Source organism: Python bivittatus, unplaced genomic scaffold (genome assembly GCF_059951505.1).
Source record: "Python bivittatus isolate LINGU-HERP-01145 unplaced genomic scaffold, Pbiv_v1 ctg000350_np1212, whole genome shotgun sequence".
Lineage (NCBI taxonomy): Eukaryota > Metazoa > Chordata > Lepidosauria > Squamata > Pythonidae > Python > Python bivittatus.
This window is the reverse complement of record NW_028277074.1, coordinates 19,399,232-19,543,410: the sequence shown is the minus strand read 5'-3', so window position 1 is coordinate 19,543,410 and position 144,179 is coordinate 19,399,232. Positions and strand designations below refer to the sequence as shown.

The following is a 144,179-nucleotide window of genomic DNA, read 5'->3' as shown; positions in this document are numbered from 1 at the left end:
AAAAGGATTAGGGCTGGAATTACCAAAGGCCACTCCTTTATTGACTGTCCAATGCTAATTATCCACAGTATAATTTCCAGAGCCTTTTGATGTAGGCTTTGGAATCTCTTTTGATATAGATATATATAGATATACAGATATTGATTGTTGATATTAAATCCTTCGCCATTTTTATTTCTTGCCTGTTCATGTCTCTCTCTCCCTGCTTTTGCCTGTTTTTGCCTTGTTTTTGCCAGTTAACTGTTTTGATGCTTGTTGATGTTCAATAAAGAAACATCAAGCTTTTTTTTTTTTTTTTGCTAGCTGAACTGAGTGGGGTGTGTGCTTGCTTTAATCTGAATATAGGAATTGACTGAGAATGTGTGGGTGAAAATTGAACTGGAAATTACCCACAGTACTGAATGCTTACTTCCATGTAATAGAGTGGGCAGAAGCTCACTCTGGCACAAAACCATTTTTTGCTTTTTTTCAACAAACATTAATTCTTCACAAGACTCCACACAATATCCATTGCCTTTCTTTAAACATTTGCAAGTCTTAAAATTTCTCCACCCATTTTTTCACATTCAACCAAAGTACATAAATTCATATATTTGCTCTATATTTTTGTCATTTATGTCAATCATTCACTCCACTTTTCTTGTGAAACACAAGGAAACCTTGGTCTTTGATCCATTAATTTTCAGATCCATATTTCACATTCCTGTTGCATCATACAGTCTGGGTAACACATGCTGGAAATTATTTGGGTTCTCATTCAATAGTATAGCATCACCTACTATATATACAAAACATTACACCCCTTCACATTCCCAACCAACAGACTTCTAATGTCACCACAAATGTTCCTTAGGGATAATTGATTGATTATGTGCCTTCGAGTCATTTTTGACTCCTAGTGACCACATAGATAGATTTTCTCCATAATGATCTATCCCTAACCTGTTCTTTCAAATCTCCCAATGGTGCATTCATTGCCAGTGTAACTGAGTCTTATGGATAAATGTGTTCATAAAAACATTTATCCATAAATATCCTGAACAACCAAGGGCCATCACACATCTTTGTCTTGCTCCCTCCTTATTGCTGAACCATTTGTTAAGCATATCATTTATTTATATGCATGTTTTACTTCTGTCCACTCTTACTGCTTTCAGCAACCAGCCTTCAACTCTATAATATTGCATAATTGCATAATTCCATAACTCCATAACATTCCATAAATCAAGCCTATTCATTTTATCACATACCTTCTATAAATCAAGAAAAGGATGATAAATATTTTTTTCCCCACATGTATACATTTCTCAATGACCTTATGAAGAGAAAAATCTAGCCTGCATACGCCTGCCTGGGAAAACATCACATTGCTTTTCAGTCAGATAGAGAAGCAGCAGTAAGGAATGCAGCATTTCAAAGGATTCCCAAAATGTAATTTTGAGACTATCCACTAAAAAGTCAGCCATATCAGCAAAATAGGAAAATAATTTTTTTGTAGTGAATGGTTGAGGCAAGTCTGATTGATTTTCAAATGGTGTTGGGGCTATTGAAAGAATAATTTTAACTTCAAACTTCAGATTTGCCCCCTAGGACCTCAAACGCAATAATAAAATTATTGCCATGGGTCCAGATTTAGGAGATTTCAGTTCCCATTTTTATACAACCGCCCCGCCCCCCCATAGTTCCCAAACTTAGCAAGTTATAGTGTGATTGTGGGGAAACCATTTCCCAATCCCTCAGGGATAAATAATCCCAGGCCCTAAATGTTACTATGTATATTTAGGAGCAATATTCATGGCATCCATGATACATTTGCAAACATGTACAGCAAAATATCAGGCCTGAAGACTGCCCACAGAATGTTCTCAGAGTCTTCTTCAACATCCCTCCAGCTCAGGAAATGTTGGAAAGTGGAATGAAGTAAAACAGGATGAGTTCAAAGTGGAAGCTGATTTGCTGTGATGATTCCACACTTCATGGGTCCACAGCAAAATGGGTCTGCAGAAGACTTAAATATCTGGTGGCCAAGTTTGCCTCTGTTTATAAAGTTTGCCTCATCATTAATTGCTTCAACCCTCACATTGCATGGGATATAAGAGGTGAATTAGGTTGTGCAGCATACCAAACATTTAGTGAATCAACAAACTGCTTATAAAAAAAATAAAGAAGTTGAGTCAGGCCAGAGGGAAGCAAAACAGCCTTAAACAATTGGTGCAATTGTATTAAATGTAAGACTTGATTTGCACGTCAGTTTGACATTTTTCTAATGGCTGTACAGGCCATTGTATCAATATGCATCACTGATTTTTCAAAATATAATTCCCAGCAAACCAACTAAAAAAGGAAGGAACACTTTAAACCAGTGTTTCTCAAACCTGGCAACTTTAAAATGTGTGGACTTAATGTGTTTAAACAATTGCCATTTGCTATGATTACAACTAACTAGAAATGTACAACTTGGCTATTTTTTAATGAAAGGGTTCTTGCTAGTGTCACTGAAATGAACTTAATGGACGTGAGGAAAATCTGCCTGTACAGATTTTATAAAACCTTATAAGGTTTATAAAACCTTAACGTTTTATAAAATAATGGTCTTTCTTGTATTAACTAAGTCTAGTATACCTGAACAAACATTTAACTACCATTCTCTCCTTTGGAGTACTGGCATCTTTTCATGAGATGACTGCTTTATTCCAAAGGTTGTTGCTCTTATGCTGGGAGTTGCAACTGTGTGACCTTTGTTTTCTCCAAAGGGACAGAAAGGTAAATATGAGGCCACACAGGAGCACTACTTAGACTTGTCAGAGTGACAGAAAAGCTTAGATAAAAAATAAATGTCATGTAGCCTCTGTTTTGATTTGTTTTAATGAGAAAAATATCAGTGTGATTATCATTAATTAACACATTTGGTAGCAATAAGCACTCTGAACATTTGCAGCAGTGAGTTGTAACTTCCCTAATTCCTGGCCAAGGGCTATGCGGATTAAGGCCTGTGACACTTGTAGCCCCAGAGGGAGGGAGAGGTCTAGCGCTTAACCCTGGACATGAACTATTCTTCTATAGACAGATCACAGGCACAGCAGGATCCATTGGCAGTGGGAGGGAGCATCCCACAGTCAGTGATGGAAACAGCAAGAACTGCAGACACCCATGGGTGTACCCTATATGATTGTATCGTAGCCCTTTCAAGTAGATACCAATTGCCAAGTTATCCAAACAACAGAGTGTTAATAATCTTCAATTAATATGGTATAAATATCATTGCACCGAAGCAAAACAATGTATTAAGATTTACAACAACATCATAAAAAAGGAAGAAAAGAAAAAGTAGATACCAATTGTCAAAAGTCATGTCTTGTATGATTACTGCCCTGCTGAAAATCTAGCAGCAGCCCCACTACTGTGCATTTCCTAGAGGATCTCAACTGAAGGAAAGGATTTAGGGAACCAAACCCAAGACAAGTCTGTAGATTCACTCCATCCAATAGAGGAGGAAGATATTTCATTAACATCAGTGTATATTCCATAGCACTCTTTGAACCAGTTTCTTCTTTCACTGGACTTTAAGCACTTGTAAGCTCCTCTTAGCTTCAGTCCTTTGCCTTCTACTCCTATTCATTAAGGAGTCCTCTAGAAAATGAACAATACCAGCAAACTAAAGTAATTTGCACACCCACTGTCCCAAACGGATTTTCACTACAATATGTCCAATGCATCCTATAAAATTAGCAATTTTCTTTCAGTTCAAGCTTTATTCATGATCCTAACATGGCAATATAATAGAAGGGTGATTATAAGGGGGGGGGGGGAAACCCTCTTATCTAATTCATTTTTTCACTGTATCTCATCCTGTAATTAACCCAAATGTGTGTCAGGCATGGGGGTGGGGGATTTGATGCTATATTGCCGGTCTTTACAATTGTTCTTTTCTCATTCTGTTTTAGAATCTAAGTCAAAAATGGCCATATTTCCAGGCAGGGTTTGGCAATGGAATGAGGCAGCTGTTCAAAAACTTCCCAAAGCACAACAAATGGAACCGATGGAGTTAATGTGTTTGGCCTTATGGTGGTGAGTCATGCTGAGCCACAACAAGCTTAGGGGAAACTATCCACAAGTTTAATAGAATTTAGCTCACTGAGAAGGGCTTACTGTTAATCTGATAACAGTGTTGATTATATATTGTCCATAAATTCGATCTATCAGCTTTGTGAATCTCAATTTGCAGGAAAACTTTTGAGGATATCTTCTTCCTGTCTGTGTGAGTACTGCAATCAGAAATTCAAACAGAAGCAGCTGCAGAGTACTTGAAATAACAGTAGAGCCATTCATATCTTTCTTGAGATAGTCATGTCAACACAAGTTGAATGTTTTGAACATGAGACTGACTTTTGAACATGTGGCTTATGAATGGAAAGATGATTGCTTTTTCCAGTAAGTCAAGTTCAGCAAAGGTGAGCTTACTTAGTTTTAGATCCATGATGAATACAGACATTTAGCTGAAAATAAGGGGCTTTCAGGGTTGAGGCCAAGGCAACCCAAATTTAAAAGTCCTCCTTTCCCACAGACTCACCTAAATGCTGGTCCTTGTTGTTCTTTTGAGCAATTATGGTAGGGTTCAGCTGAATTTTTTTGTGTGACTTTGTGGATTTAGTTATTGGTACTCTTCTGCCTTAATAGTTTCCCAAAAAAACATCATTCACTATGTCTCAAGATTTAATAGTTTAAAGATTTGTGATAATTTCCAATGTATTTATTCTGATGCAAGGAGATACATTTTCTATTGAAGCTTGATTAGATTATTTTTCGTCTCTCCGTTAAAATCCAAGATATATAGTTTCTGGCTGCTATCTGCATACTTGTCAGATTATAAATCAATGTGGCTGGATCTCTCTGTCTCTAGCAACTAGCATTTGGAAAATAAGACATTTTGTTTTTTTATAAATAATAAATTTTAGCCTACAGAATGCTATGTGATTGATTTATTGACTGATTGATTTGTATCTTGCCACAATCAAGAAAATTCTAGATGGTTGAAATTTGTCTACTAGTTGTTTTGACTTCTTAGAAACTGACTGAAGATTCATTAAAGCAGCAGGATGATCCAGCTGTCTTTCCCTGTGTCTTTTTGTTCCTGGTGTTTAAGAACATTTTCTCCAGAAGAAGTGTCAGGACAAATGGAAGCTTATAAATGCAAAATCTGTGCTTTGCCCTTTACATTCAGACTGATGCCTGATTTCACAATAATTAACATGTGCATTTACTGGGAATAAATTCACTGGAAATTCTGTGAGACTTCATTCTGACAATATCTATTCATAAGATTGGATTAACTTTATATGGTAGTCCTTCGGGTTTGAAGAAGACATGCTGTTGTGAAGTTCATCTGTGGACATGGAGATGGCTCTTCCACAGTCTGGAAGCGCAGAGTCTAGCACAATAGGGGCACTGGAAGTCCATTATTGTAGTAACTGTGGTTGTCATTCTGTGACGCCACTCAAGTTTCTATCAGTTTTTGGTGGTGCCTGTCTTCAAAGCTGGTGGAGGCTTCATGGCACAGGGCTCACTAGCAGGTTCTGTCAACAGCCATGGCTTCTAGTTCCCTTGGCTGGATGTCACAGTGGCATAGGATTTCTTTTACAGCATCTTTGTAGCGCTTGTGTGATCGACCTTGAGGTCTCTCTCCAGACTCCAGTACGCTATAGAGCAACTGGCAAGGCATATGGTGGTCATCCATTTTGATGACATGTTCCACCCACTGCATCTGGGCTCTGATAATCAGGGACTCAATGCTGATGGAGTCTGCATGATTCCAGGAGCGCACGATCATCAGCAAAAAGGGTTTCTTGGATCACTGTGTGGAGGATTTTCGTTCATGCATTCAAGCAGCGAAGGTAAGATTGCTGTCCAATTGGTACCTGATGTACACTCCCTCCTTCAGACCCTGTCAGCATGTGACAACATGCAAGCAAAGAACAGATTGAACAGGACTGGGGCTAAATGCAGCTGATATATCACCATTGTAAAGAATCTGTCCTGTCATTCTGTCATGGAGTAGCTGTATCAACTTCACAAATTTCCTCGGGCATCCATAACATCTCAGGATGATCCAGAGGGCCTCCCTGTTTGCAGTGTCAAATGGCTTTATCAGGTCAATAAAGATAAAGAGGCTTGTTCTGCTCAATGCACTTCTGGACTTGCCTCACAGCAAATATGTCTCCTTTACTCCATTCTAGCCAAAAGCTACACTGTGCCTCTGGAAGCTTCCTTTCTGAGACAGTTGCAAGTCTTTTCAGAAGAATGTGGGCAAAGACCTTGCCTACAATGGACAGTAGTAAGATGCCTCTGTAGTTTCCACAGTCTGATTTGTTTCCCTTATTTTTGTAGAGAGCCACAATGAAGGCATCACGGAAGTTGTCAGGCATTTCCTCTATGGACCAAATATCTTCCAAGATGTCTTGGGATACCTGTAAGGCATTTGGGTCTAGTGCTTTGTAGATCTCAGCAGGAATGCCATCCTGTCCTGTTGCTTTATTTGAGTTCATCTATGAGATCTCTTTCTTGATCTCATCAATAGAGGGAGGCAGGTCTAAGGCATCCAAGACTGGCAGCTGAGGAATTTGCTGTAAGACATCATGATCAACTGTAGACAGCCTATTGAGTAGGTTAGAAAAGTGTTCAGCCCAGCGGTTTTTTTAGTCCTTCCTGATCTTTGATCAGGCTCAACCCATCAGATGACAGCAGGGGGGAGCATCCTGATTTAGAAGGACCGTAAACTGACTTTATGGTGCTGAAGAACTCTCTGGTGTCATGCATGTCTGCATAGCATTCCACCTGTCAGCCTTTCTCTGCCAGCACTCATCCTGCATTTCTCGCATTTCCATCTGTACTTTGGACTGCAGGTGCTTCAACCTGACTTTCTTTGAGACAGATGATGGATGATTCTGCCAGTCTGCATAGGCCTTGTTCTTGGTCTGGAGGGCTGCTAAAATGGTCTCATGTTTTTCATCAAACCAGTCTTGATGCACCCGGGTTTTCAGTCTGAGTACAGTTGTTGCAGTCTGCGTGATAACATCTTTAAACTGAGTCCACTTTTCAGAACAGGTTCCTACAAGCGGTAAATTGCTGGAGAGTTTTTCATTATGTACATCTTGGAAATGTTGGCCTTGGAAACATTGGACATGGCCTCTTGCAATCTGCCAATATTGAATGACTTTCTGACAGTCCTTGGTTGCTTACGATGCAAATGGGCTATGTGCAGGTTGAGGACTGACCAGACCAGCCTGTGATCTGTCCAGCACTCAGCACTTCACATGACTCGGGTGATGGTGATGTCTTTAAGGTCATGCGGACATACTATGACATAGCCAAGTAGGTGCCAGTGTTTGGACCTGGGAGGCATCCAGTAGTTTTGTACTTGTTTGCAAATCTGAACATCTGTTAGTGATGCACAGGCTGTGGTTGGCACACTTGCTTAGAAGCAGCAGGCCATTGCTGTTTAGCTTTGCTACCCCATGTCTCCCAAGGACTCCGCCCCAGTTGTCGCTGTCTGCCCCCACCCTAGCATTGAAGTTGCCAGAATGAAGAGTTTGTTGCTGGCAGGGGTTGTTTGAATAATCTGGTCCAGGTCCTCATAAAAAACTTCCTTGTCTTTGTCTGTACTCATGAGACTTGGTGCGTAGGCACTGACAATAGTGATATGCCAGGATTTGCTGAGAGAAAAGTAGAACTTCATAATGCATTCATTTATTCCAGTGGGTAGAATAGAGATGTTCTTCAGCAGAACAGTTTTATTGCAAAGCCTACTCTGTGAGTCCTGTTGTCAGTCTGTGGTTTCCCTTTGCAAAAGGATGTCTATCCAGTCGCTGCTTCCTGTACCCTTGCCTGCCAGCCTGATCTCACTGAGTGCAGCAATTTCAATGCTATAATGGCAAAGTTTGGCTGCTATGAGTATTATTTCTTTCAGGCCTTGACACCTTGTCTCTATCTAGCAACGTGCGGACGTTCCAGGCTCTGAAAATGAATTTCCTTTTATTTATTTTTCCTGATGCTCAACTGCTAAGGAGATGATTTGCCAGCTGTGGTTAACTAGCCAGATGTTGTGGGGCAGGCAGTGTTTAAACATATTGTTTAAATATTTAAAATTCTACTATATGCACGTTTAGCTAAATCCCACTTCAAATAATTTTTAAATTCACGACTATGATTTTTTTTAACAAAAATACGTTTCCATATCCAGGATGATTATACTCTGATTATGATAATAATTTAGACAATTCCAATAAAATCAAAGCACCTGTTTCCAAGCAGCATGATCAGAATGGATGTGCTGCTGAAATGGTTTTTGATGGTGGAAAAGAAATTTCAGTCGAAAAGAAATTCCACTGAAATGAAATGAAATATTTCTTCCAAGTAAACATATTTATGATTAAAGACAACTTCAGCCCCAAACAAATGATCAATTTAAGACCATAGATTGTTTAGCCTCATGATACAAACACGCATGACACTTATAAAGCAGGTTCTTTTATTTAGCAAATGAAGTATAAAATCAAGAAACACACACACACAAAAGTAACTTTTTTTTATCGTAGCAGAAAACAGGAGTGGTCAGGTGTTAATTTTCTGTGTATATATTTGGTCTTCTTTTTCTGGACGTACCATGGGACCAGTCATGATAAAAAAAAACACAACTGGCTGAAGGTGGAATTGCTTGTGCAGGGTTTATTCTTGGCCTCTATTATTGTTGCTTATTTACTTTCCCTAATCTTGCCTATATTTTTGTGGTTATAATATATTATTTAAGCACTTTACTGCCAAATACAGTTGCACTTTTGAAATTGGCTCCAGGGGCTGTATGACATCATTGGGAAGGCACCAGGCCCAAAATATTGCTCAATTCAGGCATAATGTTTCACAAGTAGAGCCCAGTTCCACAGATGCCTGAGTAGAATTTTCTTTTTCTTTTTAAATTCTGTCATTAGCTATCCTGTTAAGTGATAGCTACATTATTCAGTTTTATTACTGTGATGACTAATGTCTTGTTGTCTTCCAACAACCTTGGAAGGGGTGCAGATGAATGTAATCCATAAACTGACCCACGCTGACCTTCCCAGTTTAATATGCAGATTAGAATATGAGTATTTTTCATATACCATCCATCTCTAAAATTTGTAATAATTTCCTCAACCCAAAAATAGCTTACAAAGATCTGAATAGTAGGAATGGAGGATGAAAATCATGTGCAGATTGCAGATTTGGAGAAAATGTAGTCAAGATGTGCAAGTAAAAGAAAGTTGTTTATGAAAATGGGAATTGTAATGCAGTTGTTGTTGTTGTTGTTGTTGTTGTTGTTATTATTATTATTATTATTATTATTATTATTATTGCAAGAAGATATGGAAACAGATGTTTACCTGAGTACATATAAAACCAATATAGATTAGATATAGGCTAGTCCTTGCCCACAGGATAATACAAAGAATTTTGCACTCAACCTATGCAAGTTGGCTATGTTTTGTCTTGCCAAGGCCTTTTGCACCATGGCAGCAATGTAGTTCTTCTCAGTGAAGTGCTTCACCTCATTCTGAGCCTCTTCTCTGAAGCAAAACAGTGTATCAAATTCACTTTTCTTTTGAAAGTAAGGGGCCAAGTTGCTTCACAAAGCAGTTCCAAAAGTGTCTGCATCATAAGCAAGCATCCCTTCCAAATTTTACCTACTGGTTACTCCTCTGTGAATACCTAGTTAACAATATAAACATAAGAGCCACTAGATGTCAGTCTAGAGAGAAATGTTATTTGAGTATGGAAACTTATATACAATTTTTACAGCACTGAAGCCATGGGTAGATTTCTCATCCAGTGATAACACAAGAACTCTAGCGCTACTGTCCTGATCGCTGATCCTTTAAGTTGATCTGCCTTCTTATGGTTTGTTTACAGGCAATTAAGATAGGATTAAATGTTGTTCTGTGCCTATGGAATTTTATTGTGAATTCTATTTTGCAATTATTTGAGTATTGTGAAATGAAGTATAATAAATACAGTTACCAAAAAAACAAGACTGCACCTAACAAATAAAGATGTTTCTTGAATATAATCCTCAGTATATAATGTATATAATAAATTACTTCTGGGGCAACTAGAGTAAATCAGACTAAAGATGTAATTCGTTGATTTATACCTAAATCTTCTTGGCCAAGATTTTAGCATATTCAGTGCAGATTGGCATTGGTTGTTACTATCTCGCCTGTAACTGCAGAGAAGGGCAGAGGACACTGGCAGATAGCGTGTTACACAATGCATCATCAACATATGCCAGCTACAGTTACTGGTGCTGGGTTGGGTTGGGTTTCTGCTTACCCCCACCCTGCTTCTGCCAATACCTGGCAAGCAGGCAATAATGACTGCTGCCATCATTCCCATTTGTGGCATAGGTGAAAAGACTCCATCCTTGCTGTCTCTTCCACATCCTCTCAACTCTGGGCAGATACAGATATAATGTTATGATATAAAAGAAAGTTCATAATGCAGTTCAGGGTACAGGGATTAATCCCCATCAGCTGTTTTAAAATTTGAATGGAAACAATATGTGTAATGAATGCTTAACTTATTATCTTCTTAAATTGTTCTGTATTTCCTTATTATTTTTAGCTGCCAGACTATCTCTTCCACTGCTGTTACACCTGCTTGGTTTTTGTTGTATTTTTAGGCACATGTATTGCAAGCCTGGGAACTATGCAAAACTGAAGATATGGGTTTTCTGAAAAGACCTCTTTAAACTGGTAGGAATTGTGCTTTGTTCTCAGTACAAGCGTCTGATACAAATGCAAAGGAAAGTGGACACTTGTGTGGTAGAAAAATGCATGGCTGATCATGAAGGGCTTCCAAAAGGCAATATCTGGAAATGTCTTAAGCTTTCTTTTGTGTGATGGGGCAAGAAATGTTGTGAAAGCTAGTCAGCAAGAAAATGAACTGACAACAGCATGCCCATGGCTATGTATAATTATGAGATAAGAAAATAAGAACATGATAGCATCAGAGGTAGCCATCTAGAAGCCAAGCATATAATGATCTGCCAGATCAGCAGTATGAGCTCAGCCCTTATCTTATAAGAGAGGTGCTCAGACTGCCAAGCCAGCTGCTTTATATGTCTAAATACTCAAAATACTCTGAGGTTCCTATGCCATTTGACCTTCAGTGGACTGGTTGGTAATTGTAGCACTGAATCACAATAACCAGCATTCATTAGACATAAGAAAGAAATAATGGTGGGAAGGGCACTTTAAAGCAAAAATAAACCTATAATACATCAGTGTTGGGTCTGGCAAATCAGAGATAAAATCATCTGATAGAGCAAGAATGCCATGTCAGAGAAGGCATCTCTCCATAATATATCATGGGAACTAGAGACATTCTTAGATGGCTTCACTATGATCGATATTCTGCTCTCTCCGTGAGGTTTGTATATTTTAAAATTTACAATTTTTAAACTTTTTGGTAATGCTACATTTTAATAATCACTTTTTAATAATTATTGGTTTTATCTATTTATTTTATTCAATTGTTGTACGCCGCCCAGAGTCACTTTGTGTGAGATGGGTGGCTATATAAATGTGACAAACAAACAAACAAACAAATAAATAAATGCCATAACACAGAGACCAGGACCTGAAGAGTGTAGGTATCTGGCATGCTGATGTAGCTTGTTCTACATCAAGATGCTATTTTAGGTACTGTAAGTCAAACTATCGCACAACTGCACTCATTTCACATGCTAGCAGGGTTACACTCAAAATCCTACAAGCTAGGCTTCAGCAGTATGTGAACTGAGAACTACCGGATGTACAAGCTGGGTTTCAAAGAGGCAGAGGAACTAGAGATCAAATTGCCAACATTCGCTGGATCATGGAGAAAGCACGGGAGTTCCAGAAAAACATCTACTTCTGCTTCATTGACTATGCAAAAGCCTTTGATTGTGTGGATCACAACAAACTGTGGCAAATTCTTAAAGAGATGGGGGTACCAGACCATCTTACCTGTCTCCTGAGAAATCTGTATGCAGGCCAAGAAGCAACAGTTAGAACCGGTCACGGAACAACTGATTGGTTCAAAATAGGGAAAGGAGTACAAGAAGGCTGTATGCTGTCACCCTGCTTATTTAACCTATATGCAGAGTACATCATGAGAAATGCCAGGCTGAAAGAATCACAAGCCAGAATTAAGATTGCAGCGAGAAACATCAACAACCTCAGATATGCAGACGATACCACTCTAATGGCAGAAAGTGAAGAAGAACTAAAGAGCCTCTTGATGAGGGTGAAAGAAGAGAGTGCGAAAGCTGGCTTGAAACTCAACATTAAAAAAACTAAGATCATGGCATCTGAACCCATCAATTCCTGGCAAATAGAAGGGGTAGAAATGGAAGCAGTAACAGACTTCATTTATTTGGGCTCCAAGATCACTGCAGACGGAGACTGCAGCCATGAAATTAAAAGACGCTTGTTCCTTGGGAGGAAAGCTATGGCAAACTTAGATTGCATATTAAAAAGCAGAGACATCACCTTGCTGACAAAGATCCGCATAGTCAAAGCTATTGTTTTCCCAGTAGTATGGCTGTGAGAGGTGGACCATAAAGAAGGCTGAGCGCTGAAGAATTGATGCCTTTGAACTGTGGTGCTGGAGAAGACTCTTAAGAATCCCCTGGACTGATAGGAGGTCAAACCAGTCAGCCTTAAAGGAAATCAACCCTGATTGCTCATTGGAAGGATTGATAATGAAGCTCAAGCTCAGACACTTTGGTCACCTAATGCGAAGAGAGGACTCTTTGAAAAAGACCCTGATGCTGGGAAAGATTGAAGGCAAAAGGAGAAGAGGACGGCAGAGTGAGATGGTTAGATAGCATCACTGAAACAATGAGCATGAAACTGAGCAAACTCAGGGAGGCAGTGAAGGACAGGAAGGCCTGGCACGATATGGTTCATGGGATCATGAAGAGTCGGACATGACTTAACGACTGAACAACAACAACAACAAAGTGAATCTGAAGTAGATTCCTCTGAGTTCAGTGAAGCTTTTTATTGAGTATATGTGTAGAGTTACAGCATTGTTGCTTTATGCAAACCTCAACTAAACATACACACATGCAAAAGGGCAAGAGAGAAAAAGGGAAAAAGAAGTACTGTCAACATAATTAAAACATAATTTGAACTATGGACCATTGATATGTCGCTCTGGAATCTTTCTCCGATATTATAACTTAACACAGAGAGGGGCAACCATTGGATGGCTAAGGCCAGACTTAATTTTATTTTAGGGCTCAGGATCATAACATAGGTTGGGGCCATATCACAATTTGTATGTGGGGCTGAGTTCTTGGGAGGTGTTTGTGAAGTTCTCTGCTTTTTAACTTGCTATGTAACTTAAAAGCGTTATGGGCATACAAGACATGTGTGGCAGCAAGACTGTTTGCTAAATCTCATTGTCACAAGGCACATCTAAGGATTCAAAGGTAAGGCAGTGTTTTAAAAGTTCATGTGTATTTTTTTTTCCTCCAGTTTTCAGTCCCAGTCAATTCTAGGTATGTATATGTGTGCCAATTATTATACAAGCTTAACATACACGTGCACTATTCTAATTCTATCCCTATCTATTGCATAAGGAGAGCTGTGTTAGTCTAAGGCAGCAAAAAGGTTCCTTAATATGCCACCATCTTCATGGTTGACCTGGAACAACCCTTTCTCAACTCTTACCATCTAAAGCCCCTCTTATCCTTGAGGTTCATTGATGACAGTTTCATCTTCTGGATTGATGGGAATGAATCTCATCAAATTCCATCATAACTTCAACAATTTCCACCCCACCATCAACCTCATCCTTGATCTATCTACAGAACAAGTCCACACCCTTGATGTCACAGTAAAGCTACACAATGGACACAGAAAATACAGGAAATTTAGAGATTACCATGCATACCTACCTGCTTCCAACTTCCACCCAGAACAGGCCACCCAATCTATCAACTATCATAAGGCTCTACACTACAACTGCATGTGTTCTGATCCTTTTGGCAGAGGTGTTCATCTGATGTAATTAAACTCAGGGCATTCCCAATGCAGTACTCAGGCTTGAGTCTGGAATGCCCCAAACTGAAGACAGGGCATGAAGACTATTAGTGGCATACTGGTTAAAGATTCAGATTTTTTTCCTACAGGATTGCCAATATTAGTCTTAACTGTTATCACTCACTATGGTCAAAGGCAGTAGAGCAGAATTAAGAACATCTGGGTGCCTGTAGATTTCTTATTATCTTTGGACTATGTTCAGGCCAAAAAGCTGGTGTTACAAACATTGAATGACATCAAACACCAGTCCGAAGTCAGTTCACTTGGGTAGAGTGTCGGAAGTGTGCCAGATGCAAGACCCTGGAACCTGCAAGCTTTGTACACTCTTTCTTCCTCTTGACTGAGGAAAGGATTTTTCAGGGCCAGTTACAACATCCTCCATCTGCACTATGATTTGGCAAATATACCAGCATTCCTCCCTCTCAGTGCATTTGCCCTTGTGACTCTGGGGAAACTGAAGAAATCCAAAATGTTGGAAAAAACTTGTGGAACGTTGTTCTTATATATGACAGCAGCAGCAAGACTTTTATATGCACAGAAGTGGAAGGACAAGACAATACCTGCAGTGCAGGAGTGGATGGTGAAGTTAACAGAGTTATCTGAGATGGTGAAATTGATGGCTTTGATTTGAGATAAAACATTGTGTAATTTTAATATTACTTGAAAACCTTTTTTGGACTGTTTGCAAGATACAGGAAAAAAAATGAAATTTCATTGTATGTTTGATGATTAGAAGTAATACAAATTAATAGAAATAATGGAAGTTAGGTTTTAAACTTAGAGTTGGATGTTACTTATATCTTTTGTGAGGAGGGTCAGAAATCAATTATTTTTTTCTTTCTGATTGTTTTCTTCTTCTTTTCTTTCTCTTATACCTTCTAATCTTTTATATCTCTTATTTCTGAAATTTATTTTTCTTTCTTTAGTGTTCTCTTAATATTAGTTTTTGTTAGTTTTTTATTGTTCTTTTTAAACATTTTTAAATAAAGTTATTATTAAAAAGAAAGAAAAAATCCAAAATGTCCTTTTTTATTGTACCTTTTCTAAGGATCTTTGAAGGGGCATAAAGGACAAGCCCTGCTTTACTAAATGCACCTGGGAGAATGGAAGATTTTAGACCCATTTTTTATTTTCAGACCCAAATAGTGAAACTACCAATGTGATAGCCATATTTATTGCTACAGCAGTTAAAATAAGGCAAAAGCTGATGTCCAACACAAACTGACAGTCTTTTCTCCTTTCTTTTTTAATTATTTGATTTTATTTGGTTGTTTGTATAGCTGATCCCTGATCATAAATAAAAGAATTTGAGACTTAGAATTAAACCAGGCATTCATGAAACTGAACTACCCACCCAACATTTCAACTTGCCAGGACACTGTTGCAGACCTCTAACTGACCATTTTGGAAAAGAAGACTTTAATAGCACCATTGAGTGACATCTGAACTCACATATATCAAAAAGTTTCAGGTAATCTCAAAAAGTCTCAACCAGCACAATGGGTTTTTAATTTAATTGTTAAGTATAATTGGTCTCACATGTAACCTGCATCTGTATAATCAATGTCCCTTCTCCCTCCTGCCTCATCCCAGTTTAAACCCTACATCAGCCTAGCCTCTTTATGTATTTGATGAAATGAGCTGCATCTCACAAAAGCTTATGCCTTTTAGTACAATCCATTAGTTAGAAAAGGTGCAAACTGACTTCTTCTGATTTTATCACCACCTACTCTTCCTAATACTAGAGTTAAGAAATGGCTTACAGGTATTAGTGACAATTTTTCTCATTTATCACCCAGTCAGATTAACTGGCAGCTGATCTTGGTCTAGCTGGTGATTCTTTGACAAGCAAAACCTCTGATCTTTTTTTCCATCAACTTCGTCCTTTCCCAGGAGTCTTCTCTGGTGGTTCTTAAAACTTCATCTCCAATGCCAGTGTGACATCTGATACTGATAACAGCCTATGTACAGCCCTTCCTTTCTCCTATGAGAATCAAAACTAATATGCATCTTCAGCAGTTTATCAGCAAAACAAATACAAACTTTTTGGGTGGATGTCTGCATAGATATCTGAAGAGCTAGTAAGAAGTTATGATTGAAAGCAGGCTTCTCACACTCAGCCACAAAGTCCTAAATGAGTTTATCTACCTTTCTCTGCCATAGAATCAACTGCACTGTGAAATTACATATTGCCCAAATTTGCTATTAAAGATTTAAGACAATGTCTAAGGTCATTTTAACCATGTTTAGACTTAGGCAATGTGTAACTCCCAACTAATATGAAGATTTGTGAAATGTTTTAGACGTCTGAAACACGGTGTGCAACAGCCTTCTCCAACCTTGTACACTGTATTAACTAGGGATTGTGGGAGCTGAAGTTCCAATACCTCTGAAGGCATCAAATTCCTACATAAAAAAGCAAAATAACAAGAACTAAGAATTAGAAGAGCCACTCCTTTACAAGTAACTAGGAAATACATCTCAGGTTTATCAGATGAATGAGACATTAAAAACTTTTCAAAGGAAAACACAGGCTTTTTAAAAAGAGATTGTCACCAACAAGCATTATGCATCTTCGCCACAATTTTGTTTGTCTGGGTTGAAGATGATGTATATTGATATTAGAGAAGCTTAACTCTCATGTTCATGCCCCCATTGGCTACTGGCCAATACAATCTGTTGCATCTGAAAGCAGCTACATTCTTAGATGCTTAGCCACCCCACTTCTTTGATCAGGTTTGTCCGATAAGTGCTGCCATAGTTGCAGAGCTGCAAAGAGGACAGCTGTAATGTCTGTTCAGATATCTCATTCCATACACACACACACAGAGAGGAGCTCTCATCTGTATAAGCCACAAGTTAATATACAGCAAAGAAGTCATGGCAGCTTGGCTTTTTTATTCACTGGGAAAAACAAGCCCTATTGGCAGCTGAAAAGAAAGTTTCCCGAGGGACCAATTATTCTATTTTGCACTGAGCAAACTGCATCAGTTGGCTGCCAGCTCTCTTGGGAGCAACTCCATTGGGCTTCAGTAACAGGGGCCAGCCTAATACTCAAGACACAAGTTGTTCTTCATGTCAAAACTGCTGTTAATGACACAATTAACTAACTGGGGACTCACTGAGAAGCTCTTAATTAGGTAAACACTGCTCTGTGAGAAATGATCGCCTGCCTTTAAGCATCCTGGTACATGTCAGTTTGTTACAAGGCGACACCTTGGTGTGGAAATAAAGTCTGTTCTCTTTAAGGTCAGACCGAGGAGCTAAAGCTCCAACCCACTCTAGATATTTTTTTTAAGTGGAAACAAATGAAAGATCAGAGACAGTCTCTTTATCATGGATTGTGTGTGTGGGAGAGAGAGGGGTAGTGGTGGAGAGAGAATTGCTGAGGTAATTTCTAACTTTTGTTAAGCAACAGCCTGAGGAAAGAAGAATCTTAGTTTCATGGACAGGGCCAACCTAGAGGAAGACTATATACTGCATGTAAGGCATTTATTCATACCACATTACCTCACTTCCTTCTGGTGAACTTCTGATTCTCTCTGCTTACATTGCATTTATTTTATGTTGTCTGCAGCTCATTTCCTCCCACATCTGCCCACTATTATTTTTCATGCAGCCAAGTCCAACTAAGCACATATTTATACAGAAGCAGGATCCCCCATGCACCTTTCTAGGCTCTGAGGATCTATACCAAGAAACAGGCAAAGCTTCTAAGATTTTCACCTGATCCATCTTCAGAGACTGAACATGTATCTTATTGGACAGCTTCCAAAGAACCCATCAGTTGTTTTCTGAAGGGGTTTATGGGATTTATTCCTCTTCCTCAACATTCAATGTCTCACTACCAGAACAGTGACCCAATCCGGGCTACTCAGAGCAACTATACCTACATGTTTTAGGATTATAGCAGGGAAATGAGATCAGATTGCTTATTTATCATGTATTGTATTTACATAATTCTAGGATGCCATTTTTCCCTCATAACAACTGTGTGAAGTGATGAGAGAGACTGGGCCAAAGTTACCTATTGTTTCATGGCTAGATAGGGATTTCAATCTGCTCTTGCCATTTCTATTCCAACATTCATCTAATTAAATCAGCCTCACCAGTCTATCACTCAATTATCAATGAATCAGAGCTCCATGAGTGGATGGGCTACAATAAGCCATTATGTGGTTTGTTTGGTTTTGGTTTAGAATGTTGTATGAATCTAGTCACTGTGGTTGGGAACCATGATTTTGGCATAGCATGTTGCAGAACAATAGCTATGTTGAACTGCAACTGTAATTTATAGCTTAGTATGATGTGTGAACCCAGCCCACACAAACCTATTTAACAACATGGCTTAGCTGATATATGAACCCTTCTCCTGTAGGTTGGTGACAGGTAACTCAGACCTTACTTTGAAAATGACTCAGCAGTTACATTTGGTGCAAAATGCAGCAGCCCAGCTGTTAATGGGCAAGAACTGTTATAGCAGCATTTTCCCTCAAAGGGTCCTTGTCATGCTAAATGATGCACCTTCTTTTAGACTGAGGCAGGGATAAATTGCATAAATAATCAGTCAAAAATTGATACAAAATAGATAACTGGGATCTTTCATTGGACCATGTTCCTTTGAAGATGGAGCATGGAACTGCTAAAAGAAGAATTCTATATAACTCAAAAACCTGCCTGGTAATCTCCACTTATTGTCAAAATGTTTTAAATAATTTGTCTTAAAATATTTCCTTTAAGAAACCAGTTGCTTAAAGGAACAATAACAAACTTTTCCTTTACCAACCAATATTCAAAAGATGCTTTACAAAATGAGCCACTAATGCCTGTGTGTTAAAAGCAAGCAGTCACCTCAGGATCAGTTTAGTTATAACAGTTATATAAATGAGTGATCTCCTCAAAAATTACTTAGAAGGTATCTTTCAAAGCTGAAAACTATTTCAAAATCTGAAAGCAATGAACTCAGTTAAGGAAGGTAAGGAACTGGCCTTCAGATACATAATAGCTGTGAAAATATATCTTTTTCTAGGGATAGATTAAAAGGTATCTGATATAGGGAAAAGATTAAATTCCTCCCCCACACAATGATCTGATCTAAGTCTCTCTCACTACCAAGGCTAACTTCTCAAAGCAGAAAAGGCATCAGGAGTTCTAATCTCAGAATTCCTACATAATGTCTAGTATGGTGAAAATATGTTTGAATAAATCTGGCAATTTACCTTATTTATATTTTATTTATGATAAAAATAGAAAGGGGTCAAGCAACTATCCTCAGATACTTTCATGTTCAAAGCCATTCTCCTGAGAACAAGTTTCCTTTGGCTGTGTTAGCCTGCATTCCCTTCACTGAGCTACAGAAGCCATTCTGGATGTACAGGGTAGAAGTAATAGGACAACACATCTGGACAATGCCATGCTGGTGAAGCTGTAGTAAAGGGAGCTTCTCCCTGCACAAGTTTTTAAGCCTCTTCCTCTGAAAGCTTTATGGTTGTAAATGAAAATGCTGAGAAGAAATCCTGTATTATCCCAAATTTCCCCTCATGAGATGATTTCACCTTTCTACTTCCAGATAACAAGTCATATAAAGCAGATGAACAATAAAATTAGTGCAATATGATGCTCGGCCAAATAACTGTCTGCCCCTAATAACCAACCTCTAACACTTGCTTTATTACCTGAGGAAATTGGAATAGAAGTTATATTCTTCTTGATATCTCCTGCCCTTGTAAAGATCTCAGGGAGAATATCCCATTGCCTTCTCAGTTCAGGAAATGGGATTGTCTACAACAGGCTTCAGCAATAAAGAGGTAGAAAACGTGTGGCTGATAGTTCTGTTCTGAAGTCAATTTTCAGGGAATCACTTGGACATTATTTTCCTTTGAAACATACATATGTGTTGCACAATATAAAATAAACCTCCCTGTAAAATCCATTATGAAGGCCAGGCAAGGAGAATTGCACAGGGGCATCATAATGGAAAGTATTTTGTGTCTGATCTTTTTCTTTCTTTTTTCTTTCTTTCATTTTTTCCATTTCTTCCACTCTTCCTTGGGGTCCTGAATACAGTGGAAGATCAAAATGTGCTGAGCAAAGAGCTGCAGGAGACATGATTCAGCTACCCACTGCAAATCAAAACAACAAGCTTGGGCTGGTTCCAAAAGCATTGTCCTTTGCTTCAACATGTTCTTCTGCCTTTTTATGCTCCCTGCTTTGATCTGTATTTCCAGAAATGACTGTGTAAAAACTCCTCTGTCAAGGCATTCAGGAGCAATAAGATTGCTTTTCATCTTTATGGAGAGGCCATGGCTCAGGAACAGGGCACCCATTTTGTGTGCAGAAAGTCCCAGGTTCAATATCCAGCATCTCTGAGTAGAGCTAAAACAGACTTTGGAAATTCTGGAGAGGTAATTAATGTTGATAATACTGATCATCCCTCTTACTTCAATCCTCTGCCCCACAAATCTGTGAGCTATGGATATTTATTTATTTAGACACACTGGTTAAAAAAACCCACATCCAAAATATCAGTAGTGCTCAGAAAAACTCAAGTGACACCTCTCAACTTGTTACTCAGGCATGTTGAAAGGTAGCAAGAGCCTCCATTCCCGGCAACTCTCACACATTTTTGCCAAAGCCCATCCCACCACACTTCACTTAAGGAGAGTGATTGGTGGTAGTTTTTCCTGCTGGCTGTAAACTCTGGAAGGGAGGGGAAACGAAGCCAGAGAAATTCACTAACTGCTGCAATTAAACTGTCCCACAGGAACAGTCTCAAACCTTGTTACTGAAGCAAATTAGAGCCTGGCTGTCAGGGAGTATAAATTATGCTGGCATACTTTTCTGCCAATTTAAGGACTGGAGAAATGCACATTAATGTGGCCATGAATAAGGTCGCTTAGTGTGGCTTACTATATACAGGTGCACAACACAACAGAACAGCATGGAAACATATCCCTTAAAGATGCAGATTCCTTATTACTGTTTGCAGGGAGTGACATTAAAATCACTTCTACCCCATATTAATGTAACAGGAGGAAGGGCAAAATTAATTTTTTTTTCCTCCCAGCAACTCTTCTGAAGACCATTGGAGGAAAGGGGAAATGCACCCCAACAGGTCCCCCGGTCCCCAGATGCATTCCTTAATGCAAAAAAGGCTCACACCCCAGTTTTCCTGGTACATAATGACTCAGTATACACTGTCTGAAACTTTCATGGAATCTTAGACTGGTCATTCTGGGAAAATGCAGATTCCATTTACTGATAACATATTCATACTATCTGGCTAAGGAAAGCAGTTGAGAGAAAAATATATGACTGAAGACAGCCAGTTGAAGAAGACTGGGCTAGATCAATCTCAAGTATCTCACACTTGTTGGAGGTATGACTCCAGCAGCATCGATTCTTTAGCACCTCATGACTTACTGACCACAAGGGAGCAGTAGTGTGGTTAGAGAGTTAAGGATTTACTCTGGGTCCTCTCTTTGTCTATCACTGTGCTTGTGCTTTGTCTAAGATGTGGCTAATTTGAAATCACTTTCTTTCTGCCTTTTCTTCCTAGTCATGTTACACAGAACACATGCTCTTTGAATTGTTCCAGAGTTACCAGCCATAATGCCCTGATCAGATTCAGGAATGCTCTTACTTTCCCAGAGAGAGATAGAGCAAAAGCACACTTCATCCTCCAACACTGCTTTGGGCAGTCAACCTGCCTTTATAATATAACATTACTGGTAAAATAAGTAAGTAAGTAAATAAATAAATAAATAAGGATGACTTTATTTAAGAAGCTGGGGCAGAAATAATATGTCTATGTATGTGTGTGTTTGGTGTGAGAAAAAGAAAATTTTTTATCTAACAAGAGCTAGCCAGCAAGTACAACCAATGCTTTCCCAACAATTTTCCAGTTTTCCCAACTAGAAACTTACAGAGGTTTTTTTCCTTTTTCCCAGAGCTTAAATCAGTGTATCTCAAGCTTGACAACTTTAAGGTGTGTGGACTTCAGCTTCCAGAATTCCCCAGCCAGCTATGTATGAGAAACACTGGCTTAAAAGAGTCATTTTTATGTGAGATGGGTGGCTATATAAATACGATGAATGAATGAATAAACAAACAAACAAACAAATACATGTTTTCATGGAGGGAGAAATGGCATAATTTTCACCACATTAAAAAACCGATGTCCATTTTCTAATGGTTAAAAAAATAGTAAGAACAATATAGTCAGTACAAAATTAGGTAGTCAGTATGAATTAGGTAGTATAATTGGTTGTCACAATTAAGGATGGAGGAAGAATAGTTCAGTCTGAATTTTTATATGATTGAATACAATTAACACTTTCAAACTTAAATGAATTTTAGAAAGCATTTCTAAAAAACCTGGGCTTTTCAGTATTTTTGAGATGTGTTTCAGAACTCAAACAAACAAAAAAAATGACTCCAAAATATGTACAAAATGGGTGGTGGTGGTGGTGGAGGGAATCACATCTGAATTTGAAAAAAGGGGTGTACCAAAAGCATACTAAAGTTCATGCATTATTTTTCTGAATTCCCAAATAATGGGGAGATAAATCAAGAGATTGAGTGAAAATGAAATGTACAGATTCTCTCACCAGGTTTGCTAGATAATGCAAACTTCTCATTTGAAGAACCCAGCAGGAAATAACTGTGCTTGTTTGTTTTATTTAAAAGAAATAAAAGAAATCAAATTATGGAATTTGATCCATCCCAATTATGGGACTGTATGAGCTGAATTTCAAGCTTTCTGTGTTTCTGCTCTGCTTATCCCTGCTAAGTAATTTTTTTCCCCCCAGATTTGGCATATTGTGTTTTAAAAAAGGCCACTAGGTACTATTATAATTTCTGAAAATCAGGACTGGTTTTTAAAAATTGTGAATCTAACGCAACAGCAAGTTTGGAAAGCCCTTTACATATGTCCCTAGATTAACACTTGGAAGGATTCCTACAAAATTAGAGGAGAAACAGTTAGAGACAGTGTGCTTTGGCGGCAATAGCCCTTTGTACTGACAAACTGATCTACAAATAAAGCAGCACCACTCACCATGTAATAAAATCCTGCCAAGGACAATGACTCTGTCATCCTCATCTACCCATTAGCTAACACAGTGTTTCTCAACCTCAGCAACTTTAAGATGGCTGGGGAATTCTGGGAATTGAAATCCAGACATCTTAAAGTTGCTGAGGTTGAGCTAACACAAAGCCAGTGAGTGGACCTGCCTGCCCGAAAACCCCATTGGCCTGAGGTGAACATGAAATGCTTTCTTGGGGCAGAGTGACAGAGTCAGGCACCAATAGGTTCTCTGCTTTCACTCCATCCGTTCACTCACTCATGGCTAACTTTCACCTGCCACTCTGCTTAGGAAGTCCCCATTTTTTTCAGGCCCATTGCAGCTGCATACACAGGGTCCCCTTACAGTGGGACTGCTGAAAAAACTGTACAGGCGTGAACAGAAACTTTCTCCACATCAAAAAGAGAACTCCACATAGAATATTGTGTTGTTAATTCATTCTAATGGTATATTGCTTCAGCTTTGCAAAACCTTTGAAACAAGAGCTTTACAGCATTTATAAAGCGCCTGTTTTCAAATGGCTAAAGCAGCTACATCTTTTTCCAGGCTCATGCAAGTGTCTTACAAGCTCATTCTGGCTGACTCAGCATGTTTCTTTTTAAGCAGATGAGCAAGCTTGGGAAAAAAACGCAGTTCCTTTAATGATTCAGACTTTATATACACTTCCACATGATTCAACTCAGCTCTCTTGATGGGTTTGCACAGCTGTGCTTCATAATAAAAGTATGCCTTGGACATAATTTATGAAAGAAAGTATTTTAAAAATATTTTCAGATTTAACAAAGTTGGTTTAAGAAAATTAGTAGCCAACTTTTTTTCTTGATGCAGAATATATATACATATACATATATTCATACATACTTACATGCACACACCACATTCACATTAAGGAATGGGTTATCTCATTTTTGGTGTATATGTACTTTGCATGTGCTCATTTATAAATTAATTCTCTTCTGTTTTTACATTAATCTGGGATTTGTTCTAAATACCTATATAAACACTGATGTTTAAATATTTATTTAAATAGATTTTTGAACTTACTTCTTTACAAATGCTCTTCATCCTACAACATTCAGATGCATTCACCTATCTCTGAAACTCCCTGAGGATAAAGGTGGATAAAGATGATAAAGTTAACCAAAATTGTGGTTAACATATGTAGTGGATGCCCGTTTTCGTTCCATGTATTCAAATGTAGATAATCAAACATATCTGCATACAAGTTTAATTCCCAGATAGCATGGATAACAATTTCAGGAAGGTTGCCTTATTGTTTCTATTTTTAAAGCCCAAATTTAGTAATTGCATTGTCTTAATTATGAGGCTATGATCATTACTCTAAATTAAAATGATGTAAATGAACTTTCCCTCTCATTCAAGAAGTTCCCTAGTCTTTGTCAGAGCAAAAAAATGAGTCCCCAATATAGACTAAATGCCAACTGCAAGCTTTTATATATATTGGCTGAACATTTAAATAGCAAAATATGAAAGCATTTCCATGAAAAACTCCCTTGAGAAAGTCCACATCAACATGAATTTCCTTGTTTCACAGGGTTCCAGCTTCAAGCCTAATAATTTCTCACACCCACATGTCAGATTCATGGGAAATCACTACTCCTGATACGATTTTAGTGAAAATGATGGGAACCACATCTCCCTGGACTAGCCAGTGCTGGTGATTAATGCCCGACTCCTGTCTGGTCCATTGCTTTTTAGATATTAAGTTACACACATGTTCTAGAAAACAGTATCTGCAATAAATAGGAACCAGGAAGTTCTTTTACCAGGAACAGGGGTGGAAGACGTAATAAAGCTTGCCTGAAACACCCCCTCAGCCCAGCTGCAGCCTATCTAACCTAACATCACAACGGTGGCTATTTGCCCAGAAAGAGCATCAGCAGCTTCAGAGTGGAAGGAAGCTGGAAGACATCTACAGATATCTTGCCAAAGTGCCTAGGAGGCACTGTCATCATTATTCACTACTGCCTCTTAGAAATAGTACTAATAATATATATTAAAAAAAAACTGTTAAAGCCCTTATAGATGATGGACAGCTGCCAATCTGAAGGAAATGTCCTGAAGTATCTTATTTTGGAAAAAAAAACCCAGACTTTTGCCCTAGTCTCCTGTAGTCCAAATGGGTTGTTAACAGCTCTAATTAAAACCCAGCTCCCCCAGCACATGCGATGCAACACATGGATTAAATTAAATACAGGAAGAAGAATTCTTCCTTGCCATTAAGTCAATGCCAAAAACAGTACATTAAACTTGAATGGTTTCGATTTTGTTACTTTAAACTTGTTCCAGTAAGTTAAGCTCAGTATACGGATTTGGTACTGGAATGTAAAGGATAACTGAACCTTAAAAGAGAGAGAACTTCTGGCACTCAGCTGAATCAAAAGAAAGAATTTGCTGACCTCTCTCCACACTAAGATCTGCTGCATTTGGTTTCATATTATATTTTCTGCAAGCCATTCTAGAATTTTGAATATAATCACATTTATTTAAAACAAATACATTATGTGTGGCTTCATCTGTTCATTTGAAACTATATGAAATCTTCTGTAAGAAAAAAGCTCAAAATAACTTTACTAGGAAAAAATATGTTTGTATGTGGAAATAGATAGAAATCTTGAGATAAATAACATCTTTGAGAATTGTGGCATATTCCAAAAGGGCATTTAGATGCTAATCAGATTAGCTAGATAAAATATGCCTAGAATTGAAATCCCTCTCTCAAAAAAATCCCCTTGAACTCCTGTGTCTATGAATCAATTTCAGTTCAACCTAATTTGTTCATATTGAGAACTTCAAAGCAGCAGACAGTTAGCTGAAGACAATTGATTTGTCATGTTATCTTGAAATGATTAAAACAGTCTGAAGCACTGATATTTTTAAAACTTGATGTTTGCAGAACAAGATCAAAAGGGCCCAATGTGCATTAGGCCAAGAGTTCTGTCTTGGACAAAACAAATTTAAGAATCTCCTGTAATCTGTGACTTGCATCAACCTAAGGATGAAGTTAAAAAATGAAAGAAAACAAAATTCTTATCTTAAAGGGATTTCATACATAGACTAGTTAAACAAAAGTCAAGTAGACCTATAATACAGGCTTTTTCAGGACTTTCATGCCCTGCTGAAAGCCTGATCTTTTAAAACAGACTATCCAATGTTTGAGAAGGTGAAGGGCCACAGTTGGGCCATGCTTGTTGTGTGAGGGACCATACTAAAAAAGCAGGAATGGGCAGGACAAAGAAATGGATGGGGCAGGAAAAAATATAGATAATTTCATTTAATTTGGCCTTAGTCTGGCATTTTACTGGTATTCTAACCTTGGACCTTTTTTCCAATCCCATTACACATTAATTATGGAAAGAGACAAGAATGCCTGTAAGCAAAGTTGGAATATACAGCAGCCTGTTTAAATTATGCTAGATGTGGTGGTATTCCATGATTCATTTCGCCTTATCCCCTTATTTTTTTAGCCACTGATGTGTTACTTGAACACAGATGGGCACTAACAACAGGTAATTCTGCTCTAGTCCTTTATAAGCCTTAAGCATTTGTGTACATTATTTCATTTAAAACACTTATATTAAACATTTTCTTACATGGAATTGTCCAAGAAAGAGCTGAAATCTGAGTGTCCTTCAATGTTTACCAGATGCTGTCAATAAACCATGTTGTGGGAAAGTTTTGGAATATTAGGTGCTATTGGGACCCTCATAAGCAAAACTGCACAGAGTTTCCATGAAATCTTCAAAAATGCAGCCAAATCAGGACAAGTACCAACACTGAGTCATAATTGGTCTGAGCCAGAATAAATTTAGTCATAGCTGAATCCAGTCAAATTTGAACCAAAACACTGGCTGATTGATGATCCTGTATGCATAATTTAATAATTATTTCTTTGATATCTGGACATTTTATGGCCCACATAAGATCATAGGTTTATAGTTTCTGCAACAGATCATACTAAAGGGATATTAATTTCAATAGTTACAAAGGCAAAATATCAGTAAGACAGCTGAGCATGAACATCTTAAACTCAGCCATTACATTGGAAGGCCGATTTCAGTAAATAAGCATATGAAAGTAAAAATCCCTCTGAGTTCAGTAAAACCTGTTTCCTAATAAACATGCTTAGGATTATTTCCCAAATGTGAGTTTCTGGGTTTGATCAACTATTATGCATTGCTAACCAGGAAGATGATATAAGAAATGTAAAACAATGAGACCCAGCATGGTACGACGATTAAGGTGCTGGATTAGGACCAAAAGAAAGAGGTTCAGCTCTGACCACAAATGTGGAAGCTCATTAGATGGTTCGGGGTCTATAATTTTCTATTGATCCAACATCTATCGCAGTGTTGCTGTTATGAAGATCTATTTGGAAAAGGAAGTGCTACATATGCTATCTTGCTGATGGAGGAAATGCAGGACTTAAATATAATAAATAAATGAAGAATAAATGAAGGAAATCTGCCACAAATTCTCCTGGGAACAAGTCTGGCAGTTCTGCCCCAAAGGAATCCATGGAATGATAGATAAAGTCTAATACAATTATCTAATAGGAAACATCACCTGTTCACTGAGCATTCCCGGAGGCACCAGAGAAGGAAAGAAAAGCCTCTATGGAAAGTGTCAGAACTCCTGTGAGCACAAAGATTAACTGGAACAAATCCCCCAATAAATTCATACATTAAAAAAAAAAAAGCAACCTTCATCTACCCTATGTGATATGAAACATACAACTTCAGATTTGGGGCAAATGCCAAGCTCCAAATGGACCCTGTTTATTGGAGTTTCAAATTCTAAATATCAAATAAGATTTAGAATCTTTCTGAATAATGAGAAAATAATTTCTCCTGATCCTATGGTCGCTACCCCCACAAGACTATAGTTTTCTTGAAGTAAAGCACATTTCTCTATTGTTTTTGATCTCACTGATTGATGATATGTGGCATAAGTGTTATGTTGTTGATACTACTTTTTAAAACCATTTAAAACAAGGGTTTCTTTAAGGATCATGTGTAAAGAAGAAAATACCTCAATATTCCCACAGACATTTGCTGTTCCTTAGAGAAATACAGTATGTAGTTTGGGAAAAATCACCAATAGTCTGCTTCCTCTTGCTTGTAAGGACAGACAAATCAGTTTCTTTCCAGTGATGTCGCTGTCACATGTATTCAGTTATAAGGCAGTTTTATCCAATTTCAACATCCAAGGATTTTTCTAACCGAAAAGCCTGCAGAAGAACTGCATTAATTTTATATGCAATTTTCTCTATAAAATGCACATGTAGGCAGATTTTATATACAACAAACTCTAATTAAACCTTCCACAATATATACTTATTTGTACTCACAGTTACATAAGAAATTTGAGCTAAAATTGCATTGCAAATTTTGGGCAGTCCAAAATCCAAGAGACAGCTGTCTTTTGAGAATTGTAAACTGTAGCAGCCAAATTAAATTCTCTCCCATGATTAGTTGTTTGCATTGAAGGTGCTCCATTTTCAGCTGATTCTTACCATTGAACTTTATCTGATTTTTAAACAGGTAAATCAAACTATACCACAGCTAGAGTAATGGTGAAGGCAGTTGCAATCCTTACTGTATGTTAACAGGAATTCGTCAGGCATAAATATGAAAGATAGAGCATGAACTGAGATGAATATGAGCAGGCTGGAACTGATTAGCATAACTAAATACAGAGTGCAAGATGTGTTTTGCCAGTTGAAGTGAATATGAAAAGCACAGTATTCTACTGGCATGGGACAGTCTGTAGAAGAACATCAAACAAGAGTAACTGAATAGTGTGTCAGCCCCAAGCCTTAATAGACAAAGTGAGAGACCTCCAGTACCATAAGGTCTCAACTGGGCCCTCTCTCTCTGACTCTCTTCCTCCCTGTCTTTCATTCTGTTTCTTGAACTCAAAAAACAAACAAACAAAACCACATTATAAACTGCAACACAGGCTAATCTTAGTTTTACTAAAAAAGATAATTTCCAAATACTAGCTTTATATTTTTCTAGGCAATAGGTTCATCTGAGTTAAATATAGTCCTGTGCAGAGTTAACTTTGGCCTAAGTTCCATCAGACTCATCAATGAGGATTAAACACTACATCAAGTTATGTGTGGATTTATTAAACAAACATAGGCATCTGGGACAAACTTCAGTGATGTGAAAATGATAAAATGTGCCATAACATCACAATACAAACCTTGGCCTTTCGTATTTGCATCTCAATATCAGATACCTATGAGAAACAGTGTCAGAACCAAACCTACTATATTGCACAATAGGTGGATTCACTTGCTGGGACTTACTTCAAAGTATTAGACTTATTGGATCCAATTGCATGTTCCCAAACGAAGCTAAATCCCAAGGCTTTCAATTTAATTGTATTGGGCCAAAATACAAAATGTAAGCTAGTTTTCGGTTGTTCGTAGAAAATTACACTAAATATTCTTTTCAACATGTGTCAGGCCTTATTAGATTAAAATGCCTTCTGACATTCAGTAAATGTATAACTTATATTTAACTGATTGTTTAATAACTTTTAAATGTACTTATGTATCCACTGACTGTCATGGATTCATAGACCAGAACTATATGTCCCAGGTATCTATCCCCTTGTTCCACTGAATGTAGTGAATTAACTATTGAGGGCTAATAATAATTTTTAAAAAATTAGAGAATTGTGTTTTCAGAAGGAAGTAGCAATATTACAATAGCAGATCTTATTAGATCTAATAGCAGGGATAGACATTAATTGTCAGAGGTACCGAATATTGAATTATACTACACATATAAGAAGAAAAACAAAGAGTAATGACCACTCATGGTAACAGGCTTTTGGTTCACATATAGCAATATATAATACTAAGATAAATGGTTAGTATTCATAGTTATTCTCTTCCCATGTATATATTTCTCCATGTTCCCTTTTCCTTTTATCTTTCTCAGCTATACCTACATTAAGGACCTACTAATAAATCCTTCCTTCCAAGAAACCCTAAATTCATACCTGTAGAAGTTCTGTTGCATTGGGTTCTCTAACACAGGCTTCTTTGAGTAGCACAGTTAAGCTGGTATCTAGCCTATCCTACACCTTTTTCTCTAACCTTGTTTACAAAATGGTATGTAATTTCTAGTTCTACATTTCTTAGGTTTTCATCTAGAAGGTAACACATAAAGAAGCACCATAAAAGAAACCCATAAAAGAAAATGGAGGAATGATACAAATCTCAGCTGTATGTACATGCAATTAAATGAAAGCAAAAATCGCCATTGACCCCAAACAAACATTCAAAATCCATAGAGGCTATAGCTTTATTTGGCCTACTTGAGTTTTAGAAATAATTGCAAGCTTAGTGGACAGTCAGGATGGTACCTAAATAAATAATTCCCAGGATTATGGAAGCATGAGATTAATTAAGCAGACATATGGAAAACTTCACAGATTCTCATTTTACTTGAAATGTGTTTTAGATTTCTTCACACTTCCTGATGTGTGTCTTTCATGTGCCAAAAATACTTTTACTTGAAATTTTAACAAAATGTAGCTTTTGATTATTAAGTATTAATGTAGGATGAATCCTTTTACTTATTTTGGACATCTGTGTTGCTTCTCTACCATTAAACATTCAAAACAGGCTCCTAGATTATCTCAAACTCATTAGGAAATTACTGTGGCAAATATTTAACAGGCCAACAAAGATCTAGTAGAGAAGGCCCACTGGATGGATTGGAAGCAAAGCCTGAAAACATTCCCTACATTTTAAAGTATTTTCCATGCAGAAAATATAATTTCAAGGGAAGGTGTATATATAATATCACTACAGTGTCAGCTTGATAAGTAATTACTACACTTATATATACCTTACCGGTTCTTATCAGAGGTTAGTGACCATCAGTGCTATTTCAGCCATCTATTATTTTCCCAGAAGAAAAGACATGGTGGTTCTCTGTTGCCTTCCACGCTGGTATTACATTGCTGCACAAATATATTTTTGTATACAATATACAAATATTCATTTATCCCAACCACTGTACCTATATGTTACTACAGCTATCTCAGGCCACACATTTCCACTTGTAATTGCTACTGGTAGAACAGCTGTTGTCTACCTGGTATGTTTATTTACAGGCAGCATTACTTGTCAAGTCACAACATTATCCTTGGAGATATGCAAAATGTTTTGTAAAGTCAGTGACAGTTTTCACATGTTACTGTTACAATATTCTGCCAGTATTGCCACTAATTGTCCATGGCACTTATTGAACAAAGCTTGTATTTAATAGCCATTCCTTCCTCTGTCCACTACCCAGTGGATTTTCTGGTAGCCTAAAGCTTAGCCGCAGCACCTTCTTGATAGATTAACTAATCATAGGGTTGATTGAAAAGTAGTGCCTCCAAGATTATAAGCCACTAACAGATGGTGGTACTGACATGCTAGAAGCTCTGGTGTGTTTAGCATCTGTCCTTTCACTTCAGTTGGCTGAAAGTTGCTATGAGAAAAGGTTGCTATTATTGCTATTGTTTGTGAAATGGAAGCCTGCAGTGAATACTCTTCAGTGCACATTAAGCAATGTGCCATGCTTGAATTTTTTACTGCCGAAGGAGTCCCTTCAATTAAAATTCACCCTTCACCAATTAAGCAGACTTTTGAAGCACAAGAAGGAAAATGTGTTACAACATGACAACATTAAGTCTAACATGAGCCACCCAAGAGGCAATTGTGAAGTTGGATCTCACTATCTTATCCCATTGCCATATAGTCCAGACTTAGCATCATGAGATTTTCACCTTTTCCCCAAATTGAAGGAATATTTGTGTTTGACTCCAATGAACACAGTGTAAAGAACTGTCAGGACCTGGTTGAAAAGATAGAGTACTTTCATGATGGCTTTGAGAAGCTTGTACATCATTGACAGAACTTTAGCTAATAGTGGTGAATGTAGGGAAGTAAAAACAGGTGACAAAACAACTCATTTCAATAATACTATTCCTGTTTCTTTTATTAAAATATCTCTATTTAAACTAAAGTTAGGGAGATGGAGACATTACTTTTCATTCAAGCCTCATACATGTGGGGTAAGTGTGGATTTAGATTTGGAAAGCAGATAATGTTCTTTATCTTTCTGCATTAAAGTGATCCTTGCACTTGTCTGATGTATTTTTTCAAAGATCCTGAATAATAGGGCATTAAAAGTTAGCACAGTTCATCAGCAGTCTAAAACCTAAACATGTCCACTGTGTACAACTATCTTCAGATTGCAGAGGTAACCATTCAGAATAAAGAAGAGTGTCCATAAAGCCTTCCTGGGCTACGGGAGGAGTAAGGAGTACAAAATAACAATGCAAAGTTTGTGATGTCGTATTTGAGTATGACATCAGGGTACAAATACAAAGTGTGGAGTTTGCATTGTGACATTACTATATGAGCCAGCTGCAGATGTCTATGGACACAGTCTTTCTCAAAGTGATGTGAAAGACTCAGGATTATCGGAGCTAATGGCCAATGCAACTGGAAGGCACCGAGTTGAAAAGTCTAAGTGGAGGCTGCAGCCAAATTGTCATTTGTCATCTATCAGAAGTTTTAATAGCCCTCTGCAACCAACCATGAATGGGATTAATATGATTATTATGAATATGATTATTAATAACATATAATATGATTCAAATATCCAACGACAGCCTTTCTCATGATTGTAATTGCATTATCATAATTTTAAAGCAACCATATATTGGGCAGAGTGACAGAATGTTTTAAAAATCAAGGTTACAAATCTGAATAAACTACTGATGAAGATCCAATTTAAGGAGAGGTGTGATGGCATAGCAGTGAGATAGGAAGGTTCTTTGTTCATCTAAGAAACCAAATCTACAAACACCTGCAATCCATAGGAATGTATTCATGGGCTACTTGTGAGTTTCTGTAGCATTTGGTTGCTCATTGTGACAATAAAATGCTTTCCCACACACATACACATCCAAAAAAGCTTCTGATCAAATCGAATACAGTTTCTCTTATCAGAAGCCTGAAGAAAAAACCATGCCAAAGCAAGAGCATAGTTTTGATAAAGCTAGAGAGCTTTATCCTGGGAAATGTTGATTAGAGAACTGCTGAAAAACAAAGCAAAGAAAAAAAAATAGTGGCAAATTGGCGACAATTGCTTATGGTTCACAGTTTGGATTTAATGGCAACCAGTCAGCAGTGATAAAGGAGACTATTTAGAAATGTTTTTCCAAGCATTCCAGAGGAATTTTGTCTAATGTACTGTTTCCACAAAATTTAACAGACTCACAGAATATAAGGTTGAAAAACACCCTGGAGATCATCTAGCTCAAATCTCTGCCCAGGGCAATTCAGTACTACAGCACCTCTGAAATATGGCCATCCAGTCTCTGTTTAGAGACCTCCAGAGCAGAAAGTCCATCCCTTTCAGAGGCACCCTGCTCCAGCTCTTACGATTAGGAAATTGTTCATAATGTTCCACTATAATTTACTTCCTGGTAAGTTAAACCCATTGTTTCTTGTTTTGTCTTATGGAACAATACTGAACAATTCTGCTGTGTCTTTTCCATGACAAATTTAATAAGCTTGCACTCCTTGGAGTAATTTTTTTTTATATATATATGTTCCTGTGGTTCATTGTAATGATTTCATTCATGTTTTTAAGTATGATCCAATTCTAAGGCTTTTCTAACTAAGAAGCAAAATATTCATCTCTAATTAACATGATTTCAAGCATTATTTTCATACTTGTAAATTGTCAATTTAATTATCCCTAGCTTATTTTAATTTTTTTATTACCTTTCTATACCACTAGTCCTCTGGGAGTGCAAAATGACACATTTGGGAACATTTGTTCATTTTATCTTCAGAACAACTTTATGAGGTGTGTTGACTTGAAAGATAGTGACCAATCCAAAATCGTTTAATGAACCTGTTGGCACAACACACTTAAAAGGCTCATAGGTGTGATGGTTTAACATTTCACGTGAGCAGGCAAATTACATTAATTGATCATTCAATTAATCTTAACTTTGGTTGTGCCATCACTGATTTATATTTTGTGTTCTGGCAGAATAACATTGTTTAAAAAATGAAAAAAGAAAGGAGATACAAGACTACAGCTGGCTTAAATAATAAAAAAGATGGCTGAGGGACAGCTAACTTATCCTGGTTTGTGGAGGGAACTCTGGATCAGCTATATTTATTTATTTGATTTCTATAGCCACCCATCTCAGAAAGTGACTCTGGGTGGAGTACAATCATAAAAATGTTAAACAATCAAAACAATTAAAACAATACAAATAAATATATATGGTTGCCGAGTAAAACTAATGCCATAGATGTTAATATAGCCAAGAAATGGGGCCCTTAACACATTCGGGGGCCCAGGCCTGGGCACATAACCCAGTCTTCATGGCCTTATGAAAGGCCAACAGGGTCAGGGTCATCCTAATCTCTGAAGGGAGTGTTCCAGAGGGCAGGGACTATGGCAGAGAAGGCATGTCTCCTAGTCCCCACCAGCCAACATTGCTTGGCTGATGGGACCCGTAACTTGTCCAGCCTACCAGACCGAATTGGACAAATTGGATATATCATCTGTTTCCACACAAGAACAAAAGTTGGAATCAGTTTGGGGGGAACTTACTTGATTTTTAGAGATGAAAATTCAATTAGAAATCTGTTTTGATTGAATCATTCAAAACAAATTTGTAAATCAAATATTCACATAGTTACAATATGCACAATATTAAGTCATTCTTAATTAGAACTTCAAAGCCAGTACAAGAGCATCCCATATAATTCCTATATATGAATCATTCATACCAGCAAGTAATATACATAAAACAAATCCATAGTTTCTTTTTCTTGCCTATTACATCTCTCTCTCTCTTTCTCTTCTCCCTCACACACAAAACCCATTATCTCCTCACTGTCAAATGTTAGACTGTAAACTCCTTGTGGCAGGGCCCTGTCTTTTTCCGTATGCTTCAAAGTGTCATAGTCATCTCCGAACAATGAAAGGGTACCGCTTTCAAATCAAAGTTTAAAGTTCAGCTCATTAATTTGACTTGTTTCTTGTTTTCCATTATGAATTAATCAATTCCAGAAACACTAATAGTTAACTTAATGAAGTAGGTCTAGCACAAGGCTGCTGCCATTTTGATGCTGTTAAATGATCTGGCTATATATGAGATTAGTATTCTAGGATAGGTTAACATCCTTTTAAAGTAATCTTGTGTTCAATAAAGGAAGTTAGTGACAAGTAAGTATGGCTTAGATATTTGTGTACTGCAATATTAGTGCAGCTCTCTCATTTAATGTGTGTATTGTCCTTATGCATGCCACACTTGGGGTTTTCATAGGTTTAAACCAACTTCTATTGCTTGTATTATAAACTGTCAATTAAACATACATTTTATTGGATTTTACACCCTTTCTTAAAATCAATATTTAGTACAGTATACAGAAATCATGAAGTTTAAGTGCATTTGAATCTGAAGAATGGATAGCATTTAAAACTATAATTAAACTGTATTTTATTTAAAGCAATCCAAAGAGAGGCACAGAGAAGGGAGACATGGCAGGCCAAGGCACAGAACCACCCCTCCCAGCTTATCCTTGCAGACTACTCCTCGCCCCATGCCAAGCAAGGGACCCCAATTGATGTTGTAGCAGAAGATGGAACATGGAAGGAGGGAGGAAAGCACTTCCAGTGGCGCTTCCAAGTCAGCTGTTGCCTCAGCAGCAGGTGCAGTGTGTGCTGAAAATGGAACCCTAGGAGGCCCCTGACAAATCCAGATGACCAGTAGATGGCAGCAAGGAGACTGCCATCTATTGGTCATCCAGTTTTTTTTGCAGCCAGTAACTCTCAGGTATCTGGTCTGGGGGAGCCTTCTGAAGGAAGAGAGTGTCAAGTGCTCTGCATATGCATGACTATAATGTAAATGAGAAGGAGAGAGGAAGAGAGGAGATGAAGAATACCTGCTACTGCAGCAGGGAATAAGAATCTGTGTGATCCTCTTCCTTTTCTCCTGCCTGTCCTCAGTCGCTGCAGCCTGGGGGCATTATGGCACCTGAACTCAGGAGAAAAGTTATGGGAACTCCCATCTCATCCAGCATCTACTGCATGAGATGGCTGTCTTGCTTTGCCTAACAGTATGATAGTCTCTTCAAAGGGAATCCTTTAGATCTAACTCACTGGCTTTTTCACACAACATGCTTGCCATTTTCTGGGATCATATGGGGTCACTGAACCATAATCCCACTGAATGAGGTAGGTTCACACTGTAGTTGAAGACATGCATGCACACACACACACACACACACACACAGGGTGAACATTAATCAAGCTTAGTATGTTGAGCGCATACAGTTGCTAGGTTTTTAACTGACCTGATTAAGTATATCTCTGAACATTACCATGGAATCTGAAAAGCAATCTAATATTACCCTTGTCATAATAATGTAATTATACTCTGTCTGCAGGCTTCTTGTTGATAATGCTAAGAACACATTTCAGACTCTGAACACCATCAACCACATTTCATTCATTCATTCTTTCTTTGATTGATTGATATCTTGTCTTCCCTTCAGATCAGGGCAGCGTACATAGTATTCTATCCTCAAAATTTTCCCCATAACAGCGATCCCATAAGATAACTTGGGCTGAGAAAGAGTCACTTGCCTGGAGTCACCCAATGAACTTCTGTAGCCGAGAGTGGACTTGAACCTGGATCTCCCCAGGACCAGCCCACACATTATAACAGCCTTGTGAATTAAGCTGTATTATCATTATCTTATACTGTGGCTGTTGGGCTAAAACTAACAGAATAGTGCTTTGTCTTAAATGCCAACTTGAGTTTATGATGGAGGGAGGGAGATCTTAAATGCTCATTCTTAAGACATTTTTAGAGGCAGAAGTTTGAAAGGCACACTTACTTAAATCAGTTTGAAATGTAAATGTCTGGCTATGATCCACAGCATATTTATGGTAGGATAATGTTTTATAAATCAATTTCTATATTCTTTATCAAGTGGGTTGTGGCTTGTAGCCATAGATAATGAGCTAGAGTAATATAAATTATGTAATACAACTAAATACACAATTGTATAATTTTACATCATGATTTACTACCACAACACATCTCAGAGGATCAAATTAGGGACTATCAGTAGAGTATGTCATACTTCTGGAAATCTTACTTATACTACATCTCTTGACACAGCTTAATAGTGGATACATTACACACAGAAAAGCAGAAAAACATACCCTACAATGTTTTAAATCACTCTATTTACTACTTGGTTAACTGGAAATATATTAGAATAGTTTTACATTTTCTAATTTTCACTGTTTCTTAAAAAGGCAACTCTGTTCATATAAGTAATGTGAAAATATGACACTGCATTTCAGTTGATTATGTTTTCCTCAGGTATCATAAATTGTCACCAATGGGAGCCTACTTCTTAACAGCCTTCATAAGGAAAAAGAAAAGAAACACACCTATTCACTGAAGATGTGAGCAAACGGACTATAACTTCTAGTTTTCAACCACGTGCTAAGTGAGTGCTCATCTCAGCTGGGCTAACTGAGAAATTGGGATCAACCTGTGCTGGATGAGCTATGATGTCCATTGAATGCAGAATTGTATAGCTTTTTTGAATCCAGTCTTTAATCTTGCCTGATTATTTGTAGTGTTTTCTACACAGAGCTATCTTTGAAAAGCAGAACTGGTTTAACCCATATATTCAGAGCATAGAACTCCGTCCATTGGCTTCTGTCTACAAAATGTTGGTGATGATCTCTAAGGCTCTGAATATTTTAGGATCATTAAGGAGTCTCTTTTCTGTATCCTCCCTAGAGGCCCTCTTGCAGGTTTCAACAGCTGGTGCAATAAGGCAAATTTAGACTAAGGAGAGATCATTTTAGTAGCTTCATTGGGGTTTTGGAACTCCTCTGTAGGCAAGTACTTGGTGTGTAGTTTTAATTTGCAGTTTTAATCCAGACTGATTTTTAAACATTTCAAAAAATTGTATTACTGCCTCACTGTGCTTTTCCTGCTTATCTTTTGAAATGTTGTGTTTATAGTTTTGCAACTGTTTTTTAATTGTTAAATTGTTAACTTTATAAGCCACATTTTGTAACTGAACAAACAAAACATCAAGACAGAAATAATAAAGAGTTTAAAAAGCAACAAAAACAGAAACAATCTTTGACGTGTGTGTGTGTATAATCTTAAGAGAAAAAAATATTTTAAACATCCTGTAGCAACATGGCTGATCTCACAGGGTGTAAGGCTGGATATTTCAAAGTCCTCCCAGAAGTTCTCTGGATCTACACACTCTAGCTGTCTGTGTATACCCTTCTGCCTTGGTGTACACAGCTTCATAGTTATTGCTGCTACTAAGAGTCTTCCAGAAGATTGCTTCACCTAACTCCTGTGTATGAGAAAGATACAGCTTGTGCTGCTTTTAAGACAATTTAAATGGGAAAAAAGAGAAAAAATTGAAATATATTCTAGAATGCCACCTTCTGGCCACATCACTGAGGTAATATTACTAGCAGAATCAGTGCATCCTTCCTCCTTTCCTCATATTGTGACAGATAGACCAATCTCATGAGAGATAAATAAAATAAAATTTCATTTAAAAAATGAACCAATAAATGTAAAAAATCTTTTTTTAGTTTTAAATAGTTACCTGTAAAACATTTAATGGTAAAGGGGATAAGAATATATGATGTTGTTCAAAGCACAGATCATGATTTTAAAGGATTTCCCACATAAATATATAAAGGGAAATAAAAGGCTCTAGGCAGGCCACAAGATAAGGCAACTCTGCTGAAAAGAAGTTCCAAGTTGCATAAAAGACACGGTTATTGAGCTTGTACATAGAAAATACCAGAGACAATAAAGTTTAAATAGCCAGACATGGAGAAAAATAAAGAATACAATCATCACATAGTTTTATAGTTAGACTTGTTTACGTATTCCTTAGAAACAAAAGGATTCCTGAAAACAAAAGCATTGTGCTTACTTCCCTGGATTTTTTCCAACTTCTTATAATCAGGGATTCAAGAGTACAATGTTACTTTTCTCCTTTACCTAGTGCTTGTGCCCAGCTTCTGCCTTTGTTCTAAACGAATTAAAACTTTTCTATATCCGCAGAGGGAAGGGCTTAAAGAAATCTCATTGTATATGTGGCAGAAAAAGCACCTCTTCCTTGAAAGAGTGGATTCCAGATCAGATGCTGGTTGCTGGCTGGCTGTCAGTGAAGGTGAAGCGGGGGTTCTATAAATCCAAATTCAATATTTCTACCCAAAGCAGTATTTATCCAGATGATGTTCATTTACTAAGAAAAATGTTGTTCATATAGTTAAGAAATTGTGACTGGATTGAATTCTTTGGGAATAATTATATATGTATCTAAACAGGCAAACAAGTAAACTGTATATGAGCTAGCATAGCAGATGAAAACCTTTACATAGTCTCCAAAGGTTTGATGGGACAAAAAGATATTTAATATTACCTTAAAACTGCAGCAGTGCAGGCTACATACCTTCTCCAGTCATCATCAGAGTGCTGTTATTCAGAAGGCTGTACTCACCCATCAGAGACACATAGCCCTCTTTTAAGATTCAGAGCAAACTCTCTCCATTTTTGCTTAAGCTTCATAATTTGCTTTTTTCCCTTCTCAATTGATATAATAAATTATCAAATGTATTCTAAAATATTAAATAAAACAAACTGCCTTTTAACAACTATTTATAATAATCTACACATAAACTGTACGTTGGCAATTACTAAATCTGACATTCTCTGTAGGTCAGACATGGGGAAAGGAACAACACATAAGTAATTCAATTAGCTAGTTAAGGGAGTGAAACTCTCTATTAAATCTGAAAAAAATGAAACAGTGCAATTTGCCCAATTTGTGTCCCATTGGCATTCATAGTAAACTCATACTTAAATCTCTCCCACTCAAACCAGGGGAATTGTTCTTGATGGTTCCCAGTTAAACTGCTTCTTATGGAGGAAGAGAAGACAAAGAAAAGAAGATAATGCAGAAGTTTGCTTGATGCGCTGAAGCAGTGACCAAATGTTAATATGAACACCATGATTTTAAAAATCACTAAGGGTTTAGCCTGTTCTGTATTCTACTGGTAGAGTAGTTTGACAACAGAAGAAATTGTAATCCCACTATTACTTAAGATGACCACAGCTAATGTCATGTCTGAACTTGAAAGAAAATAGGATGTGTGCTGTGCTGAACAAGGTATCCATGCCTTTCATGGAGTGAACGATCCCCCTTGAGAAATATTTGGTTTTTTTGTGTGCTAAAAATACCTTACAATGCATTTACCTAAGGATAGGACTCCTGGAGTTAACATCCTTTTCCTCTGGCTTGTATTTTATATGGAGAAACTGGATATGAAATCCTATCTAAAGACATACTATTAGTTAGAATCAGTAGGGTGGAAAGTGCCATTTATTTATTTATTTGTTTATTTATTTACTTAAAGGACTTCTATGCCTTCTCATCTTATATACAATAACTCTGGGTGGCTCACAACTAGAGCAATAAAAGCACTCAAATAAAACAATAGTACATTTAGATCATCTAGTTCAACCCACTGCCCAGAACAGGAGGAGAAATTAAACAGCCCCAACAATAATTTGCACTGTACTATATTACACAATTATAAGCATAACATTCAGTTGAAAACAAACTCCATTACTTCAGATTCTAAGGGCTTGCTGCAGTTTCCTATGCGACATGAGGAATGAGGATAAAGGAGGAGGGGGAATGCTATTTGCCCTGCGTTCTAGAGCAAACTTAATTTAAATATTTTTGACTAATTATCAGATTTTCAGATGTTTCTACCTAGCTGTTTACAGTAAACTGGTGAAGCATTGGAAATACAAAGAAAGCTATCCCACCCGTGAAAACTCTTTCTGTAATACCCAAGCAAATAAAAAGTCTTTTTTAAAATTAATTTTTATTGAAGAAATTTTTGCATAATAAAAATATTTAAAGGAAAAAGAAAATAAAGCAAAGTAAAAGAAAAGTGGTGAAAAAAGAATAAAGAGATCAGGGAGAAAAAGAGAAAAAGAAAAGAAAGACAAAATATAAAGAAATGACTTCCGATCTTCTTTACAACAGTTATCAATGCATTCAAATTTTATCCTCTCTCTCTAAGGATACATCATAACTCCCTTCTTTCCATAATCTATCCTTTCTAACCCTCAAGCCCATAAATCACAAGTTCATTTTTTTTTTTCCATTTTCAGCAAAAAGTCCATTAAGGGTTTCCAGTCACTAACAAATGTAGTTAGTGTCTTTTTTCTAATTAAACAGATCAATTTTGCCATCTCTGCAATTTCTGTCATCTTCACCAACCATTCCTCCATTGTGGGTATTTCAGAGTCTTTCCATCTTTGTGCATATAATAATCTTGCTGAGGTTACCATGTACAAAAACAATTGTCCATAAGTCTTTTCTAGTTGTTTGTCCATTAGTCCCAGCAAGAAAAGCTCTGGTTTCAGTTGAATATTAGTCTTTAAAATTCTTTGTAATTATGTATTTGAATCCAAAAAATTTTACAAGTAGCCAATAAAAAGTCTTCATCTTGACAGAGGTACTAACAAACTGCTGGGCACAGGCGGCGTGGGGATTCCACAGATGAGATACTACCATAAAAAGGCATTTCTTTAACAGCCATCCATGCCTTATTGGGGTTATCCCTGTTTCCTGCTTTTTAAAGGAAATTTGGAAAGTTTAACATTTACACGTATATAAGCCTTAGCATATTTAGTGAGACTTACTTCAAAGCCAACATGGATAGGAGTGCCGTGTTAATTGTCATTCTATTTTTCATTACAGTTGAGACCCCTGCTTGCACTGCTGCTATTTAGAAATGTGATTTGGCTCAAACAAAAGGCACTGTTTTCCTAAGGTTTTCTGCTGTCATAACTGTCTGCAAAAAGAAAAATGATACTTTGAAATGCAGCAGATTGGCACTAACCTGCACTGCCAACATGAACAGAAAAATAATGGGTTGCAGAGCACTTTCTCTCACAAGCCACAGGCAGCAATGCAGAACTACTTGAAAACTTTCTCACCAAGGATACGTTTATTTAAGCTGAGATACTTCATACAGCCAATCCTAAAGCTTCAAAGACTCAGAGTTGATAAGAATATGCTAGAAATTATGTAAAAATGATTCAAAAGTGCCAAAACGTCCTGTGCTAAAACCAAACTAGCATGTTTGCAACCAGAAAAACTATTGTTGGTTAAAGCAGCTTTCCCCAATCTTGTGACTTCCAGACACACAGAACAAAGACCATGCAAAGGAAGGATTCTGATAGTTTCAGCATTTCTGGAAGATTGTGGAAGCCACAGGTAGGTAATGCCCCCCATTGCCCCGTTGCTTATCACTAAAACTAAAGCTCAGGAATTGGCAACTCTCAGCCCAAGACTTCAAGCATCCATGCAACCTGGTTTTTGCAGCCTTTGCAGCCCACTCTAACCAGAATTCAGCAGCATGATTTCCTGCCATAGTAATGCAGGAACTACATGAAAAGTATAAAGTAAAATAGCCTAAAATAGATTTTAAAAATATTTTTAAATGATCAAGAAAAACCCTTTGATTAAAAGATCCAGAAAATTACAGCTCCACCTATGTATACATTACAGCCCCATCCACTTTGCTCACTGCCCCAAAAGTTACTGTAAATATGTACTCTTCTCAAAGATTTTAATCCATACCTCCACCTGAAGGTCATGGTCCAAGGAAAAAAATCATTTGCTCAAGATATGGTGTCATCAACAAAACAATGGTTTTGTGGTCTACACTGTCTACAGGAATGGCTTCTGGTGACAGATAGGTTGCACTTAACAAAGACTGGAAAGAATGTGTTAAATGGCTATCCAGCCTCGGCTTGAAAACCTCCAGTGAAGGGGAATAAACCACTCCATGCAATAAGGGTTGCCTATTCCACTGATTGATAGCTCTTACTGTCAAGAAATTCTTCCTAATGTCTAATCTAATCTAATATCTACATCCTTGAAGTTTCATCTTATTAGCTCTAGTCTTACCCTCTGAAACAAGTGAGAATAATTCCGAACCCTCCACAATGTGACAGCCCTTCAGATATTTGAAGTCAGCTATCATGTCCCCTCTCAACCTAGGTCTTTTAACTGTTCCTCATAGCACTTGATTTCCAGTCCTTTCACCATCCTGATAGCTTCTCTCTGGACTGGCTCTATTTTATTGATGTCTTTTTTCAACTGGGATGTGCAGAACTTAACACAATATTCCAAGTGAGGCCTGACCAAGGCAGAGCAGAGCAGGATAAGTACTTCCCATGATCTGAACATCATTACCTTTTGAAATAGCTTTTTAACTTTCCAGTCTTTCCTACAGCCCTAGTATTTCCTGATTATCTTCCAACTAAGCACTAATCAAACCAAAAGTTAAACCTGCTTAACTTTTTTTGAAATCAGTGAAAGTTAATTAAGTGCTAACACCTGGACATTTCAGAGTACTTGTTATTTTAAAAAAATGGATTTATTAACATAGATCATGGAAAAGTTTGATTTCAGCACTTTACATCATGCCAGGAACAGGCCTACCATTTTTGGGCTCAGTTTATCAGTTCGTCCAGTTATGTGTGCTGTATGGTTAGCTTCACACAATATTCTTGTCTAGGTTAAAATGGGATGATGGTTCGTTTGACCAGTTGAGGGAATTCATTGTTTACACTGTCTGCTTCTCTTTTAATAGCTTGCTTTTCCTCGCCAGTTCCTAAAGTGTTCTTAAATTTGTCCTATTTTAAAAATGGTTATAGGGCCTCTAGTTTCTTCAGTCCAGATGAAAAAATATAAGCACACCTGCTTCTTTTCCACAGCTTCTGCAGCACAAAATGCTATCAGTTTATTTACCTGCACCAGCATCTTCCATAGCATCCAGAGTATCTTCTGTAGGAGGGGAGGTTTAATTCTTACTTTCCTTGCTGCTTCCATGGAAACAGATCCTGTCTCATGCCAATTTTAAAAGGGGTAATCTCCATTCTCCAACTGCTGCCTATAGGGAAGGGTAGCTTTGAAGATAGCAGAGGGGAGAAAGAATCCAAACAACCCATCCCAGTATGGAGGCAGCTGCACGATACTTAATTAACACAATAATTTGGCCTTTAAGTGGAATATGTTAAGGAAACTAAAGGGTTACGCCAAGTGCTTGAAGAGGCTTTTGAGTAAATATATGAAGGGGTAATGAACATGTATGAGGAATTAATACTTTCCAACTGCTAATCATCTACCCAATTATTCTACAATAAAATGCTGTCACAGTGATAGTTTCTAGGGGCCAAAAGGTAGTAGCCTCACATGGACAATACAGTCAAAATATATTGATAAAAACTATAGGAGCCTTCTCCTTCCCATCAACAATAGCCACAGTGGAAATTACAAATCCCCATCTTTAGCTGAGTACTGTAGGTAATCACCACGAACCTAGCGCTAATTAGACCTCCTCCAAATGTTTCTGTTTACATTTCCCAAGAGTATTTTCTTGAGTATCAGTAAAGAATGGCAAAAATATAGATAGAATGATTCAGCTATTTGCATTTTGTCATGACAATCCTTTCCCAAAATCTAATTTATTTCTCCAGAGAACAGTGTTGCACAGCACATTGTCTACCCCTTCAATTTTTAGCAAGACCTTGCTGCACATTTTCCAATAAAACAGATGTGGATGCATGCCTAGTGTTGAATGCCTGGATTTCTTTCAAAGTACTTGATAGTTCATTAATGTTAACTGATAAGAATCCCCCAAGACTTTCCTGCACCCACTCTGAACAGCTCAAGTTTCAAAATTACTTCAGCCCCTGAAGTGCAATACTGTAATTTCCCAAAGGCCTACTATGCTGAACTCTTTACTGTTTTCATCTTTGAATACAAAGATATGCAGTTAGTCAGGCTAGAATAGATCTAATACAAATGTACAAATTATACATACTGCCAATTGACTTTTTACACTGGTGTGATCTCAGTGGGATTAGTGGAAGTACATTTGTTGAAAACTGGGATAAGTGAATGATGATTAATCCCAACTCTACTATTGCTAAATTACACACATAGACAGATAAAGTGAATTATCTTGAACATATCTACAGTACTTCTTTAAAAAATGCTCAGTTGACACCTCTGAATTTTCAGAATGTTTTATCATCCAGCTTCCCGCAAGTTATCAGACCATTTGCTCTTGATTAAAGCTAATTAGCCTTCCTCTAAAATAAGTTTCATGCTAGACTCTTGATCTAAGTTCAGGAAAAGGAAGAATTGCCCCACTGTGGTGCAGTGGTTAAAATATCAGGTTGGAACTCAGAAAACCCAGGTTTGTGTTCTAATGCAACCATGGAACTCACTGAGTGATTTGGTCCAGTCAATGTCTCTCAGCCCACTCAACCTAATAAGGCTGTTGGTCGGAGGATAAAATAGAATAAAACACCCATGTGCCCCAGAAAGGTGGGAGCTAAATGTAGTAAGTAAATAACTAAGAACTGACTAATGAAACCCACTGGAAGATACTGTGATGTGCTTTGGACACTCATAACCCAAGACTGAGCCACTGACATGTGTACAATATGGCTTAGCCAAGGATTTTATTATTTTGTGTTGTTTATTGCTCTGGCAGTGATTTGGATTAGCAGAAATATGCACTGCGGAGAAATTCAATTTCCCCCAGTCCCCAAATTAGAATTGCAGGAAGAGATGGGCCTGTTGGCCTTTCTCCCTCTGCTGCACCTCTGTTTCCATTTCTTCCCCACACTGGATTGACTATCTGCAGTGCAGGCCAGGTCAACTAGTGTCAGTTCTTCAAAGAGTTTAGAACCCTGGAAAGCCACTGTAGAAGTTACCCCCTTCCACGGGGGTCCATGGGAGCTTTCTGCTTTCCCCAGAATGAAGCAAGCAGCATTGCAGCGCCATGTCACAAGTTTGGCCCTTTTCATATGTCTCTGTAACACAGGGTGGCACTAGTGTCACAGTGTTGCAGTGCTACTTCATTTTGCCCCCACTGACCCCTGCAAATGCCTCTGTGCCCTTTTAATTTGTGAAAATTGTGGAGATAGGGAAGGAATGAAGATGCGATGGACAGGGAAGGATGAAGCTGCTGATTGGTGTGATATGCACCTCTTGCATGGGTCTCTTCATCAGTAGATTGTGAGCAGGTTTCTATTGAGGCCTATTCTACTCTGGTTTGCATTTGGACATAGCCACCTACATGAAGAGTGGCAAAGTGTCTGTGCCTTTATTATCCATGCTATGGATGTGGTTGCAAAATCTAGAATGAATATTGGTAGACAGCCTGGGAATGAGAACAACAGGTGCAGCTAGTAATATGACTTTTACAAAAGTCATCCTTTAAGCAGTTGTGCAGAAGTAAGATAACAATCTGTGCCTGGAGTGTTTTTAAGGTGTAAAAAGCCAACCAGAGATCTGTGCCTGCTTATTTTCTTTTATTTTTTTTTATTTATCAAATTTATATGCCACCCCTCTCACTGTATAAGTAACTCTAGGTGGCTTACAAGAAAAAACGATAAAAGACTTTACAAAAATATACAGAATTAAAAGACAGAGAGAGCATCCTCAAGCCACCAGCCACCCCCAGTGCTGCGCGCTCCCATTGCTAGTTAGCAGAGCCAGGTCTTAACACTCTTCTGGAAGGCCAGAAGAGTGGGAGCCAATCTCACCTCAGGGGGCAAGATGTTCCACAGGTCAGGGGTGACAGTAGAAAAGGTTCTCCTCCTAGACCCTGCCAGTCGAAATTCTTTAGCTAATGGAGTCCGTAACATGCCCTTCCTGTCCAACCAGGAGGGACAGGCCTATGTAACTGGGATAAGATGGTTCTTCAGGTAACCTGGGCCCGTGCCATCTTATATATTTTCTTGACTATACTGTGCATTCTTTCAGTTCATTTGATTCTGGATGTATATGTGAGGGTAAAATCATGTGGACTAGAAAACCTCCATGTAATCTAGCTAGCAAATTGGATATGATCACAGCTTAATTCTTATGGAATGCTGCAATGAGCAAAAATAGCCTTCAACTTGGTTATAGTGGTGGCAGTTTTCAGGTCATAAAGTTGCAAAGCCTTTGGATACCATAGATTCCATAGAATTGGAATCTATGGCTATGAGGAAGGCACAAGTTTTGAGCTCAAGGGTGCCATGGCTGAAGGTTGGAACTGACAGGTCTGAAATCTCCTGAACCAACTTTGGCTCTCTTTGCCTATAGGGATGGAACATCTGGCATACTGTGCAGCTGGATACTCATTGCTTAATACATACTCATATTGAGCAAATGCATGAGTACCCTGGCTTAGATGGAATCTTAGATATGGCAAATGCATGAACTTTAGCATTTCATTTTTAGTTCCTTGAGGAATTACAAGTTTGGGGCCTATCATCAACATATTCTATCTGGAATCTGAGGCTATAACAATCAGTTTCTATGTGGATTTGTTCTGGCAAAGGCCAATATGCCTGCAGGTCAGCCTGAATATGTTTCCTTCTGAGTGGTCAGTCATATGTGACTGATAAAGCTTATAAAGTCTTGTAATCTCCAACACAGTTGAACATCCATTAGCTCATTTACTGACACTTATAAATTAGTTTCTCTTTCAGAAGAACTTCTGTGTCATCTCGTGGACTGCTCAGTGCAACCCTGGAAGGCATGTTACAATAAACATATCTTTGTGCTTAGTGTAAACAACGGAGATGTCATATTCTTGTAGCTGTAAGAACATACTAGATCCTTGGTCTTTGGCAATATTGAAGATTCACTATTCTTTATGGAAATATATTTCCTTAGCATTATGGAATAAATATGGAGTTGGTAGCTTGTGTAGATTCCATGTTTAACTTTTTAAAATCAAACAAACAATTTATCTAGCCAACATTGATTAGTTTCATTCCACAAATTCTTCTGAATAGCTATTGTTTAACAACCTATCCCTTTTCGTTGGAATCATAACATGATTAAATTAATTTAATAGTTACATTTCCATAAGGAGGAAGTAGGGATGTCAAATAGTACATGATTAAAAGCTTCCAGCATCTTCTCTAAACTATAATTTTCTGGATTCTTTGAGTAAGCCCTGAAATTGGCCCCAAAAGTGTCCCACAGCTAATTTGTTAAATCCTGATGTGGACAGAATAATCTTAACCATTTGCTCCTACCTGTTTGGCCCCAATCTTTTCTAAAAGCTTGGGCACCACCCTTATTAATTTTTCTCCAACCCAAGTCCATCTCTGTGTTGATTAAAACCACCCAAGTCTTTTTGCAGGTGAGGGGGTAGTAGCTGATGAAATTAGCAGGTTCAGTGAGAAAAAAAAGGTGTACTCTAGTTAAGCTATTTTAATGATGTACCATCTAAATCCTTTATTTGATAAGAAATATGTCTATCTCAGTAATAACCCTCAGAGGAATCCGTCTTTTAACAAAGGTTGCATATACTGGTCTGTGATTATAAAAAAATCCTATTTTCTCCACATTAATAACATGCTGCCTCTGACTACTTCATTTGTTCTGACAGATTAAACTCTTTGGCAGCAAGCTCACATTCTGGTTTAATGAGGGACTTCATTAATAAGATTCAGTCATGTAATTGAGAAGGATAGTGAAAAATTTTGAAAAATCTCCAAGCTGCCTTAATGTAGGCTTACTGTTCCTACTGTGTTATTAGAACTTGAGAACAACTAGATTCCAAAGCCTATAAATTATTTGCATCCTGAAGTGTGGTATCATTCTTCTATTCATCATGATTTGGTTCTTGGTGAATTTTTAGGAAAAAAAGTGAAAAGAGAAACATAGTATTTTAGTATAGTATTTTAATGAAACATTGAGGGAAGTATGAATGGTTTGTCTGCCTAATAAAAACATTGGGTTGGACTCAGACTTAATGGTGCTTAGACTAGATCCACTGATCAATTACCAATTTAAATCTCAATTATGTCAATGGATGACTAAGTCTAGATCCAACTCATAATGTAGAAACAAAACACCTTGAGACTGATGGAATTTAAACTTTTAAAATGTTTTGTTCCTGCTGATTCTGGAATGCTAAGAAGATGCTAAGCACAATGGGCAAATTGCGGTTCTCTCTCCAGGTGATCTTAAATATCTGCAAAAGATTCATCCAGTCAGGGTCCTGCTCAATCTCCTGCAATCTTGGATGAATATAATATTCCCTCACAGTGGCATCTGGAGGTGGGCTAGGTGGGTGGGTAAAAAAGTCATGATGGCAGTTGCAGCAGTAAAATCAAAGTCCCACCCCTTTTGTATGTATTTTGTAGAACATATTCTTGATTTACCACTTTATTATTTTTTTTCTTGTCCTTTATGTTGTCATGTTTACAGTGGATGTTGTAACTGCTATTGTATTGCATATCTTGGAAGCCACCAAGATTTGTTTGATTGATATAGGTTCAATAAATAAATAAAGAATTGGGTCTTTGCATTGCATTGCCATAACCACCATCTGGATGTTTTTGAACCTGTCTCCCTGAACATCACTGTACCTTTACCTCCACTCCCCGACAGAAAAGAAGTGAGTTTTTTCACACTCCATATAAACACCATGGCTGATTTTAAAATTCTTTAGTGTTTCCAAATAATACTATTTTCCAGACTGTTCATATGCTCTAATATATGAAACAGGGGAATATCCTACCTGTTCAGTTTTCTCATTTCAGTTCAGAAATCAACAATCACTTTTAAAGTACATAGTTATAGCCATTCTATTTAAAAGCCAAGAGCTCAAAGTAAGTAAAAGTTTGTTTTTATATTCCTTTTTGCTCAAGCCTCTAAAAAAAACTGTATATAAAAAAACTAGCTGTACTAGCAGAAAATAGACAGAAAAGTATGATTACATGGAAATGCACTTAATTATGACAATAGTAAATTTACAGCACTGTACTGATGTAAATAGAAAGAAAGAGAATGAATTTTGTATCTCAAAGTTTATTGTTTAAACAAGTTAAAATCTAATGAAGAAGAAAAGGAACCACACCATTGATGCCACAGGATGTAGAAGCACAGATTAAAGGGGCTGCTTGTTGTCTTTCACGGTAGACAGTTATGAAGTTTAATATATGTTATGGCTTTAAAAGAACTACAGAGTCCCTACCTCACTTGTTGCTAAGGTAATGGAGGAAGCCAAAGCATGAATCGCTTAACAGTCAAGAGCTCAAAGGAAAGGATACATTTTGCATTTCCAGCAGAGATTGTATCTACCTATAAAAAAAATGAATGGCTAGAAGATATTTCCCCCTCTAGCAACAGTGAGGAATGTGTATAAACTATATTACAGATCATATTAACAAATGGAGCAATTTAAGCCATGAGCCGTTGCTTTTAATAGATTATGTGCCATCAAATTGGTGTTGACACTTAGTGACCACATGGATAGGTTTTGTTCCAGGAGGATTTGTCCTCAACCAGATCCTTCAGGTCTTTCAATCAAGTATCCATTGCCGCTGTAATTGAGTCTATCTACCTTGCTGTTGCTCATCCTCCTTCTTTTCTTTCCTTTCACCTTTCCTAGCTTTATAGACTTCTGCAGAAGCTAGGTCTTCACACAATGTGTCCAAAGTATGATAATTTGATCTTGCTCATTTCTTCCTCAAGTAAGAACTCTGGGTTGATTTCTTCAATGATACATGTGTTTGTTTATTTGTTTGTTTTGGCTATACATGGTAATCTCAGGATTTTCTCTAACACCAAAGTGTCAATACTCTTCCTATCCTGCTTCTTCAAAATCCAACTTTTGCTTCAATAGAGCATCACAGGGAAAACCATTCTCTGTACGATTCTGATCTGTGTAGATATAGACATATCTTGGCATCTGAATATCTTTTCCAAGACCTTCATTGCTACTCAACCCAATGCTAGTTTGTGGTGTATTTCTTGCTTGCTAGTTCCTTTACTGTTGATGATTGATCTAAAAGACAGAATCTATCTACCACTTCAATATCTTCATTGTCAATTCTAAGGCTCGTTGCTGTACTTCTTGTCATTACATTGGTTTTCTTTAAATTTAATCCTAATTCCATTTTTTCACTGTGCTCCTTGACTTTCATTACTACAGCTTGTAGATCATTTGCATTTTTACCTTACAGAGCATAGCACAGGTTATTGATGTTTCTTCTTCCAATTTTAAAACCATGCTCATCTTCTTTCAATCCAGTGTCCCTTAACATATATTCAACATACAGGTTGAATAAATAAGGGGAGAGTATACAGCCGTGTCTCACTCTTTTGCCAACCTGAAGCCGGTCAGTGTCACCATGTTCTGTCCATACTATGACTTCCTAACCTGTGTATAGTTTTGCATTAGGACAATGGGATGTTCTAGGATTCCCATTTTCTAAAGGAGATTCCACAGCTTGACATGACTAACACAGTTGAAAGCTTTTTTTATAAATCAATGAAGCATATACTGCTTTTTGGTATTCTTTGGCTTTCTCAATTATCCAGTGTGCATTAGTAATTATGAATCATGTTCCTAGGCTTTTTCTAAAGCTAGCTTGAACATCTGGCCATGGCCACCCTTCCCATGTAGAGCTCTAATCTGTGTTGTATAATCCTAAGGATTACTTTGCTAGTATGTGAAATTAAGGATATTGTAAAATAGCTTGCACACTCTGTTAAGTCTTCTTTCTTTGATATGTATTGAACTCTTTCTTTGAAATGTATTGGTATATTGATATGTAGATTGACTTCTTCCAATCTGTTGGCCACTATGTCATTCTCCAGGTTTGCTAGCATAGCTTGGTTTGAACCTTTACTGATTCTTCTTCTGTTGCTTGTCATATTTCTGTAGATATCCCATCAATTCATACAGTCGTATGAGTTGGTAGTGACTGGAGTGTTGATCTAACTTCATCTTCTAATACTTGAGGTTCTCCTTAGGTATCTTGAATGTTGACACCTACTGTACAGAATTTCAGAATACTCCTTCCATCTTCATTTGATCTTCTTTGAAATAGGCCATTGGTGCATAACAATTCAAAGTTGAAACCTTCTGAATTCAGAGATCTTTTGGAAGACTTTTCCTATTTTTCTATGTCTGTTTCCATCTTCAATGTCTTTACAGATTTTGTTGTAATACTGCTTCTTGTATATTCTAACAACTGTCTGAAATTATTAAGTTCCTTCCTGAGACCATTTTCTTGGCCTTTGGCATCTCTTCTCTTTCTGGAAATTTCTACAGTTTGTTCTGACAGTCAGTTTTGCTTCTGTTTATTGATCTTTGACAGTCTCTTTTCACATTCATCCTTAATAAATTCTTAGAGTTCAGTCCACTAGTTCCCAAATAATGAGGTTTAGGACTTCAAAGTGATTTCTGATTTTATCCATTGAAATGGTGGGCATGTGCTCAAGATCCTATGGTAGAAACTGATTGGCTTTCTTCTTCTCCTTTAGCTTAACTTGGAACTTGCACATGAACAATTCATGATCTCTTCCACAATTGACCCCTGGCCATGCCTTTGTTGTTATAACTGAGTTCTTCCACTTCCATCTAACAATAACATAGTCAATTTGATTTCTGTGTACTCCATCTTGTGATGTCCACATACATAGGTGTCATTTTGACAGAGATGTTTGACCAGTGGAATTAAGCCAGACATTCAGGAAACTAAACTACACACCCAATAAGATGGCAAGCCCATACTTGCATACAGCCATCCAACCTGAAGCAGATTCTCACAAGGAACAAGAAACAATAGAACAATGATGCTAACATGGGAACCAGAACCTGCAATAAGCCCAGATATCTACTTTGCCTCACATTTACTGTATACCTACAGCAGACCCCAACAACTTCATACACAAGTTTAGAGGCACCTTCACATGCTTTTCCTCTAATGTAATAGATGCTATCACCTGCCAGCAATGTCCACTGGATCCTACCTAGGACAAACAGGCCAGATTTTATACAAAAGAATTAATGGACATCAGGACTCAAAAAAGGACAAAGTGACATCAGAGCATTTCAGCCTCCCAGGGCACTCCATTAGAAATTTAAAAGTAGCCATGATGGAAAAAAGAAATTTTGCCAGGACAGTTGAATGAGAACTTGCTGAACTCAAATACATCAATTGCCTTCAAGCTATCTACAAGTAGTCCTGGTTTAGTGACTGCCTCAGACAGTGGCCATTCACAGTTGCAACAGTGATGAAAAAGTAACTTTGTGACCAATGCCTTCATTTACTACTTTTGCAGTGTCTTTCTCTCAATCACAAGTTTGCCATTACAGTCAGCTAGTATTCATTGTCCTGTGTCTGACCCATCCCCCCCCCTTTATCTCTTCCTGAGCTGCTTTTCTCCACAGCACAGCTTGTCTCTGAAAAGTGCTAACCACAAGTTAACAAGCTCAGCTCTATGACCTTAATTAGTCGATTAGAATCCTCGGGCTGGCTCATGCTGCTGGCTGACACTGACAAGACCCTAATCAATTTGAATGATTTTGTTTGGCTTTTGTTTGCCTCCTAAGGGGCTCACAGCTTGCAGCCAGAAGTGCACTAGACAAACAGCCTGCACTAGCGCATTCCTTCTGATGTGTATTCTCCATTTTGTGCCTGCTTACTTCCTTGTAATCCCTTCCACTCCAATGAATGTAAATACAAACTTTAATTCTCTTCTTGCTAATTATCCCAGCACCAGGGTGAGCATTCCAAAGGGTTGGGGAGTGGGGAAAAAGGGCTACAAGATTTACCCTTTTACCCAGCTTTCTCATGAGTCAAGTTGGAAACCATTTGGGCTCACCTGGCTGTTGGGGTCATATCCTTCTGATACTGTAAAGCAAAGGAAAGCTGAAGTAAAATCATAAGCACAGGCGTGGTCATGTGATTTTTCACTTAGCAACTGCTTCTCTTAACGACTGAGTTACTGGTCCCAATTGCAGTTGCTAAACAAGGACTACCTGTATGAAATTCTGAACACAATAGATTTTAATACATTACAACTGCTATTTGATAAGGTATTTGTAATCAGTCTCGCTGTAGCTTGCATCTGCATAAATACTTTGTCCTTTCCTCTTTCCTCCCTAAGACCCCCCCCCATTCCTCATCCCAGTTTAAATCCTATATAAGCTTAGCCATTCTGTTTTATCTCATGATGTGAGTTGTAGCTCATGAAAGCTTATGCCTTTTAATAAAATTTATTAGTCTAGAAAGGTGCTCCCAAGCAGACTCCTTCTAATTTTTGGCAACTGTAGGCTAACACAGCTCTCCTCCTACAGTGTCTGCTGAAAGATGGGAAGCAACACTTAAAATAAGAGTTGTTAATATCAGAATCTTACAAATTAGTCTAGTGAAGAATTGAAGTGCTTCTCCAAGTTTTTCTGAACTACAATTCCATTCTCTCTCACCGTATGTCATACTGCCCTGGAATTATTTAGCAATATCTGAAGGTCCACAGAACTGTACTAGACAGAGATGATGCTGTTTCAGCTTTAGTTTTAGCTTTAGTCCAGTTACTTTCTGAATGGTAGAAGGGCACATTTTTTTCTTTTGTCCCTAGGCAGTAAACCATTGTAGGATGCCCTGCTACATTGTGAGAAAGAACTATTCAAATTATAATAAAATTACTTATTTTCATTCTTACAGAAAGCCTATCTTCCCTAGCATTCAAAGTTTGTTCTGTTTGTTTATACAAATCAATAATTTCTTGTAATGGAAATATTTGCATATAGATGTAGCAAAAAGAAAAAAGAAAAAAACCACCACCAACTATCCGCCTCTTTAGTTCTAAAACAAGCTGTCTATAATCAGAAAGGTTGACCCAGAATGCCCAGGCAAGACATAAAAGCATTATATTTTCATTGGCAAATGTCCTTTGTGGCTGAGTTCCCATTTAGTCTAAACAAAGTCATGCACAAGATGGTACAGAACTTTCAGACTAAAGACAATTTCTTTAAAAAATTATAGTGATCTTCATCCTCGATGGCAAGCAGCCATAAGCAAGACTGGGAATAATTACTAGCAGAGCCAGTCATTCATTTTCAAAGGGTGTCCTTCTGCCAACTACAGCTATTGGATAGTTCAGTGACAGAGATAGGGATAGAGAAACCAGGGTACATCTACCGCTAGTTGGTTGTTTGTATTCTTATTTCCACTGATTCAGACCCTGTTTATTTTTATTGCTGGCAGGCCAAATAGTTTTTTCAGTTCTCACTGTCCCAGTTCAGACACAACAATTGAGTTCCATCACATTTGGCTTTGTGGGTTGAATACAAACACTGTGCTGACACATTCTCCCCCTTCCTTTATCTTAATGCAGAAGTTCTCTTTTTAAAACCTGTAAACAGTCGTTTAAACCCTGACTACAATCCTGGCTTATACATCAAGATCAAATGGTAGTTTAGCAAAAACTCAACAACATTCCATTAAAGTATGAGAAGTAAGATGCAGAAGAAATTAATTTTAGTCCACCAAATCAGTCCTTATATTTCTGGGACTTCAGATATATTGGACATAAACTCTCACATTTTGGAGTTGCCCATAGCCATTTGCAAAGTAAGTAAATGGCTTTGATAATAAAGACTGTCCTTTGCTCCTTCTATGCTATCACCACTAGTTGCAGATAGGTAGAAAATAACCTCAGGCATTTCAGAGGTGAGACAGAGCATAATCTCCCAAAACCTAACTCCTAATAATCATCTTTTGTCAAGGGAAAATAAAGGGGGAGAGTGAGAAATGTTTATGATTATTTAATATTTAATACAGGAGAAGATGTCAAAACGTTGAGGTTTTTTTATAAAAAAGAAGAAGAAGAAGAGGTGAACCATATCCATGCACTGATACTGACAAAGTTCTAATACAAGATAAACTTATTTTATAAAACATTGTATGTGATGAGCATTTATTGAAAAGGGTTTTTCTGAGAAACTCAAGCACAGAATGGAAGTTCTAAATTATCCTACTGTTATTTAGTGAGTGCAATTATTATATTAAACAGTGTTACAAATTGTTTGGTGACATTAGAATATTTAAAACTTAAGTCACTTTTTCCTGGTAGAAGAGAAGATAGAGAGCAGGAAAATATGAATCGGCATGGAAATGGTTTATGATAGGTAAATAGTAGTTGTGGGACTCTCACTCTTTACCCATTAAATTCAAGACCTGCTGATGTGCTATTATTTGCATTAGAGTGTGATATACAAATATTAGAGAATTGAATACCCTTTATCTTCCATGCCTAGAAATAATTAACATTGAATTTATTTATTTAAATCTTTAAACCATCTTCCCCAAGCTGATGTTCTCAGAAAGTATTAGACTATGACTCCCATTCTATTCAGATGGAAATCACAGAACATGTAGTTCAACAGGTATGGTGGATACCTGGCTGGAAAAGAGTACCTTCAAGAAGATGGGTCTAAATCAATGAACCTTAATTGAAAGGAGAGACTATATCAATTTTGTATTCTGATTATTCAGAACCAGAGTACCTGACAAACTCCCAATTATCTGAATATACTGTAAAGAGATGTTGGCCTGTGGAGAACAGACACATGTTAGGAGAGAGCGTTATTGTATTCCAACCTACATGCGTTCACCCCTGATTATATAACAATGGGGGGGAGGAGGAATGAAAATAATAAAATAAGGTATAAAGAATCCATAAGTATCAGATTAAAATTAACATGTATAAAAGTACTCCCTTATTAGCTTAACTAACAATAGCTCTACCAGGATCCAGACCAACGTTTTCCTCCTGGTCTCTGGAAATTCTGGGAATTCAAGTTTGGAATCTTAAAACTGCAGATTCTTAATCTACCACTTGAGCAGTACAGTCTTTTACAGTACAGCAAATCATAACAGTTTTCATAGACTTCATATGACCCTTCCATTGGAGTTTATTTGGGACTGTCTATACATGCTGAGCAAAACTATAGCAAAATCTACAGCCATTCCTCATTTGGATCCTGTGTACCTGGTGTGCCCTCACACTTCCATATATCTGCAGTATATATGCATACTATAAGTCTAAGGCAGTCCTTCTCAACCTTAGCAACTTTAAGATGTGTGGACTTCAACTCCCAGAATTCCCCAGCCAGCAAGGCTGGCTGGGGAATTCTGGGAGTTGAAGTCCACACATCTTAAAGTTGCCAAGGTTGAGAAACACTGGTCTAAGGGCTTGAAGTTGTGGTTTCCAGCCTAGAGAGGACACTTATGAAAGCACATCCCTGCTGTCTCCCAAGAGATTCAGAAAGGTGTAAAGAAAGGCAAGAATTAACCCATTTTTTTATGGCTCTCAAAACCTTAATGTGCTATGGGCAATCACCCATTGTATTAGACACTGCATTCTTGTCTGTAATGAAGTTTATAATCTAGCCAAGTTTCGCCTGAGATTTCTCTGTCAAGATTAGACAAAACATGAATAAGCAGTTACTGCCAAGCCCTGGGTTAAACCTGGACCAAAAAAGTGTTGAAACTAAAAATTGAATTTCTTTTGAAATTCAGTGAGGAAGTGAGCAAAATCTCATCTGAGAATGTGTTCTAGAACAATAAAGTCACCACTGAGAAAATCATGTCTGTTCTGCTTTCCAAATTGGAATGAAAGTATAAGAAACTCCAAAGCAGGTTTCACAGCTTGAACAAAACTTTGTATTATAATGTACGTCGGATCTGCTTATAAATATGCAAATATGTAACACAAAGTTCTCCTTCATTTTATTTAATCAACAGCATGCACTCAATACAGTGACTCATGTAAGGAATCCTAATAATCTTCAGTCAGAATCTTGTGTATTCTGCAGAAACTGAAAATTGAGATTCTGAATATCAATGGGAAAAAACAACAACAATTTGTTTATAGATGGTAACATGTGGGAAGATTTAGGATAGGTGAGCCTCAATGGAATTGTGCCTCAAACCTCAAACTATACAGGTAGTCTTTGCTTAATGACTCTAACTGGGACCGGCAACTCCATTGCTAAGCAAAGTGGTAGTTAAGTGAAACATCACGTGACCTTCCCGCTTAACAACCACAGTTCCGGCAGCCCTGGTTGTGGTCGTAAAGTGAATTACCCATGGTCATTAAGCAAGACATCATGTGACTGCAACTTATGACCTCCTGCTGTTTCCCCATTGATCTTGCTTGTCAGAAGCTGGCTGGGAAGGTCGCCAATGGCGATCACATAACCATGGGACACTGTGACCATTATAAACGTGAGGACCAATTGTGAGTCACTTTTTTTAGTGCCATCATAACTTCAAACAGTCACTAAACAAATGGTCGTTAAGTGAGGACTACCTGTAATTCTTTTCCTTGGTATTAAATATACAACAGAAATGTATGCTGTTAGGACTTGGGTCTTTTGTAGTGGGTGTTGTTTTTGTTTTTTGGCACACGGAACACTGTTTTGATTATGAAGGAGGCTTGAAGTTTTCTGTGTGACAGTTGAGCATTGTGTGTGCATGTTTTAAGCCAATATTATTTGACATTATATATGTGTAGCTCTGGTACTTAGTCCTCACAGATTGCTTAAAAACAGAAGTAAAACAAATGGGTTGTGCTACTTCTGCAGTATAATATTTGAGGCACATGAAGGTATAATGACATCCTGCATAGAGAGGATAGGACAAAAGTTGAAGAGAAGTGGTTACATTGTCTGGGATAGTTGGGGGTCAACCCATCTGAAGGGTACTAGGCCAGAGAAATATGTTCTAAGTTATGTCTAGTTATGCTGATACTATTAAGAACTTTGTTGCCAAACTGATCACACAATTCTGTATACAACTGCACTGCAACAGAATAAGTGCCCTGGCAACAGAAACTCATCCAGTGACCTGATTAAAGAAAGAACAATAATTATACTTATTAGAGACTGGAAACCCATTATGGACTTTTTGCTTAAAAAATAAAAAAGCTGAACTTGTGATTAGAAAGGATAGACTATGGAAAGAAGGAAATTATGTTGTAACCTTAGAGAGAGAAGGTAAAATATAAGTGTACTTGTAACTGCTGTTAGGAAGACCAGAAGTTGTTTCTTTATAACTTTTCTCTCCTCTCCTCTCCTCTCCTCTCCTCTTTTCTTTCTCTTTTTTCTTTTTTCTTTTTTCTTTTTTCACTTATTACTTTTCTTTACTTTCCTTACTTTTCTCTTTCAAAATTTGTATTGTTTTTATTCTTTTAAAAATATTTTTAAATAAATATTTCATATATATTTTAAAGATAACAACCATAATTTTGAGTTGGGCATGGAAGGTGACTGGTAACCAATGCTAGGACTTTAAACTAGTGTTATTCTGGACCGGTGGGACTGTCCTCACAATAATCTGCATTTTGTATCAGCTGCAGCTTCTAGTCATCTTCAAAGGAAGTCCCACAAACAGTGTATTACAGTCCAATTATGTAATGATCACTGTATGAGTTTCATATATATATGATATATATATATATATATATATATATATATATATACACATACACACACACACACACATATACATATACATATACATATATATGTATATGTATATGTATATGTATGTGTGTGTGTGTGTGTGTGTGTGTGTATGTGTATATATATATATATATATCATATATATATGAAACTCATACAGTGATCATTACATAATTGGACTGTAATACACTGTTTGTGGGACTTCCTTTGAAGATGACTAGAAGCTGCAGCTGATACAAAATGCAGATTATTGTGAGGACAGTCCCACCGGTCCAGAATAACACTAGTTTAAAGTCCTAGCATTGGTTACCAGTCACCTTCCATGCCCAACTCAAAATTATGGTTGTTATCTTTACTTACTTACTTGCTATTCCTGAGCCACTAAGTGGCTTACAATATATAAAATATATAAAATTAAACTAAACTAAACCACCTATAACAAGAAGTATCTTTCTGCTCTGCCAGTTATATGGGATGTGCCTAAGATGGCAAGGCTTCTCAGTGGTAACCCCCACTTTATGGAATTCTCTTCCACTAGAAGTATATGAAGGATTGGAATGGGCTAGAAATGCAATCAAATAAGTGAGTAGAAATGAAATAAATGTCACATCTGTATTGATTATTTTCATATTAAAATAAAAAGTTCCATATAACTTATGTCCTTTTTGGCTCCTGATTGTTAAAAAGATCTTTTTTTACTTTTCCCTTGATTGATAATTTCTTGTCAGATCTGACATTTATCTGCAAATGAATACTACATAATTTACTGGCATTTAATCCTAGGAAAGTGTGGAAGGATAAAACCATCAAGTGTGAACCAGGCATGACTGCTTAGATGTGAGCCCATGGAATCTTACTTCCTGAATATGTATATTTATGATTCAAGACTTAGGCTGATATAATTATCCCTTTTAACTTAATATACTTCTTAGGATACAAAAGATTATTATATGAAAGTAAACTATTATATTTTAATCCAAGTTAACTTGCATGGTCATACACTTAGTGTCATTAAGACATAATTACTGAAATTCATTTCCAGGTAATGACTCCAGCTAAAAAAATGTCATTATTTCTAGAATAATACTGGGGAAGTGATTCTTCAACAACAGTAGATTTCTGAACAAATACCAGACGAAACCAGAAGAAAGAAAGAAAATAGCCAGAATTCATATTACAGTACTCAGTTGGTATTAGGTTTCAATCCTATATACACTTCTTTGGAATTAAGTCTACTTAAGTCAGCAGCATATTTCTGTAATTATTTATTTCTTTGTTTAAATTATTTATAGATTGCCCATTTCACAGCAGTGACTCTAGGAGGTATACAAAGTTAAAAACAACAATTTAAATAGGACTGCATTGCACTTTATCTTTTTTTAAAAACAGCTGTTACTAGACAACCCGTGACCTACTGGGTCATCATTTCAGAGATATTTCCTTACCTAAACAGAGAAACAGAATGACCAAAGGCAAAAAAGCAGTGGGAGTGGGAGCAACTTATGACTTGCTGCCAGCTTCCCTACTTGACTTTGGTAAATCTTCTTTCCTTCCTTCCTTCCTTCCTTCCTTCCTTCCTTCCTTCCTTCCTTCCTTCCTTCCTTCCTTCCTTCCTTCCTTCCTCCCTCCCTCCCTCCCTCCCTCCCTCCCTCCCTCCCCCACATTTAGTGTAGGCTTGCACCATTTGCCCTCCCTTCACTACCTTCAGGAGAGCCCCAGTGAAGCTGCCGCCGCCTTCTCCCCCTCCCTCTCCCTCTCCCCTCCCACTCCTTCTCCTCATCTGACCAGCAGAACGGCCTGCCACTTTGCTGGGGAGAGGTAGAACCAAGGGAGCCATGGACTGTGAGGAAAACTGCACACCCACTCCCCATTCCAGCATATCCCCAAGGGCCCCTCCCTCAAAGGAAAACCAGGGTTCACCCCTTGACCACCAGCACCTCCCAGTCAGCTCTACCTTGCCAGCAGGCATCCAGGTCACTCCCTCTCCTTCCCTCACCTCCAACTGCCCTTAAGAGATTTCAGATTTCTGCCTCGTTTCCAAAGCAGCCAATCGCCACTTGCCCATCAGGACTTGCTGCCAGCCAATTGGGTGCAGGGGACAGAGGGAGGTGGGAAAAAGGTCAGGAATATGCCCATGATGATCACATAAGCTGGGCTGATTGCTGCAGTACAGTGCTGAAGCAGCCACAAATTCCCCAAATTTCAATCCCACAGGAGTAATGGGTCCTGGAATTTGGATGCATTCTGTAAGTTAGCCCATTTGAGGTACCTTGGTTCAAAAATTGTTGCCCTATGACACATCGTTTCACCCAGTTGAAGGTTATAGAGACAAGAGTTTTAGTAGTATATAGATAATGTTGGTCCCTGAAGATTAACAAAGCTATAAGCGGTGCTTCTCTGATAACATTTTGAGTGAAGCACCCATAACAAGTTGCTTCATGACACCTTCTTTGGTTTGCCTGTTCAGATTGCCTTTTCCAGCAGCTCCAATAGTTGAGCCTCTGGGCCTGTGCTGCACATTTTTATATGTGTATGTGTATCTATTCTGAAGCTTCCAATAAATGATTAGACACTATCAAGCAATACTTCTGCACCTCTGTAACGCATACTCAAAAGCCCCTTCTAGTTCGATGTGTGGAAGAGTCTTTGAGGCAAGGCAAAGCACTTAAAATGAGGAAAACATGACTCACAGCATTGATTAAAGGCATCCCCATGCTACAAAACACCTTACTGAGGTGAAGTTCAGATGCCTTGAAGGCCTCTACTAAAGATAACAATATAGCAAGAAGGTTTTCTTTTTATTTTGGCACCTTTCATGTTGCTTTGGCAGTTATCTTAAAATTCTAAGCTATAGCCATGTTAATATGAAATGGAGGGCCAAAGACATTTGGAAACAAAGGAAAAGATTCAGTGCTGTGTGCAGAAGGTAAAACTTCAGCAGCACTATCAGGATAAAATCCTTTATCACATCTGAGGACAACAAGCTAGTTTGAAGGAAAGGGAGGTACGTAGCTGGATATATGACATGTATACAGGTCCCTCTCATCTGACGGAAAGGACCGGTAGATTGCCTCCTAAAGCAGTTGCCTCAATCGGCCTAATGGTAAGGTGGTCTGTATGACTGCATGTGCTGAAATGGTTAAACAACAATCAAACTGTAAGTTTTTAAACAGGATTAAATGAATTCATGTCAGATAAGACTATCGATAGCTACTCATTGTGATTACCTTTGATATTGGAGGTCATATTCTCCTGAAACCTGATTGCTCTGGAGCACGGGGGGGGGGGGGGTCACTGCTGTGACTGTGTCCTATCTGCGGTCTCCCTATGAGTGGGAATGTAAAGCTAGACTAGATGAGCCTGGGTCTTATCCAGCAAACTTTTTATACATATGTGAAAGTGCTATATTATAATCTTGAGACTTTGTTTTAAAAAGCTCTTTGCTAAGTTTTTCTTTCATTAGTTATGTACAAGAGCAGCCAAGGACTTGACAGATCATGGGAAAAACTGCATGAAGCATGTCAAAAGAATTCAAGAATGGCTTGCATCATCTGCAGGAGTATGGAAATGATAAAAGCAGCCCAACTGTTGCTTTGCACGTAGTAGAGTTATGCTTTGGCAAATGGCTAAGTTGAAAAGCATTACAAATGTCTTCCATTCAACATATATTCAGTTATTCTTATCTAGGTCCAGGGCTGGTAGGATTGGAAGGATTCCTGCTGCATGTTATTTCATTTATTCTTATCATTAGTTCCCCTTAGTCTTTTGCTAACCTTAAAGGTCATGTTACTAATTATATACAGTATTTCTTAATAAAGTTGGTGGGTTGTTTCTGCATTTTAAGGCAACCAAAATTATATAAAATTCAGCAAAGCTTTTTTTTTTTTTAAGTAATGTGTTAAAACTGGTCATAAAACAACATTAAAAATGCATTTTGGTGAAATTTATTTATTTTTATTTATTTATCATATTTATATAGCCGCCCATCTCACACAAAGTTACAAAATAATGCTTTTATGCACCACACAATCAGCAGTGGCAGTGAAAAGAAATAATTATTTAAAAAGGATGTTGGGGGGGGGGGTGAAGAGCTGCTATCACTGGTTTGAAATTACAGCGCTTAATTTCTGCTGTGACACTTACCATCACAGAATTCTGGTCATATGCTTCCTTCAGGACAGATAGTTTAAGGATGATCAGGGAAACACATTTAATTTGAAAGGCTAAAATAGTTCCAAGAACACAAAAAGAATGAAATGTTTGCAGAACAAGTACTAGAGAAAAAAATTGAACACAGTCAACCTTTCTGATTGCACAGGGCTGTTTCCATAGATCTCTACTCCCAAATTCTAAAACCACATTCAGAAAAGTCTTGGCCATCTGTACAGCTACTGTACGTAGTTTTCATTTGGGATTAACAACCATGGAGCCAGGAAAAGGCCATTTTTTTCAGCTTTGGGTCTAAAGGGCTACAGGATGTTTGTCCATTCTAACCTACAAGTGATATAATAGATAGAACCAAAAACTTTGGACCCTTTTGGAGGCTTGGGGGCCAGGGGCCAGAGTCAGCAGCAGCATGATATTTCATTAAAATAACAAAATGTAAGCTCTGCCCCTTATGGACTTGGATGTGATGACAGGGTGGACTTCACATCATGATGCTGCAATGCACATTTTATCATTTGCCCTCCTGAAGATGCTTTTATCTGGGGTGTTCTGGATGTCCCCAAATTGACAGATCCTGAACTATTTAAGGCTTTTGATTTAAAAAAAATATATACAGAGAGTCAATTACAATGACAAAGTACTGAAGATGTATGCTCTGCATTGCCACTTTCATTAATGTTTTGTCAGCATATATGGCATCAGTGTGAATTTCACATCTACACATACCTGTATACATTGCACCAAGCTAAAATGGGGCTTCTGTTGTTTTAGATTTAACATTTTAAGTAAATTCATCCAATTATGGTTTATCCAGTAGGTCATGATTCAACAACCATGCTACATGAGTTACATTGCCTCGCAGTAGACTTCTGGCTGCAATTCAAGGTGCTGATTGTCACTTTAAAGTCTTACATAGTGTGGGGTCAGGTTACTTGTGGGACTGTCTCTGCCCAATAGTTTCTGCCTGTCCCACCAGATCTGGAAAAGTGGGTATGGTCCATGTCCCTTCTGTGAGCCAATGTCACCTGATGTGGCCTAGTAAGCAGACCTTCTCTGTCATGGTGTCTGCCCTCCATAACAGCATTCCCCCAGAATTATGGACAACCCCAACCTTACTGGCCTTTCAGAAGGCCATAAAGACCTACCTCTTCCCCCAGATATTGAGGCCAGACTGTTAGTGTGGGGAATGTTGTAGATGTTTTATGTCTTAATGAGAGGGCTTCAACCTGGATTTTGTTGTTAATGTTTTATATTATATGTTCACTGCCCAGAGCCTCATTGGATAGATGGGCAGCCTTATAAATTTGAAGGATCATCATCATCATCATCATCATCATCATCATCATCATCATCATCATCATCATCATCTCCTCAACTGGATGTTTCCAAGCCATGAATGAGAATGGAGTGGGATTCTGCCATTCAATATTGTTTAAAAAAAAAAATCCATGGGGTGTGCCAAAGCTTTAGTATATATATAAAGCAGCTTTTGGAATTCTATCTAAAGTATGAGAAATGAAAGGAACTTTTGCAATGATGAATATTCAGAATTATAGTTTGGGGAGTGATAAATCAATCCTTCATTCCATTTGTTATGCTCACCAGGCTTCTGTAACAGTATACTCGTAGCAGCTGCTCCTCCTACCACTGTTGACTCATAATGGGAGAAACCAATGAACAAACCAAGGTTTCTTTAAAGCTGAAGTTGTCAAACTTACTAAGTGCAATAATCAGGTACTTTTGAATGGAAATAAAGTCTGTGGTGCCCAGTATAAACACCTTTTAAGATATATGAACACCTGCAAAATCTTGAAATTATGTGGTCTGGGATTTCAGTTATTTGTACAGCCTAAACATTAAATAATTGAAAACAGAGAAGGCTCCATCAGTTAGTGACACATGAAATATTGTCATATTAGCCACTTTTGAACTGTGTCTTGGTATTTCAATGAGGGAAAAAGAAACAAAATGGGATGTTGAACTGGAGATGTACATGTGTGACTGCCAAGTTGCTGGAAAAAGATACATTTGATAGCCTCAAACTAAAAATGTTTCCAATAATGTTCCCATTTAGACTTGCCCCTTCCAACAAAAACATGGTACAGAATTTGCATTAGAACATGGGCAGGCAACTTTGATTTTGTTAGGAGCTGTAACTCCTTCCTTCCTTCCCTCCCTGGGCTGTAGAATGTTATTGAGGAAATAGGGCTGGCATTTGCTTTGGGTAGGCAGTAAGGTTTACTAAAAATAACTCTGGAAAACTATTTTGAGTGTTCCTTTGTGAACAAGTCACAGCACCAAAAATCTATATGCTTCCATGGATTTTCAGTTTTAGCCCTAGGGATCACAAAGTGTGGGGGGTGGGTAACCATATGCAGAATATGGGCCAGGAGTTGACCTCTCCTGTCCCTGATACAAATAAGCAAAATTTCTCTGCCATTAACAGTGAAACAGACTTACAAATTAATTCTTCAAAGTTTTATATTCAAAGTCTGATACTGCTAAAATACTAGGTACAATCCCAAATAGTTATTTTTCTCAAAAGTTATGCTGAGCTTCCCCTATGGTTTCTGCTTCAGTACTACTTATTAGAGAACATGTCACCCAGGTCCGCCTCTTCATTAATGAGCATTCAGTGATTCTAGCATGATTGAGAGAGACATATAAAAATTTGTCACTAATATTCATTATCCATGAGCTGGACATGGCAGATTCAAATTCTTCTATATACATTGAGAGTTATTTTCTTATTTACAGTCAATAATTTTAGATTTTAGGGGAACAGAAAGTTTTTTTAAGGTATAAAATATACATTTTGGTAAGCTGATCAACCCATTTCTTCTGGACTTTAGGAAAGGAGAATAATTAAAAAAGAAGTGGTAATTTGAGGGGGGGAGATATTAAGAGTTCTTCCATTTGAATATAAGCCACCCTTTCTGGAAGTAGTATTTTCAGAGAAAAATATTGGGCCTCTATCACATGCCTCCACGTATAACATGTGCATGGCTGAGGAAATTGATCCTCCAATATCTGGAGTCTGTTGGCCCTTTAACAAACCTGACTGCCTTTTTACTACTACTGTGGTATTACATGGGCATATGCCATTGGTGTGTCCAAAACTGCCCATGCAATTGCATTCTGTACCAGTTAAGACTTCTAAATGCTCTTCAAGGGCAGCCCCATGTAAAGTCCATTTCAGTAGTCCAAACAGGAAGTGACTAAGGCATGAGTGGCCATGAGCAGAGCCTCCCTGTCTAGAAATGTGTCCAATTGGTCCACAAGACAGATTTATGCAAAGAACCTCTTGACCATAACCACCACCTGTTCTTTGAGCAAGAACTGTGAGTCCAATACAGTCCCCTAATTGTGCACCAACTCTATCTGGGGGATTTGGAAGTCTTCAAAATCCATAGCTGCTTCATTTTGCCAGGGTTGAGCCAAAGCCTGTTGTTCCCCATTCAGACCTCTATGGCCTCCAGACATTGGGAATGAATTTTGACAGCATCAGCTGATTGGCTTGGGGCAGAGATGATACTGATGATACCTTGCCCTGTGTCAACATATGACTTCACCCAGTAGTTTCATGTAGATGTTGAATAGGAATGGGAAATGGATAGAGCCCTGAGGCATTCTGGACAGTAGGGGCATAACGCTGGAATTCTCTCCCCTCTCTGCACTGATTGGAACTGCTCCTGGCGGAAGGAAGAGAATCACTTAATACTATGCTTATCCCTCCCAACCCCATGAACCAACCCATAAAGATACCGTGGAATGGTATCAAAAGCTGCTGAGAGTTCAAGGAAAGCAAAGATAAATCCATTACCCTTATCCTGGTCCTACCAAAGATCATCAGCAAGTGCGACCAATGCCATGTCAGTGCTATGAACAGGCCTGAAACCTTAACTGGAAAGGGTCCAGTTAATCCATTTCCTTCAGGGCCCTCTGGAGCTATATATCAGTCACCTTCTCAACACCCTCCTCCAAGGAGGGAATTCTGAAGACTGAACAAATATTATCCAGTAATGTTAGATCCAGTAATAGCTTCTTGAGAACAGAGTTCCTCCTCTCTCAAAGAAGCATTCACCTATTGCAGGGACCCAACTAGGAGGGTCCATGCCCTTAACCAGCTAGGAGGGACATGTGGCAAAACTCACAGCTCCACTTCATCAGGGCCAACAGACTCAAACTCTTCCCAGATGTCTGAGTAAGACTGTACCTCAGGCAATTCCATAGGACCATACAGCCAGAGTCCAACTCTGAGTGAATCTGAGAGCCTTGTCTGAAGATGCCCAGAACAGTCCTTACAGCAGCCCTGTAGATTACTCTTGATTTCTCCTTACCCAGAAGGAGGCAGGTCAATCTAAACAGGACTGCCAGCTGACTGTCCATGGATGTGAAGAGACGAGAACATAATTACATTTTGCTATCCTTATTGCCACAAGGTTGTCACCCATACTTGTTCTTTGTTTTTCTCCTTTGCTCTAGGCATATTATACACCACTATATTGCCTGGAGTTCCTCTAAAACTAGAGAACTTTGTGGGATCCAGACACATAGAGAATCCATACAGGAACAATTCAATCCAAGGCCCCATCACCCTCTTATTCCAAGTGGTGACTAAGGCCTCTGTTAAACCATGCACCATAGTCCAAGGTCCCTATGGGGTTTTGCACAGGGAGAAGCCTCTTCAGGGACTTCTAGTAGCTGACTGGAAATGTCAGAAGACACGTGCAGTGTATGTGCAGAAGCCTCTTTCATCTATTTAAAGCCTTGGAGTGACACAAAGTAAAGCAACATGACTGTCACTAAATTAATAGTAGCAGGAGAAGTGTGTTGCTTCACAAAGCTGCTTTTGTGGGTATCCTGATGAATTTTTAAGAACCAGCTCTGCTGACTCCATTGCACCACTAGCCATGGAACAGCTAATTGTCACACAAGGCAGGAAGGCTCATTTCTACTCTCAACTGGTTTGCAAAACTCCAGAAAATTGAATGATCAGCTCTTGTGAGCTGGTATGAAATGGCTCTAGCATACCATTGGATGGCATGCATTATTTCAAGAATTGTTCCTACAGGATCTAAACTAATCTGTCAGTTTCCACTTGAGATGATCATCTGAGTTAGAACTTTTAATTTCCAAATATAAGATTTCCACTGAAATCACACAAACAACAAAAATTCACTTCTAACAAAAGAACTGCAATTATATGAGGCAGAATGAATAGCATCCCTAACTGCAATACTATGTAATCATAGCACCAGAAAAATCTCCAAGAGATAGCAAGCAAATTTGTTGTTGTTCAGTCGTTAAGTCGTGTCTGACTCTTTGTGACCCCATGAACCATATCACGCCAGGCCTTCCTGTCCTTCACTGCCTCCCTGAGTTTGCTCAGTTTTATCCTCATTGCTTCAGTGATGCTATCTAACCATCTCATCCTCTGCCAATCAACCAAATAATGAGATCTATAGTTTATAGGGTCCATACCCTGAATTAGGTCCGAACCCCCCATAATTGTACTGATGTGGTCATGGAGAAATTATATTTGTTTTATATACATGCACACTCATATACACATACCACATGTCCATTTCTCTTTCCTTGTACAGAAAAGAAAAATAATAGTTATAGCCCACATCACATGCTGAGCCACCTAAAGTAATACAGATATATGATTGTCACGGAGGCTATGAAATCCTATGCCACACCAGATAAGGAACTTTCAAAACTGATATTGAAATTCCCTGAGACAACAGCTAGTCCATGGTTTTCAAGCATCAACAGCGGCGGCTCAAGCAAAGAGAATATTAGATGGTGGAATAAAATATGGTGTGGAAATATAATTATCTCTTGTAAGCCCAGCACTAGATAAAAGCATTCAGTGCTGGAAGACCAATACATGAAAGTGAAATAGCCTTGAGAAAAACTTCAATGGCTGCACCTCCTTGATCAGCTGATCTGTTTTGCAGACATAGTACCAGAAAGTCCCATAAGAAAAATTATAGGGCTACAATACCTGGGGTTGCAAAATAACTGGGTGACTGCTAGATGGCAGCAAAGAGAGGTGGATTTATTATAATTAATAAATAAAAATTATTTTATTTATTTATTTATTTATTTATTTAATCAATGTATATGGTTGCCCAACATGCAAATTGTAACTCCAGTGGATAACTGGATTTTTGCAGCCCAGATATGGTAGCCCTAGATTAACAATCCTCTTTCTTCAACCACGTGTAAAAAATATAAGCAAGGGCAGCACACTCTTCTGGAACTAAATCCTGAATGAGCAATATTTTGACATTCACAGATTGTGATTGAGAGTATTTGGCAAATGTTTAATGAGCTAAAATATTTCTATGTGTCAGATTCACAGGAGTAAGGAAAATCTTTTAGATTTCACGCTGAATTAGTGAAAGGATATATAGGACAATGACTAAGTAAGTTAAAAGATGGCGTAACAATCACTTCTTTGTTATTTAATGGTGACTTTCCTTCTTTACTGTTTATAGCTGGTGCTCAAACCACAGAGTGTAGCATAAACTACCACAAGAAAGATTCGTATTAGAAAACCAAATTCTTTGATCAGTATCTTCTACTGAATAAGATTAAAATAAATTCTGCCAGGTTATATAGGGTTCATTTCACATTTGATCTGGCCCAATAAAAAGCAGAGTGTAATGAGATTGATTATAATAAATAATGCATTTATTTGGCACAAGCGTCCGCAGATATGTGCCTATATGATTACAGTAATGCTTATAAATTACCATTTTAGGGCTATGCCAGTCTTTGATTTATCAAGATGCATTTGTTTTTAAACTCCTTTAGAAGGGTGCAGTTGAACCAGTCCACTTTATCCTCTTTTGATTTTGTACTGTGGAAAAAGAAACTGCTGCTCACCTGCTTAGCTTTTTCGAAAAGTGATCCTTAAGTTAGAGGATGTCATAAACATCCTCTTTCAGCAAAAGACTAATAGCAAGGCTTAAATTACTATTGAATAAGCAGCAATAAAATATCTATGAAAATAACTAGTACTTCCAGAAACCACAGGCAACAACAAGGCAGAGTTGTCCTTAATCAGCAAAGAACATTTGTGGACCTAGTGCTATGAGTCAGGCACAGTCTCTTTCTGTCTCCTCCGAATCTAAGGGAGGGCAGGTGGTGTGGGAAGTATATTGCTCAGAATATTGCATGTGTGTGTCTGTGTCTGCGTTTGTGTGTGTGTGTGTGTGTGTGTTAGCTTGACATCATTGAAATCACGTGATTTTCAAGGACCAATTGCAGCAGGCTCTGAAAAGGGGAACAGTTAAATTTGTAATATTGGTTGTGTGAAACACTTCTTTGGGCCTCATAAACAACCACAGAACCACAAGTTGGGTACAGAGGCAGTCACACAAGAGTGGGTCCGGGATATTGGTCAGCAGGCAGGGCGAATCATTTTGACTGCAAACCACAAGAGTTTCATAGAGTGGTAAGCATCATGAAACCACAAGTGATCTGCTATTTCTTTCTCCCTTTCTTTCTCTGACTCTTTTTTTTTCTTCTTACAAAACCGTTTCAGGGTTTGTGTGAGAGAAACTGAATTTATTTGCTTTGCAGACACAAAGATGCAAAGTGCACTGGTAGGCAAGAAGTTGATTATAATGGCCATTCTTGGTTTTTTATTTCCCAAGGTGAAGAAAACCATATACCAGTCTCTTATAAAAGAGAGAATAAGTTTTTAAAGAGGAAACCATGGCTTCAAACAGCATATTTGAGTCATTTCCTTCTTACCAGCAGTGCTTCGTACGAGGTAAGTGTCACTCAAACTTTTAAATATACTTTTGACTCCCACATCTTTAAGAAAATGCATGTTTGCACTTTTCAGAAGCTCTTAGTAGCACATTTTTCCATGATTATCTTTTTGGATTTTAATACAATCTGAAATATAAATGGCTTAACATCTTGCTGCTCTTATTGAGCAATTTTATTGGAGGATTTGTTTCAGTTGTTCAAGTTACCAGCATAATGTCATCACTGTCCTGCTTTGTAAATGTGGCTTTTGTAAATCATAGAAACTGCATGCAACAGCAGAAGCACAAAGCAACAGAGGAGTGTTTAGCAGTCCTGGCAGAGTCTGGGTTTGGAACAGCCGTCATTAAAATAGCCAAGCACACACTTTATGCATTGCTGATAAACACAAATACAACCCTGAGCAAAGAAGAAGCCTCAGTGTCAAGCTAGTTGTATATGCTGTTTTTCCACTTAATGCATTGGTCCAGACTAGAAGAAGCTTAGAGGTACTCATTACTCTATGGAGGTTACCTAGAATGAAGTTCCCAGACTTACTTTTGAATTAATGTAATATATCATCAGGCTAATAGGCTGTTCTCTTCTACAAAGAAGTTTCAAGGAATGTATAACCCAAGGAAGTACTTCAGAACCATAAAGTAGACAGGAGGTAGACTATAGACAAGAACAGAGGAACATGCAGGACTTTCTGAGATACTGATTAAAAAGATCTTCCCCAGATATGTTGGACTGCAATGCCCATCACTCTCAGACAACACTACTACCGCTGCCACAATAGGAGGAATTGTCCAGCACATCTGGATGATGATAGATTGGAGAAAGCTGGCTTAAACTCTGAATCAGATATGTTCTGGAAGTAAGCAGCATAAGAAATAGCTACTCTTTCAGGAAGCTTGGATCTTCTTCAGAAGTATATGATCAGGATCTAACTTGTTTTCAAAGCCCATGTAATGTATAAGAAATGCAAGAAGATAAAGTGGCTTTTATTAATACATGCTTGCTATGTTCATGAGGAGTTGGGATGAGGGGAAAAATTCTTTCCCACAGTCCTCTATTTGCAGCCTCAGGAGTATCTATATGAGTAACTCGTTATTTGTATTAATAAGTATTTTAAAGAAGGAGGAAAAATCACACTTCTCTCACAATAAGCCACCTTGCTTTTTCTTCAAGGATAGATTGAAAACCAGAGTGAACATGAGGGAAACATGCTATAAAATCTTTGCTTTGTGCTCAATTATAAAAGTTTCAAGCAATGTTTTACTGTCATTAGCAGATAGTTTTGTTGACTTGAATCACTATGAATTGTGTGAGTCACATATTTTGGGGGAGTAGGGAATGTCTCTTAGTAAGAACAAGACAAAAATGGAGTGAAAAATCCCTAAATCTTCCCCGACTCATTTCCACTGAATTGCTAATAAGGAAAGGAAGCAATATTAGTAGAATAACAAGCATCTTCCTGTATATAGTTGACTTTAGTTTTAGGGTTTTTTTTCTTTTCTTTTGCCCATCCAAATGTTTGTTTTTGCTTTTTATCTACAGAACAGGAAGGCCTTCTTGAGGAAATTGTATGTTTTTAGAATGTAATAAAGATGGAAACTGTGCTTCTTTAGTTGACATGATAATATAAAGTCTCCAGAACTCTAACACAGTGAGGGCCATAAAGAGGAAATACATGGAAAGGGATTTTGAAAGAATAAGGACTAGGACCGTAACTCTCTATTAGGATAAAGAGACATTTTTGTCGGCTAAAAATAAAGTGTGAGCCTTCCTCTGTATTTTTGTTATTATAAACCAAGTATATCTCTAGTTCCTTAGTCACAGCTTTACAAGTTGCAGTTTTCACTTTCCAAGCAATTTGGGAGGATAAATTGGGGACATATGCACAGTGTGAAACATGAGGAACATTAGATTTGTTTTTTTAAGAAAATTTAATTTTAATTAGAAGGATTAATTCATCCTGCCCCCTAAGTGATGAAGCCACTTCAATCAGCTGCATATGGTGATTGAGCAGACCTTAATTTCAGAACCACACCTATAAATCTTATTCTATTTAGCACCTGTATTTCAAGAGGGAAGTTTAATTAAAGTTTCAGTAGACAATATTTTGTAAATACTGTTTTTGCTGATTAATAAAGAATAATATAGATTATTCTTCATTAATTATGTGAGACCCGAAGACCTTTCAAAGGTTTCTCTTTCTGTGAGTCTGCTTCCTCCTTTCACTGAGCTTAGGACAATTTCAAAAGAGTTGACTTGACAAATACTTAGGTTACAACGCAAGAAAAATAATCATTCCCTTGGTCAAATTGTTCTCACCCCCATTTCTCAGTAGTGTTTATACAGACTGGTCATTAGAAATGTCCAAAATAGTTTGGTTATTTTTCCCGCCAAAATTTATTACACTTTCTTTCGTAACTGAAATTATGACCTAAAGGGTGGAAAAAAAACAAGTTGTTTTCTGTTGTAGATTTTACTTTATCAGACCATGCAGTCCTCTTGGACGGAAATCCATAATTCTTTTTCAGTGAGATACCCTCTGAAAATTTGGAAAAAAAAAAAGAGGAGTGGGAAAACAAACATTGGTTCCACCCTCCGTGAGAACTGACAGGATCACAAAGCTTGTCATATTAATTGAATGTGGTATACCACAAAGGATATGACCCGTTTTCTATCACACCACACCAGGTTCTCCCTTATACTACTAGGTAAAGAACAGATTCTAATGAACCTCCCCTCTTTTTTTGGAAGCCTGCACTACTCTGAATTGAAGAAATCAATTTACATATATATAAAATTCCAGATAATTCACCCCAAATCTATTTTTCATTAATAGGAATTTTGGAGTGGGGTAACCAAAGTAATTTAATGAAAGCATCCACCATTATGCATCTAGCAATTTTATGTCAGACACTAGTTTAAAGCTACAAACCTCTAGAAATCTAAGACATAACAACTAATTCATATTTAAAGTAAATTCCCACTGAGTCCAAAGAAGCTTACATACAGCCCATTCAGTACAGCATTGCAGTCTTAATGCTTGATTGCTTCTTCCTATTCTAATTAATGCTGCTATCTGGAACCTTTAGAAAAATACAGATCACAAACCAGGAAATCCCATTGCATAGTTCTTTCTCATTAATAGAATTTACAAGTGTTAAGGTTTGCTAAAATGTGATCAGGTTAATTATGGCCGGATGGGCCATAAATTGTGATTTTCTCTATGAATTATTCAGTATATGGCCTAGAAGTACATGATGTAGTAGTCGTTAAAGTCAAGAAAACATTTTATTTTCACAATGCAAAAATGCATTGGGAACTCCATATATGGAACCTTAGGTTCTATGGAAGAAAGATGAAATATTTGTCTTGTATCAATCAAATCTGATATGTACCAGAAATGTCAGGAATCAAGGAAGCACACAGCTTTTTACAGCTGGACTAATGACAGAGTTAGATGGAAAAGCAAAAAGAAAAAATAGAGAGAAGTTGACTGCTGTAATTTCCTGCCAAAAAAAGAGAAGCTTTTCTCCCCAGTAGAAAGAGTATTGAAATACTATTCACTACAAATACAAGTACTGAAACTAAAAGTAACAGAACTAAGACCTTAGCAACATACCACAGTAACTAGAGTTAATAAAACATAATCCTATCATTAAATCTTCACTGTGTCTTTGAACAGGCATATACCCAGGAATTAGTTAAAGCTGCAGTTTTAGACACACTTACCTGGAAACAGACTTCAGTAAACACTGCAGGGCTTCTAAGTAAACGTCCATAGATGGTGTATGAGTCTACTAGTTGTATGAGTCTACTAGTTGCTGTCCAACAATGATTTTTTAAAGTATCAGTAACATTTTGACTGTTACCTGTTATAAATGCAGGTTAAAGAGGCATTTGTGGACCAGAATACTACTTCCTCTAATGAAAACATTATACCTATATTAAACCCTTGTTAAGTTACAGGATTCCTGTAATAGTTGGAAATACAAGAATTTTGACAATTCTGATTAGATTTATGAAAAAAAAAAAACTTTCCTGAAATATATGGGGCGGGGGAGATGGAAAAGCAGCTTTGGCATTTGAAATAAAGAGCTTCAGCAAGAATTTTCACATACCCAATGACATTACACTTTTGTAGAAACATAGACACTATCACAACTTGCTTTGGATACCACTGTAAAAAATACTTCCAACTTATCCTTCCACATTTGTCAATGTCCCTCCAAAACTGTGGTTCCCAGGACTGGATGCAATATGCTAGGTGCAGTCTGACCAAAACTGAGCAGAGAGGAACAATAATTTGATCCTGACACTATACTTCCATTGAGGATTGCATTTATTTTTTGGTTTTGGCTTTGGTTTTTTTACAGCTACCTCACACTGTTGGTTTACGTCAACTTATGATCCATCAAGACACCCAGACCATTTTCACTTGTATTGCTGCAGTAGGGTCCCTCCTATTGATCCTATTCTCATGCCTTTGACTTCTCCTAACCAAATGCTGGACTCTGCATTTCCGTCTGTGGAAACTTACCTTGCTAATTTCTTCCCATTGTTCTAGCTTGACAAGGTCCTGAACACTGATACTGCCCCTAAAGTGTTTATTATCTCCCCTATCTTAGTGATGTCTGCTGATTTGAAAATAATATTTTAACCATTCATCCAATCATTTATAAATATGTTGAACCAGGGCCTAGAACGGAGTTCTGCAGTACACACTTAAACTTCCTTAGAGTTTGATGTGGAGTCTCTGATATACACTCATTGCATTCAACTGTTCAGCCTATTTTCTATCCATGTAATTGTACTGTACATAATCCAGCCTGCATTTTGCCATTTTCTCTGCTAAAATCTTATAAAATACTTTGTTGAATGCTTCTCTCAAGTCAAAGTGCACTATATCCACTATATTCCTATGGTCATCTAGACGGGTCACTCTATCAAAAAAAAAAAAAAGATGAGTTTTGATAAACTCATATGGGCTCCTGCCATGTAAGGCATACCTTCTAAATATTCACAAATGAGCTACTTAATAACCTGTTCCAGAATTTTGCCCAGTATCAATGTTAAGCTTGATTAGTCTAGTTACCATGGTCTTCCTTTTTCCACTTTTTGAAGATGGGAACAACTCTTGCCCTTTTGTGTGTTAGTGGGTGAGGGGAAAAGAATATAAAAAATAACTTTGGTGCATAAGGACAAATAATGCATCCCCTATTTTTTCTCAGCTGCCTTCTGTACCCCATTTTGCTTTCTCTTCCCCACTCCTTACATTTCTTGCAATCTTGTCTCTCCACCCACCTGACCTTCCTTCTCTTGCTATCATATATCTTCACATCTCTCCTTTACCACCATTCTTTCTAATCTTCAACTCTTTACTTTGTTCCTGCTGTCTTATCAACTGGCTTCATCTTTCCAAACTTTTAATCCCCTCCCCACCCCACCCCACCCCACTCCCAGGCCTGTCTGAATCCTTTTCTTTCCTTAATTAGTTTGTGAGAAATCTCACATGGCAGCCATGTCCTGAGAATTCAAAACACAGATTCTGCATTTTACATCTTCTTTGACCCCCCTCCATAATAGTATATAGTGGGAGAGGCCATGTAGTGTGCATGGATACCCATATAGCCACAGATACAAGCTCCTTGCTGATTTAAATTCCTTTAAAAAACTTATGTACAATAAAGCAAAGTGCCAATTTCTTATATCTTATTTACTTCCAAGAATATTTACAGGATCTATACAACCCACATGGGCATTCTTAGAAAATAAAAATAATGAGTGGTTGCAATCTAGTGCTTTATCTGAAAGACAAAAATAACACTGAACTGAGTGTTTGAGGACTTAAAAGAGATGGCAGGGAATCTCCTCACCTGTTCACTTTCTAGTACTTGGGTGTTCCACAGAACCCAGTTTATGAATAGATAAAATCCTCATGGTAGCCATTTTGTGAGAGCACCTACAACATGCTCTTAAAATTTCAGAGATGGCCACTGGACCTAGCTTAAAGGATTCTAGGAAGAACAAATTACATTATATGACTTTAAAGGTATTTATTTATTTATTTATTTGTTTGTTTATTTATTTATTTATTTAATCAATAATATTCCATCTTGAATGTCTGTTCAGTAGGGACAGGATTCACACAGTGCACCTAAAGGCAGCAATAGCATTATCATGTCCTAAAAGTTAAAATCATATAATGTGAAATATAGTGGTACTTTTTCTTGTTACACATACTGAAGTCTATCCTAGAAATTCATTCCCATAAATGTGAGTCACTCAGTAAGTTTTCTAAGTATGCACAGTCCAGCCCACTCATAGCAACATTTGTCTACAGAATATTTAGTCAGTGGTGGTGTTCAATGTCCTCCAAAATCCCCACAGGACACATTACAAAGATCTTCTCAATTCTGTTGTAGATACTAGGTGATTCATTTTGTAATTAACCACATAGAATTTCTCCTAAGTATCTTGATATAAACTTTTTCCAACTGTCTTGAAAATTCTAGAAATATAGAGCTGAAGATGTAGTCATGTCCTTTTTCTTTGAAAAGTTTGGTATTTGTATTTGGTATTTGGTATTCTATTTTTCCTATAATTAGAATATTTCTTCAGCCTAAAACCTTCCCTGAGTGCTGTGATAGAAATATAGGATTATAAACAAGAAAAATACTATATCTAATCTTCTGCTGAAAATTAGGATGCTTACAGATAGATGGCCTAGCGCTATCGAATGAAATATATTGTAGAACTATTCTGTTTTTCATCTTGACCATTTTGGTTTGGTTTGGTTTGGTTTGGTTTGGTTTGGTTTGGTTTGGTTTGGTTTGGTGGTAACAAAAAATATAGAGTAAATGAAGAGAAATTGCATATGGGAAGATAACTCCTCAAACCTGTATAAAATCCTATGAATGTAGGACAATAGCCTGGAAGCACCCTTTATTTTGATGAAAACTGATGCTCTCTTCTTCCCTTATGTATTCATAATTTATTCATTATCACACTTTTATTCTGTTTATATAGTTAAAGATCTTTAGTATAAACACAGAAGAGAACTATGAAAAATGAATTATGATATCTACCATAATATTTGCCATACTAACCCTCCCTGTGTACTCTCTTGTTTGTTTTTTAATGTTATTATTTGTGGGTATTTTGATATGCTATAATATGGTTTGTAAACATGGGGGCCTATATCACTCCTGGTGCTTTGATAATACGACCAATGCTCTATGATTACTCCTGAATATTGCTGAATTATTATTGACTTATTTTATAAAAGATACTTCTTCAAGGAGTGACCCTTTAGTGTTTAAGTTAATGTAATCAGCAATAGCAGGCATCAGTCAATGGAAGAGGCAGCTAATTTCTCCCAAAGCCTAGCTCTAAGGATCAAATCAAGGGCTGCCTTAGGCCAATAAAGGCTATGTAGGGGATCTTAGATGGGCAACTGATGTATTTTTCAACTAGATGGTGAAGGGTGAAACATTGATCAGAAGCCAAATGCCCTTCCCTAAATCCAGCTTGTTCTTCTGCCAAGATTATATCCTGCATTATAACCTGTGTGTTTCCCATAGAAGTGCCTAGCATACATTGCTAACTACGCTCAATAAGCTGATGGGGTGGAAGTTAGTTGGATCTTTCCTGCCTCCTCTTGATATATTGGATTAGTGGATCTATTCCAGTCTCAGAATCTGTAATGTGGGGTCTGTGTTTGTGAACAAGGATCCCCAGACTGGGACCCACAATTCCATGTTTGTCTTTAGTATTTCTGCTAAGGTCAAATTGCCTCCAACTACCTTGCTGTTCTTGAGATATGGAATAAGCTTTGACACCTGAAATATTAGTTGAAATTGGTAGTTTTGGTAACCCTTTAGCCTCCTGATCCTGCAAGACAATTTGGTGTCACATAGCTATCTGGCATCCACACAGATTTCCAATAATATTAGCAAACTACCAGACTACTGAGTCCCAAGAAAGCCTGGTCCAAATAGAACAAGGGCCCATGACACACTGTTACATCAAGTCAGGTAAAGCCCCACCAGTGTTCAAAGCAGGCCTGATTGGGAGGTCCTTCTCCCATGTGAAATGTTTGGCAGATATTCTCTGCCCATCTCACAGGTTTACTCTTGACTGTTACACATTTTGCCATTTTCACTGATGGAAGGTAGCTTTAACATTCCTGCTGGAACAAAAAATTGTCTCTTGTCTGCCTTTGTGCTACCCTTCTATACAGTGTGGTGAGTTGACTTAGTAACTCCTCTCCTGTTTTCATGCCAGCTGCAAGGAAGAGACTACTCTCCTATTCTTAGCTGTCAGACCTCCAGATATTTCTAGAAGAGTTACCAAATTTATTGCAATGACTAGCACTGTTAAACATTTTAATTGTACAGCAGGAGTTTTATGTATGCAGCTTTGCAAATGTCTTGGCATGTATAATTGGTTTTATTGTTTTCTGGAATGCTTGTTTGTTTTAGTCTTTGTAAATTTCTGTTCCTAATTGATATAAAATCTGAAAATTCAGAAATGATATTGGCTTCACTTTAGAAACACCAGAATGAATCATAGGAACTAAATGGCCCATCTCAGATCATTCTGGAAGCTTGTAAAAGAGTAAATGCTTAATCAAAGCTCTCAGACAAAGCAGCTATTGAGCTATTTCTTTCGGCCCTTGTTTCCTTTTGAAGTACTAGATTGTTGATGATTTAACAGAAAATTTGCTACAAGCCATATTATTCCTCTTTTATGATGTTAAATATCTGAAACTTAAACTTAAGAAATATCTTAAGTATCAGCTGGAGATTGATGCCCTCAGAGTCATTAAGAGTTAAGAAAGAAGAAGATTTTGTGCTTGAATGACCAAATGGTTTTCTTTCTGGTTTTTCACCCAGTTCCGGTAGTTCCTTTACTGGATTTGTCTGACTTAACTAGGCCTTTTGCATGAAAACTCATTTCTTTATTTCTCACTCTTTTTCAAATATACTAGGCCTTTCATGAGGTTGTCTTGCGGAATTTACTTTCTCTAATATTCAGTTACTGTTTTCCTGAGAAATCTGTCATTGCATTTCAGATATTTAACATTATAAAAGAGGAATAATATGGCTTGTAGCAAATTTTCTGTTAAATCATCAACAATCTAGTACTTCAAAAGGAAACAAGGGCCGAAAGAAGTAGCTCAATGGCTGCTTTGTCTGAGAGCTTTGATTAAGCATTTACTCTTTTACAAGCTTCCAGAATGTTCTAAGATGGGCCATTTAGTTCCTATGAGTCATTCTGGTGTCTAAACTGAAGCTAATATCATTTCTGAATTTTCAGATTTTATATCAATTAGGAACAGAAATTTATGAACACTAAAACAAACGAGCATTCCAGAAAACAATAAAACCAATTATACATGCCAAGACATTTGCAAAGCTGCATACATAAAACTCCTGCTATACAATTAAAATGTTTAATAGTGCTAGTCATTGCAATAAATTTGGTAACTCTCCAAATAAAATCACATAATTTTAATTGCTAAAAATCACATAACACTAAAATAAATTCTCCTGAGATTTTGCATAGAAAGTTTTATGAGTTTTTATGAAAATCTCAGAAGATGTTGACAGTCTTACATAAGTTTTAATAAGATTTTCAAAATATCTGCACGAGATTGGTTAGATCTGCTGAAATGCTGGTCTTCTTATATTTCAGGCAATGCAATACAGCCTTCACCTAAGTCCTGAGAGTCTAGAAAATGTTGCCAATCCCTTCTCCCCTACTATCAATATTCTAAAAAGTGAAGGAAGTAAGTCTTGTGAGATTTTTTTTTCCTTAAGAGATAAAACAACTTCCAGGAAAAGCCCTGCATTTGCTAAGATGATGTGTAGCTCAACTATCTTATTGCTTTCAAGTTGTGAAATATAGATTATTTGCTATTACTTAAGGCAGGGATAAGCAACCTGGTGTCCTCCAACTCTTTCGGATCTAAAACTGCACAATCCTTGACTATAACTGATGGTGCCAGTGGTTTGGGGAAGCTGTAGTCCAAAGGGGCATAATATTGCCTACTCCTGGCTTTAGACTTTCATATTAATACAATAATAGATCCATTATCAAACAAACTGCATTGCAAAATTGCTTTACATAAGAATTCACATACAGTAGACCACTTATGTAATTTCCAATCTCAGGTCTAAATCCAGGTACCTCGGCCACTCCGCTCCCTGCTGTTCTTTAATCTCATCTTGCTTTCCTCATACCTATGTTCTTCCAGAACCACTACTTCCAGTACTACCTGTCTGCATCTATCCTTCTCTAGCAGATATATACAAATTGAGTGTTGCATTAGATATTGAAGAGCATGTTGAAGCTGTACTCTAAAGCAGGCTGGACCACTTTTAATTGGGACTTTTTTTGTGTGTGGTAGTTTTGTTGTATTTCCTCCATTATAAAAACAATACAAATATTTCTCTTTTTGCCTGATACAGTATGTAGTTATATCTTCAAAAATATAGCTGGATAATTTGTCATCATCAGATAGCATCAATACATAGGCAGTAGGAGGCAGTGTTGTAGGCCATAGAAGACACCCAACTGGACCACATGAAGCCTCTAGGCTGCGTGTTTACACTCCTACACTGTGTTGTCATTAGATTGTCTTTGGATGACCATCTACTACAAATGTCTACCTTTTCTCATTGTGTATTGCTTGAAACCACTAGCAAGACATTTACAAGTATTTTTATCCTGCTCTGTTAAAGAATTTATAGCTGGAGTTGAAAATGACATTAAAATGTGATGTGTCAATACAAACTTGTCCAATTAAATTCTCCCCCTACCCCAGGTAGATTTTAGCAGAAGCAACTAGATCATTTTTAGTCCTAAACAGTGATGAATATTCCATAAAGACAATTGAGCTTAGAATAATATCTGCATAATATATAATATCTGCTAAGGCAGAAAAATACCTGCAAATACTGAATATACTGAGAGTTTATCTTTTGTTATGTGTATAGGGACTGTCACGTGTCATGAAAGGGAACTTATGCGAAACATGACTATTTGTTTCATAGAAACTGGAGAGAGAGGTTTTTTAAATCCCATTAGTCCCATACCAAAGAGTAATACTGATTTATTAACTTTAAATTTTCCTCTCAAGTACTGACCCTTTATTGATATCCTTAAGTACAGTATATTGGTCCTAAAATACCTATATGACAAAGATCAATACCCATAGCAAATAATTTCATCATTTTAGATTACTTTACTTGTAAAGAATAAGCAGCTTGTCCTTTTGGTCTTTTGATGGTAGCAGAAGGTAAAAGCACATAGCGACATGACCTTTTTAATATGTTTCTTTATATTCTTTAGAAGAAAGAATTGCCCATTTGCTACAGCATATTTAAAGCTGGAAGTACAATGCTATAATGTACAAAAGATGAAACTATTATTCAGAATGATGAATATATTGCATGTTCTAAAATATGATCACCATATTTACTGATCACATTTTAGATCAATTTATAGTTTACATCTGTTCATGCAAACAGTGCATGGCATTGTGACATGTTCCATTAACATACAATACTTTCTTTTCAACAAAATATGGTGATGAATGTAACTATAAAACTTTGTTACAACATCACTGTCTCCCCAGTTACAAACTTGAGTAGTGAGTGTTGCTAGGAGTGGATATTTGAGGAAAAAATGAAGGCATCAGCCTGTCTGAGAGAACCCTTAGCTTGTAATGATACACAATGCAGATTCACAAAAAAATTAAAAGCAATGCTGAAGGTGACTTCCTACCCTCAAAGAGACAAATGATGACCACTCACTGGCTACACAATGCTAAGTGTTGATTAGGAAAAGAAAATGGTGGTGAGTAAATGCTTTGCTTAAGTTCTTTAAAACAGGAGGAGACAGCCTGATGCAGTCCAGGTTTTTTTGTACTAAAGCTCCAACCACCCCTTAGCTGCAGCTGATAAAAGTTGATGTTTGGAGGAAGCTGGGTTGCCTCTTTCCCTGAGATATAGCATCCTAGAAGAGGACATAAATGACTATGATGATGGAACTCTACACAGAGACGCTTTTGTTTGTTTGTTTATTTAACAAATTTATAGAGCCACCCCTCTACCAAAGGGACTCTGGATGGGAAACTGAAATAAAACACAACCTAACTTTACTTTTTTTTTACTACCACATGCCATGACACATATTCTGTTTTAGGGTTACCTGTTCTGTGCTGCAAAAGTCTGGATGATTACTAGATGGCAATGAAGTAATACTGTAAACGCCAACATTGCATTTCTCCAGTGTTTCCTCCTCTGTAATTTGTTTGATTCCAAAGTTATCCAAGTAGTGTTGATAATCAACAAAGAATTATCTTGGCAAAACTCTGTTACTGTGCTTTATCAGGCCCAGGCCAATTTTTCTCTAATTTCAGGTTCCTCCATTTTCCCAATGATTCATTTAGTCCAATGATTCATTAGTAGTACTATATCCTTTCTAGATGTCACATTTAACACCTGTTACAATTTGCTATAGAATTTCTGAGTGTCTTATACCAATACATTTGTAGTTGGTACATTCACTTGTACAACACTGAAGTTCATTGAATGAATTAAGTTCATTAATTCTGATATGATCTTTCACATTTATTGAGTTATAGCCAACACTTATGTAGAAATACATGTTTTAGTATCATTACACTCCATTCCTTCATTTAGCCTGAATAGTTTATCATATCTGTACTGTAATAGCCCATTCTGATCCACCTTAAGTTCATTTGTTCCTAATATTACAGTACTTCATTTCTGCTTTCACAGTTTCAAGCTTTTTTTTTAATTTATTACTTCTCACACATCATATGCTAACTGTCCTTGTAAGACAGAAAACTCTTTCAACACAATACTGTCAGTGATCAGACTTTCTTATGCTTGAACATTCAGTGCTGTTTTCCAATAACTAGAAGAGTGTCTAATAACTTGGTAATCTCATCAACTAAAACACCTTTTTTTCTCATGGTGATAAGTCATAATGGCTAGGTTCAGGCAACACAGAAAATCAAACCAACATAAACCATAATATGGCTTGGCTTAATGGGTGAACACAGTGATTGAGAAGCCAGACAGATAGAATCTGGTATGGAGGCAAACCAGAGGAAAGGCTGGTTGGATAAAGTAAAGTATGCAGTGATCCACCCACTGCATGAAATAACATGCCTGTCCTAAGCATACATTCATACCTATATCTCCATTAATCTTGGGGACAATAATTCTAACAGAGTCAGGCACCACTCATTGTTTTGCAGTTCAAAGTATTGCAGACATCCAGTTGTTAAATGGTAGATCATATTTTCAGTCTCTTTCTTCAGTGAAGAAGTCATATGTATGTTAGAGCATATGCTTTGCATGCAAAGAATCTGGGTTTCAACCCTGGTTGGCTCAGATATGGAAATGACTTCTGAGATTCTGAACAGTTGCTACCAGACCCAGTTAATCAAGGCTGAACAATCTGGTGTTCTTTGTTTGGTTTACAATTTCCATCAGAGCCTGGTAGCAAGGCCAGTGACAAGGGACTGTGGAAGCTACAGTCCAAAAACCACCCACCAAGATGGCGGCCATACAAATTGTATAAATAAAATAAATGCATACATAAATACAAATATCTGAAAGGCAACAGATTCCCTACCTCTAGCACAGATAAATTTGAACTGGTAGTTTCCTATGTTCTGTGGCCACACCTCAGCTGCAATTAAAGGTCTGCTTTCTTATTTCTAAATCCGGAACCAGCTGGGAGAATTGTCCAACTGCTCTTGTTTTACTGGTTTATTTTAAAAAAGAGAAATCCACTTTAAATTGTATGTCTGTCCAATTTGGCTTTTGGCACTACTTGTGATCAAGCAACCACTTAACGGGCCACTTTAACCACTTTAACAGTGCCGTCTCATGGATATCTGTAATGCTGTACCTGTCTCTGTGGTCTCTGAATGGTCCCTCAGGGAGGACATGATACCGAGCAGGCTACAAAAAAGTAGATTTCATTGATTTCAAAGTGATTCCTAAGTGTTTATTCTCCAAAAGGCACAAATTAGTTTATGGGTGTTTCACTTCACACACCTGTATGAGGTTGAAAAGAGGAATATAAACACTACATTACCTAATTGCCTTTGTTAATAAATCTACCACCCTTTTCCCCTTAAGCTATGTGGGTTTTTTGTTTTGTTTTTTCCCCCTTTCTGGCACAAGCTATTAAATTCGAATTTCCTTGTATAAACTACTGATTGTGTTCCTGGCAGCCTGCTGACCTGAAGTCTCTTTTTAACACCCTTATCATATTTGTCTTCATTCTTTTTCTTACTGAGTTCCTCTGTTTCCTTCTCTTCCCAGCCAAAGCACCTTCTTTCATAGGGTCCTTATCATCTGTCTCCAGCAGTTTCTGAATCCATGTTTGCAGGGACTTTGGATATTGTGCTGTAGACAAAGCCATCCTAGTTTGAGATCAGCTTAAAGAGAAGCTACTCTGTGTTTTTCCTTGCCTTCAGACAGTTTCACCTTGCTCTTTCAGCTCTCAAAGAACAAACAAACAAAATCCATCAACCACTTATACTGATGGAATTAGAAAATGCAACAGATTCATGCTTCAAATGGCTTGTGTACATAGTATACAAATTTAACACCAGAGAACAGCTGATACTGGGGTTTTCCTCTTTCTGTTGTGCAAAAAAAGTATTAATCTCATCATCTGGTGCCTATTTTTATTTTTGGTGTGTGATGTGATGAGTACTGATCATTGATACCGTGTTGCTGGAGATTTACATGTGGTTTGGGAATGTTCAGTGTTGCTACAGATGTGGTTTGGGGCATATATATTTAAAGGATTGTTTGTTCATTTATTAGATTTCTTTCTCACTTTTCATTCAAGAGCTCAAGGTGGCACACATAGCACAGCCTTCTTGTCCTTTAGCTAGAATTAATATTATGCCTTTTATTGTGCCTTATGAGAGTACAACATGAATGGGACTTGGTATGATTTTTTTCCCCTCACTGCTTCTGCACATGGTTTCTCACTGATTTGACAGTGATCAGAATTCAAATCCTGCAGTATTCAAACATAGCTTTACTTTAGGGCTACATACTTTGTAAGTTTTTACATCTCTTAGTAGCATGTATCACATAACAGTAAGTCTCAAGATGCAATAATAACAAATCAGGCTGATCTGAAATTGACAAGATTCTTGGCCACTGGATAGAACTGGGTTCTTGGGGGATTTTGCCATATCCTCTGCCTGTCATGGTATTTTTCTGACTCGTCTCATATTTTTCTTATCAATACTGCACTGTACGTTTGATGATATATTAATCTAAAACCTTCGAATGAAAGACATCATCTGCTTCTGGAGAGATTCATCTGAAAATGTGTATGTTCATAAACATGCAGCAAATGCAGTTCTTCCTCCTAGTCCAGTCACAATCTCATAGATTGTTCACACACTTGTTTGCTTCTCTGACTTAAATTTTTGATTTAAAAAATGTGGCAGCTTCATATCTGGCAATCGTGTGCATGGAAAGAAATGTGTATTGTTTTATGCATACCAGCTATGGTCACTTTCTACATGTTGAGTTAAAACTGGATCATTCTGGCTTTCAGTCATGACTAGTTGAAAGATGTGGTGGTAGTTATCGTATAATGGATTTAGTTTAGGTAAGATTACCTAAACTATTACTGCAAAACTGCAGCTTCCATGGACTTCAGTTTGACTGGATCTTTAGCCTAGTCTGTACCTTTTAAAATTAGTAACTTACTTTGTAGTTTGTTGGACATGTAAAAGCCAGCCCCTGCTGTTTTGTCAAGAAAATTACTCAGAATCAGATTAATAATACCAAGAGACAGAATGATGTACTAGGAACAGGCTTGATTCTTGATGTCTGGGATCACATTTTGTTCTCAGTACTCAGATGTTTAAAGAAGAGCCCTTTTACTTTCTCCAGCGTACATAAATGGTTGCCCTCTATTTGCATATTGGAAAACAGAGCGCTGCACCTGAGAGTGTCATACTCCGAACATCTAAACCAGATCCCATTCTGACTGTGTAAACCCAGATTCTCCCTTATAAAATCTTGCATGGAGTCAGTTCAGGTTGGTTGGGTGATTGGGAATATCTGTTTCCATGCAGAAAACACAAGGGGACAAAATTATATTTCTCTAATTTGGGCCAATTGTATTCTTTTTGTCCATTCTTTATTAAAAGAGCACTGCAAACGTTCTTTTTCTCTTCCACGCTTAATAAATAAGTGAGTGGGCTATTTCATTGCGTTTCAGTTTTGTTTGCTGCTTAGTATCAAAAGACTTTTTGCAATGAAGAGTAAATAGAAAGTTGCGTGCGAGGTGGAGCTGCACTGCTTTTTTAATTTTGGGGGGGTGAAGTTTTAGGGAAGCAGACACCTTAGAGGCAAGCATCCTGTTCACTGAAAAACAAGTGTCAGTTAGAGCAAACTTGTAAGAGTGAGAAAACCGCAGCCTTCTGAGCTGAGCTGATAACAGGCCTCAGCAGCTTTTGCAGAAGTTCCGTCCCTACAAATACTGATGAAAATGTGCTTCATTGTCACTGGTTCTTTCCTGTTTCATGTTTTTTTAGCCCTGCTATTTCATGCTGCTATGTTCTGCAACACTTTTTTCAGTTATGCTTTCATCCGTCATGTTAGAAACCTGCATTTTGACTCATCTACCAGTTGCTCTTCACATGGCATTTCAAAAGGACCAGCATTTTGCAAATCCACTCCTTCAGACCTGTTCTTGCTTTCCATTCTTCTAATATAAGATACATATTGATCAATAATGCTATAATCTTTTAGATTCCCACCCTCTTGTTGCCTTCACCCTCATAAATCTGCCAGTCTTATTATTATGGGAACAGAGAATTGTTCTTTTTTGTTAGAGGCTCTGCTTTCCGTTGGGTTTGGGAGGGGATACCATAAAGAACTACAGCAGTTGATATGATTACATAAGGAAATTAATGTGTACTTTGAACGACTGTTCCGCAAAACATAGAAAAGTTTTGCATTAATTTGGTTTCTTCCATCTCTCAGTATGAAGAATAATTGGTAAACCCTAAAATTTAAAAAATAACTTATATTTATCCAGCTTTCTTTTCCCTGCACAACTTTTTATATGCACAAGTGTCTTTCCTTTAGTTTCACTGCATGGGAAATTCAAATCACATGGGCAGGAAGATCCCAATATTACCTACACCTCTTTAGCCAGGATCAAATCAGAAGGATCTATACAACTGACTCACCCATATGGTTTCAGCTTCCAAATGTGACTGCAGCACAACAGAGGAAAAATAGTGGGGTAGCTTCTTTCCAATTCTCAGCATTGTAACTCCTAAGGAGAGCTCTATGATGCCCAGAGAAGGAGCACTGCCATCGAAAAGATTCTGTCTTTGGGACACCTTTCCAGGTAGGTGTGATTGGGGCCAGCCATGTTATCCTTTCAGCAAAGCTCGTTTTTATTTGCTCAACGTTTTTAGTATTTTTTGCTGCTTTTTCAATAAATGACCTTAAACCTGACCTGACTCTGGTTTTAATATTTGGTTTTACTGTTCTCCTTTTATAATATATTTATAATATATTCAGATTCATGGTGATTTTTGTTTCATATGTTTTAACCTTCTGCTTAAAGAGAACTGGGTTTGAAAACTAGTATATAAATCAATGATAAAAAAGCAAAATAGAACTACTCTATGATTACAAGAAACTATGTATGTTTTAACCGTGGGTTATTGAATAAATTATAGTGGCTATTTCTGTACAATACAGGAAGCCAATAAACCATGGTTATAAATTCCAGTAGCCACAATCTGACACTATGCTAAACCAAAACCATACAAATAATATTATGGTTTTTCCTGCTATGTGCGAGTCTATCTGCATATATGAATTTACTCAGTATTATTAGAGAAGAATCAAATACTGAACATGTTTTTTTCTTCAACAAACATATGTATTTATAGTTAACTTTCTTTGTTTCCTAAAATCCTTGCTCTGTAACCTTTCATATAGTGGGATATTTTGGAATTATTCTGGTGATCCTTATTAAGCTCTTTACAGTTTTGTCTTGCAGTCGCAAAAGAAATGCCTGGAGTGGTTGCAGGCAAATGAATTACAAAGTGAAGGAGCACAAGACTTCTTTACTTCTTTCTTTATTTATTTATTTTGTGGGAAAGGAAAAGCCACGTGCACCACTCATGGCACCCTAATCATTCATCCTGTGCTGTTCATAGGCCTGGCTGAAGGTGAACAGGGTCCTGTGTGTTAGGCCACAGATATTACTAGCTGACCTCATTTCTCTTTTCCTGACAGTATTGCAAGTTTTGTATGTATCAGATTTAAAGCAGGCTGTCTCCCAGAATGCTTCTGTGCATCCATCAGAACACCAATGGAGCTGAGAGAATGAAAGGAAGGGCTAGTACTAAAACAAAAAAGGACTAAAATGTGGTTTGTAAAGAATATTTAGAGATGAGACATTGTTGTTTCTGGGATATGATATGTTAATGACAGTCAAACTGACCCTGCCAAAATGCATAATTGACTCTCTGAATTCTAAATCCAATGTTATAAACTCAGACAAAATCTGTTTATGAAATGTTGTAGTATCTTCTCATTTTTCTAAAGAACATTTTAGAAGATTTATAAGTGTAAAATCAAATCATTCTATGTGCATGTGCCTTGCAAATGGGAAATGTAATAGAAGGAGGTTTTCTGTCCCCTCTGTGGTAGGCCAGTAGACCCAAGATTTAAACAACACAATAGGTCACTACCATTCTCTTTCCTCTCATTTCGAAAAGGCAAGATTTGCAAGATACTGTTTCACTGTGGAGGACCCAATCTCTTAACGATGCAACACAATCTATATCAGCCCAAAAGTTCATTTATAAAGGGCATAGTGAGGAGGATAATGAAATATAGAATTATTTTTAAAAATCTATATCAGAAAGTTGTTCTAGTTAGTTTCTATGCTGGCAGACATAATCAGAGTTCCTTATTCAACAGATTGTATGTGTTGGTATTACATACAGGTAGTCGTAGGGTTATGATGGCAATTGGGAGTGGAATTTCCATCAATAAGCAATGCGATCATAAAGCATGACATCATGTGACTGTGTTGCTTAGCAACAGCAATCCTGGCAGTCCCGGTTGCCATTGTTAAGCAGGGACCTCACATAACTGTGACTTCTGACTTCCTGCCAGCTTTCTCATTGACTTTGCTTTTGGGAAGCTGGCAAGGAATGTTGGAAATCATGGTCACATGACTGCAGCTCACTGTGACATCATAATCACTAGTTGGGCACCAAGTACCCAGATAGCAATCAGGGGAATGCATGGATGCTGCAATGGCCAGAAATATGAGGAGCCATTGTAAGTACCATTCTTTCAGTGTTGTTGTAACTTTGAACGGTTGCTGAATGAATGGTTGTAACCCGAGGACTACCTGTAACTTAACCACGAACACCAGAAATGAAGGAATAAGGAAAAAAGCAATTTGTTTTATGGTCTTTTCTTGAACTGACTTTGACAATTGTCCTACTTAAGCCAATGAGCCACAATACAAGAAGGCAATAGAAGGGCTATTGGTATTATTAATTTATGTAACATTTTATATCCTTACCTCGCATCCCCTAATTTTGGCACAAATACATGCTAGTAATCATTTTTATGTCATATTCTCATGACTGTGCCGTTGCCTTATTCCCAGCCCACAGTTGAGTTGGCTTAAAAGCAACAGCTTTTTCCAGTTTTAAACATTTCGTTTTCCTTCTCCCAACACAACTGTTGCTTTCGATATAATCTGGAGTGCTTCATCAATCATGTGGTCAGGGATTGGAATATTCCCATCTCCCATTAGCTACTTTAGGCTACTAGAGGGATACCCCTCCTTCCAGTTAGTAGGCACTGCTGTCTAGCGCTATTTCTGGAGACTTGGCCTTTGCTGAGCCAGCTCTTCCAAACAGCTTGTCAGGTCTTCTACGGATTATTTATATATGAAGGTTTAGTGCTCTTTTGAAAGAGCCCAGACCTGTGCTTAAAAAACAGTATTAGCCAACTTGTGAGAGACTGCTACTCTTGTGCTGCAAAAAAGAGAGGTGCTCTCAGCAAACAGTTTGGAACTGGCTGAATTAAAATAAAACCCTCAACAAGATTTTAACTCTCTGAGATCTTGGTTTCTTCTAATTCTCCCCTCATCTGTGCTGAAAAGGGAGAAATCTTTTGGGGCAGAGAAAGGGAAATATGGTTGTGAAGAATCACATGTAGTTGCTTTGTAATTGCTCTGGCAGTGGCAGTTGCATGCATGGATTAATTCATTCATCACTTTACTTTTTGCTGTGTGATCCGGTGGCCGAGAGTTTCTTCCTGTTGGGCGTTTGATGAGCTGCAGAAAACAGAAAAATCCAAACTCCAGAGCAGGGAAATTATAGAGACTGAAGAATATTTTTGCCTTGAGTAAGGGAATGGCTGAGCATCTCCAACTTTCTATCCTCAGGAGAGCCTTTTGTCTCTGTTCTTATAGGTTGTCAACTTTGGAATGAAGGATTGCATCTTCTTTTGCTCTTTCTCCAAACTGAGGGAGAGGTTGCAGTGAGGGGAGGGGAAGTTGTGCCTAAGAATAAAGGAAAGAGCAATTGGCAAGAAGCCATGGAAAAGATGAAGTCCCACATTGATTTTTATCCAAGTTGCTCCTGTGGTGGCTAGAGAATTCATGCTGCGTGCCCCATGGCTGGAATTCCCTTTCAGGCCAAATATTAACCAAGCCTTGGGCACTTCTAACCAGTGTTTATTCTCCATAATCCTCTAGCCACCCCTTTTTTTTTTCTTACCTGCTTCATCATCTGAGCTATTCTGATGATCCCGGCTGTCTTCTCCCCAGCAAGGGAGAAAGCACCAGGGAAAAAACCAAGCTGACTCTGGGGAGACTCCTCTTGCAGAACTCTGCACCTCTCCTTCATCCCTGCGATTAGTAAGCTGGTTTGGTTTTGGGCACAGGTTTAACACTCTTTCAAAATAGAGTTAGATTTGTGTTCACAGATATCTGAACTAGGGCTAGGGGAGTGAGAATTCACCTGGATAATTGGTACAGATGACATCAGTGTTTAGAAATTTGTAGACTCTTTTCAGTTATGAAATAAAAATGCTGCTGATATATAAATAATATGGGTCATAGTTCTGTCAGACTGATCAAAATTATGTTATTTTTATCATCCAAAAGTACTTATTTCATGGCTCATTAGTTATTGGCTGCTATCAGATTTGTGACATTTTTATTTGATGAATGCTCTCCATCCAAGAACTCACATTTTTTTTCTTATTTTAAAAGAAGGGGAAAATTAGACTCTTTCCCCTGCACAGAAATTTACTTGAGCATTACTTAGATTATTAATTCGAGCACTATTCAAACATGGAATAAGTTACTGCCAGTTTTATAATGCTTTTCTGCAGGAAAAAAAGACACTGTGCGTGCCAGGCAACTTCTAAAAACAAGAGGGGATGTTTAACAAAAGTTTCCATCAGTTACTTTCAAACTGAATAAGTTCCTTGATGTCTGACATTGGTTAGTATCACAGTATTTTTTTTTTTTTTAGTCTGCTGGAAGTAATTTAGATAACACAGATTAAGTAATGTGTTTTTTGTGAGATGGCATGCTCTAGAACAGTTTTTCTTGAGTCCTCTGATTATTTTCAGATTGCAGATCCTATCATCCGTACTAGCATGACCAATTCCAAAATTTCTATCATTTTCACTAAGTTTTGCCCTTGAAGAGCAAATGAGGAAAATTCTCCAATAATTGAAGGAGACAAAAAAGAAAACATCATAAAATGTATATTCCGATAAACTTTGGCTATATGGATGCATAATGGGTTAATGAAAGAGAGCAGGACTAAAAGAAAAATATGGGCATAATATTTCTTTCTTCATGATAATATTAATAATATTAAATGGATACACAGTTGTGTCTAATACAATATATCCTTATCAACAACCAGGACATTAAATGAAGACATTTTTCAAATGTGTGTTACGGAGCGATTTTTTTTATCAGTTCAAAAAGAGTCTGAAAGTGAACATTCTCAGAAATTACCAGAATTTCATTGCTAGAAAATTGTTTCCTGAGCAGTCTCAGCCTAGATGTACTTATAGGTGAAGTAAAAGGTTTATTCTTCAACAGATAGGAAGTAAGAAGGAATACATGCACTGGTTTCTTTGAAGTATATCTTGAAAAAGAGATAAGCAGCAGCTACAAAACTAGACTAAAAATGTTTGCATGTCTCACAACTTGGTTAACTGAACTGCTAAATGTGTCAAGCTAATGCCATGACAACAGGTGTGTAGGGATCAGAACTTATATCACCATTATAGTTTTTGTACTGGCTCTCGATCACCTAACTTACCACAGCTTACTGGATGGGCTTCACATATTTGTTCTAAGCCATGGTGGGGTTTATTTGGTTTTGGCATAGCATGTAGTATTTTGTAAACCATTGTCTGAAATATTAGACTTGGCACTTTGGTTGTTTATATTGGAATTCATCAAAGGTTTCTGGCATGGACACTATCATTCCGTATTGTGCCGTGTCATGGGTATCCTTCAAAGGATAGCTGAAATCTCTCTTATTTCAGGAGTTTTGCAATCCTGTGAGATTTCTATTGGCAGTACAGTGGGTGCTGTGGTGCTGAGCCTCAGATGTATCTTCCATATCAGACAAAGACTCTTGCTTTATAGTAGAGGGAGAGCCTATATCATTGGTTCTGAACAGGGGCGGTACCGCCCCCCCGGGGGGCGGTGGGAGGATGCTGAGGGGCGGTGAACTTGTTTGGGGTGGTAGGGGGCTGTGGGCATGTTTTGGGCGGTAGAGGGGCGATGAGCATGTTTTGGCATTCGAACTTAATTTTAAAACTCCCCCAAAAAATTATTAAATTGATTATCCGGTTTACACCATTTGTACCAGCAATAAAACGAACTTATGCAACGGCTGCCCTCACGCACTTCTAAGAATGGTGAGACGAATTTGTATTCTAGGTAGGCTGACCTTGAAGAACTCGACACTACAATTCTTCTCCGATCCCAACCAGCACAGCACGTGCGTCAGCTGTTTTCCTGCATGATTAATCGCAGCACGTGCATCAGCTGTCTTCCCACGCGATTAATCGCAGTGCGTGCATTGAGCGTCCTTTCAATATGAATGTTTGATTTGACCCGTGTTTCTTGAGTTGCTTTTCGTTCGCTTCATTTCTGTTTTTTCCCCTCAGTTTCGATTTACTTTCATTGTTTATTTGGCCAGTCGGCTAGGTAAGTGCGCTTATTAGTTCTTTATCGTGGTCGTGAATTATTAATTTTGAGAAATACTTATCTTTCCCTCATCATATTTTGCAGCCGCCAACGATGTCGGTTAAAAAAACGAGCATCAAAAAAATAAATAAACGTATTTACAGCATTTTGAAATAAATGTATTTACGTAAAAGAGCATTTAAGCATTTTTTTTTTGCATTAGTCATTTTAATTTTAATAAAAGGAATGCAATTACCTTCCAGGGCAAAAGTATCAGGTTAAATTGAACAAATTTGGTGTCTAAGTCTACTGAAAAAAATTACTTAAAATTTTTGCCTTTTATAATTCAGTAACTACCCCCCCCCCCATACCCTAAATTACAGGATTTTCACAAAGGGTGGCGCTGAAAAATTTTCCGCTCCTTAGGGGGGCGGCAGCTTCAAAAAGGTTGAGAATCACTGGCCTAGATGATCTGAGGGGAATGTGGATCAAAGCTGACCCAATTAGAATTCTCAATTCAATTTGACTCTGACTTTCAAACTAATTTGGAAAATGAATCAAATCTGATTCAGACATTAGAACAGATTTGGGAGATGAATATATACACACACACCGACAAAATTTTCTGAAATCCCTATATTAGTTCAGAATTGTCCAGTTGGATTTGACAGTTCATACTGATTCAGATATTCAGTTTAGAAATTTGAATTGAATCAATACATCTGAATGTCCACATTTCTGAAGCTTAGTTATTTGGACTGTGAGAGCATTTAGGCTAAAATTCTATATCCACTTATCTGTAAGTGTTAGAGAATTTATTAGTAGTATTTACTTCTGAGTATGCATATATTTGTTTTTGGCACTTTTGCCTGATAATGACTTTTCTGTCTAAAAATTACTTTCTGCAAAACTAAAAAAAAAAAAAAAACTTCCATTCAAAGATAATTCTTTTAAAATGTTAAAACACTGGATATACTTTTAAATGGCAACATTTGGATCAGTTCCTGAAGTGTACTTAGTAGTATTTGTTGCAATGTGTACTAATCTATTTATTTATCAAATCTTGTATAACTGAGTGCTCAAGAAGCAAATAGATTTGAACTTCTATATACCGTATGCTGCTCATCTAAAATATTCCTAGGAGGCCACTGGCTTATAGCACAGTTTGCATATATGCATAAATGGGAAATAAACCATTACTTTTAAACCTCATGTTAAATCAGAGAAATTAAGCCTACAGATCATATTCATTCTGGCTGTACGCACAAAAACCTCTAATTCAAATTTTGGACTTTACCAGTGACCACCTTAATCCATCAGCACCTGCCAGAGGACATCCAATAACCTGCTCTTTAACTGGTAGAAAAACATACAAAAGCAAGGCTGTAATATTTCTCATATTACAAGCCAGCTGCTAGCAAACATCCATTCTGTTTCAGAAATAATTGGCCCTGATCTCTTTTGTGACGAGTTATATATACTTCAAGCTAATGTTACCTTTAAAGGACTTGCTAGTTTGTTAACATACTGAGAAGGAGCCTATGTTTTGGCTCCAAATATATATATTTTTATTTTAAAAAGTAAATAAAAAACTCAGTTAAATCGTGCATGGCATTTCATTTTTTCCTTTTTACATAATAATGACGATTATTATGTAAGATGGTATTTTACAGAAAGTAGCAAGCTTTCATTAGTTCTACTAGTGCAAACATTTCCCCCTTAATAATTTAAACCCTAGATTCTTCTGTGCAGGGAAGGCAAATATTCCAAGCTCAGTGGGATTGGAAATCTTGGGAAATCTCTTGTTCTCTGTGGGACTTTCACAGTCAAATCTCCTGTTAGAGCCAGAACGGTGAGAAGGAGGACCCCAGACTAAGTGCCACAAAGCTATTGTAGGGCATCCAAGCAAAGCCTGCCTACGGTCTTTTGCTTCAGGAGCAAGATGGCCTGGCTCCATTTTGAATACCAAAGTTGATTTTGCTGGCAGTCGAATCTTTCCTCCACAGTTGCAAGGGGATATCATCCTCCGCTAAATCTGAAGGCAGCAGTCTGGCTTAAATCATGCAGGAAAGGCCACGTGACACTTTTCTCACCTCCTATGCATATCTGCTGCATGAAGCAACTATCTTTTTCTCCCTAATTGTAGAGTTAGCTCTGGTACAGGAAACCCTCAAAATGAATTGAGATTCTTTTCTTTTTCCCATCTTCCACATGATAACAGCAGTGTTTGCAATTCTTTTAAACAGCCAGGGCCACAGAATATAAGGGTCTAAGTAAATTCTTTTGACCTGTTTAATTTTTGTTATTGTTGCTTGCATTAGCCCATAGAGCATTAGCCAATTTCCCCATGCAGGCTGGGGAATTCTGGGAGTTGAAGTCCACACAACTTAAAGTTGTCAAGGTTGAGAAACACTGCAGTAGAGAGTTGTTTCCCCTCTGGATTAGTGCAGAAAAAAGTTGTAAAAGAAACCTAGTTTGGATAGGATTTTAATTCAAGAGACAATGGGATTCTTTCAATTTAGTTTAATGAAGTCTGGATGAAACTTTTTCACAAAAGCTACAAGATGCACAAGAGAGTCATTCAAATGATTATTCTTGGCCTGGTAATCTTAAACACTTCTAACAGTTCTTTTGCCCTGAAATACTGATTGTTAAACATATGCTTGTTCTAGATAATTTCATATCTTCCTGAATGTTATTATTTTAATATATTTATCTTTCAAAGAAGAACCTTTATGAAAACAAATTAGATCTCATTCATACAATTTGGTATAATTTAAAAATATTCAGATCACATTTCCATTTGATGTTCTTTAAATTATTTAGGGCAAACATTAAAACCACTGATAATTGCCCGTTATCAAAATCCACATGGTTGCTTTCTTAGCAGAAGCTATGCATCTGCTTCTCAATTATAATCTCACTGACCAGTGGTCTTTTTTTTTATTATTCATGCTCATGTTTGATGTCCTTACATACTGAAATTTTATCTTGCTGTCCAAGCCTACTCTGGTCAACACCATCAATTATCAAGGAATAATCCCTGTGGTCAAGTCCACACAGCAGTAGGATTTAGCAGAATGTACTTCCTTGCCATATGTAGTGTGACTTAATTATATTATTATTATTATTGCTTGTTAGCCAAAGTAACCATGGTGCAGTATTTGTTGCTTTCCATTCTTGATGCAGTAACAAGCAGTACTTTATGTGCAAGTTCTGGAGCAAGTAACCAATTTCTTCTTGGAATTGGTAAACAAGTTCTCTGGTTCAGAATAAGCATGTAAAGACAGCAGTGGGCCTCCAGGCTTTAGGAAAGGGGAAATCATCCAATAAGTCCTGTGAACAAATGGGGGAGCTGGTTGATTTCCATTTCATGATGGAACCCTGGCTGCTCAGCTACAATTTGCTGCCTTTGGTTTAACCCTTGAGTGCGCAATAGCCTGCAGGCTGCATTCAGTTTCTCTACGTCTTCTGCTGAAACTCCCAAGACCCCTGAGAAGTGTTGCCAAAGTACTCAACACGCATTTAATATAGTATTATTACTATGTTAACGTATAAAGTAATATACTATTAATGGTATATTAAAGTAAATATCTTACTGATTATCTTTTTTAGAGCTAGTTCCATATATGCTGATATTATGCTCCACCCACCCATTTCAGTCATACCTTTGTCCAGTGCATCCCTTGGTTGCCAAAATCCTCTGAAGTACAGTTCCCAGGTACTTAAAGATTGTTAGCCCTGTTCTATACATCCATGCCCAGAGGGATTACTGGGGGAACTGGTCAGCCAAACTGCAGTAATTCATCACTGAAATGATAAATCACCTTTAAATAACCTCCAGTTATGTGACTAGAAATGTTAGAAATCTCCATTCTCTGAATAATGAGAGACTTGGAAGTTTCTCGTTTAGCCAAAGCAGATCTAAATACTGTATACATTATTTAATTGTTGGGTTGAATCCTGTGGGAAGATAAATTAGTTATTCTTGATACTCTCTCAAGCAGTCAGACAATCCCGAATCTGATTTGGATGTTATGGTCAGGTATCATTTGACCTCTATTAGAGTCTCTGGGTTTAAACACTCACTCTGTCTCATCCTGGAGTTCTGATTTATAATTACACTTGTTGGTTTTCAGAAAACATGAATTGCTATAATATTTAAATTGAGTATACTAGTGTTTGCATAAACCACAGTGTGCAGATTTTTATTTATTTAGGGTTCTCTATTATGATGATTTCCTAAGATTCATATCCTCCAGGATCTCAAGGAGTACCATTCCCTCTGCTATTTTTTCTCCATAATATCAACCTTGTGAGACAGGCTAGACTGAAAAAGACAGTGATTGTCTAAAGTTGCTTGATGACTTTCATGACTGAAGCTGGACTTCAACTTGGATTTCCCTTTGGTAATCAATCATCTGAGTCACTGCATCACACTGAAGGAGAGGTATTTGAAGACACAAGTGTTCCTATCTAGTTAGGGAGCCATACTAATCTGACATGGGCACAGTCTTTTGAATCTGACCTGCCTTGAATCAGAGCTTCAGTTTCAGTTGTGACTGGAGATTGTATGGTTTCCAAGTGGATATACTTTCTGGAGATCATGAGGCTGACACTCTCCCACAAATAGCTGGTAGCTCTGTGCTGTTGATGGGACTTCTTTCATTGAGATTCTCCCATATGGGAGAGAGTTTATGAGCAGTCTAACATGATGGGACCCTGCAGGCAATACAGATGGCAGCTTCATAATGACCAGGAGAATCTTTATGGGGATTCACTTAGATCTCAGGGAGCCTGATAGGAATAACTACTTCCACTTCCTTACCCTAAAAAAAATGGTAATAGAAATGGAAAATAAGAAGATAGACATTCCTGCAGGTCCCTTGAAAGTCCAGTCTGCATTTGCCAAGAGTCTCCAGCACATGTGGGCAGTCAGAATGCTGTTTATCCATCTAACAATTTCAGGCATTGTAACTGACTGGCTTTGAAATTGATAATGCTTTGCTGTGGCACACACACAACAAATATATTCTGAAGAACTCAGAGAAATACCAACAAAATGCAGATAAAATATGATCATTCCCACTTTACAAATGGGAAAGAAATACAGCTTGCTTGTGAATTTGAACAGCTTGCATAAATTAAGCTTGTATCAAAGTAGAGACTATAATTTGGAAAAGATTGATGTAACTGATTTGATGACAAAGCAGTCCCAAAATGTACTTTTTTCCTAGTTTGCACATAAAGCAAAGGAAGAAAGACCTGGATGTTTTATCTGGATGGCTTTCTGCCAGAATTCTCAGGGACTATTTCTTCTGCTTTATTTTCAAAAACCTGGAAGACTAGTGTTTTCATCTCCTCATATTTTCATAGTCTTGTGGAAATTCAGTACAAAAATTACATGTAGTCATCCAAGCTTTTTCTGCCAAGCAGGATAGTTTCCTACTGTGTGTTCTCAATTGTGTTATCCTGTCTAGTTTTAAATGAGTCAGGCTTTGGGGCTTCCCACCATCTCCCCATGGAGTTTGCTCTATAGCCTAAGTAGACTGCTGGGTTAGCAAATATTCCTAAAATTCAGCTAAATGTTCCTTTCCTTCTGTTTCATCCATATTTCCTGTTCCAAGCAGACAGCATTTGTATGCTGGGGGAGAGGCAGCTGGAAAAGCTGGTAAAAATCTTAGAAACAATGATGAAGAAGTACAGATAGCAAGAAGATGGTCTCCATACAGCTTTCTAATTGTGATATATCTGCCAGTTGGAGAAGTCACAGTGAGAACATTTCCATTTCCTTTTTCACTCAAAACTGTGCAGGCTTTCAGGGAAAGCATCAATTCTATTAGTAGCAGTAGCAGGAAATAGTGCTCACAGCCCGGATACTTTTATCAAACAATTTAACAGTTCTAACAGGTGAAGACATTGACTATTCCCTTCCAGCTGTCTGTACTTATGTGGAACGAGTGATGTTGCCCTAAATTACAATGAACTGTCTTGGATTCAAAGCACCACTTTGCAATCAAAACATGCAAGCCCCCCCCCCCCCCATCCATTTTGTGTCCAGGCCTGGGAACACTTCAACATTTACAATGCCCTGTCAGTGGTAGACTAGCAAGAAGGAAGTGAGAACAGGGAGGTATTTGTATCTTCTCCATCTCCTTTTTGGCGGGGTTGGCTTTTTTTTCCTACTGTTGGAAATGAGAAAGAATTTGTGTAAGTTTTCAACTTATTGGGTTGAAAATAAGAAGGGTGCATTTGGAGTAGTCAGACTCTCCTAATTCACCCCATGGTCACAATACATTTCCTTTTAAGACTTCCCAGTGTTCCTTGGCTATTCTAAGATTCAGCCCTAGATGTTGGCAGGGAATTTTTATTGTTGGTTTTCCCCCCTCTAGTCTGAATTCTTCCTTCACCTTCAAAGAGAGAAATCTAATGGGGTTGGGGGGGGGGCATGAGATTATATACTAAATGTTACAGTATTTTGACATACAACTTTTCTGCTGCTTTGGCCTGATTTTGGATGGGAAATGATGTCATGTGAACATCATATTTTCAAGTTATATAGGAGGATATGGGGAGAAGGGTTTTCTTTTTGAGTTAAAAAGCAGGATCAATTAATAAACAAACACCTATGCCTAATTCTATGGGTTGCTTCCTTTTGCACTTGATGAAGCATGTGGGCATCTATATATATAACCAAATACAGGATTAAATGAGGATTTATACATGATGAAATATTCCAGTAGCTCACATAATTTCTCAAAAGGTGATCTCAAGAAAACTTCAAATGAACTGTTTTATATTTCAGTATTGACGTGCTACTCAGTCCTTAAGAATTCAGACAAATATAAAGGGCACATTCAAGTTTCAGATACAGGGCAGATCTGCACTTCCTTCTTGGCCCATCACCAGTGAGGGCCACTTGCTATTTCATGAGTACAGGAATGAATGATGTTGCATGCATGGATACCTTCACCCCCCCTTCCCATATTATTTTTTTTTACTCTGATGGTACAATAACCAAATCAATAGAGAACACTCCAGGCCCATAGCAAATGCATCACATGCCCTTGTTTTACAACTTAAATTCAAAACTGCTATTTTCTGAGCTGAGCCTTCCTGTCTTACAATTGAGGCAAGGGCCCATGAAGTCCTGACATCTCCCAGGGGCACCCTTTCAGTTTCTGCCCAGACTGGGTGAAGTATGTTCCCTTTGATTTTCAACTCCCTGAAAAGCAACCTTCCTTCCCTTCCTTCCTTCCTTCCTTCCTTCCTTCCTTCCTTCCTTCCTTCCTTCCTTCCTTCCTTCCTTCCTTCCTTCCTTCCTTCCTTCCTTCTTCTTTAAGTTGCAATGTAGGAACTTTCTATGAAGCTGAACTATCAGTTCATGCTTGCTACAAAGTTTCCATTGTCCTAAAGAGGAACAAAAGAACAACCTGTCCTCTATCGATTTGGTTATTGTAGCATCAGAGTGGAAAAAAAAAAAAAGAGGACATAATATAGGAAGGAGGGGTGAAGGCATCCATGCATGCAAACATCCAGGAAAGCAAAGGAAAGGTTCAGAGACTAGTGAAAAGGGAACAACCCTTAAAAGCAAAAGGCAGGCATTGGTAGACCACACAGAAGCTAGCCAGCAAAGTTTTCCCTCCATGTTTGGACAGGAAGGCAAAAGCAGAGGAATGACCAATCAAGTCTTGCAGTGGCTGAAGTCCAGACTAAGCACCAGCCTAGCCCCATTGCCCACCCACTGCAGTCTGGACTGGAATTTCTGAAGTTGACTTAAGAAACAGAAGGGAAGAACATGGGAGACAAACAGCTTAGCCAAGCAATGCAGAATTGCCCACAATCTTCTCCAAGCCATCACAGGCATTTTATTCCAAAACCAAATGAAGAAAGAGTTGGAACTTGCTTCTTTGTTTTTAGTTGTTGTTTCTTAATAAGTAGCAGCACTTGGCTGATTATCTGAGTACAGAAACAGCAGCATCAGGCCTGGTTAGTACTTGGTTAGTACTGGTTAATACTTGGATAAGAGTTGGATGAGAGTTCACCAAGCTAGACTGAAGGTATATATCCCTGAAGCAGATCATGGCAAACCATTTCCTTACAGTGTATACTGTTGCCAGGAAAGTTGCCTGGACAAGGCTGCCAGAAACTGAGTTTGACTTTACTTTTTTGGCAGACTTGACTTTTTACTTCACAATTTCAGATTGGTTTTATTATTGTTCTAATGGACATAATGATGGAATATAAAGGTTTAAATCTGTTTGAGAAAACTTCAGGGGTGTTCACACTATGGGAAAGGAGTAGAGAAGGAACTTTACAATTCCTTCTTTTTCCTCCAATCCACTTATCCCTTCTGAAAAACAGTTCTGACGGATTCATTGAGCAACATGAAAGGTAATGTAGAAGGCAGCAAGGGAAGGAAATATGTTGGCCCTCCTTCTCCTCCTTCATTCAAAGGGAACCTCTCCTTGGTCCCAGGACCAACCATGAAAGCAAATCTGGTTCCAGCATTGGTATATTACTTAACTACCTGTAAATGCTTCTAAAACATGTCTTCCTACTCATCATCATCATCATCATCAACAACAACAACAACACAACCATCTATGTTTGGTAGGCTTGGTTTTCATTTCTAGTCTACGAGCAGGTAATTTAGAGAAAGTGTAAAAAGTATATATAAATGAAGTGTAGGTCCTGCACATGCAAACTCTATTTCATCTGGCTTTTAAACATTTAATTTCTAAACCCATTTTAGCATCAAATTTAACTTATGAGAGTTTTTTAAAAGTATTTTGTAATTTGTGACTTTACAAGTATTAGCTACCTTAGCATTTGGATAGAAAAGCAGGATATAAATTGAATAAATAAATCAGCAGATAAAGATTATCTATACAGGTCTTATGTATATAGATATGACATTCCTATATGTAAATATCCTAACTTTAAATTTTCCATGTGCACTAAGATCCAGATAATGCATGTGAGCACATTCAACACATTCAGTTTCCTCTCCTCTCCTCTCCTTTCTGTATTTATTTCTATTTTTGGAGTAAAATCCCATTAGCCATCTTTGCTGTTTGTGGGATGGTAGCGATTATGCACACACCCTCCCCCCAAATAAGCCCCCCTAGGAAGTTATAGTAACAAAAAAGCATGTTAGAGTATTCTGATGCAACATGCAATAGCAAATACATATTGGGTGTTTAAATGTAGCAGAGATGGCCTAATAATTGCTCTGAGGGGAGAATCTAGTTTGCTTGGATTTTCCTTTGACCAAGGTATAGAACTAAAAATGTGCTTTAAAGGATAGACTGGTCAGTTTCCTGAGTCATAAATTGAGTCACACAGACCCCTAATGGCGTTTCCAGGACTACAGACAAGCTGCTGCTTTTAAAAGACAAACCGTTAAAACCTTGACAAATAAATTAAATTTCTGAAAGATTTCCAAAGAGTTGAATAATGTTTGGAGCAAACTGCTGCCAAGGTATACACATCATCTCCTGTGGGAGGATTTTTGCAAGCCTTTGTGTTTATCTGCCACATGACAGCGGTAACAGTGAGCTGTCATCACATTGAGAATCCCAGGTTATCAAAGGCAAGAGGGAGAGGAAAGGTGTCAACAGCAAGAGTTCTTTAGAATACACCACGGAAAGTCTATGGACTACCAGGAGCAAAGTTCCTATGGCACTCATGTATGCACAGAAATGCAAGCAAGAAACACTTAAATCACTTAAAATACTCTGGGGGCTGCCTTTCCCACATTGCAGGGGGTTTTTTACAAGGACAACAAAGCTGAAGGGGAATGCACTTATAGTATTCTACATCTTCATGGTTAAAGGGTAGACATTTATACACTCTACATATATGCTTAATGGGAATTTGCTTCCAGTTATTGGTTTCCAATATATACAATAATAACAAAATAGATGTGTATGATCTATTTTTACATTGTGTATGCCAACATTCTCCCAATGTGGTACCCTCCAAATGTGCCAGACTTCAAATCCCATAATGAGGTGAGGGAAAGTTCACTGCTAAATTCTGTGTTGCCGTGTAATGGGAATGTCATGCCATTAATTATGGTTGGTTGCACAGTCAGCCAGAAGTTTAGACTGGATTTGGCATTTTTATCCACCTATCAAGTCCTTCCCAAGGACCTGGGGTAGGCAGATGTTGTTGTTTGATGGTGTTAAAGGTATTGTCAAAGAATGTAAGCTGTTCCAAGTGAAGCTGTCTTTTGCAATTGACTGATAGTTATTTTGTCAATGCTGATGGTTTTCAAGTTGGTGCTCCAGATGTTCTGGGATTGCACCTAAGGTGCCGATTACTATTGGTACTATCTTTGTTTTCTTTTGCCATAGTCATTCTGTTTCTATTTGCAGGTCTTTATATTTTGTGATTGTCTCCAGTTCTTTCTCTTCTATTCTGCTGTCTCCGGGTATTGCAATGTCCGCTATCCAGACTTTATTCTCTTTCTTATCAACAATTGTTAAATCTGGGGTGTTGTGTGGCAGGTGCTTTTCTGTTTGAATTCTAAAGTCCCAGAGCACTTTACCTTCTTCAGTTTCTACTACTTTGTCTGTTTTGTGATCCCACCAGTTCTTGCTTTCAGGCAAATGGTATTTCTTGCAGATATTCCAATGCACCATTGTTGCTACTTTGTCATGCTGTTGTTTGTAGTCAGTCTGTGCAATCTTCTTGCAGCAGCTAACTAGTTGGCCCACTGTTTCTTCAGCTTCTTTGCAAAGGTGGCATTTGTTGTCTGTTGCTGTCTTCTCAATTCTGGCTTCATATGCATTTGTTCTTACGGCTTGGTCTTATGTAGCCAGAATTAGTCCCTCTGTCTCTTTCTTCAACTTTCCTGCTCTTAGCCATTGCCAGGTCTTGTTATTATCTGCCTGCTAGTTTTTTGTGTACTGGCCATGTAATACTTTGCCTTGCCATGTCTCTTTTCTATTCTTTATTTGGTCTTTCTTGTAGGCCAGTCTGGTCTCTTTGCTATTCAGTAAGCCTTCATGGTGTACTAGCTTCAGTGCATCTTCTTCACTGTCCTTCAGATATTCTTCCAATGCCCTTTTTTCTTCTCAACTGTCTGGTGTATTTGCAACATTCCACACACACCTATGTTCCTTGGTAAGTAGAGTCTGTCAACACATTGTGTGGATGAAGGGAATGATTCACTGTCATTATTTTTCTTGTTTTCCTATCCAGGGCTTCTAGTTCAGTTTGAGTCCAGTCCATTATTCCAGCTATATATCAAATGACTGGAATCTCCCAGGTGTTAATCGCCTTGATGGTATTTTCACCACTGAGTTTGGACTTTAAGATTTTCTTCACTCTCATGATCTATTCACTACTAACCTTCTTCTTGACCTCAGTGTGCTTGATGTTGTCAGCCTGAAGGATGCCTCAGTATTTGTAGTGATCTTCTTCATCCAGACTCTTGATGTTATCTCCATAGGGCATCTTGATTCCTTCAGTTTTCACTATTTTTCCTCTGTTGATGGTAAGGGTGGCACATCTGTTCAGTCCAAACTCCATTGCAATATCTTGACTGTACATTCGGACAGTGTTGAGTAGCGATTCCATTTCAGATGGTGTTTTTCCATACAACTTTAAATAGTCCATGTAAAGGAGGTGGGATAACCTGGCAGATGTTTTTGATGTTTGATAGCTATGGCCTGACTTGTTCAGTACTGTTGACAGAGGAATCAATGCAATGACAAACAGTAGTGGTGATAGTGAGTCTCCTTGAAAGATTCCTCTCTTCATGTTAACCTCTCCCAGGCTATCCCCATTGACCAGCAACTCTGTCTTCCATTGTGCTATTGATTTTTGCACAATGCTTCTGGTGTTTCTACTGACTCCTGTTATTTCTAGGCATTTGATTATCTAATCATGTGGCAGGGAGTCAAATGCCTTCTTATAATCAATCCAAGCTACATTCAAGTTGGTCTTCCTTTTCTTACAATTTTCCAAAAATATCTTGTCAGTTAGAAGTTGATCTTTTGTCCCTCTGCTGTTTGGGTGGTTTCCTTTCTACTGAGGTGGAAAGAGCTTGTTTTCAACTAGATGCTGTTAGACTGCATCAGCTACCACACCAGTTAGCAATTTGAAAGTTATTGGCAAGCAGGTAATTGGCCTGTAGTTGCCTGGTGCTCCCCTTTTTCTGGATCTTTCATGTTCAGGTAAGTTTTGCCAGATGTTAACCAATCTTCAGTTTCACCTCCTTGTAGTATGTTGTTAAATTATTTGGCAATGAGTGGATACAGAGCAGTCAGATGTTTCAACCAAAAACCATGCAGTTCATCTTCACCTGGTGCTGACCATTTCTTGATCTTCCCTATCCTTTTCTCCACCATTTCTGCTTTTATTACAAGTTCTTTCATTTCAGCTTCTTTTTTATTCTTATCTACTCCTTTATCCAAGCTGCATTCTTCTTGTATTTTTGGGGGCTGTCCCATAGCTCCACCCAGAGCTGCACTGTTTCTTCTTTGTCAGGTGTTGACTGGTTAATTGCAGTCTCTCCACTCATGGATTATAGAAATGTTTCTGATTCGACTGAAATTGGAGATTCTGCCCATAGTGTACAATTGATCTTTGTATCTGCTGATCTTCTTGGCTATGGTTGTTATTTTCTGCTTTATTATTTCCAATGCTTCCTTGATCTTCTTTGTTTCTAGGTGTTATTTCTTGATCAGATATTCTTTGGTCGTCTTGTTCTCCAGCTTCTTTTCTTTCATCTGTTCTAGCTTGCTTGCATCTGATCTTAGCATGCTGATCTTATTTTCCAGTCTGATCTTCCATTTTGGTGGTGCGCTATTTGGCTTTTTTTTCTTTTTTGTTGATCTTGCATCCAAGGTATTCAGTTATAACTGCAGCCAGGCTGTACATCAGTTGGTTTGTATCTTGCAGTCAGCCAGTGTTTATATTTGGTATTACAGTATTGGCATCTTTTAATACTTGTGCTAGCTGTTTCTTTGTAACAAGTTTCAACCTTATTCTGTTGTTTTTGTGCCATTCTAGATGCTCAGTTATTCTTTGTTTCAATTCCTCTTGTTTTTTAGTTAGAGGGCTTTGATCTTTCTGAGGAGAAGGCAGAGGAGAGGGTGCCTGATTTGGGAATAAGCACGATTTAAAGCAATGCTGGCTTCCTCTACTACCAACTCCCCCTGGATTGTCTCTACTGTCTGAGCTACTTCTGGCAAGGCTTCATTTTTTTGCCCTGGGTAGACCTTTGCAGTTCTTCCAATTCTACTTCTGTGAATACTTTTTATGTATTATAAATTGACGTTGATCTGCCTTTGTTCTGTTATTTCTGATTCTGGATATTCTTTCCAGAACTGGTACATTCTTTTCAGATACCCTCTTCTCATTGGATTGGATTTGTGATTGCAGTTTTTAGTCTTTGTATATTTGTGACAGATACATTCCTGAGTCCTGTAGCCCTCTTGTCACCAGATATCCAGGAACTAGAATGCCTAGTTCGGTCCTTGTTGACCTGGGCAATGACTGATTTGGTATAGGTTTCTGTAAATTACACCTCACCATATTGTTTATGGGAGAGGCACTCTTTTCTGGCTCCTCTGATGAGACCTGTCCAGTATGGCTGAACCTCTGGCATCACTCTCATCGTCCTTGAAGCACGCAGGCCCCACAACCATGTCAAGGTAGTCCTCACTGGGGGCCTATTATTATTATTATTATTATTATTATTATTATTATTATTATTATTATTATTATTATTATTATATTATTTCCTAAGATAACACATTCCTTATTTAATTCCCATTTTACTATGTAGTCTCAAATAAAAATTGAGCAGAATCTTTACACATACATTTTTCAAAATATGTCAGTGGCATACAGTACGCTGTCTACTAGGCCTGTACAATACACCAAGCCTTCAAATTCAAGAGTCAAAGATGGCACAATTTAATTGGAATTTGAGATTCAAGAATCAAAGGCCATAAGATTTGATGCAAACTAATTCAAGATTCAGTTCAGTAAAAGATTCAGCCACAAGCATCAAGACACCTGCAGCTAGGTACTAGCTTTCTTTCCTTCCTTCTTTACAGAATGGAATGGAAATGCCATGTATCGTAGTCATGCAGCCCAATATTATTTTATACACATTGTCATGTGCTCTATAACAAGAAAATAGCCTATTTGCTATTCAATAGTCTAACAGCAAACTCACTAACTCAGTCCCACTCAGAGAATAAATCTGAATTTCTCTCTCTCATGTTCCGAGACAGCCTGCTTATCAAATTCTGATAGAAAAGTTAGAGACAAACTGTTCCCCAAGCCCTCTTATGGATAATCCTTGAACAGATGATAACATCCATTGCCCAGCTACTCAAGTCAGCATCAACGAGCCCGTCACTCCTTTCAAAGCACCTATATAGAGAAGGAAAACTCTAGCACTGCTCGAGACTCCACAAACCAAAAAGTCCATCAAATCATTCAACTGCCTTTGCAGCTCCCCAAAGCAATTTGAAGGTCTATAATGTGATACTTCAAATAAATTCGATGATACAGTTACAAGTTTTGATTTTAAAAGATGATTTGATCATCTTTAAAGTGAATCACTTATTGAAGCTTCACACAACTCCACACACATTTGTGATAAAACAGCATCCATGTTCCAAGTAATTCTTTTCCAGTTTCACATTGGGAAAAAATAATGGGAATTCCATTCAGTTTAAACAATAGTATAAACAATTTGTTTCCACCACACCTATTCCTTCTGCCTTCTCCCTGTCCAACCCCCTCCCCATGTTATTGCTTTTTCTAGTTTAGCATAAGGTATGTTCAAGTTGCAAATGTGAGAAACCATGAAAGCTGAGGTTTTCTCCCCACTTTACATATAAGTACATGCATATATACATACTGAACACATGATTACATCAGAAACTGTGCTGAAACTGAAAAATGATTTCTGGTTTTTATACCAAAGATCAAATTTTAAAATGTTTACTCATATCTACCATTTCCACATTAAATATTAACAATCACTTTTTTATTTTAAACATTTTAAATGATAAAAATAAAGTTGGCTTTTTCCTCTTTAATTAGAAATCATGTTTAGCACATATCTATGGATTGTCTTTTTCTGAATGAATATGACTTTTACCATAAATGGTTTCTCATGCTATTTAATTATGACTTTTGTCACAAATTGTTTATCTTGCTAGCTAATTGTTATCTTGATCGTGCTTCCTTTATGTAGACGTTTTAATAAATTATTCCCTTAACAATTTCCAGGCAGGGGTCCCATTGCTTACTTAGGTTTTCCCAATTGTAGATCTCAGATAATATGTAGATCATTTTCAGCCAGCATGGTGAATGGTCAGACATAATGGGAGTTTCACCCTACAAACTGCATGTACCTTCTCTCAGCATGATAATTTGGAACAGTAAAGCCCAAACATTCACAAATGAAAGGACATTGTATGAATCCCATCTTGAAGGAGCATAAAAGCATGGAATCTTTCAACATTCCTAGTCATATCAAAAGCAGAACCAGTTGTGCTAGTCATGAAAAAATAACATCCAAAATCCTTCTGAAGGCAATAACTTTATTTTGAATAAGTAAAGATGTTCAAAATAATATGCAATGCCTATATACCCTGCCTTGAGTTGTACAAAATAAAGGTGGGATATAAACCTAATATTAATAATAATAAAAATGTCCTTTGAGTTCAGCTTGGATGAATTGAGTGATATGTCCATGCTGTTTACTGTTTTGTTCTTCTGGGGTGTTTTTCAACTTCCTAATCTGATTTACAACCTTGGTGTTTCCCACTAGTAGAGATGTCGACGGGGGTGGGGTGGGGTGGGGTGGAGAGTGGAGAGTGGTCAAGGGGGAGGAAATTATGAAAGCAGTGTTGCACCACACATTTACAAAAAGGGGGGAGCTTATGGCAGGATGCTGGATTTATCATTTTAATGAAGGCATCAGATCATACAGTTGCCTCTGCCCAGTAGTTTCCTATCCAAATACTAAATGGGCCCAACCCTGATTAGCTTCCAATCAAACAAGGTCAGCCAAGTGCTGCCACTGCTGAGATGGTGTGTATGTGTATATGTGCATACACACACACACACACTCAAAAGTAAATCTTGTTTTCAGTGCACCTTCACAGTTTTAAGGACTTATGAATTCAAAAATAAGTCATGAATTGCTCATTTTTAACTGTAATAGTTTGAGTTTTTATTACCTAGTTTAAAAAAAACCTAAAGTAAATTCTGTTCCTGCATTTGGGATGAAAATGTGGCATATGAATCAATTTAGTGATATCACTAAAAGTAAGTATATACAGGTTTGCAGCCTAAATATATATTTTGAAGATTTTAAAAAATTCTATGGTTTAAGACATAAATAGAGTAAAATACTTATTTATGTCCCAAAAGACATGAACCAGAAATAAAAGTGTCCACCTCCACTTATTCCTTGCATCACTCTTGTTAAGGAGGGAGGGAGTTAGGGAACAGTTGTAAACTGTTGTAAACATACTGAAACAAGTATTAGATTTCTTCAGGACCCAACACAAGGGACATATGAGGAAGACAAGAATTTGCTGTATTATTCTTAGCAGTAGTTGTCTACTTATTTTGGCACAGGATTGTACCAAAGAAGAATAAACCCCACACACTGAGACACTGTTATAAAATTCATTAAGTTCCCTGAGAGATTACATTTTCAGAAGTTATCATATTACAAGCATGCCTGACAGCATGAACCTATGTAGAAAGAAAAGAACCACAAATTTTAGGCTGCAAATATGCATCATAATTGCCTAGAATAATCAAGGCTTTGCTTGTTCTTTTTGGAAGGTGAGTTAGAAGCACAGCTGTGCTTCAGCAAAGAAATGTCCTTAACAAATGCAGAGCCCAATCTAATGGGCTGTTACATGCAGATTATCCTTCTGAGACAGCCTACTTGTTGTCCCAACAAATACAGGAGAACTACAATCCTCTTCCATTATTTGAGAGTCAAACTCACTGAAAACAATGAGTTCTGCCAGTGAACCCACAGAGAATGTCACTGTATACACTCCAAACTAAATAGGCAAGAAGTTAATCTCTAAACTATTGGGACCTTTCTTAAAAACTAAAATGGTAACTCAAGATCATGAGGTGCTGAGACCCCAAGACTGCAGATGGCTAAATCCTGCCCTCTGGTGTGCAAGAGAAGACAGGCACAGAAAGGAGACAGCTCTGCTTCCAGTTAACTATGCCAAGCAAACATGCTTCAGCTCTTGCTGGAAGATGCTCCCAGTTCCTGATAGAATAGAGGATATACCATAGATCTGTTGAAAAGGACACCTATCACTATCTATTCACTATCTGTTGAGCAAAAAGACAGATATGGTAAAGAAAGAGAATTACAAATGGAAAGCAATGTCGACCAGTTCTTCATAAAATTCAATGACGGAAATAGCCCAATCAGTACTTGTCTAGAATCTCCATATTGTCATCTGTCTTTCAGTATGTGAAAGGTTAGGCCTCCATATACAGGCAGCCCCAGGTTATGAATGTCCAACTTACAGACAACTCATACTTACAGATGGGCTGCCTATTACTAAAAATGGCGGATAGCATTCTCTTTCCTCAAGCCGATGAACCATTGAGGCTGCACAATGTTTTCATGAACTGCTGAAGCCGCACCTTTTTAATATACAGCCTGTTTTCAGCATTTTCAGTGGTTCATGAAAACTTTGTGTGGCTTCAGCAGTTCGTCAGCTTGAGGAAGGAGAACACCGTCTGCCATTTTTAGTAATAGGCAGCCCATTCATAAATATGAGTTATGACTTACATACAAATTCAAGTTAAAGACAGACTTAGGAATGGAACTTGTTCTTAAGCCAGGGACTGCCTGCATGTTGCAAAGATCAGAATAATCACTGTACAGCAGGAAAAAGAGTTTTCTGTGCCATCTTTGTAGCTCTATGAAAGGCATACTTTCTTGACCTTTCTCTAATGGGTTTAGATTGGTGCTGAAGAAGTCTCCTTTTGAATTAGGCATGGTCCTTTACGTACAGCAAAGCCACTGCTTTGTAATCAAAGTATTTGCACATTTGCATAAATCAGTGATACCATATACTGTCATTGCTTCACAACTTAAAAAGAGAGATATGAATAAGTAATTCCTTATGAGTAGTTCTCCCCCTTCATATTTTCACATAGTGAAAATGCAAATAACAACTGAACTATGTGGAGAAATGAACTAAGTTTCTCAGTAATGATAGTTTCTTGTTATCTCACTCCCTACTCCATTCTGACTCATTATCTATTGATGATTTCACTACCAACTGTCTGGCAGCTCCGAAATATAGACATTTGCTCATACACATTTAAATTCTGGAGATTTGCCTTAATGTATATTAATTTGGACCTTGGTTAGACAACTCTGAGTAACTTTAGTCAATGTACTTTTATTGCAGACTCTGGGGCCCTGTCAGACATCATCCCTTTGATGTGGGAAACACATGAAAAATGCAGTGTAGAACCTTAAAATAGTCTTTAGACCTAATACTCTAAAAATAAACCAAAAATAAAGGACACTTTCCCAATCACCCCCAAAATCTAGATCCTGTAAAACCAGAAAATAGTGCCTGCATGACTTTTGTAAGGAAGGAAATAGCTCCTACTCATTTTGTGTAATTACTCCACACATTGCATCTTTCTTCTCACCCCAACATGTATAATTCTAGATCTTTCTCAGGTGCAGAAGTGACCCTTTATTTCAAGTTTAATAAACTTTTAGAACACAAAACAAGAGTTTGTTTAATGGTAGTTTAACATCAAGCATCCTCTAAACCTGCAGTTAAAGTATAGGAAATGCAAGATAATTCATCTGGTTAGTTTATCAAGAGTATTGTTCTGTTTGCTTACAATCAGCACAACTTATACCACTTATCTGGAAGTAAGCCTCATTCATTGTATAGAATGGTGATGTAGAAGAGAAAATCTAAATATAAGTAACAGCCAGTAAATCCAGCTACGCTTGTGTTAGATTATGAGCAAAATATGCAATGTTTTTAAAGTCCTCAACCAGCTGGAACACAATGATGTTACAATATAGAGTTGTCTTTAAAAATAAACTTTATTATTATTATTGTTATTATTGCAAATAAACATGTCACTTCATTTTAAATGTATTTCATATGAAATTTAAAAATTGTAAACATGGGGACTAGAAGAGATAGTGCAGGACAAAGTATATTTTGCTTGTACTGTGTGTATTGTCTGTTCTCTGGCAAGATTTCTCAATATTAGCTAGTTTTTGATGTCTTTGCTTCCTGTTCTATAAGATGGAAGGTAATTTTCTTATGGGAATGTGTATGTGTGCGTGCATTTCTAAAAGTATAACCATTTTGCATTCTTCCAGATGATTGATGATGATTGATGAAATTCACCATCTTAGATGGCTTAAAAGAAACTTAAGCCTATATTTTATTCATTTATCTATCCATAAATGGTCACCTTCATGACTATATAGAAGACCTAATCAGAGGCAGCATGTTTTTCCACAGCAGTTTTTATATTATAATATATGGCAATGTTGAAGAACATTGTGGAGTTTTTCAACTGACCTTATTAGAAATGGTGGCTTTGTAACTATCAAGGCATACATTTTGAGAATGAGCCAACCTTCCATACAGGAGCTACCTTTCAATATTCCAAATATGAGCACTAGCCTAAAGGCATAGTGGACACAGTAGTTGTAGGGAGTTTCTTTTCCTTTCTCAACATTATTAGAACTCTGTGAATCACCCAATAAAAACAGATGGCAAAAGATTTGGGACAGCACTCCTTTCCTGCAGTTATAGAAGCCCTGAGAGAAAGAAAACAACAACAACAGGGAAATGAGTTTGAGCTATCAGCTTCTGAAGATATCTTCAGTGGTCCAAGAAGACTTTTAGACTTTAGTCACATCTGATTGTTTCTGGATTTTATAATTATCTACTTCTGTGCTTTCTTGGTAGAAAGGGTATATAAATTAGGGGGTTGCATAGTCAATGTTGAGCATGAAACTGAGCAAACTCAGGGAGGCAGTGAAGGACAGGAAGGCCTGGCACGATATGGTTCATGGGGTCATGAAGAGTTGGACACAACTTAACGACTGAATAACAACAACAACAACAATAGTCAATGTGTTCTGGTTCATGAACCCAGACCAAAACTATGGATTGGCCAATCCAATCATATTTCATAACAATTTTGACAAACTCAATTATCCAGTAAAGTATCATGGGCAAAATACCACTGGGTGAAACATTTTTAGTTATCAACAAAATGAAATGGACTGTTTTGTTTTTCAAAAAAACTAGATCTGTGTGATGGGAAGAAGAATGTCAGATTCCAAATAAGCTATTTCAAGCTTCACCTCTTTAAAATCTTATCTTTTAAAGGCCTATTCCCATGATAGTTGGTTTGGGTATACTGAAGTTTACAGAACTGATATCCTTTACAGTAGGGAAACTTGTGTCAAATTTCAGACACGCAGATTGAACTAAGTGCAAAGAAAGTGATGCTGTAAGAAATGATTATATCATTTTCTAAATATGGTGAAGCTGTTTGCCAGGGATTGAGCCAAAGTAAAGAGAATAAACTCACTAGCCACTCTACTGTATATATTATTCACCACTCAAATACACTAACATGTTTCCAATAGAAGAGAATATATATAGCTCAGGGTTGAACTGTGGAGTCCTTGTTGCTCTCTGAGCTTGGTTGTTTGCTTGCAGATGTTTCACTACCCAATTAGATAATATCATCAGTGTGAGTGAGTGTGGGGTTTGCTCCCTGTTTGTAGCTTGCTCTGTGCCAGTGTTGGTGGGGTTGTGGTTTTCTTCTTGGTAGTTCCTTGATTAGAGTATTGTTTTCTGCTTGATTGTTTCCCTGGTGATGATCCCTGCTCACCTAGGGGTTGGCTGCTAGAGAGGAAGTGTTCTGATCTTTTTGTTTCCTTCTTAGCTTTTTTATTGTCTCCTTTGAATGGGGTGTAAATATGGTTCATTTCTATGTGTCTATTGATGACTGATTTGTCTGAATGCCAAGTTTCCAGGAACTCCCTAGAGTTTTTGGATTTAGCTTGGTCTATGATTCTCACAGTTTCCCAGTTGAAACTATGGTTGAGTCTGTTCATGTGCTGTGAGATTAAGGAGTCTTCATCATGACTTCTGACTGCTAATTGGTGTTCATGGATGTGCTCTGCTAGTTTTTTGCCTGTCTGTCCTACATAGTGGCTGTTACAGTCCTTATCCTGCATGTTGTAAATGACTCCTGTTTTTTCTTCTTGGCCTACTGGGTCTTTTGGTTTACTTAAGATATTTTGGAGGGCTTTAGTTGGTTTGTGTGCTACAGTAATGCCATGTGGTTATAATAGTCTGTTGGGTGTTTCTGAGATGTTTTTGATGTATAGTAGTGTTACCCTTTTCATAGCTTGTGTTGGTTGTGCTGTAATGGGTTGAGTGGTCAGGCACTCATTGATAAAGTTGCATGGGTATCTATTTTGTTAGAAGATGTTGTATAGGTGGTCTGTTTCCTTTTTCTGGTGTTCTGGATTGCTGCAGTGTGTTTGTACTTGTCTGAATAATGTTCTTACATAGCTTCTCTTGTGGGAGGTTGGGTTGTTACTTTGGTAATGGAGCACTTGGTTAGTGTAGGTTATTTTTCTATAGACTTGTATTTCTAATTTGCCATTGTTTCCTCTGCTGATGAGGATATCCAGAAAGGGTAATACATTGTTGTTTTCTTCTTCCCTTGTGAATTTTATTCCTTTGAAGATGTTGTTGATTGTTTCATGTGTCTTTTTTAGTTATTCCTTTTTTATTATGGCAAAGGTGTTGTCTACATACTGGATCCATACTTTTCATTGTATGTGAGGGAGTGCAATGGTTTCTAGATGCTGCATTACAGACTCTGGTAAGAGTCCTGAGAATGGTGATCCCATGGCGTTCCTCTGATTTGTTGGTATATTTGTCCATCAAACTGAAAGTAGATAATGAGGCAGAGGTTGATGAGATCCACAATTCTGGGTATTTCAATCTTAGTGTATTTGGCTAGGTTCAGTGTATTGTGTAATACTGCTGCCATGGATTCTTTCACTAGTTCTGGATCTAAAGATGTAAAGAATACTGTGATATCAAATTAAACCATAATTTCATCTTCTTATATTTTTGCAAACTAACATGTTTACAAAATATTATTCTCCAGCCTCTCAGAATAGGGCAGCAATGAGAGACCATATAATAAAAATAAAGGTATTTCTCAACCCTTCAGTTCCTTCCAGAGTCCAAGAAACTGTTATTTAATCTAATATTCTCTCCCACCCTTATTATGATATTTTGATAAAATTGTTAAAATTGTAGTGTCATTATATATATACAGTATGTGTGTGTGTGTGTGTGTGTGTGTGTGTGTGTGTATAATTTATATGGGCCCCCATCTCACAAAAAAGTAATTCTGGTACTGTACAACAAAGATATAAAACAATAAACATATCAAACAGTCTGTATTAAAAAGTTTAAAAAAACATAAAGCATACAAGAAATTAGATGTTAACAGCAATAATGGAGCCTCCTCAAGGTCTTGAGGGACTTCCAGAAAATAAGTATGGATGGAGCTAATCTCACTTCAGGGCAGGGGGAGGATGTTCCATAAAGTGAACACCACGGCAGAGAAGGCCCGTCTCCTGGGACTCATCAAGTGTAGTTCCCAACAGACAGGACCCACAGCATGCCCTGTCTGCCAATCTGATTGGACTGGAGCTTCAAAGAAGCATTAGAGCTTGTAGCAGCCCATAACCTGTTTGGGACAAATTCAGACCCCTTGATTCTACCCTAAATAAATGAAAATCTGTTCTGAATTGTTCCACTTTGCTTCCTAATCTGGTTTTAGCCAAAAATGATGCACATTTCTAATATAAATGCACTAAAGTAAGAATGAATAATTAATGAAACTCAGTGTTTTAGATGACTTTAAAAGTGACTTAAGCCAATTCTTTATACATTTATCTATCCTCAGTGGTCATCATGATGGCTACATAGAATGCCCCAATCAGAAGCAATATGTTTTTTTCACAGCAGATGCTGCATAGCAATAGTGGGTGAAGGACAGTGTCTTCAAGCCTTTCCCTTCCTGAACCATTTAAGTAGAGATTGTTGTAAAAACTGTACTGGACTAGATCTTTGGTGTGATTATATCATATTCTTCTTATTTTGTTCATGATATGCTACTTTCTGTTGAAGATGCCAGTTACTGAAAGAAATGAGTTTGAAGATGCCAGTAACTGAAAGAAACGAGTTTGATTCAAAGGCTACAACAGCAACTGGCCATGTGTGTGGCTAAAATAATGGATGGCACTTGGAACTCCAGGGCATAGGCTCCTCACCCATGAGGGAATGAGCCGATGCAGTGCAGTGACCCTAAAAAAGCGATCCTATTATTATCTTCATGGTGGGAAACATCATAATTCTAGACAGATGCTAACAGAACTATGTAGGAATGAACTCCATTTCAGTAGCAGAGTTTTGGTGCCTGAAGCAAAGGACAAGACTGAAACCCATCCATTCCACATGTAAAACTGAAAGGGCTGGCATCTGAATTTTGCTTCAGTGTTGACAATGGGATAGAATCATCCATTGTACCAGGAACAGCCAGACAAGTATAAAGAACTAAAATCAGGCTGAGTGATGTATGCAATTCTCTCCCCCAGAAGGAAACAGCCAAGGGTTTCAGGAGTAAAAACTGGAAGGGTGCCATTGCCACACCCAGCATCTGCCACCTGAGATAGTTGTCTCAGTCTACCTGATATCAGCCCCAATGGCTAGTTATTGGCATTCCACTGAATATCCCTGCAGTGTGATTTAATGGTCAGGGCACTGGGCAAGGAGCAGGGATATGCAAATGTAAGTCCACGTTCTGCCATGGAAGCTTGCTGAGTGATTTCGTTCTGATCTTTCTTTCATAGAGTTACTATTTCTGTTGTGAGGATAAAATTAGAAGAGGAATGTTATATAAGTACCCATGAGCTCCTGGTGGAAAAACAGAAATACAACAGTACGTATTTGGTTGTAGTTATTTCACATACCAAAATCATTTCTATTTTGTATGGTCAGAACAATGGTTAGAACAAATATGTAGTACACATCCTCAGTTGTTTCAGCTTCTACCATGGAATATATTACCAGTTGCTAAACTGATACACAGTTTGGATGCTAAAATTGTTGTAGACATGAGCTGAATTAGTCCTGTTTTTAAGATTAATAGAAAAGCATCCCCTTTTCATAGACAGTTCTAAAAACCAGGCTGCTATTCCCACACCCAACATTTTAAAACAGCTGTCTTTAAATGAAAGCATCTCTAATGATATATTAACTTAAGAGCACATTTGAGATTTGACATGGATATATTACATATCTAGACTCTGTTGAGCCTACAGGATATGAAGACATAGTTGGATGTTTTTATAAGAAGATTTTCCATGATCCCTCACCCTCCTTTCAGCTTTCTGCTGAATCAGAAGTGGGAGATCCCTTCATTTCAGAACATCCATTTTTAATTCTGATTAAACTCCCAAGGCATGGATATACAAGAGAGAAAGAAGGAATACACTAAGTAATTATTTTATACAGTCATCCAAGTAAATGGTATAGTCTGCCAAATACACTGATCCTATTCTAGCTAGTATCCTCTATAGTGCTAGCTTATCTATAAAGAGAAAGTTGGAGACAGAATGAAAGTCATCAGTGATGGCCATATGAAAAGACAGCTTCTTCAAGATAGTGCACTACTGCATCCTTCAAGGCAGGGGTCATCACATCTTTCCTCAAAAAAGCATCCAGCTGCACATATCCTCCAGTTGCCCAAAGAGCCAGAAAGGTCATGGAACTAGCCTGCAGGTGACAGAACTGTATTCACCATCAGATTCCACAGACTCAGAAGAAGTGCACCTTGAAATACAAGGTATTACCTCAGTCACCTCTCTATTGTTTGCTCAACTGGCATCAACCAGTTTTATTTTATCTACAAAAATTCTGCAAATTCATCCGATCAACCTGCCGGTGTCTTACCTTACCATTATTTCCCTAAAGGATTCCAGGCCACTCTGAAGAGATCTGATGGGCAAGAAGTAAAAGACACAATAAGTACAGAAAATTGATGCTTTGCTGCTCTTATCACTACTGAGTGCAATCCTTCATCACTTCATTGCATGGGTAAATGAAACTTCAGCCTTAAATACCACTAAATCTCAGTGGATTTGTCCCAAACAACTATAGAAAAAAATATGTAAAAAATATTTGCTTATTTATTGAGGGCACAATCCAGTCCCACTGGACACTCATTACTTCTGTTTCCTCTGCCTCTTCCTATGAGAAAACGCTAACATTATGGCCATTACAGGAAATGGGAGGTCTGCTTAGATTTCACAGAACCTGCTCCGCCCCTCTTTCTCAATCTGCATAAAGCAAGCTACTCCTGACTGAATGGGGATATGGGGCTTCATACACAGACCATTCATTACCTGGCTATACTGTAAGTAGGGGAGGACACCTCTGTAAATTGCTCAATCACTAATTAATTAATTAATTTCTTAAAGGCCAGTCATTTTGGTCTGTTTCAGCATTAGTGTCTAAATTTAAGGGAAAAAGAACATAGTCCACATGAATGGTAATATGCATTTTAATGTTCATTTCTTCTAATATCTTCAACTTTGTATGCGCTTATTTACGTGTATACTTTCTGAAACTGGATTTTCCAGAATGTAATATATTTTTGTGCATGCTTTTCTGTAAAAATGTATTTTGTGCACTTTTTTGAGCTGCTCACGAAATTGCAAATCTCTGACAAGACTATTTTACCATTTCTGTTCTGAGTTTCATATTCGTGAGTGCAAATTATACATGTTTGTATAAAAATTCAAGCCAAGCAATTTCTTCTCCATTCTAGTTGTAATGTCCCATCTCTTCACACATGCCATTCAGGCAGGAATGGGGAATCTGATTCTCTAGAAATTGCTGAACCAACCACAATTCCCAATATCTTCACATATGGCAAGGGCCACAGGTTTCCCGTTTTTGCCTCATAGAATATGAACCCTTCCCAAGAATTAAGGTTCCTGCATGGCTGGAAAACATTATAACAGTAACAGACTTTTTTTTTTCTCCCAGATGGATACTGTATTCACACTTTCCAAATTAGACATAAATATATGAACTAATTCATATCCACAAATACTTCTACAGTGTCAGCTATACTTCTTTATTATTGGTATGTTGGGGCACCATGAACAATGAATGAAATTCAGCATAAAGCTGTTAAGCCTGGAAAGTTCCGTCTTATACATCTACAGGATAAATACCAGACACCAGCAAACATCTCCAATGGTCTTGTCACTAAAAGCAGTTTTGATTCTAAAGTACTTCCTGAGATTCCATTGGTGCACATGGATCTCTGTGACCTGAAGCCACAAAATTTCCATTTTATCCACGGAAGTCAACTCACTGCTGACATGAAAGTCGTTTTTGGTTCTAAACCAAAGACACCTGCCCTTTGGTTCTACTCTCTGAACTTTCCTCAGCTGATTTACCAAGGACTGGGTTTTCCTCCCTCTTTTCTTCTGCATGGCACTTTGGGACAGAGTGTCAGGAAACAGCAGCTGTCTTTGGAACTAATAAGCTGAATGCATGCTGACTTCATTAGCTACACACTTCACAGAGGCCGAATCTCTACATCCCCCTCCTGGGTCAGCACAATATACTTTCCATAACATTGTCTAGCTCTTCCTTGGTAACTTGTTAAACACTCATGTTCCCACAAAGACACACATTTCTATTCTAAAGTAGACTAAACTGAAATCTAATTTAAAAAAAAAACAGGGAGTGATTCACTGAAAAAAGATCTGACTGTGTCTGACCTGGGCTTTTCACAGCCAGACATTGGAGGGACTAAGAGGAGCAGAGACTTAGTGAAATGTACTAGTTCTTCACAGCTATAGTTCTAAGACAAAACTCAATGCAGTGATTGCAGAGTAGAGATGAGATGGGACCAGAATCCTTGTAGTTTTTTTAGTGGTATTGCTTTTATGAGTGTTTGTTCGTTCTGCAATATTTTAGGATCTGGAGATGACTTTTGTAAGGAGGTAAATGAGTTTTATTCATAGCTTACACTGTGAAGCGAAGATATTATTTGTTATGTGTATTCAACATGTTTTGGTAGACCTGAATACATTCATATTTCGTTAGTACCACAAAAGACCTAAATCTGATTTGACTCTGATCATTAAGTCAGGTTTCCATTAATGCTATCACATTAATGTAATAGAAGCATGAATACTGTTATTATTTTTAAATTTTAATTAACTTTGTGAAAGATTTGGAAAATATATTTTCTAGTAGAAGAAATATTTAAATAATTTACATTGAACAGTAGGGTTGTGAACACCTCAAAAATGATCTGGAAGAAGTGTTTAAGAAATTCACTCATTAAAGTTAATGCAACTTGATTTTAGGACTTTCTTGAATATTAGTTTAAAAACTATTTTTTATTATGTAAACTTTTAGATATTAGAGTAAGAGGCGAATATATTTTACATTTATACCTGTACCAAGGAAAGTCGGAAGCTACTCTTTCTTTTCTATGTCCCTTTTTTTCTATTCTTTTTTCTTTTTTTCCTTTCCTTGATTTCTGTATTTTAACTCTTTTTGAAAATATAATATTTTTTTTTAAATTAAAGTTAATGCAACTTTGCAAGCAACTTTTTCTAAAACCTAATCATTTTGAGAGCATCTATAGCCTTCCCGAACAGAGCAAAGTAGCAGCAATTCTTTGATAGATTTACCTTATCCTATTAGAGATGCCAGACACTGTGCCTAAGACAGTAGAGCTATCAGTGTCCCTTCTGTTTTGAAGAATACAATTTGTAAGGAACTATTACACAGTTATACAACTGACAAGAGAAGAACAACAGCTTCTAACTGCTTCTATTATATATGTAGATCCTAGCTCCTCTGGCAACTCAAACATTGGCTCCTTTTTAAAAAAAAGTGTAAAGGAATGAGTAAGAGAAGGAAACAGAATAGAAGAAGAAGGAGCAGGAAAAGAAAAAGAAAGAAAAGAAAAACAGAAAAGATGAATGAAATGAAGAGAGGGAGGACGTGCATTGCAAAATAAGGAGGTCTATTGTGCTGATAAATCCAAATTCTACATTTTTTTCAGTTTGATTTTCAATCTAAACTTTTACTAGAATGTAAAACAAAGAGAGTTCTATACACATGTCTGTTCTCTGGCGTAAAATAATCTCATCCTATATCTTTCCTTGCTTTTTTGTTGTTTATTTGCTGGAAGGGAAACCCTTGCTATAAGGAAGCCTAGATTTCTGCCAGTCAAGGGGAAACTATTCCTGTTGGAACACTATGAGTTGGCTTAGAGGAGAACATTTGGCTGAAACAAAATGCTATTTTGGATAGCAGCCTCCTTCTCGATCATTTAGCAGTTATGCTTTCCAGAACATATATACAAATGCTCTTTACATTTTCTTGGTGACTCATAGTTAGGAAATTGACATCTGTAATATCCATGACATCCATGTGACTAAGACAGTAGAGCTATCGTTTTTTATCATCTTATGACTCAAAAGCATTAGCCAATTTTATAATTGTATTTCAAGATCTGTATTAAAATACTGTTTCCTTAGCCTGAGTCCATTCACCAAAACTAACTATAACTGATGAATAGATTACTGCCTCTAAACTTTACTTCATAAAAATTAGCTGCAGAGAAGCTGAAAGCATTCTACCAAGACCAAGACATTGCCAAAACTGTTGAGGATGATACAGAAAGACAAGTGAATTGGGCTGTGCCATGGACTGAAGGCCAAGACTGAAGCCTATTCTGAATTCCACACTTGATATGACAGCCAGTCTTCTATGAAACCAGCACTACTCCAGTAGATGCAAGCCCTCTTCTCCTCCAACTTTAAGGGAGATAATCCTTCTGGATCCTTTTTTTGTTTTAATCCAGTCTATAGTTATTATAGTAACACCCTTTCCTTGGATTCAGCAGTATGACAAGGAACTGAGGTAGCTGCCCCTAAAACTTAAAACTTTATGTATTGAATTTAATAATACTCTAGATTAACACATTTAGGAATATTAAACCAAAACAGAATGATAATGCGACAAATCAATATTATATGTATAACGATACCTTCCATCATTTTACATTTCTGGGATAATGGAGTTGACAGTCAACCCTTTTTAATCATTCCCTCAAATGTTCAATATGAAAATCAAGTTTACTCTATTGCCATTCCACAGTTTGAAACAAAGTAAATTTATTTTGCAATAATTCTGATTATTTAAAAACATCCATCAAGTACAAGCAATTAACTGTTTTAAATTATTGATGTCCCTATTATCCCATGAAATACAATACTCTCCTACAAATTTATGTGAATTTTTCAAACTGGGATTATCCCAAAGTTAACATTTATTGTGTGAATTTATTTATCATGTGCATAAAGGTAAAAAATTACACTTTTGTCCCAGCAACATCCAAATATGCATTGCATCCTTTACTGCTAGAAATACAGTTGAATCTTGACTGAAAAAGGATCTAAACTTCTGCTACACTTCCTAATTAGGCCTGTAAGAATTTTTGGACTTGATCATTTGAATTACATGAAGAAAGGGAAGTCAGAATGTATGCCCAACAATAAAGCTGAAAATAAGAAAAGCTAAACCCCCAATGTTATATAATAATTAAAGTTTAGATAAAAACAAATCTAGAAGGTCATACATCTCATTAAAAACCTTAACAACTTATCTGTTTGTAATGGCTTAAAAGGTTACGGTTAAACATGGGAATCCCTTTAAGTACATATGTGAGGTTGCTTCCAGAGAGCCTCCAGCTTCTGCAAAATCTAGGGAGGGGGGGCTGAGAGGCAAGCATTTTCTTTCCTATAGGCTTTGCCCTCACTAGATCTGCCCCATCACTCTTGACATTCAGAAAACCTGACCTTTGAAAATTCAACTCTTCCAGTAGGTATTTAGGAACAGAGGTGTGAGCAGCTAGAGGTATTTGGGATGAGTGATTATAGCTTCTGATGTTACATGGCACTAGATTTTGCAATTTAGGATTATAAAGTGGTACAACTGAAAGTATTACATGATGTACTGTAGGTTGATAGCTTTGGTTGATTTTGTGGCTATGGTACTATTAATACAATACTTTGTATTTTTATGCTTGTAAGCTGCTTAGAGTTGAAATGATGAAAGTGGTATCAAAGGATTTGCATTTATTTATTGTATCTTTATATTGCCATACTCTACAAGGATTCATACAATAATAAAAAACAGCGCATCAGCATAATGCAAACATAACTAATTATAAAACCACCGGTTCATATTAAAATGAAAACTGTCCTCCACAATTCATATCAAAATATAATCTATTTCCAAACTTTTACCAAATATTTTAATTAGCAAAATCAATGAAATATTAGTTATGCAGTACAGTATTGTTAGCTGTCATTCAGTTCTTCATGTTTGCATTTACCGTGTTTTTGTTTTATTTATGATTTCTGTTCAGACACTGAGAAAAAAAATCATAATAGGCAGAATATATTAGGTTAATACTAAGCTTTTGGATTGCCTTTATTTACAATTTATGTGGAGATTTATTACAAATATTTCTCTTTTTGTCTCAATTTGTCTTGATTGATAACTGGACCATAAATCCTGGATCTCTTCCATGAAAATTGCCACTGATGAGTTTCACTCTCTTCTCTTTCCCTTCCTTTTTCTCTTCCCCCTCCCTCTTCTCTTCAGTTAACAAATTACACCATATGTAATGTAAAACATACTAAGTTAGAAGCATGGCTCCTTATTCTGAATCTTGGCATTCAGGAGAGTCACTGAAAGATATCATATGGTCTCCTGGCAAAAGTACAAAGTGGTTCTTGCTGTTTGATCTCCTGTCTTAAGTTTAAATGCAAAATCTGATAATTGAGTCAGGCAGGAGAAGAAACTGACTAATAAAGCTCTTTTCATTTCCTTTTCCTATATGTCCTTGTTTCATGTTTTTCTTTTTCTTTTTCTTTTTTTCCTGCTTCGATGATCTTGATGAGCAGTAGTAAGTTCATAGTTAAAAGTTCAAAGTTTAACCTTGCCTTAAAAGTACTGTCTCTTTGTAGAATTCTTACTCTGCTCCTTTCACATGAATCCTTTGGATGGATTCCATTCTGTTATAATTACATTCCATTACAAAATTCTGTTTTTCTGAGTAGAAATAGGAGTTGGGAAAGCTCCTTTAAATATTGGCTGAATCTTAATAATTCCCACAGACACAAAACAGTCATCCTTAAAACAGTGAAAAGGCAAAGCATTCTCTACACCAAGGAAACAGCACTGTGGCTAGCATGAATTGTGCAAATTGGCATAACTTATTTAGTTTCTGATCAAGATGAAAATGGGAATGTGCTATCCATAACACAGAACATTTGACTTCTTTGAGGTCTAGTATAATTTAGTAGTAAATGTGTTAGACAAGAACCAAGAGTCAGGACTTAAATTTTCAGTTGAGGCCAGCCTAGCCTTTCACAGAGCAAGAGTTTGGGGATCCAAACATATAAAGAACAAATTGGGGGTCAAGTTATGAGAAATAAAATAAATACTTTGCTTGGTGTATATTCAAATATATATATGCTTAGCATTGCAACCATATTGTCTGAAAGTTGTTTCAGCAGAATCCTAGAATGATCACTGTTCTTGTCACATGTTTTCAGCCTCATTTCCCCAGCCATAAAATAACTGTGGCCTCCCTTGTGTGTATGTGGATGAAAATGAATGGAATTATAATATAATGCATTTAATTCACATATCACAGTGATGAAGTATGGAGTCTGATGTGACAAAACCAAATTTGCTAATGTAATATGGACATTTTAGCAAGAAATGCTTGTTTAGGCTTTCCTTTGATACCCTCCAAAATATATTTTCATCAAACAATCTCTACTGTAAACCATTAAACAAAGACAGAAGATTGTACTTCAAAGGGCATATGAGATAAATGAAAAACTGAATTTCCTTTACAGACAAGGCAGATTCTTAACAGAGCACAATTCTATACATATCCACTCAGAAGAATGTCCCATTAAGTTCACTGTGATTACTTCCATGGAAGCATCATAGGCAGTCAGACTAAGGTTCATTGATAGTGAGCAGTGACTTTTAATAACAACCCAAATAATTTTTCTGTGCTGGGCAAAATAAAAAAAAAAAAATTTTTGACTACAGGAGCTTTTTCATGATCCGGTTCATAACTGAAATGAGGTAATTCACAAATGTCCTACATTATTGGTTATTTTTCTTCCTCGAGCTTGTATCCAAATGTTTAACCAGAATATAATTTTCTAATATTCAGAAAAAGCAGGAGTTAACTTAGAAAATGGAAGTGTGTCTCTGATGTGATTGACAATACCATATACTCCATTTCTCATTTATTTAGTCTAAAAAAGCTCTTTAAAATCTTGGCTGTCATACTGATGGATATCATGCTGGGTGGCCACTGAAGGAGACACATCAGTTCTGTTGTGATTGCATTCTAAATAACATAGAAAATGTCACCAAAGCTTATTGTTGGGAAGAAGTGACTGAATGATAGAGGTGTAAGTGATCATTAGAGTCCTTAATGTGATATACCTGCCTTGTAAGAACAATCTGTTTTATTCCATTTTATTTGCTTTACTAATGACTGTTACTTACTTAACAGCACTCTTGAATATTCATTGTATCTTCAGAAGCCCTAGAATCCACAACAATGACTAATAACACTGTAAAAAATATACAACAAATATGAAGTGTCTAGAGAGGATGTTCTCTAAATACCTATTTTCTATCTCTGATGGCTATTTTCCAGATGATTAGAAACCATATTTCCTCAGTTTCTCCAGCTCCTACCAACTTCTATCTAATAAATTTATATAATGCTTCTGAGCAGTGACTTGTTGTAATTATTATAAACATATAACTGTAGAGTTTATTTATTTGATTTTGATGCTGCCTGACTCCAGGCAACTCTAGTCTTCTGATATTTAGGTTTTGGAGTATATGATTACCATCTATACAGTATGTTAGCCAGTCTCAAATCCCAATTAAAAATGCATACATGAACCTGGAGTCTAAGAGAGAGGTATGTCATTGTATATGTTTTACTGGGAAATGTGGGGCTAGAAAAGATTAGCATTGCCCTATATGGATGTTAAAAAAAACAAAAAACAGGAGAACACTATATGACAGCAAAGAGTAAGCATTTTCTTGACTTTAGATACAGTGTTCTGTATTGTCAAGATTTTACATCCAGATATTGTAGTCCTAAAAAGACTAGTCCCTGAAATCCAATGTGGCTGCCGTTCACTGCTGATCATGGTTCTATAATTTGGTGGTTTTTCAGGTGAGTTGGAGCACAGAGGCTATAACTTCCAGAAAGCATGGTGAGTGCCCACACTGCTAAGGAATGATGGCACTTGCAGTTAACCCACCTACAAGGGCTGGCACAGACAACGTGGAGCTAGATTCTAAAGAAACCCATTAAAAACTTAAATGTTATTTGGTCCATTTAATCAGCAATGTTACCCTCTTCTGGTCCAGTCAAGTTCTTCCTCAACTATATTTACCTTGGCTGAATATAGTAAAATTCTCTCATAGCATCTTGGATTCAACCTGGTGCTCATGATAAGTCTAGGCATAATTCAAGTTGATTGCAGTGAGGTATTGCAGCAGGTTTTTCAGTCATCAGCCAATTGAGCAACTGACCAGCACACTGTATTATATGAACAAAATGGCCTAATATGGAACTAAAATGAAAGTTTCACCTCTTGGATACTAAGGTACTCCAAATAGGAAAGTGACGTCCCTAAGTTACATTATCTTTAGCTTTCTCCTTATGCATTGTTTTATTTCATAAAATGAAATATTTATTACAATTCATTCAAAGGAAAATACTAACTTCTGGTAATACCTGGAATGAATAGGAGAGGGAAGCAAATTGATGGCAAGGGCTGGGTAGATCATAAAAATCTTGGCTATGTGAAGAGTGGAAGAAACTGCCAATGTCACATCTATAGCTATAGTTTTAATCTCAAAACAGGTTATTTTAGTTTGGCTTAGTTAGATATCATTCTGCTGACATTTCAGAAAAGAAAATGCCCTGTAACTTTTCCCTGAAATGTGTTCTTATGTTGTGTGTGTTTTCATTAGCAGCGGGGAAAAGCGAAAGAAAAAAAATACGTTTCTTTAGTGCCAAATATATGTGAACAAAAATGATCTTGACAGTTTGCAAAACTGAAATACTCTTGACTTCTAAGATATTAAAGAAAAACAACCAAATGTTCCCAGTAGTTCCTTAACGCAATTACTTGATTAGAAAAAAGCATTTCATTTCCTAACCACTACAGCAATAAGCAATATAACTGTCAATAATTCTGCAGCTGAGCTTTGGATCTGGTGGCCAGCATCTGACCACATCTTTACATAGTCATTAATGCACTTCTATCTGCACTTAAAAATGCATCCAGAAAAGCCTTCAGAACCTTAAGGGATTTTGTTGGTGCACCACTGACCTTTTCCTTCATTGGTTTCCAGAATGTTTTTTTTTTCCTCTTCCTGAATATGCAGTACATCATAACATTTTACTTCAAGCCTATGTCAAGGCTGCTTATTCTCCAGATTTTATTTAAAATCCAATGGCTGACAATGCCCCAGAAATAAATTCTCATAATAAGACCCAAACAAAATTTAGTGATGTTTCAATTCATAGGACTAACTGGTGTCACACAGGAAAAGACACAATCTATTGTCTATAGTCTCAGATAGAGGATGTGAAACATAGATTCCTGCAGAATCTTAAGACATACTTCCTAACATTCAGAACAATTCAACAGTGGAACCAACTATCTAGCAAAATGATTAGCTCCTTTTCACTGGATATATTTATTTAAGCAGAACAACTCTATATTAGGGAAACTCTGATTTGGATTCCTGAATTGAGCATGGATTGGATTCAGTGCCCTAAATGACTCCTTTCAACAATAATGCATGAAGATCTATGGTCACTAACTCTTTTATTTTGGTATTGCTCCATAAGCTCTGAGACCATTTCTAAAACTAGAAAAGTATAGTGCAGTCAAAATTCAGAAAGCTTTTTTGTGTGAAATGCCTTCACATTAACAGGGGACATGCTAAAGTAATTAAAATAGAATTTATTCTACAGAATATATTGCTGTGATCTTTAATTTATTAAAGTTGATAATATAATGCAGATGGAATAGCAATGTACTTTTATTCACCATAAATTCCATCTATGCATAAAAAACATTATGGAAAGAGGATTGGGATTGCATCTGCCAACTCTGTTCAAAATTCTCTATGTAAAAAAACCTAAGGACAATCACACAATCAATCCCATGAGCAGCAAAGATACACAATTCTTTTTGAGATTCCCTTCTTCACTGAGTGGCATATTTAGGACCACATTTCAATAAATTAGTGTAGTCAAAGCAAACAATCAAAATCAATATAATTGAAATTTAATTGAAATTTAGTTATTTAAATGCATAATAAGATTACACCTGTGACCCTAGGTCTGTGGGTTGTGCATCTTTGATTGCTTTGTTTCATAAAATAAAATGTTTATTACAGCCCATTAAAAGGGAGCTATTATTGCTGAGAGCTGAACTAATAATAGCTGGTTAATCCCTGCTTAACTGGCAAAAAAGGACAGTATGGATCATCTATATGCACGAAGCCTTAGTATATGGAAGATGGATATGAATCTACCAAGTTTGATTTATGTATTTACTAAATAACTGAACATCTGCAAAAGAGTAATATAAACTCTATCGGCCTCTTGGATTTTTTAGCCTTTTTATCTCTGTAAGTGTGGTTCTTTTATAACTTTTAATCATGTAAGCCGCCCAGAGTCCCCCACTGTGGGGAGATGGGTGGGGACAAGTATATTAAATAAATAAATAAATAATAAATAAATAAACTGTAAAAAGGATACTGGTTAAATCTAAGTCTAATCTTTGAATTAGAGAACATTATTCCTTGAAGCAATTCAAAGCTAGTGAAGAAAGCTTCAGAGAGCTTAAAAATAAGAGAAGGCTTGACATTTCATCTGTTTACAATTGAAGACTTGGAGCAGCTCAATTAGGAAGGAAGGAAGGAAGGAAGGAAGGAAGGAAGGAAGGACGGAAGGAAGGAAGGAAGGAAGGAAGGAAGGAAGGAAGGAAGGAAGGAAGGAAGGGATTCCAGTATACTAAATTTTGATGTCAGGAGGTTAACCATACACTATGAACCAAAGCTGTATAACAGCATAGAAATATTACTGGATCAGACCAAAGTTAACCCAGACTTCTCCTCAGGGATGGGTGATTTGCAGGCTGCACATGACCTCCTGTATTCCACATTTGCTAATACTGTACTCAGTGACTTGAATAAGAGTAGGAGCAGGAGACCTTTGAGAGGTAAATTGATCCTATTTCCAGTCTTCAACAGCCACCAACAACCAGCCCCCACAATCCAGCTTGAAATCAGATGATTCCAGTTTAGCTATTTCGCTACCAAATTTTGGTTATACGATTTAGGGTTCCTTTGAGTCAGTGGGTAGATAGGAGGTTTTAAGAGTCAAAAAAGGTGTGGGTTTTTTGTTTGTTTTTGTTTTTCTGGATGCCTCCTGATTCTATTTCCACCATTCAAAACCTTAAAAATAAAATAAATTGGCCACCTTCCTTTCTGGCAAAGTCACCATGTCACCAGAAGTCCTTCTGTGGCCCTCTGAAAAGCCAGGAAATGACATATTATCTCATCTTATGCTATCTTGATGTGTTGTAACTGTAACTCCCACAATTCCAGCTAATACTGTCAGTGGGTACCCTAACTAAACAATGTATTCAACAGTAGCTTAGCAAATTTCATATTTCAAATGGATTTCCATATATTAACCAGTCTTCCTAGCCTGGTGCCCTTCATATGTGTTAGCGATACTGTTTAGAAATGATGGGAATTATAAACCAACCCATTTTGAAGAAAATCAGACTAATAAAGGCTGATTTACACAATTTCATTGTACATACCTTCCAGCTTTTCATACATTTTATTCTGATACAATACATGCAGGTCAGATAATGAGAATTAATTTTTTCTGATGATCCATAAAATAATAGATTTGAATATGGGATTTCTTTTTCTATTTACACTGTTACCCATTTGCCAGTTTTGTCAACTTCTCTGAATAAAGGCGTCAGTCACAAAACTAGATGTAGACTTGACTCAGCAGGAGCATTCTCACCGCAGCAGACAATGCTCTTCTACTATGAGCTCACATGTTTCACCAAGCCCCGCCCCAGGATGAATTTTCTTCAGACCAAGTTAGTTTGCAAGTGTATTTTATCCTGCCAGAATAGAGTATTGTATCATATATCAGATGTAACACAGTAAAATCTGAAGCCAAATTATTACGTTTCAGTTCTTTGTCTACTCAGAATACTATTGTTCAAATATGTATCTTCTCCCTTTTCCACCTTGGTCCCTTGCATGAAATAAATTTGTTTGTTTAAATATTTATAGGTTATTTTTCTGGAAATCTGGAGCACCAAATAAAGATGCAGATATAAAAAAAGCAATTTAGAAAATTCCCTAGAAATTCAGAGGGTACACTCCTGGAAAGGATCTGCCTACCAATTGAATTGATTTAATGCATGCCAATGAATATGGCCTCCACAAGGATTTTAAAGCATAGGCAGATGTACATGAGTGAAATGATCAATTATGCTGATCTGTACTGTAGATAAATATACATTAAAACCTAGTAAATAGGACAAACTGAATTTAAGATCAGAAAAAAAATGAGAAACAGAATAAATGACATATTTGTCAATTCCTTGTTTTCTAGTTATATATTTATGTTTTAGGGAATGAAGAAAAAGGCTTCTAGCCTCACGAAAGTGTAGTAAACTTCAAAAAATAAGATAGAGAAATGTTGAATTCTACTAGTTGGACCATCCCCAGCCTTCCCTTTGGCTATCTCATTGCATCAGCTCAGCCACTGCAGTGCAACTGTCTATTACATTCAGATTTGGAGATGGCACATGAATCCAGGTGGCAAAGGCATCATGTGAATCTTCATCCTTGCAATATACTCAAGCTTGAGTCTTTTAACAAAATATATTTTCATTTGTATTTATTCCCTTAAAGAAAGTATATCTTGTTTAGCTTTTAAAGCCCTGCCTTTCCCTGCTTGTAAGCTTACTACTTTTCTACTTTGGGGGAAGGGAAAATTACTGCTGTCAGATGCAGTGAGGAGAGGAGCTAACCATGGCATTCTTTCCTCTAGACATTGTGAGCATCTGGCTCTGTGGGGTCTATGGAGTTGCTTGAATGACATGCAGAGAGCTTTGAAGTGTCCTTGCATGTGATGCCACAGCTTCAAATTTTGGATTAGAGATACAGTAAGTGTATGCATGAAGCATCTGTCTACCTTTTTATCATATACACTGGCACACACACACACACAGAGACATAATCTATCACATGGCAGTGACCACATCCAATGAAGAAGACATTTTATGGTATAATGTTCTTATGAAATTACAGATCTAATGAACTATTCCAGAGGTAGACCAAGAGTTGTTTGTCTACTGCCACAAAGCATTTATTAGATGGATTAATGAAACCAGTATGGCTTCTGGAAGCCCAGCTGGCAACCTTGAACATAATTCCTGAAAGGAAGGGAAGGGTTGATGCTTCTCTCCCTTGCTTCTCAAGCGGGAAGCCTAGAATTTATTTCTGGGGAGAGAATAAACCTACAGTATTTGCTTTTTTGCTTCTCCAGATGACATTGCTAATGATCACTGGGAGGGAAGTGAATGAGAAAAAAAACAGGAAGAGTGTTATTGGTCAGAGTTTATTTTTGACTGGATAGGTAAACATGCATGTGCATGCTGAACTAGTAATCTCAGCAGCCATTGAATCAAAATGGTGATCTACTTCATCTGTTTTCATAGACATTCCCAGTTATTGTTGTTTTAATAAATATCTTAAGATAAATGCAAACCTGAGGTACCAAGTCTGTGAATTAAACTTTCTTACCATATCTATGCATTAGTGGCATCCATTATGTCTATGTTTTGTTTTGTTTTTTGTTTAACATGTTATTTTTAGTGGGAGCTACCTCTAAGGCATGTGTGCAAATATTTACAGCATTTTGCTCCTCAAGTACACTTTACAAGTCCTCTTAAAACTACTTACTGTATGTTGATTGCAAGCAATGCAATCAATGTACAGTAAATATTGGTGAAGAAGCCTTTAAGATAGTATGGGGAAATCACCCCTATAATATCTCTATGTATGTGTGAAAAGAGTCCAATCAGAGCCAGGTAGCCTGGTGTTTCTTTCAACAGATTCTATCATTCTTTTTCTGCAGAAAGATAATCAGTTTAAATCTTTACTTCACAAAATATACTGTTGTGAGTTTGTTCTACTTTCTCTGATGTGGAGCTGAGCAACAAAAGAGCAAAAACCATCTGTCTTAAACTAGTCAACCTATGCAATTGAAAGTGTACACCCACTTCATAAGGAAGAAAACACATTTCCTTTAATAATCCAGTATTAATTAGGTTAAATGAAAGTCATGGAGAAGACAGAAAACAAACTGGAAATTTCACATAGGCAATTCTGACTGAATGTCTGAACCCCGCCTTTGAAGTTGGTGAAAGGAGATTAAATGTCCACATAAAGAATTGGGCTCGGTGGTCTGTACTTTTTCCTCTCACATTTATTGCACTGTGACAATTGCTATTTAAACATTCAAAACATGACATATTCTAAACCAGAAGATTTTAAAGAAATACTTCAAAGAGGAGAATATTTCAGGGAAAAATCTGAAGATATGAACACATTTCAAGTTTCTGAGTGCTTCACAATGACAAAATATTTGTGTAACACTGAATAGCTGCTATATTTTTTCCTCTCTATAAAAGTGTCCCTTGACAGCAAGTTTCCTCATATCACTGTCCTAAAACAGCAGGTCGCAAACAGTTCACTTCCTACCAACATGTCATAATTTATGGAAGAAGCTGACGTACAATCCTGAAATGGAATAGAAATTTCTTGTGAAATAGCTTTGCTTTCATTTAAGTCTCTCTAGCTATTTGTCACATCCTCCATAAGGAACTTGCTTGGAAAAAGGAAACAATAATAATACTTACTAGTTATATAGTACTTCCGTTGTTGTTGTTGGGATAATACCAATAATTCCAGATATAAAGGTGTATGAAAGAGTATAAATCCAACTAGTTGAATGGTTTTAGTAAAACAGAATTCAAGTATAAGCGTAAAGTCAAGCATTTCTTTAAGATTGCTATAAAAAGCAATGTCACAATAGTTCAGATAGTATTAGTGGGTGAAAAAGGAAAGGAATGGTAGTTCAGTGATTGAAAAAAATGCTTGGCAAAGGCCTTGTCCATGGCACTTTTCCACTCAGAAGGAGCTTGAGAAACAGGAGTAGAAAGAGAATCCCATCTGAGAACCAAAAGAGCTGCACTAATTGGAGAAGACAGAAAACAACTAGATCTGCCAATGACCCAACCGAGCCCATGATAATGGTTATGCCTATAAAAGTGGGAGGATAGTTTTCTATCCTAAAAAGTGTCTGCTTATAAATCCTGATTAGAAAAATGAAAATAGCATGTGTTTTGGAACAATCTGGGAAATACTGTATTACCCCTAATCCATTTGTTTGTTTGTTTTAGACCATGCCTATTCTGCCCAATAAGTTATGGCACTACTATCAGAATGTCAAAAAAATAACATTTGGACATTGTTACTGAAATCTGATTTTTGCATGCAGCGTTTTGTGAGATGTTGCCTGGGCTGACCTTTGGGGAAGAGAGCTTACCTTAGCTGGGTAGTCAGTCTTCCCCATCCTGCAAATTGTGGTTGTCTGAAGGCACACTATCACCCATCTGTTCTGTTTTCTTGTTGATAAAGGTATCAAAAGAAAACAGTAGAAATTCCTGTAAATGGATAGTTGCAAAGTATTTGCTCACATTGGTTAGTATTTAATATTTTCCTGTTATCAAATTCCCATCACCTTATAAGGCAGAGTGAGACGGTTGCCTCAGGCAGCTGATTTTAGATATTGTCAAAGGACAGCAAGTCTCTTAAAGTAATTTTTGTTGTATTTGTATAGGAGTTGTGGAATTTTGTTCCTGAAGTGTCAAAAAACTGCACCTTTACCTTTACTTAGTGGTGGAATATATTTGCTGATCAGCAGAACAAATGTAAAATAACTTCAGACTGTTCCTGTTTGGTGTGTATAATCTCTGACTACAAGGATAGACCAATCCCAGTTTAATAAGGAATTCCTCTATGTTGTAAACAATTGCTTCTAATCCCCTTGAAGAAAACAATTGGGGAAGAAAGTATAATAGGGTAAAGGTGTGGAGCTAGCAGAAGGAAGACTGAAATTCTAGTCCACCCTCAGCCATGTGTTGCAGGGAAAAACAGAGAATGTGTTACATGTGTTGCTTTGAACTCCTGAATGAAAGTGAGATACAAATCTAACAAATAAATAAATACACTAGGTAGGTATCCCTCTCATTGACTCTTCAAGACACATTTGATTATTTAAGCTCATTTTTAAGACTGGTTTCTTTATTATTATTTATTATTATTATCATTATCATCATCATCATCATCATCATCATCATCACACTTATATCTCATCCCCCCCCCCTAAAATAGGGATTCTAAGTGATACAATGGCTCCCTAAAGTGATAAAAGGATTTGACCATCCTATTTATAAAACTGTTACATTAGGATTATTGCTGGGCAAGAAATGTATCACACACTAAAGCAGATGTAACTTTCATCACATTTTCTTCACTTCGGCTTACTTTTTTCTGTACTCCTAGCAAATCAGTCATCTTTAGCTTTTCTCTGATCACCCAACTAAAGCTTTTCTATTTTGGAAGGCTGGAATTTTAACATAACAGATAAAAATGCTAAACAACTAATAAATGTGCTCTTATAGATGCTTGGTGAAAAGCCTGGTTTAGCTTGTTTCAGCGGTCACTTAAAGGTTTACTCACCACTTAAACTAAGTCTGGACTTGCTCTGCATTTTACCCAAGCATGCCCACTGCAGACTCGTCATCTCGGCCTTTCCAGTATGAATTTTGGGAATGTCCCCCCTCCTTTTTTTTTTTAACAAATATGTTTTACTTTTATTCAATATTTTTAATACTGTTTATTATATATTTTATTATTTTGGCATAGTAAGTGGTATATAAAAGTAATAAATAAATAAATAAATAAATAAATAAATAAATAAATAAATAAAGCCAGTGCACTTTGCTCAAGCAAAGTGGGAGTGAGCTTAATAGTGTTTCCACTTTATCTGTAAGAGCCTAATCAGCTTTAATGTGTTTTGTGACTGACTTTTAAGCTGTTCACAATCCCACCAGGAGGTAAGTTACATCCCATATTTTGAGAATTGTCTTAGAATTTTCCTCAAAGCACTTTACAGTACCTTGCTTCATGTAAAATTGACAGATAAATTTAAATATAAAAATCACCGTTAAAATCCCAACAATTTAAAACACATCAATAGAAACAATTGTATTTATTAATTCAGTAGATTAAGGCTTTTTCCATGCTTTCTATTTCATTTGTCAAGATGCGTTACAAGCTGCAGACAATAATTTTAAGCAAGAGCATCTATTTGCATCTCACATATGAAGATAAAATTCTAGTCATTGGGTAATTGAATCAAAGTAAAAGCTTGTGTCAATCTAATAAACTTAAATGAGGCCTGATGTTTCTGTTCCAAGTGTTGCAAAATGTTGGTGTGATGTGGGCTGAGTGTGACATCTGTTTGGCTTTTGATTGGGTGCATGTGGTGGATTGATCTCCTTGCAAGAAACTGTAGAACATCACGTGACTGGTGATATGATTCATGAACACCCACATAGAACACTTAGATGGCCTGCTGTTATGTTTTAAAGCTTCCCATTTTGTTGGTATTACAAGAAATAGCTTTGTGAAATACGATAAGATTTTGTGCAGCAAACAGTGTTTAGATTCTGGATTAGCATTATGTTTTGCATATCAGTGAGAACATGTGATCTGCATTTGATAACAGTACTCACACTGGAACCTAATTTCCAGCTGAAGCCAGAAGTCCAATAGATTAGGTGTTTCATTATGACTAGGTCATAATGAAAAAAAAGGACTATTTCACCTGACCTGTGAACAAACATCCTGAAGCCCTCCCTCCATTTAGCAGTTTTTTGCATCTCCTTCTTCCCATGACAGGAAATTACCAGTGCTATTCAGTTAAATATGGAACGTGGTTCTCTTACCTCAACAATGTATTCCATACCCTATTCAGAATGAAATCACTATCACTGGTCATTAATGATGTTGCCGCATTCGATTGGCTCCATGGCTTCCTTAATCTGCTTGCATGATGCCTGACTGCTTACAGTCTCGGAATGAGTTCAAAAAGGGAAAAAGATAGAAAAGTTCTAATCCTGAACAATTATTATTCCAATGTGATGCAAATGATATTGGAAGGTAAAAACTGAAACGCAGCACAGAATTATACATGCTTAAGGACACTGAAATCACTTGTCTGAAAAGTATTTCACTGTGCACTGGATCATGGCTCCACAAGCTTTTCTCAATAAAACTATGGCAGAGGAAGTGGTTTAAGTATTGCAGCTGTTGACTGCAGAAGGAAAATATGTTATGCTACTTTGATGTGCATTTTACTGGCTCCTTAGCATGCATGTAAACAATATCATCCTAAAATTATGTTTTATGTATTTAATGCAATCCTACAGCCAATATTTTCCAACACTCCTCTCATTTGAACTGTGTTTTTCCAGAGCATTCAGGCATCACCCCATATATGCTGAGAGTAAAAAAGAAATCTTTCTTTCATAGTCAGCTGCCCCTAGACTGCATTAAGGGTAAATCAGTTCAGTCAGATCTTATTCTCTGTTTGATCTTCCTTGATGCATTAACAATCTAAAAAAAGTGTAAATGCACACGTGAAATGTACATTAAAATATTAACAACTATTCTGCCTTTTGCCTCAAGTTTCACTGCATAAGTAGTATATTTCTTGCAAGTAAAAAAACACAACAAAACAAAAGACTGTGATATGTAAACAGAGGCGGTAAAATGACCAATGACCAGTGTGGGTAGATATAAAGAAAGCAGTGAGGAGCTTCTGGAATCTGGGGACAGATTATCGGTTTATGGCAGCTTGTTCTCCTGAAAGAATTCTCTCAGGCTATGATATGATTTATGCAATTGATTCTTGTGGACTGAAAGGAGTGTAAAAAGGCTTTCTGTTTTGCCTGACTCTGGCTCAGGCAGTAAGGCTTTCCTGAGTTCTGGTGTTTGGTTTGTACTTTAGTTCTGATTTTGGCCCTGACCACTAGCTTCATCTCAAGTGCCATATGTAACACTATAAACAACAAAGAATCTGACGGCATAAGTTTTCATAGATTGCATTCCATCACTGATGCATGGAATATTGCCCAAATTTCTGTACATGCAAATACACATACAGCAAAAGGAAAGAAAATACAGAAAGCAGTTATAATTCTGCTCATTATTAACAATAGCTCTTTGCAGAAATAGTTGTAAGCAATAATGTAGAACTTCTGACATTGTAAAGTAGGATACCTTTACCCTGATACAGGTCACATGTGAAACCCATCACTCTTTGAAGATCCTTTACTCAAGAAAGGCTAGTCTTAGATCAGTTTCAGAGTTTCCTCTAATGACTGACCAAACACTTAAGAGGATTGCCCATCAGGCCTTCAGAAAATCCCAAATGCCCTCTGGAAACGCACTGGAAATCATGTGCATCCACAGGGCAGGCCAATCACAAGGGTCCCTCCTCCCTGTGGAGACAGATTCCAACACCAACGTGGTTGTGTCCCAGCAGTTCAGGTAGGAATGAAGCTGTGCAGCAGGGAGAATGTATAGCACCAACAGAGCCAGCTTGTCTTGCAAGCTCAACTTCATTAATAAGGCCTCACATCTGGTTATCTGTGGAAGAGTTTCTGGTCATCTGTAGAGTCTCTCAAATGATAACAGTTCCTCTTTCTCCCATACCATGAGGATTCAGCTGATACAGCTCCCCAAATCCAGATAGAACACCCCAAGCTACCCATTAAGTTAAGTCTGATACAAGTTAAGTCTGCCTTCTCATCCAGGATCAAATCTTGAATGAGGATAGATTTATTACAGGAGGACCTGGCATCAACAGTATCAGCTGAAATAGAATTGCATCTGGCATTAAGTCTTCCTTCAATATATCTTCCACTGACATGTTATTACTGGTGAATAGATGTTTTTAAATTGGATGATGTAAGAAAATGCAGGGTAGGGCATATGACTGGCAAGTGTTATTATCTAAGAGACTGATATATTTGAGTGATCTTATATCAGTGCCGATCTATCCTTTTCAAGACTGGTGCAAATCTGTCTTGCAGGTCTGAGTGGGTACTGTAGTCAGAAAAACAACTGTTGTAGATCCTCAAGTTGTATCTGACATATCTAAAGAGATGCTACCTTAACCATCATAAGGTTTAGCTGTAATGGGCTGTAGTGAGTTCTGTGTGGAAACTAGAGGCATAAATAGATAGGGAAGAATTTACTCAGCAACTCTGCATTTTGCACAGTGCAGTCTCTCTCCTGGTGGTGAATGGAATGGCTCTGGATCTGTTGCTCCCTTTTATTCCCCTAGCAAATCACCCTGGCAGATACTACTAGATTACTAGACACTACATTCTGAAAATAGAGCTAGTGTATGCTCAACATTGTTGTGCCAAATGTGTATGCGGTTAAACTTTTGCTGAAAAGTTTACCATAGGTCCCTTAAGAAAATAAAAGACAACTTCCACTTTCTTATTTCTCTCCTCCCACCCCAAGCCATATCACATTTTATTACAGCCTGTTTCCTGGGAGTAAAGAAGGAACTCATGCCCACCTCACAAACAGCCCTGATATTCAGCTGCATACACAAATTCCGATTGCATCAAAAACTATGAAGCACAAAAGACTAGTTTCCACAGTGTGTTCCTCTGAATCTCATTAGTGGTTCATCTGTTCTTCGTATTTTGAAGTTCATCTCCCAGTTTGAACACACTCAGCTTGATTGTCTTAACAAGGACAATTGTTTCCTCTCCCCATACCCCAGCAACCTCCCTTTGCCAATTGGTTTGTATTCTTTCACACGTGGTACGATGAGGTGTCAAAAGCAGGAAATTTGTTTCAAGGGTACACAAACATACCCCCCACCACAGATTTGGGGACAGATACAGTTTTTGACACAGAAATGGTTGGGCCTTTTCTACAACAAAATAATATGTCAATAATTCTTTCTGCTTTTAAATGATTTTCCTAAGGTTTGTGGTACTTAAAGCAAACTGGGTTGTTTGAGAAAAGCAAGCAGGGTCTGGGGCCAGTACATCATTCTAACATTAAATCTGTCTCTAAGCACTGCTGCGTTAGTCCAGATTCTATTTCCATTTACAATCATGAACATCTGTGCCACAGGAGACAAGTTTGCTACCAAGCACTACTGTTAGATTTTGCGCCAGCAATTTCCATTGCTTCATGTGGTTTGTATTTTGTTCTTTAAGCAGTTAACCATGTTTTTGGTTTCTCTTCCAGAAAAGTTTAAATTTAGCAAAGATAAGCGTTAATAGAGAACATATTAGGGAAATGAGAGAACTCCTTCTTAGAAAGCGTTCTAGGTAAATATGTTATATTTATAAATAAACAAGCAGAGCTTCTCGTTTTATATATATGATATATATATAAAAATATATATTATATATTTTATGTATATATAAAATATACACACGTTTGTCCTGAATGAAGATGAATCAAGACTGAAAGTTACATAAATCAAAGAAGCAAACCCTTTAAGCATACCCGTATTTCAATAGCACTGCCTGGCTTCCATTAAAGTAATTCAAAGTCTTTCCATAGATAGGATATACAGATAAAGTAACAAATGTAGAATTAATATAAGCTTTCATAACTTAAGCCATACTGAAACCAGCCAGTCATAACTCTGTTTTCCATTCTAATGGGCAAAAGCTTCATATTTCTGGGTACAGTCCAATTTCTTTCAAAACTCTGGTAATTCTGCCATTGACTTTGGTTAAAGATAAGCTGCGTACTTCTTTTCTTCATTGCTCTGAACGGCAATCAGTTCATTGTTATTATTATGTATCACCCTCACAATGGGTAGATTCTTATGGTATGGGAGAATGTGTATTTTGAGATTTATTTGTCTCAAAATAGAAAGCCAGAACCTTAAGGTTAGTCCTGCTTGTTTTATGAGCATGCAATATAATTAACTGAAAAATATTAGATCATAGAAACATAGAATGCAAGGTTTGAAAGGCATTTTGGAGACCATCCACTCCAATCTCTGGTCAGTGCAAGAAGCCGCCACCACAAACATTGTGCATTACACATCAGCTCTAATCCTTTGTATAAAAAAATATGGCTCCTGTTTGCCTTTTGCTGCTATTATTTCTTGATCTAAAAATACCTAATTCAAAACAAATCATCTTAAGATACAGTGCTTTTTTCACACTGAATCTTGAATATGCCCAAGAACAGATCTTATGAAAACTTGCCTTTACACCAAAATCTGAACCTTATGAGCATCAGATGTTGGATAACGAAGCGAAGAGGAATTCCAGAAAGATATTTTAATATTAACTTGTAATCCATTAGATCGAAAAGTTATGTATAGTGGCCCCCGCTAATAACCCACCTGCCTTTCTGAGGCTAAGGAGACATGTTAAGCATCTTGCAAGAGATACTGTTTTAGTTGTTTAACTTTGTAGATCTGAGTTAGAGTCAGAAAATCAAAGAACCAAATGATCAAGAAACTAATTTTGATACTCCCAAAACATATAGCTTGAGAACAGAGGCCTGAAGTAAAATTGTAATGTAGGAAAGCTGAATTTAGAGATGAGGGGAAAAGAAAAATCCAAAACTAGGAAGCAGGTGTAGTCTAAATGCGAGTTGAAGGCCTGGTATCTAAATAGAAGCCAAAATATTAGATTTGTCAAAATGTATAACAAGATGCTTTGTGCTTTAACCAAAAACACGATAGGATCATTCCTCTTCATTCTTTGCCCAATATGCCCCCCAAAATCTATACCTAATGAAGCTTCTAACAATTTTTAAAAATGTTGGTGATAAATGGCAAATATAAATATTAAAATAACATAAGGTACATAATATATATTCTACCTATCTTTGCTCCTGTTGCTTTTTTCCTTTTAAAATACAGTAATAACAATTTACAGAATATATTCCAGCAATACCTTGATTGCAACAAAATCAATTTATATTCCATATTAGGTAGTGTTATTGTCATACAAGAACTAGACAACATTAATACTGACTTTGATGATAATTCTTTCAGTTATTGTAGTTCAGCTAAGAAATGTTGGATTTACATTCACTTGAGTTTCATGACATTATAGACACCTATTATAACAGTCTGAGATTTGCATAGGTGTGCAGGGTGCATGGGTTTCCTTTCAAATAACAAGGTCCTCAGATATGTGTGTGGAATCATAACAGCCATTTGCTATTGTTACATGAATCTACAACACTGGAGTCCTTTGTTTTACTGAAAAGCAGAAGTTAAGAGGATATCCGTAACTGACAGTAATTCTTATAACAAGGTTCCATAGAATAGCTTTGTTGGGCGTGTTGCTTTATAGTTAATTCTCTATGTTTGGAAATATTTGCTTCTGTGTTTATTAGATGCAAGGTGAACGCCAGAAAGCAAGAATGGTGTAGATACAAATCAGACAAGGGATACAGCATATCTATTTCATTTAAGTCAGTGTGCCCTTTTCACTTCCATAGGAGGTGGGAAGCAGATTTTTCCACTTATAACTGAGTTCCGATTGGCAGCAATAGTAATTATTGAATTATAGTGAATTGGCACACATAAAACCTTCTTTCTTCCTGTCCTTCTCATAGATACATGTATCAACTGGACATCAGAAACAACTCTGCTGCCCTGCCACATAGTCCTGTTGCTCTACCATTTCTTAGTTGTAC

At 37.3% G+C, this 144,179-nt stretch overlaps 1 long non-coding RNA gene across 1 annotated transcript; it reads left to right on the top strand.

Moving 5' to 3' along the window:
* Positions 1-71,234: 71,234 nt before the first annotated feature.
* On the top strand, positions 71,235-133,457 carry LOC148215137 (uncharacterized). The gene is made up of 3 exons (XR_015796795.1): positions 71,235-71,356; positions 71,559-71,677; positions 133,387-133,457. It is a non-coding gene; the product is annotated as an uncharacterized LOC148215137 (long non-coding RNA).
* The last annotated feature ends 10,722 nt before the right edge of the window (positions 133,458-144,179 follow it).